The 121896-nt window shown below is 41.5% G+C and overlaps 6 protein-coding genes and 1 long non-coding RNA gene across 20 annotated transcripts in view; 3 read left to right on the top strand and 4 right to left on the bottom strand.

Annotated features, from left to right (window-relative positions):
- Positions 1-818: 818 nt before the first annotated feature.
- TEX36 (testis expressed 36) lies at positions 819-13404 on the bottom strand. The gene is made up of 4 exons (XM_081863351.1): positions 13253-13404; positions 10840-10971; positions 3012-3089; positions 819-1311 (listed from the first exon to the last, which is right to left on the bottom strand). Exons 1-4 carry the CDS (start codon positions 13301-13303, stop codon positions 976-978), a joined length of 597 nt encoding a protein of 198 aa, XP_081719477.1. The 5' UTR covers positions 13304-13404; the 3' UTR covers positions 819-975.
- A 1217-nt stretch (positions 13405-14621) lies between these two features.
- Positions 14622-50815, top strand: EDRF1 (erythroid differentiation regulatory factor 1). 4 transcript variants are annotated; one of them, XM_081863156.1, is made up of 25 exons: positions 14631-14901; positions 15577-15785; positions 16418-16484; positions 19105-19230; positions 19671-19756; positions 21392-21548; positions 23513-23614; positions 23891-24012; positions 31510-31621; positions 32092-32239; positions 32844-32952; positions 33949-34060; positions 35098-35358; positions 35913-35984; positions 36084-36234; positions 36857-37045; positions 38023-38223; positions 39235-39453; positions 40848-41071; positions 42752-42910; positions 43936-44085; positions 44611-44764; positions 44968-45083; positions 45415-45581; positions 49899-50815. In XM_081863156.1, exons 1-25 carry the CDS (start codon positions 14788-14790, stop codon positions 50068-50070), a joined length of 3699 nt encoding a protein of 1232 aa, XP_081719282.1. In that variant the 5' UTR covers positions 14631-14787; the 3' UTR covers positions 50071-50815. The 4 variants fall into 4 exon arrangements, 3 of the variants coding, with proteins under 3 accessions (XP_081719282.1, XP_081719281.1, XP_081719283.1); XM_081863155.1 differs by having other exon boundaries at positions 14632-14901; positions 19671-19795; XM_081863157.1 differs by lacking the exon at positions 23513-23614 and having other exon boundaries at positions 14633-14901; positions 19671-19795.
- A 5935-nt stretch (positions 50816-56750) lies between these two features.
- Positions 56751-76978, bottom strand: UROS (uroporphyrinogen III synthase). Of its 4 annotated transcripts, none has more exons than XM_081863331.1 (10): positions 76917-76978; positions 70707-70775; positions 69238-69321; positions 66277-66373; positions 65400-65474; positions 64105-64179; positions 61631-61714; positions 60510-60595; positions 58998-59096; positions 56751-57770 (listed from the first exon to the last, which is right to left on the bottom strand). In XM_081863331.1, exons 2-10 carry the CDS (start codon positions 70767-70769, stop codon positions 57645-57647), a joined length of 789 nt encoding a protein of 262 aa, XP_081719457.1. In that variant the 5' UTR covers positions 70770-70775; positions 76917-76978; the 3' UTR covers positions 56751-57644. The 4 variants fall into 4 exon arrangements, with proteins under 4 accessions (XP_081719457.1, XP_081719459.1, XP_081719456.1 ...); XM_081863333.1 differs by lacking the exon at positions 76917-76978 and adding an exon at positions 76664-76910 and having other exon boundaries at positions 60494-60595; XM_081863330.1 differs by lacking the exon at positions 76917-76978 and adding an exon at positions 76664-76910.
- A 5-nt stretch (positions 76979-76983) lies between these two features.
- On the top strand, positions 76984-89147 carry BCCIP (BRCA2 and CDKN1A interacting protein). The gene is made up of 7 exons (XM_081863326.1): positions 76984-77189; positions 78839-78913; positions 80114-80194; positions 81598-81687; positions 85158-85345; positions 86843-87017; positions 88755-89147. Exons 1-7 carry the CDS (start codon positions 77022-77024, stop codon positions 88923-88925), a joined length of 948 nt encoding a protein of 315 aa, XP_081719452.1. The 5' UTR covers positions 76984-77021; the 3' UTR covers positions 88926-89147.
- An 84-nt stretch (positions 89148-89231) lies between these two features.
- Positions 89232-114610, bottom strand: DHX32 (DEAH-box helicase 32 (putative)). 5 transcript variants are annotated; one of them, XM_081863219.1, is made up of 12 exons: positions 114474-114610; positions 112257-113002; positions 109060-109253; positions 107548-107920; positions 105744-105983; positions 104005-104101; positions 103755-103913; positions 94292-94483; positions 92880-93029; positions 91936-92126; positions 91419-91600; positions 89232-89528 (listed from the first exon to the last, which is right to left on the bottom strand). In XM_081863219.1, the coding sequence occupies exons 2-12, from the start codon at positions 112533-112535 to the stop codon at positions 89336-89338; spliced, it is 2250 nt and encodes a 749-aa protein (XP_081719345.1). In that variant the 5' UTR covers positions 112536-113002; positions 114474-114610; the 3' UTR covers positions 89232-89335. The 5 variants fall into 5 exon arrangements, with proteins under 5 accessions (XP_081719345.1, XP_081719346.1, XP_081719347.1 ...); XM_081863220.1 differs by lacking the exon at positions 114474-114610 and adding an exon at positions 114353-114375; XM_081863221.1 differs by lacking the exon at positions 103755-103913.
- Positions 114611-116218: 1608 nt separating this feature from the next.
- LOC309341853 lies at positions 116219-121104 on the bottom strand. Its single transcript, XR_014156593.1, has 2 exons — positions 120164-121104; positions 116219-120070 (listed from the first exon to the last, which is right to left on the bottom strand). It is a non-coding gene; the product is annotated as an uncharacterized lncRNA (long non-coding RNA).
- Positions 121105-121318: 214 nt separating this feature from the next.
- Positions 121319-121896, top strand: part of FANK1 (fibronectin type III and ankyrin repeat domains 1) — a 32638-nt gene continuing 32060 nt past the window's right edge. For 2 of the 4 annotated variants that reach the window (XR_014156906.1, XM_081863321.1), the window contains exon 1: positions 121361-121488. Coding sequence is in view for 3 of the 4 variants with exons in the window: in XM_081863321.1 (XP_081719447.1) it covers positions 121419-121488 (70 nt within the window). In the remaining variant the exon portion in view is untranslated. Of the gene's footprint in view, positions 121489-121896 lie in introns of all 4 variants that reach the window. The other 2 variants (XM_081863322.1, XM_081863323.1) reach the window with 2 other exon arrangements.

Below are 121896 nucleotides of genomic sequence, written 5' to 3'. Positions count from 1 at the left end.
TTAACCTTATATGTATTAGAAAATTGTTGTCCTTTGAGTGTGACCAGGATGCTTGCATGCACAGCAATGATTTTCATATAGTAATATACAACCCACAAATCATTTATGGAACCTTGAGGGTGAGTAACACCCAGTAGGTGTTGGCAGCTATGCTGCAGAACCAGCTAATGTGAAACTGCCAGGCCAATATTTTCAAAAAATAAATGACACCATGGAGATGTACATATATTATAAACTGTTACAGTGCCATGATATTTTGCAGTATGGCATCCATGTAGAGAGAGCTCTTGTGTTCCAGAATAAATAATATTGCCACAAAATAAGTGGCACCAGGCCAATCTTAGGATGAGTTGTCATCCTGAATAGAGAAAAATATACATTTCATTCATAGGTCTCCTCAGTTAAAACATCTGAAAACTCCCAACTACGCAAAGTATCCTTTACAACTTCGCATGTAAGCAAATGGGGAAGGAGTATAGCAAGAGTTGCACTGATATGCCTCCCACTTTCCTCAAAGCTCTAAACAGCTTTAAAGATGATTGATCAGATGCTATCTTTACCGACACATCTCATCCTGGCAGGGACATGACAGAGGCATGGGCAACATCCCATGTATTCACACAGGTTGTTAAACCGATTGCCAGATGGAGGTAGAGATAGCTCAAGCCTCCAGAGACACGGTGAAAAATCTTGATGTTTTAGAGCGAAAACTAAAGTTATTTTATATTCAAGGCAAACATAAAATGTGTTTCCCTTTTCCAAATACACTGATCCTTTTTAAAAACAACAACACCCAGCTGTATAAATGCAACCACTCATCCAATTCCTGTTGCTTTAATGCCACTTAGCTTCTTAAAATAATTTCAGATCCAGGGGGGAAAAAGTAGAATGATAAAGGTGGTGTTTGCTGATCTTTAAAAGCCTATTGTAAATCCACACTGGAATGTGGTTTAGTAGCGTCTTCACATGGAAAATTTATTCTGTTGAATGTTCAGCAGGTAAAAGTTGCTGAGGCTCAGAGAGAGAGCTTCTCTCAGGCCTGACAGGAGCTGAAATATTAGGATTGGCATGGCCTTTTGAAAACCACAGATAATCGTTTGCAGCTGAAGAATTTAAAGCAAAGGACCTATCTGCATGGCTTTTGGGAAATCGCCCCAGAATGGACCGCTTGGTATTTGGATACTCGACAAATGAAGTCTGATAAATGGTATGCTTGTCAGTACTGCTTGGAATGGGTTCATGGGCCAAAAAAAGGTAGCTTTCTGAATGGTGTTGGCATGTCTCGTGTTGAAATTTCCTTAGTCCTAGTCCCTAAAAGAGATGAAAGAAAACACATATACTTCAGGTTTTTCTCACTGTTTAAGGTAGCTAACAATATACCCTAATTACAGAACCATCACAGAATGTTTTATTAGCATATTTGAGAGCGCATCTTGATAATTGCAGATAAACAATTAATTTCTAAAGATATCATTCTCATCTGATATACAGGAGAAGCGAATACACGTCAACAAACTTGAAGCACAGTTGTGTACATCACTGAATCACACATCAGGGAACCAAGGCCAATTTAATTTTCCATAGTGAAAAAAGATGTAGAGTTGCCTCACTCAGTGTGAAGTAGACACAAGTATACACTGTGGGTGGAATTCAACTAATTTCTATGCAGAGTAAACCTACTGAAATGAATAGACCAAACTTAGTCATACTCATTAATTTTGATGAGTTTAAGTAGGCCTAGCATTGAACTCCACCCTACATTTTAATGCTGACCTACTTCTACAGCAGTGTGTGAGGTAGCCCTTACTGACACCATTGAGTCTGACATTTTGATCAAGGTTAGGCTGGACAGCTATATAATTCATAAAAGCAAGCATTTATTTCCATTCTTCTGATTAAGGACACTTATTGTGCGCTTCTAAGAGCTATGTTAAGGGCTAGCAATCTGTCTTAAATGTTGCAACGAGACAAGATATAAACATAAATAAACAAGCAAACCCGTTAAAATTTATCACACTTTAGCATTGCATCAGACTGCTCTCTGGAGGAAGTGATGGGACCAATAAACTGAAGCTGAATACCCAAAAGACAGATGTCTTTTGGGTAGGTTGTCCTTAAAGCCAGGAATTTGGTAGATGGCCTATTATGGCGAGAGCTGCATTCCTTCTGATGGAACTTGTGCACAATATGTGGGTGTTCTTGGTCTCATCTTTGTTAGTGGAAGCTAGTGTATGGCTGATCTACTCTCTAAGGCCACTCCTGGACAGATAGCTCAGCCACAGTGACCTGGTAACTTCCAGAATACTTAATGTGCTCTACCTGGAGCTGCCTGTGAAAATGATTTGTGAACTGTAGCTGGTACAGAATCCTGTGACAATAGTATTGACTCGCTTGTCTAGTTGTACTCTTATAAAACCCATTTTGAAGAACCTACATTGGCTGCCTGTCTTATACTGAGCCAAAGTTTTGAAGCCACTTAATAACACTCCAAATTACTTAGGACCTAGGTTCATCTCCCTGTAAATTGCACCTGGCCATTAAGATTTGCTGGGGGTGCCTACTTGTCAGACCATCTTTGAGTGAAGGTCATACCTCTACAACTAATGAAAAGGCCTTCCCAGTGGTACCTACCAAACTATGTAATGTCCTATATCTGGAAAGCTAGATGGTGCTACTACTGGTTGTAGATACCAGCTAAAAACTTTTTAGCCCAGCTTCTAATTAAGTAGGATCTTGATGCATTAGACAAATTATTTTTCTAGTAAGGAGCAGCAGAGGTTATTCTGATTGATTTTATGTTGCTTTAATCGTTTTGTTTAAATTGCTATGTCTTATCTATGTATTTTTATCTGTTTGTCATCAGTTCTACCTTTCACTCTTTTTACATCAATTCTACTATCATTTGAAAGTGGGATACTACAAAAGGGAGAATGAATTTGCTCACTTGGAAAAGAGACAGCAACTCTTAAAAGAAAGAGCCCCTTGCCCCAAGCAAAAAACACAATACTTACAGAATCCAAGTACTCTCCGACATTCAATAAACAATGTCTATTATCATGGATTGAAAATGGAAATGTGTTTACTGGTTTCTAAAAATAGAAACAAGAAAAATATAATAATTGTTATGCATGTGCAGTATTGCTGTAGCTTTCATATTCAACAAAACCCAATATTACATTCATGTAAACATGCCTATATGTAATGTGTTTCTTTGTTGGTAGTTTGTTAGTAAAGAATACAGATTGATTACATTATACACTAAATTTATAAGAGAATTTAATCTCTCCTAGTCATCTACACACTTACATAAGTACCCAAACTTTTGAATTAGATCAGTTTTATTTATAGAGGCACAAATTTTTAGACAAATACCAAGATTTCTTTTAGTGCTGAGTCTACAGCTAATGAAAGCTGGACTTCAAAAGGAAACTCGTAATTGAATCAACTTGAGATTTATGAGCTCAGTGCCACCCACTGAGAAGATGCTATATATTATATGCTATATATTATATCAAATTACCGACTATATATTGAAAATGGCTAAGTCTCAAATATAGCAAGCACAAGTACACATGTTAAATTTTATTACAGTTAGTTTCCAAGTTCTGGCATCTCATATTAAGCGACAGCCAGGAAAGCTAGTCTCTAAAGATTTTCTGTGATCTAGTGAAGTGAAAGCCAACTGCCTCCTGCAGACTCAACAAAATGCAAATAAAGAACAAAACAGTTTTAAGAGTCTTAATTCGGAACTACAGAGTTAGAGGGAACCAAATAGCCAAGTAGTGCAGCACCCTGCTACAAAATCCTTAATTTGGGGGATGAAAAGAACAAACGAGACAATTTATCCAGCTCACAGCCCCTCCCATAATTTATCATGAGATGAAAGACCACAGCTAGTTTCCACTTTTATGTTTCAAAATAACTTTTAAAATTGCTGTTTCTAGCTATTTGCTATTTCTTGCTAGCAGGACCCCCCAAAAGTAAGTTTCGCCTTCTAATAAAAAATCAAAAATCATTGCAATGTATTTCCAAAACCCACTTATTCTCATTCCATTTCTTTCCCACTGAGATTGGCTGGACTGTGAGCTTGCTGTTGTAGTATATATGTATCTTGTAGTATGTGTATGTAGTCCTCTCCCTTGCAAAATGTACACTTCCATCACACAGACATTGGTACAGAGTTGGTGCATTGATGCCTCTGTGGAATCACTGATAGTGCTGTGTGAGACTTGGTTTTTCCTAGGAGGCTTGTTGCCTATGTGCTCCCCATGTTCTATGGTCTTGTTCTATAGAACTGACTGCTATGATTAGGTTAGAACTCTCTCCTTCCCTCTGTGGTCCTGGATTTTTACCTGGCAAAAGGGATGTAGCAAATTAAGCTAGTGCCATCAGTGTTTGGAAAGCTACAGGATTCAAACTGTAGTCTGCAGGAAATATTGTAGCATGAGAAATCAATTATTGCTCTTCTATCCATTGCAATCCATGGACTTTCAGCATAGGCATGGGAGCAAGGCAGCAAGCAAGCAAGATGACTGACAACTAGATTACTGACCAGCAGGGAAGTTCTCCAGTGCTACTGGAAAGATTAATACATAAGAGAGCCAAGTGTTGAATAGCAGCCTGTCTAGATGATTGATAAGGAACAAACCCTTACAGTTGTTCCACAAACAGCTTACAGGCAACAACTGAGGGTTTTTGTTGTAAGCAGCATTCGAAACTCCCATTGTTCTAGGCGCATTTTGCAACTGGGAATTGAATTAGCGTGAGCAATTTCTGAGTTCTGGGTGCAGTACTGCACCTAAGATTTCAGATTACTGCTGGCGCTGGGGGCGTTGGAGAAGAAATTCCTGCCAGCTCGACTTCCAAGATCACTGCAGCGTCAGGCAAGCTGATACGTTCTGCCTCTCAGCTGGCCTTACAGAAAGGCAGCATTTTGTGGGACCTTCATAAGAATATTAAGGGGGCACACAAGGGAAGCATGACTATGTTTTTTGCTGTGTTCAAATGAGGACTAGACCATGTGAAAAATGAACATAAGATTTTTGGCTGCAGTTCATTCACTTTCAGCTTTGTATTCTTGTTATAAAAAAGTGCACCTAGACATTCCATTGTGGCATCCACAACCTAGGTTTAAGGTGCCATTTAGCTCCTAGTTTCTAACCCTGGTAGTAAGACTGGCGTACTAACGGGGTCTTGATTCTAAGCATATCTTAACAATGAATTCCTGCACTGTTTAGCTTGAGCTTTCATCTTTATTCGTTCCCATTTCTGTTCTTGAGATCCCAGAGAAGACTGTGAAGGGTCCAGAGCCAGGTGGTAAATTTAATTGGGATGCATCAGGTCCCCTGATTCTGCAGGTTTCCTGAAAAAGTGTTTTCCTTCAGTGAAGTGTTGGGGTTTCCTACAGGAGGCCCTGACCCCTCTGGTATGTGCTGCATCTGATGAGGTTTCACTTGATTGTGGCATTGAAGGTACACTGATCTTGACCTATGGAAGCTGAACTGGGCATTGCATTGTCAGCTCTTCCTGGATGATTCATGTATGGGATTTTGTTTTTACATGTGAAGGTGTGTGGACCATCACCATGCAGTGACTTGTGCCTTCTGCACCCATCTAATGTGGCTATGGTTGGTGCACAATAGTAGCATTTCGGGGGGGGGCTATGGCAATTTCTGAGGGGGCCTGTGGCAATGGCTTCTGGTGCTGCCATGTTATCTCTTGCTTATTCATATATTATTTTACTTTTTACTTTACTGCTGGGAGGGCAACAAAACTGCAAAGGCAGATGTTGTCTTTGCTGTAGGGTCAGTCTACTAATAACAATTCTTAAAATTTTCTAAGAAGTCAATAGCATTCCAACATTATATTTTGATTGTTTCAACTGCAAAAATGTTTGCTTATAATTGCAAATATTGCGCACATGAAAAATTTATTTATCTGAATATTGCTGGCTTCACTTATTTCAGCCTGCCAGATTGACAGAATTCCAGAAATAAAGAGTTTCTGTTCTCTAACATGCATTGGAAAGCAAAGATCAGATAACACATTTAACTGAGAAACCTTTCTTTCAGGCCCCACCTAAGACTTCTCAGCATATTCTCTATTTTAGACCATGAGTCTGGTTTTACAATTTTCAAAGAAGGATCTAGGTAAACCGAAAAAAATGACAAGATCTGCTCTGCCAGCCTAGATATCTACCCTAATACCACTGTAATTGATGACCAGAATTAACTGATAGAAGATGTCAAAAATTTCAGAGATCCTTTTTTTTTTTTTTTAGATCCACCGAGTGCAGTTATATCCACGAACATTTCTAGGCCCTCTAACACATAACTAAAGGACTTATTTAAAATGTACTATGGGAAATACCAGGATTCAAAGAGCTACTTTAGGCATCCCCAAGGACTTGGGTACACCCTGGGGAATTTTTGACTTTTGCTTTTTCTTTGAACAGATCCCCATGTCATATCACAAACGGCTTTTGAAAGTCCCCTCAGTTTTAAAAACCGCTTGCTATGCAGGCTGTTTTATTTTGTTTTTTGGGAAATACAAGTATAAAAGCCCCTTGGGTACATGGAACTAGTTCCACCTTTGGACCCCAGTTTATGTATGTAGTAAGTGAATTCACTCAGTCTTAATGATTAAATAATTCAGCTATACTTGAAACCATTTGCAAGACTGCAACAAAAGTAAGAACAATGTGATACAACTAAGGAAATGCTGTAGTGCTCCCTCTAAGCAAGTTAATTAATCTCACAGCTAGAGTGGTGCCTCACAGGGAGAGATTAGACAGTCAGCTGTTGCCCACAGTTAGCTTCCAGATTCTTTTAAACTGGAGAAAAGCCTTCTCCAGCAGTTATTCAAAAATTGTTCAAGTAAAGTCAAGTCTCTCATACTGTGTTTTTGTGACATCATATACCACCTAATGGCAATCTGCTCATTCTGACATGTCTATTCTATTTTAGTTCATCATAAAAGGATCATACATACTTCTCAGAATATTCCTAAACAGTGGGGAAAAAAACAAACAACAGAAATAAATAGATGTCACACTAATTAAAGCCAGATCAGAACATAATAGACCAATGGCTTAATAGCCTCTTTTAATCAGTGGCCAAAATGACAGATGGTTTAGAAATATAAATCCCCCTCCACCCTCAGACACAGATCTTTAGCCTTTTGCTCTATTCCTGTTTCTAAAACATAGTTGCTGTTACCGTGAGCTCAGCAAACACCAGACTAAGAAAGAATCCAATTAAACTTAACATGTAGTAGGTTGGAAACAAAAAAACAAAAAACAGTTTTTTATTCTCAAAGAGAACTATCCTGTGAAAGCTTGCATTACTTGGGTTTGATGTTCAGCAAGAGCATATTCCATTCAAGTTTTACTTCAGCTGAACAAATTCCCTTCAAGTTGCTGATTTTTCCCTTTTGAAGGATACCACTGTTGATTACAAAGTGTGCAGCTGCTTGAACTGTAGGAAATAAAACCAAAACCTCTGGGATGTACCCTCATAGCTTCACTAAATCACTCTACTGGGAAGGAAACAGTGATATTTAACCCCATCCTTAAAATACGTTTCAAAAACACAGAAGGCATGCCTCCTAAATTAATATTACATATAGAAATAATGAGACTCATTTCTTATGTATGTTCTTGTGCATTCAGAAAAGAGTTAGCCAGCTTAATAAAACAGAATGGTACAGCCATGTATTCTTATGCTTAAAAACTTGAACTGCTGAAAGTTAGTTGTGAAATCCATCTATTTCCCTTCCTCTACATTATACAATCTACAACAAGAATGAACAGACAGAGGGAAATTGGTCACATAACTGAAGAACCATCTTTTCCCACATGAACCCATGTGGTTCTGCTTTGGGTCCTGAGCAGAGGGATTGCTAGTCATGAGCACACCCTACTCTAGCTCCTCTTGGCTTAGCCTAGTTGGCCGGGGCATAGAATGGTTGTGAGGGAAGTTGTAAACATGGTAGCCATTGTAGCTGTAGCGCCCAAACAGCCTTCCATAGTCTTCAGACCCATGAAGAGAGAAGCCCCTTTGCTCTTTCAGGCTTTGGTGATGGGACTGGAAAGCAATCTGTACACTCTATCAAGGGACTCTGCCTCATACTCCTTGGCTTTCCCCCCAAATCTCAGCGAATTCTGAATTTCTTCAGATTCAAACCCTTCTGCAAAATCTTGATATACCTAATGTTCTCAGAGGTGGGTATCTGTATCTATAATCCAAACTGTCTTAAATACACCAATCTCTCTCTCTCTCTGCATTTCAAACATGGTAGGTAGTGACGGAAGACAGGCATCTTTGTTTTCTTTTAAGCCCCAGGTGAAAACCCAGGACTTGCTGGGGACTTTTAAGCCTCTTCGCCTGCAATACTTTCCAGGAAGAAATGCTCTATTGAATTGAAAATATATTGCAATAAATGGGACTTACTTCAGAGTAGATGTTTCTAAGATTGTGTTATATGTTTATGCTGGTATTTTATTATTCTCTGCCTCAACTTCTAATCTGTAGATGTTTTATTGCATGTTATTCTATTGCTTTCATTGTTTTATTCTGTAAGGCACTGTGAGAATTTAAGCAGAAGATCAGCTAATAAATAGTATACATGCATGCATACATACATTCAGAATGCAAGGCAATCTGTGCAGCTCATATTTAAGGAAGCCCATATTTATGTGCTTTTTCCTTCATCAAATGACATTATTTCCTGGTCCATTTGTTTGCAATTATAGGTGGTTGCTTTTTAATAAAAAGTAAATTAATAATATTTGAAAAATAGTTTATCCTGTCTGCCATCTGTGTCTTGCAATTTGCTGCAATTATTCAAATAATCTGTAAATGTTTTTAATTATATGCAGTTAAATAAGAAAGATACCCTTTAACTGTCTAATTCTTGATATTTGTTCAGTAATCTGAACAATTTTTATATCCATGTAAAGCATACAAAATAGATATACTGGAAAGCAATCATAGGTCAAGAGGTTCGTTGGTTTTTGTACAGTATGACTGTTATTGTGTTGTTGTTTTTAATTATTCCAGATCTACAAACAAAGTTGTTTTATCAATAGTGCTTTCTCTCTATTTTTCTTTTCTGTTCTGTTGGAAGAAGTGATACATCCCTCCATTTAGTTTTTATGAATTCATTAACAACAACAACAAAATGAGGATGACATAAGGACGACAGGTGTACAGCACCACAAAAAGGCACCTGCATCCAGCATTTAATGCACCTTATAATATACACCTTGAGAGAAGAACATGCATTGAGATAGATACTTTATGGAGCTCTCGGGATTTAGCTCTACTAACAGCATCAGGGTTGCCTTTCTCTGGAGGTCTATATGGAGCGGTGGATTTGACTGTCTATTTGCATGTTTAATCTGTGCCTCTACCTACTTTTAACCTCTATATTTGTACATGAACTCAAATATTACAAAACTCCATAAGCCTCCAGTTATCTCCTTTCAAAGGAAACAGAACCCACATAAGCATTGTGCCCTAGAACTTCCACTGCTCAGGAAAGTTGAGGTGGACATAACATCATGGTCATGAAAATCATATCAGTGATTGCCCAGTTCAGATGCTATTTTTATTCACATGAACCTATGCCTGAGAAAATACAGACCAGTTCCCATGACAAAAAATACTGCCTGTACCATCTCTAAAATATTCATATATTTAAGCAAGATGTTTTAATTTATAACCTAATAGATGATTTTATTAATATATATTTGTTCTTTAGATCCAGACTGTCATGCCAGTATGATACATTAGAAGCTAGATTCTGATGGGTTTATATACAGTGGTGCCCCGCAAGACGAATGCCTCGCAAGACGGAAAACTTGCTAGACGAAAGAGTTTTCCGTTTTGGAGGTGCTTCGCAAAACGAATTTCCTATGGGCTTGCTTCGCAAGACGAAAATGTATTGCGAGTTCCTGTGGGTTTCCCCCCCCCCCTTTTCTAAGCCGCTAAGCCACTTATCCGCTAAGCCACTAAGCCGCTAAAAGCCGCTAAAAGCCGCTAAAAGCCGCTAAACCGCTAATAGCGCTAAGCCGCTAAGCCGTCAATGGGCTTGCTTCGCAAGACGAAAAAACCGCTAGACAAAGAGACTCGCGGAACGGATTCTTTTCGTCTTGCGAGGCACCACTGTAATGTACTGAATAAGGGCGACTTAGAGCAGGGATGGAAGACCTGTGGCCCTCTAGCGCAGGCATAGGCAAACTCAGCCCTCCAGATGTTTTGGGACTACAACTCCCATCATCCCTGACCACTGGTCCTGTTGGCTAGGGATGATGGGAGTTGTAGTCCCAAAACATCTGGAGGGCCAAGTTTGCCTATGCCTGCTCTAGCTGTTGTTAGACTCCCAACTCCCATCAGCCCCAAGCAGATGGCCAAAGGTCAGGGATGTTGAAAAATTTAGTCCAACAATATCTGGAGGGTCACAGGTTCCTCATCCTTAAGTCTTAAGGACATAAAAAACAAAATTAAGACGACCCTATATGAAATAAAAGTCATTTTATTACATTTTACTATCAACATGTATAATACTATAGCATATAAACTGGACAAAACTACATTCGTGCAGTCAAAAGTGAAATTGTAAGTTAAAACTTCTGTAATACTCTACAGTGTACAATTAATAACATTCAACATATGCCCAGAATATTACAAGATTAATAATATGAGTAGAAAGTTACGTTTACAGTTTTTAAAACTGAAGCTAATTTAGTTTTTTACCTAATAAATAATCAGTCTAGCAAGTAGTCACAAACATTCATACATCAAATTGACACTCATGAATGCAAGAATGTTTACTGACCTTCTCCCGAACTTTGTACATCTGTGGCAATCTATTGTTGATTTGATTAGTAGCTTCTAAATTTAGTATCTGTTTTTGCATAGAGGCTGTAAGAGATTCGGGAAATATTTGCAGCTTTCCAGACTGTGCAAACTGTGAAACATAAAAAAGAAACAAAAATATAAAGAAAACATAAAAACATAACAAAATATAAAAAGAAGCAAGTTTGTATTATTTGTATTGCAGCAACACCTAGAGGCTCCATTAAGAAGCAAGAATCCCACTCTACTTTCACTTAACAAACCAAATATCAAATGCAAAATAAAATATAATTCCTGTTTTCAAAGCTTGGGTAGGTAATTTAAATATCTGGATGAAAGCAGTAGAACACACATAAATTTCATAATAAATGGCAAGCCTATTCAATTGACAGGGCTGCAATTCTGGTCCACTCTAGTGGAAGAGTGACCTGAAGTAGGAAGAGGGTTTTCAATGTTATTGCAGTGTTCAACATGTTTCAGGAGAGATCCAGACAGTGATGTCATAAACCTGCTCTGCATATTATTAACTGCTTCAGGATGAACTGAAGAATCGATACTAGAGCTGTGAACACTTCCTTGTACTGTCACTTCAGTTTAGAACTTCAAAATATTTCCCCAAAGGGTAGCCATGTTAATAACTTGCAGCAACAACAAAAATCAAAGACTCTTATGGCACCTTAAAGACTAACAAATTTATTATGGCAGAAGTTGTCATGGACACTTCAGATGCTGTTATGCTTCTGTCCATTATATGACTGCCAGCAGTGACAAAGGTAATGAGGTGTTTTCTCGGCAAATGGGGGGAAAAAAGAGCAGCATACTAACTGGGCAGTAAAATTTTGGAGAAGACAAATATTTAGACAAGTAAACCTGGGTGTTAGCAGGGGAAGAGAAAAAATAGAAATGCACCCAAAAGGGGGGGGGAGGGGGTTGCTTTGTGTGTGTTGTTGTTATTAGGGGAAAGGGTGCACCTTTGATAAGATTATTGTAGAAAATACAGCTGTAGAAACCAGTCTAAGAAATTCTTGACTTTCATGATGACAACAAATCCAAAGCAACCACCAACACTTGATTTCTTACAGGATTTGTCCACACTTCCATTTATCCTGTAAAGGTAAAGGGACCCATGACCATTAGGTCCAGTCGTGGCCGACTCTGGGGTTGCGGCGCTCATCTTGCTTTATTGGCTGAGGGAGCCGGCGTACAGCTTCCGGGTCATGTGGCCAGCATGACTAAGCCGCTTCTGGCGAACCAGAGCAGCACACGGAAATGCTGTTTACCTTCCAGCCAGAGTTTATCTACTTATTTATCTACTTGCATTGGCGTGCTTTCGAACTGCTAGGTTGACAGGAGTGGGGACCAAGCAACGGGAGCTCACCCCGTTGCAGGGATTCGAACCGCCAACCATCTGATCGGCAAGTCCTAGGCTCTGTGGTTTAACCCACAGCACCACCCGTGCCCCTTTTGTTATTGTTATTACCTGTTATTGTTATTGTTATTACCTGTCCCTTATTTAAAGGAATGGTTCCTTATATTGGTGAAGTGAAGGCTGGACTTTGGGGCCCCAAAGTCTAGGGCCTCACAGCCCAGAGGGCTCTGAATGACAATCCAGAAAATGGCAGAGTGATGAAGATAATGGCAAACAGCCCCCACATCAACCCCTGGATGAGCATGTGGGTATCAGGGCACAGCAAAGCAGATACTCATAGCTGCAGGTGGCACCCCATCCAGTCAGAGGTAGCCAGTTATATACTGTACATGGTTACATATTCTCATTTCATTACTTTTACTTTAACATTATAGTATCCCTTTCTGCAACAAAAGGATGTTTGTTTACAATAAAGTGTGTTTAGCGTCAGAGCAAATTGAATTTATATACTGCCCTATACCCAGAAGTCTCAGGGCTGTTCAAAGAACTGTCAGCCAAGGTGGTGCTACAATTTTAAGCGAGTTCAAAATGCAAAACTGCACAAGTTCATAGTATCATTGGGGGTTTTTTTTAGATCAGGGTCTGCACATGAATTCTGCTCTAACTTAACAGGAATGTAGAAGTCAGTGGATTGGCGTATTTGTTTGAAAATAAATGTTGTGTGCTTAAATTTCACACCTTTAAGTAATATACATGGCCTTATAAAACCACCACACACACCCCGCCCCCCAAGACCGTTATAGGTGAAGGTCTAAGTACTTAGCTGCACTACTCCATCCTTGTTTCCTAGTGGAATTTAGCACTAAGACGAAATAAGCAACAGGCTGCAACCTGAGACGTTGGGCTATGCCTTTCTCTCCCTTCCCTTCACACACAAACACCCGCCGCCGACCGGGGAGAGAAAGGGGGCAGCCAACGCCAGCAGAGCTGCTCAGAGGCTCCTTCTCTAAGGGCTTCGCCTTACCCAGGCGCCATCCCGCGCGGTGCTGGGGTTGGCCCGCCTCCCCTTGGGCATGGCCTCCCCACGACCCAGCGCGCCCCGGGTCCTGCTGTAGTCTGGCGGGGTTCAGCTCCGCGAGGGAGCCGGAAGGGAGAGCGGCCCCTCCAGGAGGCTGAGGCGGCTCTCGTTGCCATGGTCACTACTGTCTAGCTCACGTCTTCTGCGCCGGGGACTCCCTCCATCACCCACCGACCCTACACGCGGCCGGGTGGAGAAGCGCCCTCCGTAGCTCGCCCAGCAATGAATGAAAAAGGCGGAGAAAACCCTCATTATTTCAAGAAAGGCCAGCGCCTCTTCTCTCTATTAGTTTCCCGGCTTTTAAGAGGCAGCACTGACTTCGACTAGGCACACTGGAAGTTGAAACACGCAGATTTATAATTTATTGCCACGCCGACGCGGGTGGATTTAGAAGCGGAGGGGTGGGTGAGAGCCCGGGGGGAGGGTCTCCTTCATTCATCTTAATAGGGGAGCAGGCGAACCTCGCATTCAATGCATTAGCCACATCTCTTAGCATCTCTTTACACAGCTAAATGCAAAGAACCACGAGGGCTAACCGCATGCATATGAGTTGCAGTTTGTTGACAGATGGGCTGGGGAGTAGACCCAACTGCTGTGAAAGTTTTCACGCATGCAACCCTGCTCTGCATGCAAAATATTCATGTTTAGAGCTCATTGAAACCACAGAGAAGTGCAGCTAGCCCAGCCCTTTACTCAAAAACGATTGGAGACTGTAACCCCTGGAGAGGGTGTGCGGACAGTACAAAGCTGGGTAGTCCAATGGGCTGCCCTTCTGATACTCCTAACTAGCCACTGTTTGGCGTGGCCTGGGATATTACATGTTTGGGGGTGAGTGGTTGAGAATCCACCATGCACTGTCTCAGCACAAGGCGGCACTTCTTTCATTCGCCCCATTTCACAGAAGATCCCCCCACACAAGAAATGATATAGAGAGCGAGCATTAATTATTTCCCCTTAAAATTTGAACACACACAAGCTCTGTGGGCAGAAGGCACAGGTGGAATCAACCTCACTGCTGCTCAGCCCATAGCGGCCTTTACAGTTTCCCCTCCAAATCTACATTTCCCAGGATTCATAGGAGTGTCTTGGGTTTGAGTTCTGGGAAAAAAACTACTAAGAAGCAACCAGTGTCAATTGGCGAGGCTCCAATTTTGAGCCTACTACAATTGAGCTTTTGGCTCCGCCTCCACGTTTTAACCAATCCTCTGCGTCCGAACCAGACTGAGAGTTGAACCGCTCCCTAAGAGATCTCGCGAGAGTTCTCCTGTCTTTCCCGCGAGCCTGCCCTCTGTTGTTTAGTGAGTAGCCTAGCGAGGAAGCGAAGTTAGCGCAGCGACGGAAGGGAGGGGGCGGAGCCTAGGTGTGCGTGGTAGCGTCGAGCTCTTTCCGGTTTTCTTCCTAGGTCGCCGGAATCTCCTCTCCGGGAAGCCAGTGAACTTCCGGTTCTCACCGCGGTCGCCGCTGCTGGAGGAGCGAAGCGAATGGGGGACCCCCGGGGAGCAGGGGCCGAGTCGGGCCTAGCGGGGAAAAGCGACCCGGGGGCACCCGCGCCTGGCCCGGCGTCGCTGAAGGGGGAGCGAGAAGAGCCGAATCAGGTACCCTCACTCCGCGTAGGCGGCTGTTGACCTTTACGCGCGCGCGCTCCCACACAGCGCACCTTCCCTGGCCTCTGTGCTTTCGGTGTCTCCCCGCCATGGTCACTTACCCACGTTGTCAAATTAACGTGGAACCCGCGTGTCGGACCCCCCCCCCCGTCGCTGTCTTAAAGGAAAGGAGCGGGGGCAATTCGTGAATTTCTCCTCACACGCTTCGAGTTCAAGGTTGGGACCCTCCTGGGAGAGAGAGAGAGAGTTGAAGTCAGAGTTCACTTTCAGCTGTGCCTCCAAATAAGCGAAGTGACGAATTTCTAATGTCGTCTCTCCCTGCCACCCCTGTCGTGTCCCGTCCCGTCCCCCCCTTTCCTGTTATGGTTCCCCTTGTACCGTTTTTGTGTTCACTGCTGGCAGCTGGTAAGTGGGTAAGAGTAGGAAGGGAGATGCTGTAAAAGGACCGATACCAAAAGGTCAAAAGAAAAAGTTTGCTGACCCCTGATCTAAACTTTAAAAAATAAGCCATTATAAATATAGTTGGTAGATTGTCTGGGCAGAGTTTGGGCATGCAGGACTTTTTATTGAATGGAAAAATATAATACAAGCAGGATGTTATAATACTTGTAATTGTACTCTGATCTCCTTATTCTAACCAAACTATTTATGGTTTGTGCAAACTAGGGTTCTGTGCTGTTTCTTGGGGGCAATGAAGTGAAGAGCAGTGCTGTGGTAAAGTATTCATCTGCTCCACCACAAGCAGCATTTGCCCGCCTTCAAGAGAAGACTGATCTGAAACTTCCGCCAGCGAATTGGTTACGCGAAAGTGCCAAACTGGGACCAGCAGGGGCAACTATTCTTGGTAATAGCAAGAAGGGCAAGCCATTTTCAAGGTAAATATTGGAAATATTATTTATCCCCACTCAGCCTATAGAAAAGTTGCCCAAGTTTGATTAAAAGCAAATAATGAAATACTACTTAAAGAAATGTGACAAGTTAGAGTACTTAACTATTAAAAAAATGATAACATACATACTTTCATAAAATCAAAATATCAAACATTTTAATTTTCTTTTTTTTTTAAAAAAATTGAAGCTAGTTAGGTAGTATTTGTGTATCCTATTTCCTATCAACTATTTGGCAAGGGAAGCTTTTCTTTTCATTTACAAAAGAGTCTGTGAATCCAGCAGATGCTTTTGCTTACAGAATTATGGAGAAGCTATTTTTACTGCTTCCTGTGGCATCACACTTTGTTCCAGAAAGTCCTCAGGTCCTCTGACCCAAGTGATTTTGGCAAAAATATCATTTTACCCTTTCATGAGTTGAGTTCCACTCAAGGATATCTGGATCCAACACTAAGAGAGAGGAAAATCTTGCTATGTAATAGATTTGTAATGATGATTTGACATGTACCTATAAATATATTTATTTATACAGTACTTTAACTAATACAATTCTGCTTCAATAGAATGCATTTCTAGTTACTTTTAATGTTACACTTTACATTTTTTATTTTTAAAAATAGCTTTGGCATGGCGTACGATTTTATTGACTCAATTGGAAATGATGTCGATGTTGTATCTGATTCTGAGGTATGTATACATTGCAAATAAAGACAACTCAAAGTTGTTATTAATGAAATTAAGTTTTTTAAAGCTCTTACCTTTGGAAAAGAGAACCTTTTGATGAATAACCATAATGAACTGGGTTGTGATTTTGATAATTATATGCTTTACTTTTATTCAACAATTTTACCTGCATTAATGTATCATGTATCAGCAAGCACACAATGTGCTGACAGCATGAAAGGTGTACTTCTGTCAGTATTGAGATTTTATATTGCTTTTTAGAAGAATAGTTGCGTAGTGCATGGCATCTAATTTAAGAATGTGTAAGTGTCATCTATTATACAATGGGCTGGATACAAAAGTGCCATTCTGTTCATTCAAGGGGCTTGCATCAAGCAGAGCTTCTGTAAATAGAAGTGTACGTGTTGGTGATGTTTGTGATTCCTCCTTCTGTCTGCATTCTCCCGTATCATTTTCAACACTTCTGGTATGTGCATATGGACAGGGAGCTACAAAGCAGAGCAGCCGAAATTCTGATCCACTTCGAAGTTTAAATTAAGAATAAACTCTGCACAATTAAAGTTTTTATAAACTACTGAAGAGCAGGGATGGGCATCATATAGTAATAATTGTTTTAAGCAGTTTGTTTCATCATTTCTGAAATTAGAACTCTCCCTCATGGAGCTGTCACAGGCTCCTTGAATTTTCTCACATATTTACACATTATAATGGTACTGTCAGGTCTGCCTCTAGATCCCAGCTCACAGAGGACCAACGCCCGGTGGATATAATATACAAAGTCTTTATTGAAGTTTAGTTTCCATTTCAAAGCTCTGGGCGCGCAGACCCACGTCTCGATGCTAGACCGGCTAAGTCCCCTCTGACTCACTGCTCCTCCCACACCAGTTTAAGATCCTAGCCCGGCTCCACCTCCTACGCTGTTCTTTCCTTCGCTGGGTCCTTCTGCCCTCTGGGGTTTCCTCCTTCCTGGACTCCTCTGACGCTGACCCCCCTGGGTCTTCCCCTTCCTTCCGGCAGGCTTTAGGACCTGGCTCCCTACCCGGGCTCCCTGCTGTGCCGCTCGCCTGTACATTTGAACTTGGCGCGCGCGCCCCCAGCCGGTAACCTTCCTCCTGACCGTTTCCCTGCTTCCTGATGTGGGCGTGACCAAACCTGACTCCTCTCCTCCCGCTGGTGGTGAGAGCACTGGTCCCGATTCCTGGGACTCCCCCTCCCCACTGCGCTCTGGTGGGGAAGCTGGTCCTGATTTCCAACTGCTGCTCAGGGACTCCCCGCTGGCCCTTCCTCCTGGGGCTTCCCCCCTGGAACCCCCCTCGCCCTGGCCATCGGCGCTCCCTTCTGTGAGTCCTCCGATTCGCTGGAGAGGCTTGTGGAATAACTCTTTCCACTGTCACTGCCTGCTCCCCCCTCGGACTCCTCCTCCTCACTCTCCATTTGCTCCCCCTCCTGTGTCTCTCCTTCTGAACCCCTGACAGGTACCGTTAGTGGCTAAAATATTAATTAAATCCTACTTTTAGTATTATTGACTCTTGTAAAGGTACCACTGAAAGATCAAATAAGAGTTGAAAGTATCCACTTGCTGTTGTGCAAGTTCAGATATCTCTATTACACAAGTAAGAGAGGCTGTAAACTTTACTTTGAGTATCCATGACTGCTGCTTCGCATAAGAAATTCCCTTTTACCAGGTGAGGATTAGAAGATTACAAACAGGAGGATTAGAAACCCTTCTTTCCCCACCCATCAAAAGTTGATGCATCACTTTTTCAACTCTGACATTACCTCACCCCAAACCATGATTTGACCTTTCTCATATTCAGACAAGCTATGTTTCATGGCTGCTTTTTTGCTTCATTTTTAATTTGATCAGCACTCCAGTCTCTAGGTACAGCAAGGACACATAACTGTCATCTGTCAACTCAGACATCCTGTCAAACCATAGTTAATTGGAGTATATTTGGACAGGGCGGGTGGGACAGAGAAAAGTAAGTTCTGTTGCATGAGCCGAAGTCCACTCATCAGACATTGGAGGTCTTCTACTGTCTGATTCTGGTTACAGATAGGTAGCCGTGTTGGTCTGCCATGGTCAAAACAAAATAAAAAAATTCCTTCCAGTAGCACCTTAAAGACCAACTGAGTTAGTTCTAGGTATGAGCTTTCGTGTGCATGCACACTTCTGATTCTGGTTTGCCAATTGATTGCTATATTTCCAGTTTGATTGGCATATAGCAGAGCAGCCCAACTTTTCATACCAGGTGGGCCGCAAGAGTACTTTGACATAGAACCCACAGGCCACACACTACCTTGTTGTGCATAGAAGAGCGTGTTGCAAGGGCAGATTTGACACCCCATTCCCCAGGCTCGCGCTCTCTCTCTCTCTCTCTGTGTGTGTGTGTGTGTGTGTGTGTGTGTGAAACACTTACTTCCGGCTTTGCGACGTTTGGGAGCCAATTTGTTTGGGAGCCAAGCCGTTCGAGTACCAAGGTACCACTGTATATGATTTGATAATTGTGGTCTAAAGTTGATGCTTTTATTAAATATATTACAGTCCATTTTGGCCCATGTAGAAAATATACTTAAATGTTTGAAAATGAACAGAAAAGTTTGTCTATCTTTTACTCTGCAGAATATTAAAAAGCTTCTTAAGATACCATACAGCAAGTCTCATGTCAGTATGGCAGTACACCGGATTGGGAGAACTCTCTTACTAGATGATCTAGATATTCAAGAGCTCTTTATGAGATCATCACAGGTGATAAACTTTCTTGTAGTTATTTCTTTGGCCATATAGTGTTTCTATTTCTTGTTTAATGTTGCCTTTTCCCTCAAGGACATTATAGGAATTATGGATGTGTAGCTATCTGCTTAGCAATACAATAGTTATGCTACAGAGGTTGATACATCTTGGATTATGACCCAGAAAATGTCCATCAGTGCTTGATCTTCATAGAGCCACTTTGTTTCACATTTAGTACTGTTTCTTAAAATGGAATGCAAGTATCATGTTCTTTGAAATATACACTAAAACAATTATTTAAGAACTTAGATGTTGAAGTTGTAAAAATGTAACTCTTTAAAATAGATATGAAATGCTTTATTTTATACAATATCCTATTCAATTGAATATCTTTAGTCGGGTAACTAAAACACTTTACAATATTAATTGTATGCTTTTTTATTTATATTACTTAGACTGGAGATTGGACATGGTTAAAGGAATTCTACCAGAGATTAATAGATCAGAAGTGGCAACGAAAGAAGAAGAGCAAAGAACACTGGTACCAGAAAGCTATACTTTCCAAATTTTTATACTACAGGTATCTTTTGTAATTTTCCCCCATAAACTCTGTTCTGTTTTATCAAAATTAATTGGTCTGCTTTGTGTTTTTCCTGGTATGTGTCTACGCCTGAAGTAAAAACAAGTTTTTCAAAACTTGTGCCACAAGTCTTTTTGCTACAGAAGACTAATATGGCTGGCCCTTTGGAATTTAGCAACCAGTTCATTGTTCTTGAACATTAGTTGAAATGCAGACAAAAGCAAGTGCAAAATGATCTTCTTGACTCATTCCTCACGGTTTGCCACTAGAGACCATTCCCCATCCTCAAGGGGGGCTTCATTTTTGTCTTTCACAATGTATATTGTTGTAGGCTGCTGTGGATTTCTTTTGGGGGCGGGGGGAGGGAGCAGAATATAAACTTTTAAAAGAATATTGGAGAAGTGCAAGGGCCTGCTGCAAAAGGGAGAGCTTAAAACGCCCATGAGTGTGCAGCTGTTTGAAACTGCATGGTAAAAAATGGGGGGCTTTAAAATGTGGGGTTTTGAACATGATTTATTTTTAATTCCATTTTTTCCCTAAGGGACAACTATAAGAGCTAAGGAAATTAAATGATCTTGAGTTAGGGCTGAGTAGTGAGATGGCCAGCTTTGCTGCTGATGCCACATTATTCAGGATGGTAAAGACCAAAAGGGGATTGTAAGGAGCTCCAAAGGATATTAATAGGCATGAAGAGGAAAATGTGTTCATTGTCATTGAGTTTAAAGTGATATATATTTGGGTAACCCCACCCCCAATTCACATATACCCTGAAGGGGTCTGAGCTAGCAGCGGTTGTGGTAGAAAGCTCAGTATACAGATTGAACCACGTGTGACAGCTGTGAAAATAGCAAAGTCCATATTGTTGCTGGTGGTTAATTTATATACTTCTTAATTACCAAGGTGGCTTCCATGCAGTTTACAGAATAAAATCAATTATAAAAAAGGTATGCACATAATTTAAACACAAGATAAAACAATTTTATCACAACATTAAAATGAACATCGCAAGTAAAATGTGCAGAAAAACAGCACAGCAATTAAATCTGTTTTAAAAAAGGAGGGTCAGGTCAGGAAATGTTGAGTATAAATAAGGAAAGGTTGTAGGAAACAGATCAGGATCTTTAGTGTTGGACATTATTTTAATAACACATAAAAGAAATCAAATAAGAAACTCAATATTTGACATCTCTTAGCTTTTTTCAGAATTGTTTGCACTGAAAAGATATACTACTTTATTTGGGCTTACCTGTATCATGAATCATTGCATTATGCTGCTGTAATCTTCATCTGTACTATACTACAGTTGTGTTGTTTTCTTTTATTTTCTTTTTTGTAAAATTTAAATTTAAGAATATACTACATAGGGGCGAAAACAAATACTGTACTGACAGACACATTGGGTGGCCAAAAGCCCCAATGTTGCTGTTCTCTGCTTCTGGAAATCAAAACAGATGATAGCAAATAATAAGATGCGAAAAGAGTCCCAGATGTGTTTGATTTTGATATCATATTAATAGTAACAATAAACAAATACTTAATGTTTAATGGTACGGGTTGAGAAGTTTCTGATTAAAATTATAATGTCTGTTTTGTTAGCATCAATGGTGATGGAGCTGCTCAGCCTGTTCCTCCTGAAGAGCAACATCAGGAAGAAACAACTGAAGATCAAACTGCCGAAGCAGGACGGGTTTCTTGGCCAGCCCCTTTTGAAATGCCTTCCTCACTTTCTGAAGATGCAAGTGCTTCTAATCAGGTTAATTTGGCAGGTGCCTTCCTTAGAAAAGCAGTCTTGATGCTTCATAGGCATGCTTGTAAAGATGGTGGCAATATACTAAAAGGAAGAGTAAACAATTATTTTGCAGTGCCCAGTCCAAACACTGTAAAATAGTTTCCCATGAAATCTTAGTTTACTTTACATAAACAGTTACTATTCAGGAAGGGGTCAGGTGGTACGAAACTGAGAGCGAATATTTAGAGTGCAATCTTGCATATACAGTTCACTAGGGTTCAGCATTGCTGTGCACCTATGGAGAGGCTTTATTGTGAGCCCGTGACTCTACTGTCTTAGCTGCCACTGCTGCCTGTTCCTTCCTTTGTGGTAATTGTGTTTGGGCCTAACTTCTGTCCTCTGCTCCCATCAATGTGTGTATTGCCCATGGTGGTGACAGTGGCTCCTCCAGTTCTTCCCCCTGCACATCTTCCTGAGCAGTAGAGGGTAAGCAGTAGTAGCTGCTGCTGCCGCCGCCGTTAGTTCATCTGCCACTGAATGAGTTGTGGTGGCTGTTAGAAGCAGAAGCAGCTATCACTTGAGAGGGAGCATGGATGCCTGCTGCTAGTCACTATTGCTGGTTACCTGTTTGCCAAAGTAAGCTAGTGATATCCTACTGTCTTCCTCTGTTGGTGGTAATGGTTGCTCCTTGCAGGAGACATTTTCACGGTCCACTTTGGTGGCTGTTTGGCGGCAAGCAACAGCTGCAGCTGCCTGCCTCTGTCCATGGGGAGAGGGAACACAACAAACCCTGATGCTAGTCCTGAATGCACACATAGTTGTGGGAAAGTCCTGTTGAGGTCACTGTGACGTACTTCTCAGTTAGCATGCTTTGGATTGCACTGCTTATGGTTTGGTTCAAATGCGTTTCAGCACAGATGACAAATCTTGTTGATCAGTTTTCTCACATAGAAAAAAAGTTGTGAGAGAAGATTTGAGAAAGATGGACTCTGCTTTCTGTTGTGGTGCAGTTGGGGTTTATGTTTGTTGCTTTTTTCTTTGTTTGTTTGGCAGAACTGGCTCAAACTAGATTTTGAGTAATACTTTTACCAGAGCTATATGAGGGTTTTATACAACTTTTTCCTTTTCCAGAAGCAAATGTAATTTGCAGGCACAGGAACTTCTTCAGAATGGATTAAGCTTGCCAAACTGCAGGTCTGGGAGCTTCTGTGAGAGCGATAAAAGAAATTCCTCCATAATTCTTATTAGGGAAATGCCTTTATCAGACCCACTAAAGGTGTAAGATCCATATTAGTTTCATTTGGGGGGGGGCAGAGCAGTTGTTTGTTTCTTATCATTTAAAGATAAGAAACAAACCAACAAACAACTGCTCTCTTGAAAGCTGACTGAGTGTTGTGTGTACTCTTTAGAAAACTTTGAATCTTCAAACTAGCCAGAAGTCTTTCCAGTACTTGTTTGTGTTGGGAGGACACATCCTCCCAAATGTATTACAGGATCAGGCTGTCCCTATGCTATCTGTTGAATAGCTCTGGGAGGATTTCCCCCCTCAAGCAGAGTAGCATATGTTTTTTTTTTAAAAAAAAAAGTTAAATGAAACTTTAATCTTTTTTTTTTAAAAATCAACCATTCTCATCTTTAACAAATAAAAAATTAGAAAAATCAGAAATCTTCAGTGCTCTACAGGCAACATTTTCTTGCAAAGCTCATTGTCCTAGAGGAGAGAATCATAGAGAAATAGGAAGGCATAGAAATATAACAAACAGAAATACTGAGTGGTTTTGTGGGGGCCCTGATCTGATTTGTAAGTGGTGTTCTGACTTGGGGAGGGGTAAAATCACTCCAATTCACCTCAGTAATTTGCCCCAGCACAGGGTAGTTGCACAGTGAACAAAACCTTTGACAGTTTGATCATCTGCTACATACGTTACTTAAACCAAGCTTACTTACTCTCAGCAGTAGAATCACTTATATCCTTGTGCTTTTCACAGGGAAGTGTGCCTCTTGAACCCTCATATGTAGTGGGGGATGTGTCCTCAGTCCCCAAAGAACAAAACCTATCTACTTTGTTCAGTGACGGGGGAAACAGTCAGGTATGGTTTTATGTGGCATCTGATCTAAAAAGTACAATCCCCTTACTCAGTTTGATCTACAGGGTAGCTGAGAGAGAAATTTCACTTGTACCAATTGTTTTGTGACATCTGTGATCTTGATCTTTATTGTGGATGACCAGCATAGTCATTATGTGCTGTACTTAATTTTCTTTCCTTGAAATTTTCTTTATTGCATATATGCAGGCTGTATTGTATTTTTCTTTGTGTAAAGAGAATGGTTTCAAATGCTTCACTATTTCCTCTGCACATTTAAAGGGCCTTAAAAATGACTTTGTTCGGAACATCTTGTGGACATTTGAAGATATTCACATGTTGGTTGGATCAAATATGCCTATATTTGGAGGAGGAAGATACCCAGCTGTGAGCTTGCGTCTCAGGTGAATTACTAAACACTTAAAATCAGTGCAACATATTCTATAAAGCAGGCTAATTTTGCTGTTTGGTTCATTCTGTGTGTCTAGCATGATGATTAAATGTGGTTTTGTGAGCTGGGATACTGTTTATACTATGGGGTACTTATCACCAGCATTCCGTCTCTGGCAATCGTTCTGTTGTCTGATAAAGATTCTGAGTTCCCACTAACTTGAGGGCCAGAGTCTACTCAGAGTGGCCATACTTAGAGTAGACCCAATGATTTCAGTGGGCCTACTTTGAGTATGGCTATAGCCCCATACATTTAATCTTGATTTGACTACTTGACTACTTTGAGAAGTTATCAGAGTTATTTTGAAACCTTTAAACAAACCGTCATCTGTAAAGTGTTATAAAGACTTTATAAGGCCACAGTCCTATGCATGCTTACCTGGAAGTACAATATTTTAATTAATCTCACATTTGCAATTTGTCTTGAGATTTTGAGAGAGGCTAGGGTGGAAATCAAAATATTGCCTGTTTAAAAAGCCTTGGTAGATTTATTTTCTGTATTTTGATGACACTCCCTGTTCCTGTTGTTTTGTATTCTTTCCCATGTATTTCCCCCAAATATTTATTATTATTATTTATTCAATTTATATACCACTCTTTATCCAAAGATCCCAGGTTGGTGAACAACGTTAAAAACATAATTTACACATCTTCATAACAAAGACATAATACATGACATAATAATACACAGTATAATTTAAAAAATACTCATAATAGCATTCCTCCAGATTTAATAGGCCATAGATTATTTAATGGCCAAAGGCCTGGGTAAAGAGGAATGTTTTTGCCTGGCTCCTAAAGACATGTAATGATGGCACCAGGCAAGCCTCGCTGGAGAGAGCATTCCACAGACGAGGAGCCCCCACAGAAAAGGCCTGTTCTTGCATTATCACCCTCTAGATCTCTCATGGAGCAGGCACATGAAGAAGGGCTCCAGATGATGATTGCAGGGTCCGAGTCAGTTCATATGAGGCAGTCCAGCACATTGAATTGGGCCCGGAAACTGATAGGCAGCCAGTGTAGTCAGGCCAGGAATAGTGTTAATATGCTCAAACCATCTTGCCCTGACTGCCGAATTCTGCACCAGCTGAAGTTTCCAAACCATCTTCAGAGGCAGCTCCATATAGAACACATTGCAAATAATGTAACCTAGAGGTTACCAGAGCATAGGCAACAAAAGTTAGGCTATCCCTGTCCAGATAGGGGTGTAGCTGGGCCACCAGCCAAAGCTGACAGAAGGCACTCTGTGCCAAGGCCACCTGTGCCCCAAGTGACAACAATGGATCCAGGAGCCCTCCCAAGCTATGTATCTGCTCCTTAAGAAGGAGCATAACCCCATCAAGAACAGGCAGTCTCCCATCTATCCAGTCTAGGGAACCACCCAGTAACAGTGCCTCTACCTTATTTGGATTAAGCCTCAGTTTATTGGCTCTCATCCAGTCCATTACTGAAGCAAGACACCAGTCCAGGACATCAGCTGTCACACCTGTAGTTCTTAAAGGAGAAATAGAGCTGAGTGTCACATAGGGTGTGTGTGTAAACATGTAATCACAGTTCTTTCTTCCGCACAATTGGACTGTGGTGGCTTATGCTTTTCTCACTTCTGACCTCTATAACCTTACCTGGAGACTACTCTTTCTCCCTACTGGTGATTCCCTAACTTACTGGTTCTTAAAGTGTTGCCTTAGAAATGCTTCTCATAAACTTTTTTTATTCACAGTCTCGAGCTTTTAACACAGTGCTGTAGCCAATACCAGAAAGTAAAAAAGCAGTTCTTGTTTAAAAACCATGTGTTTTGTGCCTTTCGCAGCCTTTGTATGTACCCTACTGACTAAAATGTATTACAGATTGTGATGGGATAGTGAGCTGCTTGTGCGTAAAAGCTTGATCCCTCTGGGGTTTGGCTGGTCATCCAAACCGATGCACTAACGGAGCCCCCAAAGCATGACTCCGTCAGTCGCTGGTAGAATCTGACAGTGGGCGTCTACGGAATTTACGCCAACATAAAAGCTCTTTGACAGACATGCGCTTTCGAGACTCTCTGCGTGACAGTTTCCGGCGAAGGGTGGGCGTTCCCAACGGGGGTCCCGTTACCTCTCCACTACTCTCACTGGAAGCATCCCAGAGCCTCCCCTCCGCTGTGACTCCTGCACTCCCCCTGCTGGTTCCCTCTTCTACTGCAGATTCTCTCCTATTCTCCTGTAGCCTGTCCACCACCTGTCTCTCCGATGGCAGTTCCCTGACATCCACCTCCCCCCCCAGGGCCCCCTTCACCCCCTCCCGCCTCCTCTCCCACTGGCGGTGAGGGCGGAAAGCCCCTGAAGGAACTCTCCTCGTCGTCCGAGGATTCTAACACTTCCAGCCACGGCGTACCGTCTCTCTCCCCGTCTTCCTCTTCTTCATCGGAGTCGGCTTCTTCACCCACCCCTGACTCTGGGAACCCTTCAAACTCTCCTTCCTCATCGGTGGTCCCAAAGTGTTCCCTTCTAAATCGAGCCACGGGTTGCGGTTTTCTTGGGAAACGCTGATGAAATGTTTCTATTAAAACCTCGTCATTGACTACCTCTGCTGGTACCCAAGTGTTTTCCGACTCTGCTTCCCCCTCCCATTCTACCAGATATTCCACCTGATTCCCCTTCCACCTGGAATCAATGATTCCTGCCACGTTCATGTCGCGCTCTCTCTCTTCTATCACGGGCGTTTGGGTGGCCTCTCTCTCATGCTCCCCCCACTCGCATCCCTCTCGGTACGGCGACAGTAATGACCTGTGAAATACTGGGTGTAATTTCATGTGACTGGGCAGCCTGAGTTTGAATGCCACTGGGTTGACCTGCTGTATGACCTCAAAGGGTCCCAATCTTTTGGGCCTCAATTTCTTACTCCCGCCCTTGAACGGTAGCCCTTGGGTGGACAACCACACCCGGTCCCCCACCCTTATAGTTTCACCTTCCCTCCTATTTCTGTCTGCTTGCTTCTTATATTCTTCCTTGGCTTTCTCTAAGTTAAGTTGAAGCTGACGGTGGATCGCCTCCATCTCTTCAAAAAAATATTCCGCCGCCGGCACGCTCCACCTCTCCCCTCCCTCTCCTGGGAATGCCCGGGGGTGACACCCATAATTTGCCAGGAAGGGACTCATCCCTGTGGACACGTTCTCCGCGTTGTTGTAGGCAAATTCTGCTAGAGGTAACTTATCCACCCAATCATTTTCTCTGTCTTTTACATAACACCTCAGGTATTGTTGTAAAACCCCATTTGCCCTTTCCGCTTGCCCATTGGTTTCTGGGTGCCGGGCAGTTGAGAAATTGAGTTCTACATGCAGTAAGCTCATAAGTTTCCTCCAGAACCTGGAAGTAAATTGTTTCCCTCTGTCGCTGACCACCCTCAAGGGGGCGCCATGCAACTTGAAAATATGTTCTACAAACAACTTGGCGGTTTCCTCCGCTGTGACTGCATGTGAACAAGCTATAAAATGACACATCTTGGTTAATTGATCTACCACCACCATGACAGCTGTTTTGCCTTTGGATTTTGGCAGGTCCGTCATAAAATCTATGGATACTGCCTCCCATGGCCTTTCGGGCGTGGGTAAGGGTTGTAATAGCCCCGCTGGCGCCACCCTCTCTCCTTTCGCTCGCTGGCACCTGTCGCAACCCCTGACATATTCCCGTACGTCCTCCCTCACCTTGGGCCACCAAAACTCCCTGGTAACCAACCACATGGTTTTGTGCTGTCCAAAATGTCCCGCTGTGGGGCTGTCATGCAACTGCTTGAGTACTCTGCCCCTCAGTTCCCCGTCAGGTATGTACAGTGCCCCTTTGTAATACAACGCCCCGTTCTTTTCTTCGAACCCCCCTGTGTTCTCCTCTGTCCTCCGGAGCTCTCTGAGTTTCTCTTGGGCGTATTCATCGTTCTCCGTACCCTCTATCAGTTCCCTCTGCCCCACCAATGCCGCCCCACACACCCAGCGGTCTTCAGGGATTACATGCCTTGCCTCAGGCGCTCCCTCCCCCTCTAAGTACTCAGGTTTCCTGGAAAGAGCGTCCGCCCTCACGTTCTCGGAGCCGGGCACGTAACGAATCTCAAAGTGGAATTTGGAGAACTCCTGGGCCCATCTCACTTGTCTCTGGTTCAGCACTCGGGCTGTTCTCCAGTATTCCAGATTTTTGTGGTCAGTTCGGACTTGAACCTTGTGCTGCGCCCCAATCAGCAAGTGCCGCCATTTCCGGAATGCTTCATGAATGGCGAGCAGTTCTCGGTCGTACACTGTGTAGTTCCTCTCTGATTTGTTCAACTTCCGCGAGAAGAATGCACACGGTCTCCATTCAGACGTATCTTTTCCCGGCTGGAGAAGAACGGCCCCCACCGCTCGGTCTGACGCGTCAGTCTCCACTCTCATTGGTTGTTGTAGATCCACGTGCAAGAGTTGCTCTTCCGACGCAAACGCCTGCTTTAAGCGTTCGAACGCTTGTTGCGCTTCTCCCGTCCAAACAAATTTCTTTTTGCTACTAAGACAATCCGTGATGGGCGCTGTTAAATGGGCAAAGTTTTTGATGAACTTCCTATAGAAGTTTCCGAAGCCCAGGAACCTTTGCACGTCCTTCTTGGTCTTTGGTGTTTTCCATTCCAGTACCGCTTGAACCTTGCTGGGATCCATGGCCAATCCCTTGTCAGACAACCGGTACCCCAGGAATTCCACCTCCTTGGTATGAAACTGACACTTCTCCAGTTTCACCCACAGTCGGTTTTCTCGCAGCTTGCTCAGTACCTCTCTTACATCTCGCACATGCTGCTCCTCATTGTCTGAGTACACCAGAACGTCATCTAAGAACGCTACGCAGTTCTTGTAGAGCAGTGGCCCCAGGACGTGATTCATGAATGATTGAAAACAGGCGGAGCCCCCTTGTAATCCGAAAGGCATAACGGTGTACTCAAAGGCCCCCAAGGGGGTGAACATAGTGGTCTTCCACTCATCCCCCTTTCTCACACGTATCAAGTTATATGCCCCCCTAAGGTCCAGCTTGGTAAAAATTTTCCCTTTTCTCACCCGTGTTAGAATGTCATCAATTCTGGGCATAGGGAAAGTCACTGGTTCTGACACTGCATTTAGGGCCCTGAAATCACATACAAGCCTGGGCTTGCCCGTGTTTTTTTTGTCCACAAAGAACACTGGGCTGCCCCCCACCGCTCGTGACTCTCTGATGAAACCTCGCTTGAGATTCTTGTCAATGAACTCCCTTAACTCCTGCATCTCACTGTCTGACATTGCATACAGCTTGCCCACTGGCAATTGTGCTCCTGGGAGTAAGGTAATTTGACAATCAAAGGGTCTGTGCGGGGGCAGTTTATCTGCTTCTTTTTCGCTGAATACGTCAAGCAAGTCAGCGTATTGTGGTGGCACCCTCCCTTTGTCCATCACTTCCATCCCTGCTAGAGTGCCCCTGGCGCCTGCCTGAGCCTCTCCCTCCTTGCAGTGTTCTAGGCAATGTGCTGATCCAAAGGAAACCACTCTCTGATGCCAGCCTACTAGCGGATCGTGTAGCGCCAGCCAGCTCATACCCAAGATAATAGGAGCTCCTCCCAAGGTGGCTACGTTAAACGCTATCAGTTCGGTGTGTCGTGCCACCCTCATTATCATTGGTACAGTCTGTTGGCTCACTTCTCCTCCCAACAGCTCCCTCCCATCAATCGTGGTAACCTGCAAAGGCTTACTCAATGGGATAGTCTGTATTTGGTGTGCAGCTGCAAACTCTTTGCTCATGAAATTACATGAGCTACCTGAATCCAATAGCGCCTTTATCTTCAGTGGGTGTCCGTTTGCCAGTTCCAGCAACACCTCTATCACAAGCGCTGGTCTTGGAGGTTCCGGCGTGGGCACATTCATTACTCCCTGGCCTGGCTGCTGTGCCCTGATGTTGGCAACCAGGCGTTGGCTTTTACTGGCTCCGTGATTTCTTCTTCCTCCTTCCCCCCAACAGTTCCCGCCATCCCTTGCCATTCCTTCCTTTGCGGACAGACTCTGGCAAAGTGACCTGGCTGTTGGCAGAGATAGCATCTCTTGCCGCTCTTTCCCTCCTTCTTCCGCCCTTCACTGGTGTTTGAAACTGCGTGCGCGCGCGCTGTTCCAAGTTCCATCGGCTCTGCTGGCGGGAAAGGCTGCTCCGGAATCTCTGGAATGCGGAAGTCCTTCCAACGTTCCCCCTTTCCTTCCCGCTTTTCCATAGCTCTAGCTTCCTGGCGTGCCCCAATGGACAGCGCTGATTTAGTCAGCTGATCCATAGACTCCGCCCTAGGCGCCCGGGAAAGTTCATCTTTCACTGCCGGAGAGAGACCTTCTTCAAACAGCATTTGAATAGGTTCACTAGCAAGGTCCCACCCAAGTCTATGAATCAGCATGGTGAACTCAGTCCAGTACTCACGTACAGATCGGCTCCCCTGTTTACACGCCATTAACTGCCTGCGCACCACTCCCTGCTCGATCTCGCTGGAAAACATCAAGTCCATGGCGCGGAAAAACTTCATTGTGTCCTTTAAGATTTCATTATTGGCTGCCATCAGGGGCCGAACCCAGTCCCTCGCCCCTCCCTCTAGATGGCCAATCACGTACGCCACTCTAGAGTTCTCGTCGGGGAAGTCATCAAACAGTAGATTGAGAGCATATTGCATCTCTGTCCTAAAGGCTTGATAGTTCCGGGGATCCCCCCCAAATTTCTGCACCAGTCCAGGCACCTGTCTGGCAAGTGGGGTGGTCTTCCCCTTATCTGCATCTTGAGCCCTCCTCTCCTCGAGCCTCGCCGTTTGCAGTGCTAGCTGGACCTCCAACGCCCTGTACCTTTGTTCCAGGCTTGGATCTGCGCCAGCTCCCGCTCCTGCTCCTCCGGTTCCGGATGGTTCGCTCATGATGCCTTCTGCTTGCACAAGCTGCTTTCAAAGACTGTCAGATTGCTGTGATGGGATAGTGAGCTGCTTGTGCGTAAAAGCTTGATCCCTCTGGGGTTTGGCTGGTCATCCAAACCGATGCACTAACGGAGCCCCCAAAGCATGACTCCGTCAGTCGCTGGTAGAATCTGACAGTGGGCGTCTACGGAATTTACGCCAACATAAAAGCTCTTTGACAGACATGCGCTTTCGAGACTCTCTGCGTGACAGTTTCCGGCGAAGGGTGGGCGTTCCCAACGGGGGTCCCGTTACCTCTCCACTACTCTCACTGGAAGCATCCCAGAGCCTCCCCTCCGCTGTGACTCCTGCACTCCCCCTGCTGGTTCCCTCTTCTACTGCAGATTCTCTCCTATTCTCCTGTAGCCTGTCCACCACCTGTCTCTCCGATGGCAGTTCCCTGACACAGATACTCTGAATTTTGGACCTAACTGAAGGGGAACAAAGTTTCTATTTGTAGATTTTAATGAGTCTGATTCATTTTACTGAAATAACACTACATATATTTCTGTTTGTAGGGATAACAATAAACCAATTAATGTACTAACTGGCATTGACTATTGGCTGGACAATTTGATCTGCAATGTGCCAGAACTTGTGATGTGTTTCCATGTTAATGGAATTGTTCAGGTAAGCTTTGAGTTCTGTTGCTCTGATTACTGTATTTGTTCTTGGTCAGTAAAATATGATTGCACAATTGTTAAGCCACAGTTTTCAAGCAGGTTTTTTTTCACTTAGATGGCAACCGGTTTAGGGCATCATTGCATTGGTGTATTGAAAAGGAATATTTTGTTGATACTACTTCATAAGCACATTCAGACTTGGCAAGAGATTTTAGTGGGCACGTTAATTCTTAAACCACAACAAAAATACGAAAGGTGCATTGGGTTAGTGTGTATGACTGTTAACCAGAAGGTTGGTGGTTCAAACCCACCCAGAGAAGGTTGTGGGCCAGATTCCGGCATTACAGGGGGTTGGACTAGATGACCCTCAGGGGAATGTTCCAACTCTACAGTTTTCTGATTTTAAGAATGCATGGAAGGCAGTGACTTCCTTGTAGCATAAACAATACTTCTAATTGGTTTTTTTGTTTGTTTTAGAAATACGAAATGATTAAGACAGAGGATATACCCAACTTGGAAAACTCAAATTTCTCTACCAAAGTAATAAAAGATATTGCTCAAAATATTTTATCATTTCTGAAAGCTAACTGTACCAAAGAAGGGCATACTTATTGGCTGTTTAAAGGTGAGCATTTTCCCATTTTTTTAAAGGTAACTTGCAGAATTACCATGACTTAGGGTAGGGAAGACTCCTAGGTTCATAGACAATTACACAATATATGGTGCCAGTATTTTTGCCTCTTTCCTGAGGGTCTCTGCTGGGCACCTGGCAATGTAGATGGTGCCCTGTCTCTCCCTTCTTTCTTTCCTCCCTCCCTCCCCATAGCATGTAGTGGCAGCATGTTGTGTACACAGACTAGTGTACTCCTGCCACAGACCCATGCTCTGTTAGACTAGGGGCAGCAACTTGGGCTGCTCTGGTAGCTCAGGAAAAGAGCAACGTCTTATTACATGCACAGTGTACCAACAAATAGGAACAGAATGTTGCTCCCTCTTGTTTTCTGTGCTCCCTTCATTCCTACTTTTGTGATGCTAGGAGGGAGGGGCTTGGAAGCGAAGCAAGGATTAGGGAGTCTAAACTGAGATCACTCTAGCCATTCTGTCTCGTGTTGTTCTTTCCTTGTTTGATCATACTGGAGTGCAACCAAAAATTTTAGTTTTTCCTTATTTTATTGTGGGACCCATACTTTTTCAAGCATACACTTATGGAAAAAATATTTTTCTTTCAGCAAGTGGAAGTGATATCGTAAAGCTGTATGACCTGACCACTCTCTGTGAAGAGACAGAAGATAAATATCAAAACCCCTTCACGATGCCAGTGGCAATTCTTCTTTACAAGTAAGTTTGCCTTGTATGGTTAGTACTATAAACACAGGAAAAGGTCTGAATGATACTGTTCAGCTTGAGGATTACAACTCAAATCTATGCAATCTGTAGAACACATGCTAGGCTTGTAGCCCCACTGCAGGAAGTCAAGAAAGCTAGCATTTCTCTGCTTCTGTACTGGCGTACTTTGCTGTTGTAGCAGGATGGTGGCAGAAGTCACTATGGGGATGCTATGATATTGGTAGAGAATTGGTAGAGAACTATTATGAAGCTGTCCTGAGAGAGAAAAAGTGAAGTGGGGCTGAAAGTGGTTTCTTAACTTCACTGTAAGGCCAGCCAGAGCAATTCAGTGTCCCTCCATGCTGATGAAAATTTGTCCTAGGAAAATTTTCAGAGTGTTGGGATCAGAGTGATTTTTAAAAAACCCTCCTGCAAATATTAGGGTAAAGCTGATCTTAAAGGGGTACAAAATATATAAGCCTAATTTTCTACTCATCTGTTGTATTCCACAATTCTTTTACACTAGAGGGTAAGTTCTGTTTTTGTGTTTCTCTTAGCATTATTAAATTTGAGAATTTTTAATATAAGGGTAGTGTTCATGTTGATGAAGCAGAAGAGTTCTTAACCTTTCAATATATTTAAATGCATTCCTTCGAGGGGTTTTGAGTTGGAAGGGCAGAAGTAGAAAGTGCAAGAACAAAGTATTTGATTGGACCAATGTCAAGTAAGGTCATTATAGCCCCAATATATTATCTTTTCTGTATAGTTATATCCAGAACCAGATGCAGTATTTAATTGTATGATGTAGCCTTTGTTGCAACTAAGGCAAAATTGATTTTTTCTGTGAATGTGTTTTGAAATAATCTTTAATACAACACACCATATATGAAACTAGCTAATTTGGAAATAATAAATACAAAATTGATAACAGTTGTTTCAGTAGATGTTGCACGGTCAGTATGAGAGGTCCTTTATAGTTTGCTTTCTGTTCATTTTACTTTCTCTTAGAGTTGCTTGCAATATGATGTTGAAGAAAAACCAAAACAGGAAGCATTATGGTACTATCAGAACATTACTCCTTAACTGTGTGAAGTTGTTGGACAAGGGTAGACATCCTCAGGTAAGAATTGTATTCTGAGGCAAATGTTCCCGATACCAGTGACACCTAAAGGGAAAACACTTCATGGAGAGAGAGAAGTCACAACTAACCCCATCAGAATACAGATAGGTAGCCGTGTTGGTCTGCCATAGTCAAAACAAAATAAAAAAATTCCTTCCAGTAGCACCTTAAAGACCAACTAAGTTAGTTCTTGGTATGAGCTTTCGTGTGCATGCAGAAGAAGTGTGCGTGCACACGAAAGCTCATGCCAAGAACTAACTTAGTTGGTCTTTAAGGTGCTACTGGAAGGAATTTTTTCCCATCAGAATAGGCGGGATATCAAATCCAAACTCTTCTTCTTCTTCTTCTTAAATGAATTATGCATTAATCATTTGATTCCAATGTATAAGTATAGGCTCCATATGCCCTAAACAAAGCATCTGGAAAATTCATTATATTCACTCCTCTCTCTTGCTCTATTCAGTTTCAGGAGAAATCCCAATCCATGTGCATTTAGCATTATGTGAATGATCAGAAGCAAACCTTGGGCTCAAGCACTCCCGTTTTAGGTAGTTCAGTAGGGTATGGGTGATGATCTAGGGGAGGGGTGAGTTAAATGGGCAAGAGAGAAGGGAGATTTGGCTTCTTGTAAACATGGTGGTTTGCCTTCTGTTGGAGCAGAAAACTGGGTCATCAAAAAAGTGGCTTAATCTCTGCCTTGTACTAAATTTCTTAAAAAGTCAGCTCCATCTCATTCAGTATTGCCTATATTGCTTGCCAGTGACTCTCGGACAGGGGAGCCCTAAGTGCAGATGCCGACGACTGAATCTGGGAACTGGTGTTTCTCTCCCCCAAAGGCCTGGCTGTTCTTTATTCCCCACCTGCACTCCAGCCAAGGCAGATAGTTCCATTTTTTTCTTCCTTTCCTAGCCCCCGAGGCTTCATTTTTTTCTTCCTCACATTATCTACCTTTCCTTAACTTTTAAAGGCATAAAAATGTTGGTGTCTGTAACTTTGAGAAACCACTTGAATTAATCTTTCCCCTTTTCTGAATAAAGATTATTGCTTCAGCAAACTACATGCTCTCAGAACTGTTCCAGCTTGATGAGCCAAAAAAAGAAGAGGGTGGTGAGTTCCCCTTAAATGGTAATTCTGATGAAAGCTACAGTGAGGAGGAAGAGGAAATGCCTGATAGTGATGAAAATGGTTCCTATAGTACCAGCTCAGATCCTCCTGATGACAACAAAGCAGTTGCTGTAATAAAATCAGTTGGAGAACTGTCTGTACCTGAAAAATACAAATCTACTCATCAAATACGTGTAAGTGTTAACTGGCTCAGTTGAGATTGAGATTATATTTTGTAATAAGACATAATTGTGTTAATTAGCATACCTTTGCCAGGGAAATTAGTATGAGGTAAAGCTTTCTCTCAAATGCCAGCTATCACCACAATACTAGAAAGGCATAGAGGAAGGCATAGGACATTTTCACCGTATATATGTATTTTTCTTCCATAGAATAATGTGTGGAAAGTGAATAATTTTTCTTAATAGTTTATTTCTGAAGATCGGGGGTTTTTTGAGTGATGTTTTTGAGGAAAATAGCCAGGGTCAAACTAGGGCAGTAGGTCTTGGGAAAATAGATGTGGCTGCAGCATGGTGCTCATTTAAATGTTTTCAGTCAGTCGTCATTAGCTTAGCTTCATTATATCCTAATAAGAATATTGAAAGCCTGAGTCCATAGCCCTTTTCAAAGATTTAACTTTATTGAGAACATAATCATTGATTATTCCTCTAATGGCTTCTGATGAGAGGAATTTCTGTTGAATTCTTCTGATTCAATGCAGCTGTTTTCTTTTGTCTTTTCTGTGCAGCCTAGTTGTGCATTTCCAGTTTGCCACGACACGGAAGAAAGGTGCAGACTAGTGCTCAACTATGTTCTTGAGGTAAGTTTTGTTTTACTAATTGTTTTAATGCATTGGATCCTAACATTCTTTGAAAGTGCAAATAATAACTAGAAGGCTTTTTCTTTTTGTTTAAAACAGGGCTTAAAATCTGTAGACAGCAGCATCAAGAAGGAAAGTGATCTTCCTGCAGCAGATCCCAGCACTCCCATTCCATTAAAGTATGAAGATGAATCAACAAGTGTTGGACCTGAGTGTCTTGAAAAGCAGATGGCCTTGTTTTTAGACAAAAGTAAGCTTGTCTTACACCCTCTTCTCAAATTTAGTAGAATTTAAAAAAAAAAAGCTTTTTGATGGAAGCTTTTGGTCATCAATAGCTCCCCCCTTTTTTCTGAAGTTAACATTATTTTTGGTGGTATTTCCTTTTACTGTGTTCTTTCATTGTTTTCATGGCTGCTTTATTGTATTTATTGTTGTCAAACTATTTTGAAAATGTTTAATTTTATTAACTTGTGCTGTTGAGGAAATGCAGGTTATAAACATTCACAATCATTAAATTGTGCTGCCAATTAACCTTTTCAGTTTTAAGCTATGGATGCTACATTGCTTTATAATTTACTAGTGGGGAGTTCCTAGTGCTGCCTGAGAATTTTTAGAAACCAAAAAAATGTGATTTTTAAATGGGTAGGGCAATTTGTGAGTTTGGACCCATCATGACAAAAATTGGTGAAGTCAAACCAAAGTCACATTTTGGCCGCCATCTTGATTCAAAATGGCGCCCGGTCCCCAAATGTCAAGTGAAGACCCCCACCCTGGGAACATTTCTGCCAATTTTGACAACAGTATGTCGAGAGGTGGCTAAACCTATAGAGAAAAGATTCCTAAGAATGAATTGCTTTATTTTTTAATTATAGTGGGCTCATTTCGGGAAGTTAAACATTCTAGTCAGTCAGGAATGATCCCTGGATCCTGGCAGTACAAAATGAAGCTTCAGCTGATCTTGAAATCCTCAAAGGCTTACTATGTTCTCTCTGATGCTGCTGTGAGTCTTCAGAAATATGGGAGAGCATTACGGTACATAAAACTAGCTTTACAGTGCCATGGTAAGTTGGAATATTTTTATCGTAGGTTCTAGATATAAAATGGCAATTGGTTATAATACTCAGCCTATGTCTGCACTCTACATTCATGAACAAGAAGGAGCTGCTATGGACTTCCATGTTTCCCTCCTCTCTTCCTCCTGTAGTGGGGAAAAGAACTTTGGTGGAGTTTAGATTCACCATCCATGACGCATGACTTGTTATATACAGACAAAATATTGTGTATTAAACACTGGTTAGTTACAGAAGTCAGCTATATAATCCGTGGTTTGTAGTTGACGTATTTAGAAACTGACCAGAGTTTGTTTTAGATGGTCAGACCTAATAAGGCCCACAGACTGGAGATTTTCCAGCACTGTTTTAAAGCCTTCTTTAAAAGCACACTTCCAGCACATTCCCTCACACTCCGGTATTTTGAATTCATATGCCCTTAGAGAAATTGCAAGGAACATGTGATGCATTTTACCACATTGAATAAAAAGCTGAAAAGAAGAGGTGATATAGCCCCAGAACCTGGGTGTGTAATGTTGCTCTAGCCCTGTGATAGTCAACTTATTTATACCTACTGCCCACTAATTCATCTTTCTTGATGGTAAAATTTCCTTACCGCCCACCAGTACTCGATGGAAGGAGGATTCAGCTTGTGCCGTAGAACCCCCTACCGCCCACCTAGATTCCTGAAACACCCACTAGTGGGTGGTAGGGACCAGGTTGACAACCCCTGCTCTAGCCAATGTACAGTTGTCATTATCATAATATTTGAGAACACAGCTGTGCTTGGTACTGGCAATCTAAGTTGACAAGTTTGAACTTGTATAAATAAGCATGCATACATTAATGCTTCCAGAAGATGAGGAGGAGGAGGATTTATTGAATTTATATACCATCCTATATCGTACATGTGCACAGTTTCTTTGTGTGGCTTCATATCAAAAAGGCATTCTGTTCACTGCCTTCCTTTCTTACTTCCCTCCAACTAGATACATATTGCTGCCTCTGCACGAACATGCTTTCTGAAGTACTCCTGTTTCTTTGTCAGAGTTTAACTCTTTGTGGCGATATCCAACTAATGCTGGCCCAGAATGCAAACAACAGAGCTGCATATCTTGAAGAGTATAACTATCAAACAAAAGAAGATCAGGAAATACTACATAGTCTTCACAGAGAATCCAGTTGCCAAGGTAATGATTTAGTATCTGAATTACAGTGTATTCAGCTAATTGGTTCTTTATTTACTCCTGATATTTATACACCACATTTCACTGTACAGGATCACAAAGTGGTCTACACAACAATCTGTAAAATAATGCTTTGTTTAAAACCAAAGGATACAGGTGGAACCAAAAGGTAAAGGTAAAAACATAAGGGGCATCAACACATTTGTAGGTTGGGTTGTATATATTTGTAGCATAGTTTTTGGAAGGTCCTGTTCAAAATAGGAGAGAGGTATTTGCAGGTGGAGTCAGCATTCTTGGTCAAGATGCTGCTGATCCCATCCTTTCTTCTTCCCTTGCTCTGTCTTCTTAAAAGACATGAAAAATGCCCTGGACCAAAATAATATTTGCATAAACTTTAAAACGTATCACACTTGGCTTGTGTGCTGAAGTCCCTGTGGAATGGTAGTTTTCACTCTCTGGATGTCTCCTGCTTAAACTACTGAGTACAGGTGTTGGCTTCACAGCTGCAGGGTTCAGAGAATTGCTCCACTCCTTTGAGGAATGGGGGTTATGGGGCCAGGTGAGCTAGTCCTGCCCTTGTCACCATGCCCCATTTTCTGCATGTAAAGAAGTGGGTAGCAATCCTCTGTACAAGGGCAGTGCTTAACTGTGTGGCCCCACAACTGAACACCTACTCACCCAGAATAGGGCATAGAGAGAATTTCATTATTTCTAACCATATAGTATCACTTTGCAATGAATGCTTGAGACACTTGTGCAGCAATGTTCCAGACAGTACTCAAAATGAAAATGGCCACCGAAAGGTTTTTTCGCATTCATAAAATTAAATCAATATAAAGTATTTTTATAACAAAACCATTCATTTTGCAGAGCTTTTAAAAGTTGTAAAGTTCTTTATACACAGATATAATCTCTTGAGTGGCTGTTGTCAATTGTTTCGAATACACTTTTATGGTTCTTTATAAATAGCGATATAGCAAAAATTTACAGTGGTGTGTTAATTTTCTCTTCTAGTATTTTCTTGGGCTACTGACTTGTCTACAGATTTGGAATGCCAGCTTTCAATTAGCTGCAAATGCTATGAGGCAGCTAATGAAATTTTGCTTTTTAGTAATTTAAAAGGGCAGAATCCAGAACAATATACACAAGTGCTGAAGAGAATGGGTAACATCCGAAATGAAATTGGAGTATTTTACATGAACCAAGCTGCTGCTTTACAGAGTGAAAGAGGGGGCAAGTATATTTATCTCTTTCTATTTATCTACACACACACACACACACACACAGAGAGAGAGAGAGAGAGTGTTTTCTACTGGCGTTTTAATTTTTGTTAGATGTAGGATTTTTAATGATCTGAAAAGAAGACTAGAATTGGAAGATACGGTGAAGATCATGGTTTATTGTGCAGTACAAAGTAAATTCAGTTTTTGGAAACTGCCGTATATATCCTAAAGTTAATTGAAACAAAAGCCCTGCAGTGGAGATGGAACCACTTCCATCACAAGGGACTGGTACAGACTTAACATAACCATTGCCAACCACAGCAAAATGATTGGGAACAGGGGATTGGATCTCCTCCCCCTCCTCCCCTGACACTTTCCTTGAATGCCAAGCTGTGTCAAATCTAGCTTAATACAGATCTTGCATTAGTGGTAATCATTACTAATGTTTAGGTTACTCATAGTAATTTATTTAAAAACTGACAAATTTGAACTTTTTTGCTGTGTGGTGGGGTAAACAGATGCAGTGTGTGGCCCTGCAGCCTTGTGCTATCCCTTCATAGGTAAGGGACAGGCTGCATTACATCTGCTCTGGCCTGTACAATTGCTTGGCACTAACACTTGGAATTAATTGAAGATAAGGATTTGAAACATTTTTTCTCTCTAAATTAGTGCTGGCATATAAGCTAGAGGCCTCGATTTTGTTTTGTTTTTTTCCAGTCTGTATGCCATAAATATGACCAATAGTGTTTTCAGGTCTATTGTGCAGAAAAGGTAGAAGAGAATATGTACCATAGGGAAGATTGTCATAGAAAATCATATAGGCTAAATGTTTCTTTATAACCAGGCCTTTGTCTGATTAAGCATTCTGTAGGCGTTTTGGTGTGTTTGTGGGAGGTGGGGTTATTGGTTTGCTTTTGTTTTATTATGTATTTTGTATTTTCATTTTGTATTTGTATGCTGTGAACCTTTGGATAAAGGTCAGTATACAAATTTAATAAAGAAGAAGATTTAAAATTGATTTCCCTGTTGAACACTAGTTTCTTCGAAAGGATTTTGCTAAATTTGAATATAATTGTTTATAGTGGGGGGGACTAAGATCACTTTGTTTTTCAATGTTTTTCAATGCTGGAGTAGTTGGTGAAATATTCTCTTTGGAGACATCTTCCCTTTCTAGAGGTAATTGTCCTTATCGGTTCTATAAAATTACATTTAGGTCCTTTAATGTAGCACTTTTTGAGCCACTATAAATAAGATAATACAGTTCTCGCTGGCAGCCATCTTGGAAGCCATATTTTTGAGAAGACTGTACTTAAATTTCAGAATGGCATTAAAATAGCTAATCCATGGAAGTACACATACTACTGATTTCTTAAAATGTACCTCTTTCTCTTTCAACTGTTCTAGAGAACAAAACTGTATCTGCAGCAGAACAGCAACTTTGGAAGAAAAGCTTCTCTTGTTTCGAAAAAGGGATTCAAAACTTTGAATCCATTGACGATGCAACCAATTCTGCTCTTCTCTTGTGTAATATGGGAAGATTAATGCGGATTTGTGCTCATGCTCACTGTGCTGCTGCAGTAGACTTCAAAAGAGAATTTTCCCATGAAGAGGCTCTTTATTATAATAAGGTAACAACCACCCCAATCATCTTAAGCTGATTGCAATTCCTAGATAAAAGAGTAGGTCTCTACTGTGTTTAAAGGTAAAGGTAAAGGTACCCCTGCCCGTATGGGCCAGTCTTGACAGACTCTGGGGTAGGTGCGCCCATCTCACTCAAGAGGCCGGGGGCCAGCGCTGTCCGGAGACACTTCCGGGTCACGTGGCCAGCGTGACAAAGCTGCATCTGGCGAGCCAGCGCAGCACACGGAAACGCCGTTTACCTTCCCGCCAGTAAGCAGTCCCTATTTATCTACTTGCACCCGGGGGTGCTTTCGAACTGCTAGGTTGGCAGGCGCTGGGACCAAGCAACGGGAGCGCACCCTGCCGCGGGGATTCGAACCACCGACCTTTCGATCGGCAAGTCCTAGGCGCTGAGGCTTTAACCCACAGCGCCACCCGCGTCCCTCTACTGTGATTAGTGGATGCCTAAACATACAGAAATCCTATGTTGCCTTTTTGAAATGAATATTTATTGAGTATTTCTGTCTTGGATTTAGATTATATGTCTATGTAAGTTTAGTTCCAAAAATATAAGAAATGTTTACAGTGGTACCTCAGGTTAAGTACTTAATTTGTTCTGGAGGTCCGTTCTTAACCTGAAACTGTTCTTAACCTGAAGCACCACTTTAGCTAATGGGGCCTCCTGCTGCTGCTGCGCCGCCGGAGCACGATTTCTGTTCTCCTCCTGAAGCAATGTTCTTAACCTGAGGTACTATTTCTGGGTTAGCGGAGTCTGTAACCTGAAGCGTATGTAACCCGAGGTGCCACTGTACTAGAATAGGGATGAAATAAGCTTTTAAATATCTTCACTCTGAAGATACATTTCATATTCCTTTTCCACTGGCTCATTTCTACAAGTTACTGCTTGTATCGGTCTACTCACAAGAATAATGTGATGTCAGTTAAGGATCTTACGGAACTCTCAGTGGCAGCTCAGTTGTAATGAGAGACGGCTATTGTGTTCATGCCCTGCTTTCCTAAGGCATCCATGAGAATGCATTGTTGAACTAGATGAGACTTTGGGGTCTAATCCAGCAAGGCTCATACATTCTTAGCTTTTTTGGTTGTGCTTTTTTGCATGCTCTGTAGCCCTCCTCATGAAAGATGCAGCTAAAACATCTGTGGGTACTCTTATCTGATGTTACTTAATACTTATTTGAGTAATCTGCTACTGTAAATAGGCAAGTAAATATTCTGAGCCGACATGGTCTCACCAAGTTAATCAAAACTTTCTTGTTTAGAATTAAACCCTTGATACTGAGGGGAACAATAGAGACCATGGTTAGTGGACATGTACTTCTCACAGAGTTGTTCAGCCTGTTTTTACTTTTATAAAAGGTACAGCATGGGGGGGGGTGAGTATAGGAGGTTCAGATTGCAATTGAGTTCATTGGATAATGTATGGAGAATATGCAAGTTAGCGGTGAAAATGTTCACTTATCAGTATACATGCCGCCAGAGAGGCTAAAATACTAGAGTGATAATTATGTTTAATAATAGGTCATATGCTGTTCAATTATTGCAGACACCCTGTATTCAGAATCAATAAGTATTCAGTACCTACTATGTAAATGTAAATACATAAATATTAGTAATGAATACAAGCCTGTCAACAACTTATTTTGCTATGCAATGATTGAATTCTGTAGGCTGTTGACTACTATCTGAAGGCCTTGAGGTCCCTGGGTGAAAGGGAAGTTCATCCTGCTGTTTGGGATTCTGTCAACTGGGAGCTGTCTACCACCTACTTTACTATGGCAACTCTGCTGCAAGATTATGCTCCCTTATCCAGAAAGGCTCAAGAACAGGTAAGTGTGTGTGTGTGTGTGTGTGTGTGTGTGTGTGTGTGTGTGTTTTAAGAACTAACCATTCCTGTAGCACATAAAATAGAAAAAAGGAAGAAGGACTCAGATTCATGTTGAATATAGCATTTGAATCATCAATAGAAAAATTAGGTGATCATGATGATGATTGCTGTAAGAATGGTTTCTAAGCATTTCTTAGCTATATAGGCTTTTTACTTACCTTGAGCAAATACTATTGCATGCATCTCTGTCCTTTCTGAAGCCCACACTCTGGTAGCAGCCATATGTATCTATGTTGACAGATCAATCGTAGATTATGGCATCCTGCATAGTGTTGTACAAATGTTAATTATTCTTTGATGATCACTCATAGCCGAGTAAGATTGTCTTCCATTAATTTGGTCTTAACTGTGTGTCCGTGACTGTGGAGGCCAATTCTGGATCCACACGTCCTTCCACAGTGGAGACATAGGTTTCCGCGCAGGAGTTGATCACTGCGAAGATTTGCCAAACGTACCTTCCTCTTAGCATGTTTTTTCCTTTCGCCCTGAGTTCGTGCTTCTTCAAAGTCCATGATGCCTTTGGTAAAGGCTATTCTCCAACTGGAGCACTCGCAGGCCAGTGTTTCCCAATTATCTGTGCTTATACTGTATTTTTTTTGTTTTTGTTTTGCCTTGAGAGCGTCTTTAAACCTCTTTTGTTGTCCACCGGCATTTTGTTTTCCATTCTTAAGTTGGGAATGGAGTAGTTGCTTTGAAAAATGATAATCAGGCATCCGAACAGCATGATCAGTCCAGTGAAGTTGATGTTTAAGAAGCATTGTTTCTACACTGGTGATCTTTGCTTCTTCCAGTACACTGACATTAGTTCACCTGTCTTCCCTGTATAAATGTTATGGGAGTAGGAGCAGTATTTCTTAATTTTTCTTATTCATGAAAATAAATAATGCAAATACTCTATTTTGAGAAATTCATGTATTGCAAGGTATTGATACTACAAATTTTGAAAGCTTTTTCTTTGTGTGTTAGATAGAAAAAGAAGTTAGCGAGTCAATGATGAAATCCTTGAAATATTGTGATGTTGACACAGTGTCTGCACGGCAGCCCCTTTGCCAGTACCGGGCAGCTACAGTTCACCACAGGCTGGCTTCCATGTATCACAGCTGTTTGAGAAACCAGGTATTTGTCCAAAGAGAATCTACAATAATGTGTCTCTGATGGTGCACACTTAATATATATTGGTTAGTATATATCTCATATGTAAACAGAGGGGCATAGTGTTTTATTTTTTAAGCATAGGTTTGTGTGAATTTCTGACTTGTTGATTTATGGCCACATCAATGTCTGCATGACACTACTGGTTTTTCTAGGTAGTTGGTAAACTTCTTTTATTCTCAGTAATTATGCTAGCCTTGATACATCAGCAGTAGCCTCATTGTGTGGTACTCTGGCAGGAAGATATTACTACATCCAGTAGGTTTCTAAACGTATTTAATAGCACGTATATTTTTATAAAAAGAATCTTGTAAAACAGTCACAAAGAGAAATTGATTTCATATGCTTCCTGCGAAACATGTATTTTCTGTAAATATTTAAGCAGTTATGTAGTAAGCATTGTTAAAGGGAGGATAGGCTTTACCATAATACATAAAACTATGCTTTTTATTCACCTGAACAAATTTTAAACAATTTTTTTTGTTAAAGGTTGGTGATGAACATCAGCGGAAACAGCATAGAGTACTAGTAGATCTTCATTACAGTAAAGCTGTGAAGTTTTTTCACCTCCTGAAGGATGTGCCATGTGAGCTTCTTCGCGTACAGCTGGAAAGAGTAGCATTTGCAGAATTTCAGATGGCAAGTAAGTTGAACAGTTGCTCTATTCTGAATAAATATTATCCAAACTTTTTTTCAAAAATAAATGATGAACAGCAGTTCCCTGGGATGAAACAGAATTTGCTAATTGGTTCACTGGACTTGTCTTAAACTCAAAATATTATTAGAGAAAGAATTTGGTAATTGACAAGTACTTAGTATATTAATATCATTCTTATCTACTTCTAGGTCAAAATAGCAGTGCTGGAAAACTAAAGACTTTGTCTGGGGCTTTGGATATAATGATAAAGACCCAGTCTGTGTTTCAGCTCATCAGAAAGGAACTTGTTGCTGAATTTGAACAGGTAAACTACCTACTATTATTATTTTTTAGATGTTTATGGTTCTGTCATGTTACATGATTGTTTACACTGGTTTAGAATTGAGTAAAAAATATGTGTTTGAATGCTTGTGTTATACTTAATGTCTGTATTTTTAATTACCCCCAGCAGCTTTTTAAAAATTTCCCTAGAATTACATAATTACATACATGTGCTGATACTTAACCCTTTTTTCTTTTGTTTGAGCAAATCTGTATACCACTTTTCAAAACCAAAGATTCTCCCCAAAGCAGCTCACAGTGCTTTTTTTTGTTAAGACTAGAGAACCATTTTCATAAATGTCCTTTCTGTTTAGAGACTTGAGGATAACAAAAGCAATGTGGAAAGTGTGCCTGCTGAAGACTCATCCACTAGCCTCAATAAGGAGGAAATTGTAAAACTCCTTGGTATATTTGAGTCTCGATTGTCTTTCCTCCTCCTTCAGTCCATCAAACTGCTTACATCAACTAAAAGGAAAGTTGGGTAAGTCAGTACATAGTACTATTTCTCTTAACTAATTTGCTTTGCATAAATTGTTTTTTATTGAGCTTTGGATCCAAACTATATCATTTACAGAAAGAGAGTAGCGATAGCGCAACAGCAGATGAGGTTTGTAGTAGTACTACATAAACAGACCCATTTGGGGATTTAGTTTTTTGTGCATTTCTTGCACAACCCTGTAGAATGATGTGTAAAAGATTCGTTCCTTGAAGAGCATATTGACATCTAGCCAAGAACTTTGTTTTGCCTTTTAAGCCTACTGTGTATTGCAGGGCTGTCCAACTGCCAAGAGACTGCAATCTATTCCCACTATAAAAAAACTGCCACTGATTTACCCATTGGACTGACCAAAGTTGTTTTTTAGGGAGCCAAAGCTGTTGAGCTCCCCACCCCCACCCCGCTTTGCTACATTGGTGAGGGTCCAAAGGCAGAGCAGGAGCTAACACAGACATCCCGCAATCATCCAGTATATCATGATTGACCTGTAGGACACGCCTGGTGTCTTGTATTAGTTTTATGTTTGGCGTATTTGGGTAAATGTTTTGTGTATCAGCCTTTCGTGGTGATACCATGTATTCATTTGGGAATGGAGAAGAATTGGCACTGATGTTTCTGTAGGAAAGGCATTACCATTGCTTATGGTGCCTGCAAGGATCAAGCAAGCTCTGTTTAGCTGCACTTACAATAAGCCTGCAGCTCAGGAGGAGGAGGGAGGAGGAAAACAGAGTAAATAAAGCACATGCTGCTGCTGTGAGGTAAAGCTCACTCTGTATGTAAGAGCTGGTAGATAGTACAAAATATATGTTGTTTTTCCCAGCTTTAAGATGATATGTTCATAGAGCTAGGCAAAAAGAAAATTGGGTTTTGATTTTTATTTGTGCAAGGAAATTGCAAGAGTAACTTGGAGTGCCCAGTCACTTACAAATCTATCCACATGGAATTGTTAACTTAGAAAGCTCTGAAGTTGTGTTGGCATGTATGCTAAATATAGTATAGCAACTACAGTATTCCAAGTGTAAAGAAGCTTCATGGGGCAAGACGATCAATACACAACAGGACAGAGTAATAGCAGAGTGTTTGCTGTGCTTCTCTTTTTTCAGTTTTTGTATTAGAATTCTGAGTCTCCACAAGGTGGCAGTATAAATACAGAAGGCCAAAACGTAGGGGTTTTTTTTCAGAGTAACTCGTTTACTATATAATATGATAGCACTTGTAATTGTTCATGTTGTAGTATATTGTGCAGATTTGGAAAGGCTAGTAATGTCATGGAAAAATTTTTGTGCATTCTCTCTTTGAATTACTAGTAATTCTCTTTAGCTTTTTCTAAAGTCTGCGCACATCAATCCCAGCTACATCATTTTTAAATATTAATTTTTCAAGCTTTCCAAAATGACAGCAGAAGGGTGCTGTGGCCATTTCATTGTAGCTGGAGCCACATCAGAATTGTACTTCTGCCATATCTGTGCTCAGTTTCCCTCAACCTCATAATGTTGTCATTTATTATTACCATGTATTTATTTATAGACAAAAATGGTGATTGCAGGAGTATAAAACAAGTAGAAAACAACATAATTTTATACAACAACAGCATGATCACTAGCACAGTTTTCAACAGGGTCACACCCCTCTTTTCCTGACAAAGCTTGTCATGCAGGGCATCCAAGCCAGTTTCAGTGCAGAACCCATGTCCAAACCCTGATTGAAATAGAGCCAGACAATTAAGTCTCATCCAAAAGTAGCCACAGAGAATACTGCTCAAAGGATAGGTTTTGCCTGCATACTATAGTTATCCTTTATTAACTGACATTTTATCATCAGTCTCCTTCAGTGGGTATGATGCCATAGTGCTGCCTTTTTATAAATACAAATGAGTTTTTAGATTTTACTCTATTTTAGTTTTATGTTTGCTTATGCTTACATCTTGTAAAAAAAGGAACTAATTAAAGTTCAATAAGTAATGATAAATGATGCTGTTGTATAGTACCCCTATATATCAACAAGAGCAAGGGCCACTGTAGTAATATTACGGCTGCCAGGGACTGCTGCTGCCTGGGGCTATGGTTGGATCTGAGTGTATGGTCACCACATGGCTATGTGTCGGACGTGGGTGGCACTGAGCCTCTTGGGCTTGCCGATCGGAAGGTCAGTGGTTCAAATCCCTGCGACGGGATGAGCTCCCGTTGCTCAGTCCCAGCTCCTGCCAAACTAGCAGTTTGAAAGCATGGCAGTGCAAGTAGATAAATAGATACCGCTCCGGCGGGAAGGTAAACGGCATTTCCATGCGCTGCTCTGGTTTCAGTGTTCCATTGCGCTAGAGGCAGCTTAGTCATGCTGGCCACATGACCTGGAAAAACTGTCTGCAGACAAACGCCGCCTCGGCCTGAAAGTAAGATGAAATGCGGCAGCCCCAGAGTCGCCTTTGACAGGACTCAACCGTCCAGGTGTCCTTTACCGTGTCGGTGCTGGGATATTACCAGCTAGTAATACTGTGGCCTTGTAGGCTTGAGTTGTTAGGCATTTTGTAGGGGAATCAGCTTAATATTGAGTGTGGTGATCCAGTTCACACATGCACACAATGACTCAGGAGTTACTGATTTGCAGCTGAATGTATGAACAGACACCGTTTAAAGCATATTTCTAAAGTGCTGTGTGTGATTGTGTGCTCCTCCACAGTTGAATCACAAAGTCATGATGTGATCATTACAGAATGTTTTTAGTCAGTTGATAAAAGAGAGGCATCCCTAATAGAAAAGAGGACACAAAGGGAAGTAGAACAGAATTGCTATAAAGCACATTGGTATATATAGTCACTGTGCCATGTTGAATGTGTGCTCAGAAAGTTAAATTGCCTTAGAGAGCTAAGGTCACTTTCAACTCCATTGTGAGGCTTCTAATGGACCCTTTGAGTTAATAATTCTGTAGTGAAAGATCAGGGGTGTAAAGAGGTAAGCCTCGTCAGACATTTGATTGTGTTTTCTCCCCTGCTGCTAAATGTTTGGAACACCTGAAGCTTTTAACTATGAGAATGTAACTGCAGACAAATTGGGGTGGGGAGGAGAGTAGTATCTCCAGAATGGGATGTTTAGCTAGGAGGCTTAGATATTGGGAACTACTAACCAGCTTTATGTATCATTTGGAATGCATATGCATCATCAGTGGAATATCAATGCATAAACCATCTATAATAGAGAAATGCATGGATAAAATAGCTGCTCTCTCAATTATAAAATAACTGTGCTGTTTGGCAATGAAATGGTTTTAAAACACTTATTAAAAGAAATACTTAGTTCTGGATATTCTAATAGAATTCATTGGAATTTTAAATTTACTAACTGGTCTGTCTGCATAATAAATAAAGCTGTCAATTCTATTTGCCAAATGTTAGGAATTTAATTGCTTCTTGCTTTCTTGGATCAAAGTATTTCCAGTGGCAATGCTTTCTCTGTATAGTTCTGGATAATGCCAACTGTGGCAGTTGTTCATTTTTGAGCACATTTTATTAGTGTCTGAAAAGAGATGGAGAACTTGCACTAACAAAAGCAAAAGATCTAAGCTTATTCAACACACCTGAGTTCCTCTGACAATTAGCATTGTGATGAAGCATGATGAAAGAGAAAGGTTTTTCTAAAAAGTATTAATGTAGAGGTACACAGAGGCTGGTGCATACAATGAGCTATTGTGGTGAACCCAAGTAGTTGAAAAAGAAGTTGCCATTAAAGGAGAATGTAATAAATGGAAAGATTCAACCGTGACAAAAGTGAGATTCCATTAGTACTCGGAAAGTGTAAGTGTTGCAAACTTTTGAGTTGCACTGATGAGAACATGAAAAACAGGATAAATGGTATTTGCTCCAGGTGGAAGGAAGGCATTGGGGATGAATTGTGGTCCTGCTGTCTCCCAAGGGTTACTGCTCAGCTAAATTCCCCTCTATTTGCTCACAGTACAGGATCTTCCCTTGCACTTAAATCTACTTTCCTATGATAGAGGTAAGGGAAAGAATATGCTAATAGGCCCCTTGTGTCCGCATGATTAAGGAGGATGTAGTAGTGGTAAAAGTCTAAAAGTGGATAGGTTTTGATTCAACATACTGCAAGCAGAGTTCTGCCACCCCAAAGAAAGCTGCTCTTAGGGTAAAGGATGTGACACAAGAGGCTTCATTTGGCAGGGGGAATCTTCTCTTTGCACAAATAAAAGTGCATCTCACACACATTATTGCTCTGTTGGAGCCAAGCCACTATCTGCAGACTTTGTTTATGCATCAAGTACTAGATTAACCTAGTTCCCCCCCCTTTCTTCCAGAGGTAACAGTGAAGAAGAAGAAATTCTTAAGACCAATAAGAATGTTTATTCACTTCTCTTGCGATCAGCAGCAAATAAAAACCTGACTCTGCTAGAAAGAACGGAAGTTGTTTTAAACTTATTGGAAAAGCTGGCTCAGGATAATGAAGGCAATAATCTGGGAATTCAGTGACCGACCTTAATGGTTGTACATGTTGCAGCCATTGAATCAGTGCCTTGCTCAAAAAGGGATTTGTGGTTCTCTTCCATAGATTGCCTGCTTTATTTATATTGTTCCATATTTATAAGATTGTACAGTTGGAAAATAAAACTATTGTTACCCTTTGAATGCTGTTATGAATTAGCATATATTTTTGTTTTTACACTTCTGGGTTTATTTTGAAATGCTCAAAGAGAAATGTACAGTTAGTTTATTTAATCTGAACTGTAATGGGCTTTGTATTGTTGCATAGCAGAATGGTTTTGCTAACACTCTACTCTGTTTCACCAGGGGTGGGGAACGTGGGCCCCTACAGCTGTTGTTGGACTCCCAACCATCGGCATTCATAACCACTGGCTGTATTGGCTGGGCCTGATGGGAACTGGAGTCCTGTCACATCTCAAAGGCCACAGGTTCCCCACCCTTGTGTTACAGCAAAAGTCCCCTTTGCTGTTTCTTTCCTCTATGCATTCTCTGCTAAGCAAAACGTCCATGAAAGGCACATGCCAGCAGTATTAATTAAAACCATAACATTACCATTACAGATTCCTCCAAAAATGTGCCTTTTGCACTTCAATGCAAACACTTAAAATAGACATTACTCTGAGAAATGAAACGGGCTTGTTTGTACCTCACTGTCACTTTTTCAGAAATGTGAATAAACAGTTGTATATTGAAGAAATTTTATTAAAAATTTATCCCACTGGTCAGTATTTCATTTCTGTTGTCTCATTTTCCTCCCAGAAAACCTCAAAGGTATCAGTGCATACAAAGGTTGCTGTGTTGGTTCTTTTGTAGAGGTTTTGTAACACCATCAGGGAACACAAGTTTCTTTTAAAAAGAAATATTGTTCCTGCATTGCACAATAATCTTATTCTGCAAATGGCTACCATTTTGCCTAACCAAATATTCCGAGTAACTTGAAAGATTGCTCATTCTTGCTTTTCCACAGAATCACTTTCTGTTGCCTGCTGTGTCTTTTCTTGTGTATGACCGACAAGCTATATTATCTTGTATTATTTAGTAGGCATCATATGCAGTGTTCAAAATTGTTACCCTATGGTGTCTTTGCATGTTCTAATTTGGCCCAGATACTCACTGCATGATATGACTGAGCTACCAACCAATAGTTCTCTCATCTTATTCTGAGTCATTTTGACTCATTGGCTTGGATCCTAACTTTGATTTTGCTCTTGGGGTTTGGGGAACCCTTGAGCGGTGTGGAGAGCTGCAGGCAGCCAAAGGAACATGGTTCCTTCTATAAAGGCTACACTATGTTGGTTATTAGCAACCTGATTCTGTAAGCATTTTCTACATAGTAGCTATATAGATATTTCAGTGAATTATATTTTTTAAATTTGCAGCTCCCAAAAGATGTATAGTCCTTATCTGGACCACCTGGAGTGCATTTTAAGCATCACTTCCTTTGGCAGTTTGATACGGAGTTGTTTCCAGCTGCAGAGAACATTTTATGCAATGGGACAGTTCTCTTCCTTTCTTTTGCTCCCCATATACCCATGGGATATGCTGTGGGCTAAATTGTCTGGACCTGCAGTGGGAGGGCATAATTGTCCCAAACAGGTAGGGAAATCTTGCACAAGATTATTCTGCCCAATACCTGGTGATTCACCTCCACCCTGTTCTGGATTACACAGCCCACAATGTTTGGTAGGTCCTGCTGAGTATCTAGAGAGACTTTTTGTGGGGGGTGGGGGTGGGGAGAAGGAAAGGGAGATCAAATGAGCTACCTTAACTTGTGCTTGTGCACAAGAACTTTGTAAAGGTAAGCTTGGAGAACACTTGTGGATTTTCCTCTAATAATTGGAATTTACCTTTTTTAAAAAGATGTTAAATGAAAGGCCACTTCATAAGTAGTACCAATGGATTGTATTACCACCAATGTAAATAATGTGAGATAACCAGCTTTGTATAACGAATATGCTTAAGTTTAATTAATGCATGAAGGGGTTAAAACCAGAGTAAGCTCTCCTGCCATGCTTCTTGAAACTTGGGAGGGACTAGCTTATCAAGCCTTTGTTCCATCACTCTACCCAAGATGCTCAGGATGTAAAGAGATCCAAGCTGGTTGTTCCAAGCTCAGATTTCATGGCTCTAACTTTCTTGAGTTCATATATCAATTATTTAGGAACTTTCACCAATGTAACTAAACCAAGTTTTACTGTCTGCAACCTTTTCTGACTGCTGTATGGAAAAGCACACGAACCTGACCCGTGGGGAGTTTGTAAGTAAACCATTTTTAACTTAACCAAATGTGTGTCTTTTCTATGCTAAGGGAAGAGGGAAGTTTTGAAACTCACAAGGATATATTTTAAAGGTCTAGCAGCCTGTATTTCCACACTTTAATATTCTGCATATGTGGCGATTTTAAAACCTCTGCTGGGGTTTTTGCCCCAAACCTGGATGTTAGCATTCAGGAATTCTCTTTCCTATATGCCTATTTTATTTTTTGCCACCAACAAATAAAAGTACTTTACAATTCTGTTGGTGGCGTCTTGCCTACATTATCATCTTAATGAGAGTGATATTTTTTATATTCAGCATTTTATGTCAAGCAGAGTAATAGTGATTGTTTATATGTATGAAATATCTTCCAACTATTATAGATAACTTTATTATTTTGGCTATTGTCTAGAAAGAGATTCTGCTGGAGTTTTTAGAGTGAGTTAAGCAACTGCCACATAGCTACTGGATGTTTTGTTGCATGCTGACATTTTCCTTTTATGAGGAAGCCAACTGTTTGGTTTAACTTGTGCTATCTACATAACAACCATCGCCTATATCCTTTTGTGCTTCACCTATTTAAAGGTTAAAGAGAACCAAAGTAAACCTACATACCGTATTAACCATTTCCAGTCAGCTGGATCCAGGTGGTGTTTAGAGTAACAATGGCATATATAACTTGTTCAAGAAGCCATTTTAACTTGCGAAAGATGCTGATAAATATTGTAGCTCATTTTTTCCCAGGCCTTATATTTGACCAGTTTGCAGGGAATCTGTCTTGCAAAACACTTTACCCCCCACTCTGAATGTAGTACTTTAAAAGTTTGCATTGCTTCCTAATAATAGTGTTTAGAAAAGTTGAGTGAAGGCAAAACTGTCCAGAACAGAGATAGGTTTTCCAAATGCTAGGCAAACAGCTTGCTGTAAAACTGAGTTTCTTGCTAAGGGGGAAATTCGCAGGTCTGCATCTCTTCTTTCCTACTCCTTACTGTAGATTTAAGGCTGCAGCTTATTGCTTTGGGGCTCCCATGTGAAGAGGAGCTAAGGCTTTGTTGACATTAGATTTTTTTATATATATAAAAAATCAAAACTTTAACAATTGGGCAGATAACAGGGATTGAATTCATTCTACCTAGCCTGACTCTAGCAGTCCGGATCATGGAGTTATGCTGACCACTGACTGCAAAACAGTTGAATTGCTTTAGTGCCTATAAACTCTGTCCCTTATGTTTTATAAGCAGCAATTCTCTCCCCTCTAGTCTCAGTTAATACACTTTGGCATCAGAGAGAAATTACACAGCAGGAACTGTCATTACCCAAGCCAGAGTACTAAATAACCGGTGTAATGTACCTTTTCTTTTGCTCTGTACTGGGGTAGTCAGGCATCATGCCTTCTGTCTAAGCAAATTAGGAGGTGATACTGATGTGTAGGCTTGATGCTCTTCTATGGCCTCATTCTGTGTTGTAAGACAGCATTTGTTTCTCCTTTATATTCTAAGCATTATTTATTAAGAGCCATTATGTGAGCTAGCCTAAATGAATCAGTGCATTTTCTTTTAACTTTTCTTTCTGTTAGATGAGCCCTGTTAAATCTCTTTTAATTAGTAATGATGGCTCTACATTTTGCTATCCAGCATATAGGCAACAATCCCAGAGGCATAATAAAATCCACAATATTCAAGTACACAGATTATCTAGTACTGTTGCCTTTGGTAGAGAGCTGATCATGTTAGACAGGACAAGGTTTTAGAATGCTGTAGCAGCCTTCTACTAATAACATTTCACCATGAACCACAGGCAAAATGTTGTAGTTTCAACACAGAACTGAACAGTAAATGGCTGCAAAGTAGGTGGAGGCCCCCTTTCCCTTTCTTCAGGCATCTGAAGTGGCTTTGAAAGGGACATCCATGCTTTCATTCTTTTCAGTCTACATGAATATGTTAGTAAAGCAGTAAATGGAGTAGTTTGTTACAACTCCCTTCCCCAGTGGTGGTGCAGCTGTTGTCCCAAGTTCTCCCTATGATTTATGAAAACAAAAATACCCTAGTTGCATCAGACCAGAGGTCCACCTGTACTTTTCACAGTACAGTTTACAAACATGGCTTAGAGTTGATAATCCTCTCTTGCTATATTATCCTACATCTGTGGCAAATTTGGAGGCAATTTTGTGCAAAACATTATTCCACAGTGGTGGCTGATGCTCATTGGGATTGCTAGGGAAGAATGGAGGCAGGTGAAGCCAAAGCTGACTAATTCTAGGCTTGTCTCCATCTTCTGTTCTGAATTCCACAATAGCAACATGAGAATCAAGAGGAGGGGACAGTCACCGCCATCCAGTGGACTGCTTGTTAAGGAGGAAGGCAGACAGGTTGGTATGGCAGTGCGCCATTTGCCCCAGTGAACAAGATTCCACTGCTATTCTGTATCGCCATCATGACCAAGAACCAGCAAGAGATATTGTCCATGATTCTGAACTGGTCTAAGTAAAACAGAAAATAAAATGGAGAGAGAAATGCAAAGCTTACAGGGAGTGTTTCCCTGCTACCTGTCTTAACATTTTGACAGGTCACACAGTAGGACTTTGTAGGTTGATCTGAATGCCTGGCAGTCTCATAGGGGTGTAGTTGGTCCTTCAGATAACATGATCTCAGAACTTTGAGGGCTTTAAAAGTTCAAAACTGAAACTTTAAATGGACCTGGAAATGAAACTGGCAAAAAGTACAGAATTGGCTCCCACAAGCATTATTGCTGCTGCATTCTGTACCAATGGAATTTTCTTAACTGAAAGGTAACCATACATGGAGAGCATTATTCTAAGTCATTGTGGATGTAACCAGTGCATGAGTCACTATGGCAAGGTCACATTTCACCAGATAATTCCAGCCAAACTCAATAATAATAATAATAATAATAATAATAATAATAATAAATTTTATTTATATCCCGCCCTCCCCAGCCGAAGCCGGGCTCAGGGCAGCTAACAACAATAAAACAGTACAAAAGTACAGCACAAACAACACTCTAAAATCATTCATTATAAAATTAATTCGTATCAAGCCACTGGCAACCATTGGGCCAGAGCTCCGCGAAGATTGCCAAGGGAGGGAGTCTGGCTGTGCCCTGGCCAAAGGCCTGGTGGAACAGCTCTGTCTTGCAGGCCCTGCGGAAAGATGTCAAGTCCCACAGGGCCGTAGTCTCTTGTGACAGAGTGTTCCACCAGATCGGAGCCACAGCCGAAAAAGCCCTGGCTCTAGTTGAGGCCAGCCTAACTTCTCTGTGGCCTGGGACCTTCAAGATGTTTTTATTTGAAGACTGTAAGTTTCTCTGTGGGGCATACCAGGAGAGGCGGTCCCATAGGTACGAGGGTCCTAGGCCGAATAGGGCTTTAAAGGTTAAAATCAGCACCTTAAACCTGATCCTGTACTCCACCGGGAGCCAGTGCAGCTGGTATAGCACCGGGTGAATGTGATCTCGCAGCGAAGACCCCATAAGGAGTCTCGCTGCAGCATTCTGCACCCGCTGGAGTTTCTGGGTCAGTCTCAAGGGCAGCCCCACGTAGAGCGAGTTACAATAATCCAGTCTGGAGGTGACCGTCGCGTGGATCACAGTGGCTAGGTCAGGGCGAGAGAGGTAAGGAGCCAACTGCTTAGCTTGGCGGAGATGGAAAAATGCCGCCTTTGTTATAGCTGCAATCTGCGCCTCCATGGAAAGGGAGGTGTTGAAGATTACACCCAAACTCTTAACGGACGGTGCTGGCACTAATTGCGCCCCCGCAAGAGATGGGAGTTGCCCCCCCCATCCCATATTGTCCCGTCCCAGCCACAGGACCTCTGTCTTTGAAGGATTTAGCTTCAACCGGCTCCCACGTAACCAACCAGCCACAGCTTCCAAGCATCTGGTCAGTGTGTCTGGGGCCGAGTCAGGATGGCTATCCATCAACAGATAGAGTTGGGTGTCATTGGCATACTGATGGCAACCCAGCCCAAAACTCCGGACAAGCTGGGCGAGGGGGCGCATAAAGATGTTGAAAAGCATCGGGGAGAGTATCGCACCCTGAGGTACTCCACACACCAAGGAGTGGCGCGATGACAATTCCCCCCCAAACTCAAGCTGTGGCCCCTATTGCAAAATCAATTTAACTAGGTGACCAGTTCTGGCATTGCAAGTGAGGAAAGGAAAAACCTCTACTAACTACTTTTACAGCAGTAGAACCTCTGAAGACTACTGTTCTTGGCAATCTTGAGATCACTTTAGGAAATTAATGTTTTTAACAGTTCTAGACTTTTGAATTGTTTGTTTTTAAATTGTGGAAGTGTTTGCCACCCTGGCCTTCTTCAATAAAACATACAAACGGTCTGAATTCACAAGGTTAGGTGCCTATGTTTTTCAAGGTATAACCAGAACATCAAGAATATTTTGTAACTTGTTTATTGGAATTGTGACTTGGAAATCATTCTTTCCCTCTTTCCAAGGATGATGCAAAACATGATTTAAACAGGAGCACACAATGTGCTTGTATAAACTGAGATACTTGATATACAGAACACTTGTCAGAAGCGACTAATTTGAAATGAACATATTCACAGCCTATGATCAAATATCCCATTTATATGCTATTATTCACAGTAGCAGAGAACGTACAATTACGAAAACCTGCATAAGGTGTAAAGTACATAGGAGGCAACCAATATCCCACCCCAAGTGTATGGTGGAGTGTCTCTGGAAGTCTGCTTTTAGTCAATGGGCAGATTTCATGTAAAGTGTCCAATCAGCACGAGGGTTTTCACTCATGCAATTGAGCTTTCTCTTTTCTCTTCCCTCTGCTCCCCATCTGAAATTGGCTCAGGGGCGTCAGAAGAATTCCCAGAACAGCACATAGCGGATTAGTCTGTCTGGCAGGTTGCAATGCTTGCACTGACCATAACCCGACATTGAAATCTACTCTGGATTATAGCAACATTGCTTACATTAAATGTGAGACTTAATTAGAAGGCAACAGAACACCTAATGCTTCATTATTGCTATTTCTAAAACTTAAAAAAAAAAAGCTCACATTTATCAGGGTAAGATTAGACAAGCTGTTAACTGTGCTAGACAGCTACTATTACTGTCCATTTTGATTTGTATTTAGCACCACTGTTAATACAGTATAAAGGCATACATTAAGTGTCTTACAGGCCAGAGCTGAATATGACTTCTAATCCCAATGAATGTTACACCCACTGACAATAAGTTTTCATTTTAGAGATGTCATTTCTGCGAAATAGCGTAATATCCAATACACACAGCCTTAAAATCCGTCAGTTCTACAACTGGAGACTCCTTTTAATGCAAGCAGTGAGATCCTCTGGAGTTGGGCTACTGGCAATGCAGCTCACTGAGACGCCTTGAGCAGTTATAGCTTCAGCTGTTGTTGGACCTATAGCAGCAAACTGAAATGACACTCGTGTTAACACAGTAGAGACCGATACAGTATTGACTTCATCTCTTGCTATGTCAGCCAGCTGCCTGATAACATTTCCCCATGTAGATCAACATTCTAGCCTTTCAGAAATGTATTCCAAACTCATCTATGTATGTGGTTTTGGATCAAGGGCTAAAATGCATCCCTTTTCATTGGTCTTCAAGTTGCAATAAAGATCTATTGAACTTATTTTCTCATACCAATGAAGTTTTGACTAATAAATGTCAACGTACCCTCTTTAACTTACGTCTGGTACCAATAGCCAGCCTTGAAATTACATACCAAGCAAGTTCGCACTACTAATTCAAAATCCAAGTAGGGCAGGAAATTAAGCCCCATCTTAATATATGCTGTGTTCATGCTCAAACTATAGAATGGCTTTGCTCACACGTCATACTACCCATCTTTAATGGTTTAGTGTGAACATGCTGGTCTCTCCTGTTTTGCTCCTCCTTGTTGGACCCACTTGTTTTAGCATTACATCCAGACCAGATATCATGGTTTGTCCTGCTCAAAGTGTAAACCATTACTAGATTGGGGTTGTGGTGCAGCTGGGCAACTCTTTGCACCCTGCCCCCACTATTTATCCCAGGGTGAAAGCAGCTATTGATGCCAATAGCGTTTTCAGGATGGTGACTTTCATCAGAACTGCAACATGGGTGGAAAATATGATCTCCCTCCCTCCTTGTGTTGTGGCCTCAATACAAATCTCCACCCCCACCCGGGTGGTAAAATATAAACACATGTGAATATGCACTCAATGTCACAAGTGGTTGATAATTCATATTCTGCAAACAGTGAAGTGAAGAAATAAATCAAGTGAAATGGTGTTGGCTTCCAATGGCGTGCATGCCTTTGCTGCTGCTTTTCCCTGCAGTTATTCCATAAGGGTTGTATATCAAACTCTCATTACTGTTTGGTTGCTAACACACTGAAGCATCCATAGATTAATGTGATTCTCAGTCAGTAAATAAGTTCTGTATCCCTCGACACTATAGGAAAAACATGTCCCCCAATTCATAAAGTGTCTTTCTACAAAGGATATTAAGGCAATTGACAATGAACAGTTGCCACCCACAGCACAAAGTTAAGAGACAGAAAAGCTTAAAGCAAAATGATAATCAGGAATCCAAGACCCTTGAATCAGAATTCTGTTTGAACCAAATGCAATATTACCTCTCCAACAGATTTGTACCTTAATTTGGGGAAAGAGATCACCAGCCAATTCCTGAATCTGCTTCATACAATATTTGACACCAGATGGACTGAAAAACGTTATACTTGCAGGAATACCCTGTGGAAAAATGTTTAAAAGAGAAGGAGAGCTGGTATTTCTTCCTGGTTGAATCTCTTGATGTATGTTCAACCAGGGTTGTTTTTTTTGTTTTGTATTCACCATGGCCACTTTGCAGCTTAAAAGTCAGTTCTGAAGTTGCTGCAGTGGATATTACAGCTAGCGGGGGGCTCTTACCACATGTACATATAGCAACACAACATCACATTTCATTTGCTGTTTTGCCCAAGAATGCATGAAGTTTGATTTTTCCAGTTTGATTGGGAGGAGGTCACTAGAAGACCAGGCTAATGTTTCCTGAAAGAAGTCCTTTTTATACCTGTCTACAAACAATTCCTCATAGTAACATAGTTACTTAAAGTTTTGTAAATGAACCTCACATTTCTAATTGTAATAGGCAACTGCGTAGCTTGGGTTCTACAGTCAAGATCCCATAGCCAATATAACCTCTCCTTTCTAATGCCCTTTTAAACAAACAAAAATCCTTCAAGGGCTCCCTTCTAAACTTACTCTGGGCTACTGATCCAACACCAACTATATGCTCCACAAATGACCATGCAGAGTCAAGCATTCAGTTGTGTGGAAGACAGCCTGCTGTGGCATAAAAAAATATACGTGAGCTAGAGAACTAATCTCAACAATGGCATTAGAGTAAGATCTCTCCTAAAAGTATTCAGCATGGAAAAAAACAGCATCCCTACAAAATTCCTAATTCCCACTGAGGGACACAGGCGGAGATGGTGCAAATGAACAACCTGTGTTAACCCTTTACATTCAACAGTGTGAATTCCCTTAGAACAATAAATGCTTTACTGCAGAAAGGAAAAAAAAGATTTTTCTACAAAAAAAAAAGTTTTAGGAAGTACAAGAAGAAGACAATAAGATATAACCTCAAGTCCACCTAATTGGCAGCAGCCCCATTTACCTTAGTGGGACCCTTCTAATTCTAGATCGTTGCCATAACCCCTAAAAAAAACCCCATGAAGCTGGGAACAAAACACACAAGTTACCTGGAAGGTAAGATTATTTGATTTCTTTCTGTGAGAGCATCTAAAATAGGTTGAACATCTCAATTGCAGGAGGAAAAAAGATATATGTCTATACCATTAGTGTGGTAAGAAATGTTCAAGGATTATATAACATAAAACCATCAATAGGTTTAAGAGCTATTGTGTTTCGTATCACAAAAATGTCTGGGGACCACTTCCATTTTTATCAAACAAATGCATTATATCTAAGATGACAAAAAGCACAGCCAGAGGAATTCTGCCTCCACAGCTAGCGGAGGGGGCTGGAGAAATTGCTTAAGCAGCTTACTGGTTGTCCTTAGCAATAGTAACTTAACAGACAACCAAGAGAACGTAACAAAATTTATCATAATGTAGATAAATGCTCACTTGGGAAGTGAGATACCTGTTGTGAGAAATAATTCCTCAAGGAGTCTTGAAGATTAAGATGTTGAGTAGTTTGGTAAACAGTAAGGCCCTCTAGTGCAATGCCTGCAACAAAAACAGTGAAATATATCACTGATTAAGCTTATCAGTTTCAGTTAAATCAAAACACAAACATTTAAACTGATGTCATACTGACCATTAATACTAACATGGATGTTAATACTAGTTAATACTAACTAGCAGATGCTGCCCCAAATCTAAAATAAACAACCACCTCTTTGTTTTGAAAACAAAATTATTTGGGGAAAAAATATTTTAAGGGTTTATTGTCATTTACAATAAACATGCAAAGACTTGCTAACCAAAGCATATGAGATAAACTGAACAAAAATCCCACACAACACTATGTACCAGTGTGGTGTAGTGGTTAAGAGCGGTAGACTTGTAATCTGGTGAACCGGGTTCACTTCCCCGCTCCTCCACATGCAGCTGCTGGGTGACCTTGGGCCAGTCACACTTCTCTGAAGTCTCTCAGCCTCACTCACCTCACAGAGTGTTTGTTGTGGGGGAGGAAGGGAAAGGAGAATGTTAGCCGCTTTGAGACTCCTTAAGGGGAGTGAAAGGCGGGATATCAAATCCAAACTCTTCTTCTTCTACGTGAATATTTTTCAAGGGCTAAAAATGCAGGCACTGTAACTGAATATGCTATGCCAAAATAGCATGCTGAGTCATCATCACCAACCCCAGGAACCATCTTAATTGATTATTTAAATGGCAGTGACCTGCCTTGTTGTGCTTGCCACAGAAATGGGTGAGGATGATTTATTGTATATGGGGATGATGTATAGATTCACTTACGCACCACTCTTCTGATTTCAACAAAGGCAAACATTGGGCACACACTGAGAATTTGCAGGCTGCATTAGGATGAACTTGCCCCTTGGACTGATCCAGGTTGTCACAGAAAGAGCATCAACATAAACTACCCAGTAGCACCACTGAGATGGCGATGTTTGATGGAGCCCACAAGTATGCAAAGCCGGTTATTGGTCTGATAATCGGCACTGTCTCTCATGCACTTTGTGTTCCTCAAATTGAAGGACCAAACTTCAAAAATACTTTAAATGATTTAAATCAAACCTTTCCCACTGAGCACTGTTGGAAGTGTTTCTCTTTTGAGAGCCCCGCAAGGAAAAAACAAAGGCAACGAATTGGGTGACTCCCCTGTTTGAAAAAATAAAATAAAAATATATTTAATTCATGAGGTCATTTTAAGCACAAAGTCCCCTAAATAATACTTTTAAACCATCACACTACAAACACACAGTGAAAAGTATGGTATGTGTTACTTGCACCCTTAAGACTACTGAAAATAAAGTTCAAGGCACATAGGTGTTTCACATACAGCAGAAGCTCTATAGCCTTTTTTATTATTATTAAAAAAACAGGTTTCCATTGCCAAGGCATGGATATTTTGGCTAAAGAGTTCTGGCAAAAAGATAAATTGCCTTGCTATGCTCCATTTCTTTGCTATTCAACAGAGAGCTACCAAGCACAATGGTTCCAATCATCTTAATAAGTTTTCTCCCTCCCCTTCAGTCACTTGGCATTCCTCATACTTGTTTAGCTATTTAAAGACTCATTTCAGCGGAATAAATTTGCTGTCTGACATTCCACACAAAGGAAAGGTCAAGGCTGTCACAAGAAGGAACAGGGTGGTTTGAAAAGATGTTCCAGATACAAGTTGTCTTATTGGGGATATATAACACACCCATTTTCTGGTCTTTAAAATGGACATTCACTTTTTTGAACCCCTACAAGTTCTCTTAGGGGAACCATCACACAAATGTCCTCAGACAGACCTTCTTCTTGGAGAACAGTCATCCTTGTTTACATTCATACAACATATTCCTACTAATATGTTTTTGTAAATCAATTTATGGAATTCACTGTTGCACTGTTGCAAGATGCTGGTAGTCATTATCTTAGCTGATTCTAGAAATGGATTAAGACACATTCATGGAAAGGAAGTCTATTATTTGGTCACAAAAACTATACCTCTGAATATCAGATGCTGGGGACAAAGAGAAGAGGGCTGTTGCCCTCATATCCTGCTTCCCAGAAGAATCTGTATGGCCACTGTTGGAAATTCAATTCTAGACTACATGCAGCAGGGCTCTTATACAGTCGTACCTCGGATATTGAACAGAATCCATTCCGGAAGTCCATTTGACTTCCAAAACATTTGACTTCCAAAATGAGGCTTCTGTTTGGCTGCAAGAAGCTCCTGCAGCCAATCGGAAGCCACGGAAGCACCGTCGGACATTCAGCTTCCAACTGAAGGAACACTCACTTCCGGTTTTCAATCATTCAAGCTGACTGTATTCTTAATAATGGTCTGGTGTTCACACTCCATTACCCAACCACAAGCAGAGAGATTATCCTGGAGCAGAGGAAGAGTAGCCTAATGTGTACAGCTTGCTTCTTCAGAACTGATTTAGGAAACACCAGGCAGAAATCACATGGCTCCTACTGAAACCTCATCTCTATTCTACTCATTCTTCTTAAAGGCACTGTTGTGCCCCCATCCCCCAGCACTAGATAGATAATATAGATTTATGTATATATTTCTGTTGTGTGCTTGCACATTCAGGATCAGTGCATACACATATTAAGAAAATATGTGTTGCACTTCTGAGCCAAGCTAGGAATGCCTGGAAGATTTGATCTGGATTGGAGAAAGTGGAGGGGTAAAACAATTTAAAATTCTCTGGTCCTACTATTTCCAGAGGATTTGCTTTTTTCCAAATTATTTTTAAACCGGATAAAAGAAAACATGGTTTGGGGTGTTTATTTTAAATGCTACAAGTACATTCTTGCCTCTTTTTCTTAAGCTCCTGAGTTTCCTCCAGGGTGAAGAAAACAGGCTCATTCCAGTAAAATCAAGCTAAGGGACCTTATTAGGAGTCTGCACAGATTTATCAGAATAACCTAATTGCAAACTGAAGTTTTATTAGGCACCACAGATATGTTAGTAATAAATTACAGGAAGCAACAAAGGGCTTGAGACAGAATACAGAGCGTTATTTTGAGAGATAAAAGCAAAATATGTTAATATCAATCCTACCAAGGCTTGTGTCGGTTAATTGAAATGCCAATGTGATATCTGAAAAGTAATGCTAATCTTTTTAAACTTGTGTTTACAAAAAAGAAGAAGAAAAAGAATAACAGCCTGATAGCTCTGGCCAATGTAAGAGGCACCAGCCCCGGCAGTATCTCCTTCTTCTATAACAAATTATGCAGAGACATTAAATTCTAAAAGACCTTAAGATCTGTCTTGAGGAAAAAGACTAACACTACCTATTTAATTAAGGAGCCAGTTGATATATTTGCCCAAGCAACTCAGCCAAAGTCAGCTCTGAAGACAAGGAATCTTGAAAAACAATGCAACTATTTTCATACAGGTCCTACAGGATTCTGGACTTTTCATTGTCAACCAGGATAGAAAAATATGCATTCTTTATAGAGCATAACCCTTTTTTAAAGAAAATGTGTATGACAATAGAAAATGATAAAACAATAACCCAATCGTTGAAAAATGTTATTCTGCTTACGAGAACAAATGTATTCAGCTAGTTTTTCAGCATTCCCAGAGCTCTCTCCTTGTGATGTGAGACCTATTTCAGCCACTGAAAGAAAAAGAGAAAAATGATTCCTTAGGATGACTTGAAAGTTCTACTGAGTCAGTGAGGATATTCGTATTTTAAAAAATACTTTGTGACATTATCATAAATCAATGTTTAAAATGCACTTTATAGAGATACATACTAGTGAGAATTATAATTTGTTATCCAACGACTTGATCGACTTCATGGAAAACAACGCAACAGTACAGCCACGGAACAAAACAGGATTCGCCTTTGTAGCTCAGATTCTGATAACTGGAACACTGCACCAAGGAGTGTACCAAATACCTTTTTGATCCATAGCAGCTGAAGCAATGCAACATCAACAAAGGTATAGCAGCAGTGCTTTGCTTCCACTTCTATTCAAGATACTCCTACTTGGGTAGGGGTTCCCCTGCCTAGCTCTAAAAATTGCCTGTTAAATATGAATGTTTGCTAGTGTGTTGTAGGACTGGAATTAGAGAAACAGGTTCAAACTGCCATAAAGGGCAAGCTAGGTAAAGGTAAAGGTACCCCTGCCCATACAGGCCAATCTTGCCAGACTCTAGGGTTGTGCACTCATCTCACTCTATAGGCCGGGAGCCAGCGCTGTCCGCAGATACTTCCGGGTCACGTGACCAGCGTGACAAGCTGCATCTGGCGAGCCAGCGCAGCACACGGAAACGCCGTTTACCTTCCCGCTAGTAAGCGGTCCCTATTTATCTACTTGCACCCGGAGGTGCTTTCGAACTGCTAGGTTGGCAGGTGCTGGAACCGAACGACGGGAGCGCACCCCGCTGCAGGGATTCGAACCGCCGACCTTGCGATCGGCAAGCCTAGGCGCTGAGGTTTTACCCACAGCGCCACCCGCGTCCCCCAAAGGGCAAGCTAGAAATGTGTTAAATGACAGTTTGCCCTTGAATCCTCCTATCATTGTAGTAAGAAGGACACAAGTATTTTGTGTGTGTAAAGAGAAAGCAGGAGTTTGTAGTAGAATTAGGAGAGGGATCTGCCTTGACAACAACCTAGGCTGCTTATGGCTCAGCATTCTGGCATGAGTTTAGATTTGACCCATTTTCATTTCCTGGTCAGATGCTGGCTGACAAATCCTGCTGGCTGACAAATATTTTGACTATTAAGAAGTAAATAGTAGGAAACTAGAAATAAGCATCAGTATCTTTTGCAAAGTATGGCGTATAGCTTTTTATTAATATTTTTATAGGCCTTTAAAAAATGTGGCTTACCTAGTTCAGCTGTAGCTTTTCCCACCACATAAATGGATTTGGTATTCCACTTTTGTCTCAGAGAATTTTTCCAAACTGTGAAACGTTAAAATTATGTGTAAGCATTTTGCAATGCAGTATAAATACTAAAATGCTGATTTGGACATGCCCCACCAAAGAACGTTTATTTGAAAAATGTGTGGGCTCAGCAAAATATTAATAACTGTTACTACAGTATAAATGTCAGTGACTATGCAAAGCAAACAAAAATGTGTTTTTGTTCAGTACTCCAATATGCTGCGAAAATATGGCTGAATAGACGCTTCTTTCAGTTACTTGTCTGAAACTGCTTTCTTAATCCATATATCTGGAGTGCTTCCAGATGGGTGTTCATTGTGGGATGGGTGCGGCTCATGGACTCAGTTTTTTCACAGCGTCCACATGACACTGCTGGCATCAAAATACTGACATTAACACAGCACTGCTCAAAAGAAAAGGAAGCCAGGACATGTAATAAGTTCCTAAGCAATGCATTGAATTAATACCACCACTCATGGGTAACTGCATTATCCCGGTACAAAAGGATGTGGTAGAAAGCTTCTGAAAATATCTGATCCAGTGACTCACTAGGATTGCAATCCTAACTCCACTTAACTGGGGCAAGTCCCACTGAATTCTGTAAGTCTTCCTTTTGAATAGACATGGTTAGGGTTCTGCTGCAGGATGATAAACATTCCCCCCCCCCCATGAATGATGGAGAATTCTAATAGCCCTTCAACTGTTTATACACTCAATGGCTTATTTTTGGGGGTGGGAATGCATTTTAAGGCATATATTTCGAGAGAAAACTTTAAAATAATTCACCACATTTAATGGTATTGTCTAAATTCCCATTTACCTTTTTTTTTAGTATTATCATCCAGACATAATCTGAAGGCTTCTACAGCTCTTGGGCTGGTAAAAATTAATCCAGAATACTGTTGAGGGTGAAAAACCTATTCATCAACAAAAATTGAGAAAAATAAACGTAAGTTAACGATGATAAACCAAACACAATAAAAAGTCTTCCATCTGCTGCTTTTTAAAGCAAAGGCTCCTGGTGTCCTTAGTAGTATTTTCACCAAATTATTACCGGTAAGTCCTGCATTAACAATACTGTTAAGTCTTTTGTTTGTTTGTTTGTTTGTTTGTTTGTGTTTTCTATGTCTGAGTTCAACAGCAGCCTATCATTTTACAATAGAACTTTAACATGTTGGTAGCATGACCTACAGCTGACTTCAGGTCAGTAAGAAAACAATTGCTTGATGGGACTTCAGAATCTAAGACTCTGGAGTTGTCACTGAGTGTCCACAGCCTACTGTAAAGTTACCCTAGGATAGCAATAGATGTTATTGTGTGATTCATTGCCTAAAGGCAACTGTACCTTGAATAACTGACAAGTGAATTTTTGATATCACTGTCTGTATGCCTGCCTAGACATATTCTTTCATAAGGAGGAAATCATGTGTGTTTAAGTTGGGCAGCCTCAAGATCTCTAAATTTTGAGAATCCTTGTCGACAATAATAGACTCATTGCTTTCCCCACAACTAATGGGGCAGGAAAAATTATTGTGGAACATCATAATAACTGTTCAACTTTCTCTCGGCAGAATCAGTGAGGTGTAGAACAACAAACTACCGCTAAAAATCTGATGCTCTGCTCTGCTGAACTTAGGCAACAGCTTACAAGATTAGAAGTATGGATCTCAGCACCCGCAGTTCAATACAAAAACTAGGTTCTAGCCTTAGCCTTTGTACACAAGCAAGGCCACATTTTACCAGATGAAACTTGACCCCATAAAACATCCACGGTATGCTGTAGCAAATGGAGTTCTGGTGAAGCTTCCACCAGCTTCACCAGATGTCAGTGATACTCAGCCAGAATATGTAAATCAGGGATCACCAACATGGTACCCTGCAGGTGTTGCTGGATTCCAACATCCATCAAGCCCAGCCCTCATGGCCAATGATCAGGGATTATGGAAGCTGTGGCCCAGCAACATCTAGAGGCCAGTAAGTTGGCTACACCTTATATAAACCCTCAATGTAATTATGTGTCCAAGTCAATTACCGTGATCCAAAAAAATAGCCCTAAACATGTAACTAGGGCTTTCCTATTGTAACCTAAGGAAAGGAAAGGAGCTCTGTGCACTCTCAGAACTTCACTGGCCATAGCCAGCAAAGCAAACTCCAAGAACATTCAAGACTCTGGACTGTAGCTTACTGTCTTGGAAATGTGAAAAAGCTTAGTCTGAAACAGAAATATTACTTAAGCTTAAAAATACCATTTATATATAATTCAGTTACATAGTTTAGATACTGATATGGCTTTATAGTCTAAGCCTTCAGCAAGCATCTACAATTCCAACTCCCATTATCAAGCATATTTGTTTGTATGCTTGTGTGTGTGTGTGTGTGTGTGTGTGTGTGTGTGTGTGTATACAGAAAGAGTGAGAGAGAAATCTCAAGATTTATGTTTCTTTTAAGCATCCCTTTAGAGTACTATTTATATAATGCAAGTGTAATTACAGAAATAGCACCATCCGGACACTAGCTCAAGAGAACTATACCTGTGATCAACTGTGGCTCATAATCCTAGCTGTGGGCATAATCAGACTCAAAGCTGGCTCACTTACTGATTGGTATTTTTTTCTACATCCCAGTAGCTTTGTTTTTGCAGCTGAAGGGTTTGGCAAGAGATATGCGAAACGAAAGATTGCGCTAATAACCTGCCCCAGAGTAACCTCCAAGAAAAAAAAATGCTTTTCATGCATTTACAGTGTGCTAGGAAAGACACACTAGCTTCTATTCCCCTATTTAAATGGAGGTTAGCAGCTCTTTTCTTAGCTTCAGAAGCACGTGCTCAGCTAGTAATGAGGTTTAATTACTCAAATTTATAAACAAGTAATTAAAAAAAAATTTTCCTTTAATCCTGTGGCAGAAACAAGTGTCCTTGTCAAAATGGTAGCATCAAAGCAGGATCACCCACAGCTCAACTCATTGCTATTTTGTCATCACACTACTTAGTATTTAAAGCTCTATTTCAGTGACTGACAGGCCCTATAAGACCATTCAGTTCACAAGCTCATAAACATGCTGAAAAAAATATTCATTTAAGTCAGATACCTAAAAAGCAGGAATTTTTTTTAAAAAATAATTCTCATATATTTTGATCTAGGTTGTCAGGGCACTAAATTCACCTTTGAGATTTAGGATGCAGCTTTAAACATATGTAAGTAGGAAGCAACCCTTGGGGCAATGAATGGGACCAACTTCCAATGAAGTATTCTTTGGAATGGAGTATAAAATGGTAAAAGAAATAGGGCTCTTACAGTTCCAAAATGCATGTGTTAACTGAGCGTCACATCTAAAACCCCCAAACTGGTAAACAAAAATCATATTCAAAGAGTATAAAATTTCTTGCCAATCCTCCCCAAGCAAAACAAAACATGAATGGCAAGGACTTTAGATAAATTCAGTATGCGTGCAGTATTTGTACGTGGACACATTTTTCACCACTGTTAGATAGTTGTCTTTGCAGGAGTATCAATTCTCATGGAGGTCAAGCCAAATAGTAAGGTTTATCCTTTCCTCCACCATGGAATATAATTACCAGACTGGTCTCTCCGCTGATAGCAGATGCCCCTATGGCCAGAAGCAACTGAGGTTCAAATAGGGCAGAGACCCCTTCTAGTCAACATAATGCTATATACCATGGCAACCTGCATTCCTAATCCAACAAATGGGTTTTTAAAAAATTAGATGTTTTGTTGTTGTTTGCAGAACAGGCTATTAACAGGAAGAGAATGGTAAGACTTACCCTTTCAGAGAAAGCTTGGAGAGATGTAAATTCAAATTCTAAAACTGGGATCAAAGTTGCTTCAAGCCCGTGCAAACCCAGTTCCTATGAATGAAAGGACATACAATTTTGGGATAAGGATTGACACATTAAAATTATTCTTAACATTTAAATCAGCAAGGTAACTTGCGCTGGGAGTAAATGTCACTGAAAACAATTAGATTTACTTCTGAGTAGACATGTATAGAATTGTACTGTTGTTTAGTGGTGACAGCATAACTTAGAACAAATCATGATTAGGTAAAAAAAGCAAACTTGTGTTTTTATTTAAAAGCCAGCTACATTGGACCAAGTGCCTTAAGTTAGTGAAAAAACGCCCCTGCGTGCATAATATGTTCATAATTACAAGGCTTATGCTAGAGAACATGCAATAGCTGCCCTACGGTGTAAAGCAGTTGTCCTTCAAAACAGGCCTACATTTGGTTATATGTAGACTAAATAGCTTTGCTGTCCTTGAAATCATGCAGCCCACTTTAAGAATAATTATGGAACTTCATATCTGCATGATTCCCTTATGTACTTCGCACATGTGTGTAACATGGATAAAACACCAGATTATTGTTGCATGTTTCCTAGCGACTAGAAGTGGTATTTTAATGTACTCTTCATACAAGTGAAATGAAACCCCAAATAAATAAATCAATAAATAAACCGCACAGCTGTTAGCTTGGTTTACACCTAATGCTAAACCATGGTTTAGAATCACGAGGAGCAGCTGCAGGAAGACTTGAGCTGGCACATGCCTTCGTTCCCCTTCCATGACATGGCTGTAAGCTTCAACAATACATTCAACATTACATTCAACTATCAGAAATGTGTTTTTCCTTGTGAACCCCTATCTTGCTTCAGAAGATGCAGGCATTTTTAGCGAGGCCACTTCACATCTTAAGGTATTGTGTGGGTATATGGGAGACAGCTATATTTTACACCAACATATGCTTCCTTAGAATCCAAACTATATGTTAACTACCGAAGCTGTACAGATCAGTTCAAAAACAATGCTGTACACCATCTATTTTCAGGAAACAATTCCTACCAGACAGAGAAACATGACCAGTTTTTTCCCCTGTAGCAGAGAAGCTTGAATATATGAAATCTGAGAATGTAGTACACTTGAAGGGTATATTATTAACCTTCTGGGTTACTAACTTTAAGCATTCCCCTCCAGCCTACAGCTAGCTTAAACTGCAAACGACTCTTTCCAGCGACGTAGCAAGAAGAGAGGACATCTATCTGGCGTGCTGCCCAACCTGGCAATAGCTATACTTTTTCTAACAATGCAGTTGTACCCTATTTATGATCTGCGGACCAGTGGTTGTCTGTGGCTATCTGAACAAGTCCATTAACCTAAAATGCAGAACTCAGAGTTAAGTTGAATGACAATTCAGATACAAATATCTAAATTTAATCTCTTTCGAAAGGTTACTTACTTTTATATATGGATCTGGTCCGTTTTCACTTTCTTTAGGCTCTTTCAGCAACAGAACTTTCATTGTTTACTGGAGAATACAAAAACACAACACAAAATTGTATCTAAATTGGATCTAGAGGATTCAATGTCTGCATTAGTTGAATATCACAGGAAACAGGACAATTAACAACTGCGCTGAAGGGCCGTTGGTTGCACAGTGAGTAATCAGCTAATGTGCATTCTCTGGGCATGAACATCTACCCTGATAAGGCGAACAAAATGCATGTTGCTTTCAAATGATATGGCAAGGAAAGTAAGAGTGATAAGAAAGAAAAGGCATTCATTTTGCTTTTAACTCTACTACATACTAGTGCTAAAATGACAAACCTTCTTAAAAGTCTGCCAGACCAGTAGGACTACAAAATTCCATGTAATTGTTGAGAGAATTATTTTCCAGTACAGCTATCATTTAAAATATTTGCACATGCACTCCCTAGAAAGGCTACCCTGAATTATTTTGTTGCCCTGCACAAAATGGGTAGGGCTGCACCTGCCATGATTTCCGACTACATTCCTGTTTAAATATCAGCCTATAAATAAGTAAACCCCCCCTCCCCACAATCCACTGCAGAATTTCCAAATCTGCAGAGGTCCAGCAAGGGACACCACTCTTTTGCTTTAAATGTATTCTGAAGAGAGAGGGAAAGAACCTTCCAAATCCATATCCAATGAAGGTTCTCTCACATTTTCTTCACAAATGTAATTGTGGCACAGGCTGCAAACCACCAGGCACACTAGCTCAGGTTCAAACTACACAAGCAATGTATCCAGGTGTGCCAATTTTATTTATACAGGTCACCGACCCAATTCAAACTGCATGCAGAATTTACAATGGAGATTGCATGCTTGATAGTATCCACATATAAAAACCTCTTGTACAGTGGTACCTCGGGTTACATACGCTTCAGGTTACAGATGCTTCAGGTTACAGACTCCGCTAACCCAGAAATATTACCTCGGGTTAAGAACTTTGCTTCAGGATGAGAACAGAAATTGTGCTCTGGCGGCATGGCGGCAGCAGGAGGCCCCATTAGCTAAAGTGGTGCTTCAGGTTAAGAACAGTTTCAGGTTAAGAACAGACCTCCGGAACGAATTAAGTTCTTAACCCGAGGTACTACTGTACATGGAAAGCTTAGACACATCAGGACAAAGTTAGTTGAGGCTACAGACTTTTCTTTGATGTGTGACCTTTCAGTAAGATGATTTTTACATGCATGCATTTTTAAACCAGCAACCCCTCTGTATTCTGAGGTAGTACACTAAGGGAACAACCCTATGGCTAGATCTGCTGGAATGTGCAGGGTTAGGATCCAGCAGATCTCTAGCTGTGCTGGGAGGCTCTTGGCTCAGCTGGGCTATGCCTGCATAAGTTCCCAACTCCAGCTCAGCCAAAGATACACTGCACTAAGTCCTTCATCCCAGCTCAGCAGTTACCCAGCTGGCTGAGCCCAGTGGAATTTCAGCTTGTGTAAACCCAGAGGGGTGGAACTTAGGCTGGATCCTAAGCCCACCACAGTCACAAGACTTGGGAACACTAAGTTAAGCTGACAAAAAGGATGATGTAACTCAAGTTCTATTTTAAAGTCTTGTTTTCCCTCTGCCAGGCTTTGGTTAAACCCAGCCAGCAGTAGCCCCACACCTGATCAGAGTTTGGATCTGGTACTACACCAGCGTAACTAAAACTGGCTTCTCATTCTTAGGACTGCTTCCTAGCACAGCTGTGTCTGCTCGTTTGAATTGGTTCCCAGAGCATATAGGTGCAACTGCATTAAAGGGTCACAAATAGGCCAAGCTCCATCACTAGGCTAACTGTGGAATACATGTGAATGTTGCATTATATTTAAGATAATCGGTAGGAACTAAACCCTACATAAAGTGAATCAATTGTGAGGCAAAGTGGTCCATTAAATTGTAAGTCTCTCTCCATCGTGTATCTTACTTCACCACCGGGAAACAAAAATAAGTATCAGTGCAAGTTTTCCAAATATTTTGTAAATCAGCATTTCAGGTATTTAACATTTCAGAAGCTAAATATATTTCAAAATAGACAAATTAAATGGAAACATCCCATGAGCTCAGAGATAAATTAATTCAAACCATAACCTAAATGTTATTTTCACACTGATCCCAGAGAGTGCAATGTATAGAAGACAACTGATAAAAGGATGCATGCTTTTGAGTTTGAAGAGGGATCTTTTGCCAGGATAAAAGAACAAAGGCATTCTGAGTACAAATATTAAGCTGCAACATAAATCATTTCTTGAAAAACAAAACACCCAGCTTTGAAACCTGTAAATAAGCTGGTTGTTGACCAAAGTCAGCCAGTTTAATGGGACTCTGAAAACAACTGCCGGATTTAAAACCAAAACCAAAACTCTATTCAAATCCACAGGCAAGGCTGGAAAAATCCCCTAAAATTGTAATGTGGATACCCATTTTCAGGGGACACAACTCAGGGGCAGAATGGATATATACAGTGGTACCTTGGGTTAAGAACTTAATTCATTCTGGAGGTCTGTTCTTAACCTGAAACTGTTCTTAACCTGAGGTACCACTTTAGCTAATGGGGCCTCCTGCTGCCGCCGCACGATTTCTGTTCTCATCCTGAAGCAAAGTTCTTAAGCCGAGGTACTATTTCTGGGTTAGTGGAGTCCGTAACCTGAAGCGTCTGTAACCCAAGGTACTGCTGTACTGGGTTTCCAGCACAGAGGCAGATTTAGGGAAGTACAAATGGTTCGCTCATATTGAACGCAGAGCCAAGAAGGTGTCACAGGGGACACCAGAACAATGACGAACAACAGAAGGTGAGAGGCAGGGGAGGGGTGCCAAATTTTGGCATCACACAGGGCACTGCTGAAATTTGGAAGCCCAAAGTCCGCCACTGCCCAGCATCTCAAAAGGCCTTGGGCCCAAAGGCTGGGAAACACATTGGTCCAAGACATTAGAGAGCTGCTACCAGTTAGAATAGGCAAGACTAAGGCTAGATAAATTGTTAGTCAAACTCTGTATGACAGCTCAATACCAAATTTAATTATACAGCTCTGGTGCCTCATTACATAATAGTGATTCTCAGGAATCTATCCCCCATATTGTAGCTATACAGTGGTACCTCGCGTTAAGTACTTAATTCATTCTGGAGGTCTGTTCTTAACCTGAAACTGTTCTTAACCTGAAGCACCACTTTAGCTAATGGGGCCTCCTGCTGCCGCTGCGCTGCCGGAGCCCGAGTTCTGTACTTATCCTGAAGCAAAGTTCTTAACCTGAAGCACTATTTCTGGGTTAGCAGAGTCTGTAACCTGAAGCGTATGTAACCCAGGTACAACTGTATCTTAAAAATTTGTTGCGTAGTTTGCGGAATCTAATGTCAAATTAACTAAACACTCACTTCCTGGAAATTTTGTCAGTTTCAATATTTTGAAGGTATGCTTACTTATCTCATTCAGCCTTATGCTTACTTTTCATACAGTACACCTGAGATGGCAGGCATGTAATGGAGAAGTACACTTTGACCCACATATTGCCCATAGGGGCTACATCCGCAGGCAAGCATAACATTCATTTTGGCCTCCGACCATCAACGAGAAGCCTATGGAAATAGCTGGTTGTCTTTTCTTTTTAAATACCGACAGGCTTAATTGGAAAAAAACACCAATTACAAGGTGACACAGACTGCATCAAATATAGTGATGACCTCATATGCCAAGGCTCTCCTGTAGGTGAGATAGTCCTGGAAATAGTTCGGACTCTACATCATTTGAATGCATTTTTTCTTAGCAATTGTGTATCAGACTGACTAAGTTATCACTACAAGTCTAGGCATGATGCCATCCCAACAGATGTGCATGAATATAGGCACCCAGGAAAGAGAATGTGCATGCCCAATGAGCTAGCTCTCAGCCAAAATGGCTAAAAACAGCTGTCACTTGCTGAGTTTGTGTACGAAAGGCTACAGGAGTGCATTATCATCTTAAACTCTCTCGCCGCCACTCACCCCGCCGCCCAATTACAGCAATATCTTGTTTTTCAGTCAATTGAGAATTATATAAGGAGATCCTGCTGGATCAAACAAAAGGCAGACAACCAAATCCCTATGTGAAGCCCACAAGAAAGACCTCATTGAAACAGCATTGTCCTCTCCTGCACCTTCCAGCAACTGGCATTCAGAGCATACGGCTTCCGGCAGTGGGGGCAGGACACAACTAAGGTTAGTTGTCACCGATAGCCTTCTCCATGTTTTTGTGTTTAATGCTCTCTTAAATCCATCCATATTTCAAGCACTTGTAAATGAAAATTTATTTTGCATTGTTGCATCCATCATTGATCTCTCTTTTTTTTAATGTTATGTATCCTGTTTTATATAAGGTTTCAAATTCCACAGAAACTATAAAAATACACCGACAGTTTTGAAAACTTTCTCAGTGCTATTTTGACACAAACTCTTCAAAATCAAGGAAGGATTCTCCACACACGTGCCAAAATATAACCTCTCTTGCAAAAAAAAACCCCTACTACTACTACTACTACTACTAATAACGGTAATATTGTTGGTCAACATCCTATCCACAATCTCAGGAACAGGACTTTATGTTGCTTTTGGCAAGGCTGCACTACAAAATATGAGTGTTAAATCAAAGATCTGTGTAACTGCAGAGCATAGGATAATTGGCACAAACACATCTTTAGGCAGGCTTGCGAAAAACTCCTCTCTGAAATGCTGGAGAGCGGCTGTCTGTCAATCTTCCTCTGCGCCACCATTGGCTAAGGTCATGATACACACTAGTATGTACTTATGCAAGTAGATACTACATTCCAATACAAGCTGACCACTGGAAGCCAAAATTCTGCATCAACTTACGTATACAGCAGTATCATCCATTATCTGCCATCAGTAAATTCTACAGTGGGGTTGGCTAGCCTTTTCTGGCCAGGGACCACATGCCAGCAATGAATGTGGCAAAAGCAACAAGCCATTGACAAAATAAATTGCACATGGAAGACTAAAAACATTGGAAGACAAGTTTAAAAATCTCTTTCAAATGGGTACATGAACTTATTTATTTATTGAGGAAAGCAAAGGGCACAGTGCCGTCATTTCTAAACTGCCTCATGTGTACAGCTGTCAACCAAACAGAAGGGAAGATATTGACTGTGGAAGTTCTGCTTAGAAAGAACAGTTATTAACATTCTTGCAAGTTAGCTGAATACTGCTCAGCAGCCAAGCCCCATGGAGCAATATTTCCACCACGAGTTTATCCGCAAGGACCCTGAATGGCTGTGGCTAGCATCTTATGTCTGGATCTGGGACTTTTAAGCGTGTAAAGCAGCATAGTATGCGGCAATTTTTATTTCAGAAATAAAACTGTGGTACAGCAGAGCAAGGACATAGTACCTTCAGTTACTACACAGCAGGGCCGATGAAGTTCTTTCCTGGGGCACTATTTGCCATTTGTCTACATGCCAAACAAATAAGCCTCTCTCAAAGAGAAATAAGCTAAGCAGAGGAAGAGGTAGGTTACATTAGCATGCATGGCCAAGCTGCCACTTTTATTTCGAAAAATTCCTAAGTCCTTTTGTTATGACCAACCAAAATGTCACAAAATAGTGAGCAAGCTTTCAAGTTCACCAGAACTCTTCATCAGGCTGGATGTTAAGCAAAGTGCTGGGAGGCGGGGCAAGAAGAGAATACAGTATGTATGTGAGAAATTAATAATAATAATAATAATAATAATAACAACAACAACAACGAAAAGCACGTTCGTAACCAAAAGCATAATATCTTCCTTGATCAAAACATCGTCTTATCTTATAAGCCAAACGGACTGCGGACCTAAGTTGCTCCCTGACCATTAATCAAAAGGAAAGAGGGGGAAGCACTCTGCCCATGGCCAGAAGCTCTCGTTTCAGTTACATATTTACCCCAGCGCTCAGCCCTGGCACTGGGAGCAATGCGCTGCTTCTTCCCAGGCAGGGCTTGGCCCCTGAAACTCCGGTCTTGGTGCCCAAAGCTCCACCGCTGGCGACCCCCGACGTCCCCAGGGGTACTCCTTTTCCGAGGAAGGGGCGGAGGGCTAATTCTGTTCACGACCCTCGCAGCCGCAGTGTCCCGCCTTCCTCGCAGGCCACTCCCGGCGGCACCGGGGCCCCCGCCCACCTGCGCGCCCGCGCTCACCAGCGCCAAGAGCGCGGCCTTCCTTCCCGGCTTCCGTGGCCGCGCGGCCTTCCTTCCCGGCTCGCGGGCGCAGGCGCACAAAGGAGGAGGGGAGAGCTCGGCAGCATGGCCTCTCGGGCTAAGCGGAGGCGAGCGGCAGGGCCGCCCGAGTGCCGGGAGGAGGAAGGCGGCGGCGGCGGCGGCGACGACACGGAGGACGACTCCTCGGAGGAGCCGGGCAGCGAGGAAGACAGTGACGACGACGACGACGACGACGAGGAAGAGCTTAACCAGGTAAAAGAGCGGCCGGGGTCCGTTCCTCTCCCGACGCCGTGGCTTTGGGAGCAGCTTCTGCCGCCGCGAAGGCCCCTCTGCGCCTCAGGGTTGTCGGTTGGGCCCCATGGCGTCGGCGGTGTTTCTTCCGTGCTTCTCTCGCAACGGTCCCCACCTCCAGGAGTGGGGGGTGGGCGTGGGGGGAGACGACCACCGGCGACCCTCTGACCTGTCTTTATAGCCTCCACCTGCCTCATCCGTCGAGGGGGCTGGAAACCAAAGGTCCCTTGTCCCTGTTGTAGATGCAAGGGGGCTGCCTGCCTGGGAGGGCAGGGCTCAGGGCTGTGGTTTTTTAAGGGCCAGGGCTCATCCTAAGACCATATGAAGTAACTTCAGAGAGTGATTGATTGATTGATTGATTGGCGGTTCTCTTGAGTATGTGCTAGGTTACCAGCTGAAAGTGCAGGTCAGCTTTTGCCACTAAGAGTGCAAGAATAGGTTGGTGTTAAAGCAGCTTTTGTCCAGTTGACAGAGGATGATGATGATTACTATTTTTTTTATACGCCACTTTTTTCGTGGATGGGACTCCAGGCAGCCTCCAGATAAAAACAAGAACCACAAAAAGCATAGGAAAAAAGCAATGATATGCTATACGCCTGTATAAAATCTGTTTAAATAATTGCAATAAGAACAGCATGGCACCACCAGCCCCTTAATGAAAAGCAGTCAGTTCTGAAAAGCCTATTGGGACAAGAAACTTAAGATTGCTTCGGGGCATATTAATGCCAGCACAAAGTCTGAAGTAGGCTTTAGCAGGTCACTCTTGAGAGTAGTGCAACTAGCACACTGACACTGTTGTGCTCTTTCTTTCATGGGACAACAGAAGTAGGGTGATCTGCTTCAGGGGCTGTCTTTGAGTGCCTGCCGGTAAGATTGGTAGGTTACCTTAAAAAACAGGCAGGATCTTCTCCATGGTGGCCCCCAAACTGGAACTCTGTTCCAGTTGACATATGCCTTGTTGCTTTATTACATACATTTAAGTTGGCCTTGAAGAACTTTTCAATGCTGCATTTAACTGAGTCCATAGATACCTGTATGTTCAGAGGAGCATGCTAAATGTAAATTACAGTGGTACCTCTAGTTATGAACTTAATTCGTTCCAGAGGTCTGTTCTTAACCTGAAACTGTTCTTAACTAGAGGCGTGCTTTCGCTAATAGGGCCTCTTGCTGCCTCTGCGCCGCTGGCACACGATTTCCATTCTCCTCCTGGGGCAAAGTTCTCAACTTGAGGTAACTCTTCCAGGTTAGCGGAGTTTGTAACCTGAGGCATTTGTAACTTGAGGTACCACTGTATACACATTTCTAGTGTTACTTTATGAGGATGTCGCCCTTAAAAATGGCTTTAAAAATAAATAAATGAGACAGTTCATTGCACAAGGAGAGGGGATGTTACTGATCATTGTCCACACTCCCCACACCTCATTTAGAGTAATGTATGGTAATAGATACTACAGATTGCCACTTGTACATGGTAAGCATCTGTACCAGGTTAATCTTTAGTACTTCTAAGATTGGTTGTGTCTAGTTCCCCCCGCCGCCCTCTGAACTTCTTTTGAGGTCAATATTTCATTGCAATCACCTGTGTGATTGTCTTTTGTGCTTATTTACAGGAAGTAAATATTGACTTTGAAGCTCATTCAATATCTGATAATGATAAGAATGGAATAAAAAAATTACTGCAACAGGTATGTATGTTTCATCTTGTGACATTTGTAGCTTTTTATGTGAAAATGGAATTAAGAGAAAGAACACAAATGCTATGAATAAATGATAATGCGAATTAGTATAACTGTGACTTGAGTTCATGAGTCCCTAAACTATTGCAGAACTTACATAGGTTGTTCTGTTGCATTCTGAAGCATCTTCACTCTCTAATCGTTTGCAGTATCTGTATCCCAGTTTTGGAATATTTCAGGGTCAAACTAAACATTTATCTTAAAAGCATGTTTGAATTCCATGCTCAGGATTCCGACATCTTTATTTTATAAAACTAGCCTTGGGGGCGGGGATGCTGAAGGAGGGGGTTAACTCTTTTCTCCCACACTGCTCTGTTTTCCCTTGAAGCTGCTCTGCTTGTTTGTGAGCAGGTGGAAGTGGTTCAGATCAGGGACCCTCCTATTGCATTCAGTAAAGAAAAAGACATGGAGAATCCCAAGCACAGGGTTCAAAAATGCCTTTAACATGCAGTCCATTGTGTCTCAAGACAGACGGATGCTAACAAGTTTGAACTTCACTGTATAGCTGAAAACCTCATTTTTTCTGATCCCTAAATTGATTTCAACCCCTATCCACTTCAGAACTAAAGATCATGCCACAATTCTGATATAATAAATTCATTTGACAGCAGGGCTAGTCTTCTCTTACATAGTGTCCTCTGGATGCTTTGGAATAAAGTTCTCATAATCCCTGATCATTGGCCATTGTGGCTCAAGTTGACTGGCATTGTAGCCTATAATGTGGAGAGCACAAGGTTAGTGAAGGCTGGTATAAAAAGTTACATTGTGGCACTGAAAATATATGAACAGGAAAAGAATATGATTTCACTCACTGAGAAGAGGGGTTTGCAACACAATCCTATATGACTGCTCAGAAGTAAGTCCCATTGATTCAAATGGTACTTATTCCCAGATAAGTGTGTATAGGATTGGATGCCTAAATAGGGTGAACCTAAACGAATTGTACCAAAATCAATTTGTTTTGGTCCTAGAATGCTAGCCTAATGTTAGTTTTCATGGAAATTCGGTCTGTGGCTGTTTCTAGCTTTCAGGGATAGAACACTAAAAGTTGTGGCTGGGAAATCTGAGTCCACAAAGCAACATGAATCTTAATAAGTGATCCAGAAAGTGTTTAACTAGTAAAACCCTGCACCACTCTTTCCCTTCCAGCTGTTTCTAAAGGCTCCTGTTAGTACAGCTGATCTGACTGATATATTGATACAACAAAATCACATTGGGAGTGTTATTAAGGTAAGAGATCTAAACCTATGTTAATTTATGACATTTTATGGAATAAATCTGTTGATGGTTAACAAGATATTTTGATCCTTGGTTAATACAGCATTTGGGGCTGAAACATACATGCTTCATTCGGGGCATCTGTCCACAGCACACATGGTCCAAGAGTAAATAATGCATATCAACAATTATTTAAGCAAGCAACAAAATGGACTTTCCGCTTACTGCTATGGTAGCAGTACTTTTGATCCAGCACTAGGATCATGATAGTTGATAAACAAAAGTAAGGGATGAAAACACATATCTCTAGGGGGCAAAAAGCTACTTTGCATCTTTTTCCTAATTATACCTGCCAGTCCTCATCCTGTATAAGTTGCAGTAGACCACAAACAGCATCTAATCTTGGCAAAATAAAAACAAAAGAATTTGAATGCAGGGCATTACAGAAAGAGAAATTATTCTTGCACTTATATTTTTAATGGGCTACTGGTCATACCTCCACCATTGATGGGACCCAGAGCAGAGCCTTCCCTACAGATTGCACCCTTACTTTTAATACTGAAAATAGGAACTTTTGGAAATACTTACTCTGGCCACACTTTGGGCATGGAGTAATTGTTATTTGTTGTTGGTCATGCCCAATAAGTGCTTGCAACAGTCACAGAAAAATGTACTGCATATGTTACTTATAACACTGCTGGTTATGCTAGTTTCCATTTTTCCCTGGTAAACCGTCACAAAAAAAAACCAAAACAAAACCATTGGCCAGAAGTTGTGGCACTAGAGAACAGCACGTCTACAATACTGCTGCCAAGTCTCTGAAACATTCATAAAATCAATGGACTTAGATTGGGACATTTCACCTTGGGAACTGAGTTGCCATCAGTTTTTACTCTCAGTGACCTTTGGTTTATGTTTCTGTGTCCACTTATTCTGAGAAGGTGGCCCCACTGCTCTGCTTGTCTGCTTGTGCTACCATATGGTCATGCAGAGGGATGGAATACAGAATAACTGGAATTTCAGTGATCAGCTGGGAAATTCTAGCAAGATTCTGGTATGGTTGCAAGTCTCTGATCCTTGATAGTTAAAGAATCTAGACACAGTTTTATCACTTCAGATAGACATTTATCTAGCTGCTGGAACTATGGAGCAAATAGGTCACAGTGTTGAGGTGGATATAATGGCACGGTTCTAATAGAAAAGTTATTTATTAAAATTATTTCAAAAATGTGCTACAAGGATGACATACAGCTCAATTCTACGAATGCCTACTCTGAAGTAAGCCGCTTTGTGTTTAATAGGCTTTTTTCTTATATATATATAAGACATTTTCTTCTTGACTATGATGCTTGCAGAAAGACTTAATAGTGAACATGCATTTGGTTGTATTTTCTCCTTTGTTTTCTGTTTAATAGCAAGCAGAACTTTTAGAGGAAAGTGATGATGATGATGATCCTGATGAGGTTTTTGGCTTCATAAGCCTGCTGAACTTAACTGAAAGGAAGGTCAGTAATACTACTTTGTATTTAACTATGATGATAATCTGCCTGTCAACTAAATTTGAATATTTTGGCACCTTACTGTTATCCATCCTTTTCCCTGTTTTATTTCATATAGTCATGTTTTATTTCTGTCTGGCATCAGAGTGAACACAGTCAATACAAATAGAAACATCTGCTGGAAATGATTAAACATCACACCCTTTCCAAGAAAAGGGAGTGGAGGAAGCCTTCACTGAGAATATTTCTTGTTCAATATAGTTGCACACAATTCATTGGGGTCAACAATACCCCACAATATTAAATACAAAAACCTACGCAGATAGGATGTGGGATCTAATTGTGGCCACATTTTTTAAACATAATTTGTAATTAGCATACATATAGCATAATTAAAACTGTTCCACAAGTATAACAGTCCAATACTCATAAGCTTTGAATTATCTGTAACAATAATATATCTCAGAACTTGCAACCATAGGGCCACAGCATACTTGGGGTTATGTTCCAGGTGTTTCTGCACAAAGGTAAACTTGTGCAAAGGCAGGAAGACCCCCGGAACAGCCCACAAGTGACTAGCCTTACCTTACCGGGCTGTGGGAAGGTTGTGCAAGGCTTCTGGAAGGTTGTAGGAGGCACCCAAGAGATCTCGTGGTAGCCTTACAGAGCCTTGCACGATGTTCCCAGAGTCTGGTAAGCAAGGTGGAGGGCTTTAAAACTCTTTTTTCACTAGAAAATCTGACGTGGAAAGTGCCTTGTTTTGCTGAGCTCTAGGAACGCCATGCAAGATCTCATGGGCTCTTTACAAGATCTTGCAGGATCTTAAACAGCCCCTTTCAACTGCCCCCTCCCCGCTCTCCATTAATTTATTTATTTTCCCACCGCCCACACAAAACTGGAATTGCATAAGTAAATCATGTGTAAGTTGTGGGCCTGCTGTACATAATTCTCAAGCACCCTGTGCACAATCACATTTCACAGCTGCATGAATTGGATAGGTAAAACGGTTCAACTAAAACAAATAATTGCTGTAACTTTCTGTCATCATTTTGATTGCAGACATGACACATTTTTCCTTCTCTTGTTGCCAAGCAGTTCTGAGGCTGCTTTTCTTAAAGTTCCAGGCAAGCTGGCTCTGTGTATCAAAACTCAACTCAGGGTTTGATAAATCGTAGACTTGGGTCCTGGAGTGCTGGTGCCAGTATGGGTTGTTGAACTTAGGGTAGGCAATGTCTGCTAGATTGGAAAAACCACCATTGGCTACCATTTGATTATGCATTTGCATGTGGTCACAGATGTCAACACTACCTTTGGTTTCATTTAATAAATCAATAAATATAGTAAAGAACAATCTCAGGCAGGGAATTCTTGTCTGAGATTGTTGCACTATTATACATTGACAAAATAATAAGAATTTTCCTTTCTTCCTTTGATACATAATTGACAAGTGTCAGATATTCTTGAAAAAACAAAAACACTGCTGTTGACACTTTTGGATTCATGAGCCAGGAACTCTGGGGGAATTTAAGGCTTGTTTCTTTTTCTTCTATTTGTTGATAGGAGCCAGGTTTTCTTAGCTAATCTCCCAAGCAGCGACACAATAGTGAAATTATCAGTTGCTTTATTCTATCTAGCAGGCTATAAATGTGTTAATTTTTCAACCACCATCTACTTATGTTTTGAGCTGCTGAGACAAAGCAGCCATAATTTTATGCCATATTTTGTGGGTTTGGATGGCATATATTGCCTTGTTGGACGTCTTCCTCTGAACAGCCCTAATTGTTCATTAATTGTAACATTCTCATACAGCACAAAGCAATGTGAGAGTGGCTTGATGAACATTTCACAGGTTGTGTGTAATGGGCAAGCACGCTTCACATAAATCAGTGTTTCCCAACCTTTGGCCTCCAGCTGTTTTTGGACTACAACTCCCATCATCCCTAGCTAGCAAGACCCAGTGGTCAGGGATGATGGGAATTGTAGTCCCTAAACAGCTAGAGGCCCAAGGTTGGGAAACACTGACATAAATAATTCAACATTAAATCCTATCGCCACATCTTTTGATTCTTTTGAAGGAGGCCGGTGACATTGCGTCCTGGAGGTTTTGCAGCAACCCTCAACAACACATTTTGCAAAGATCTTTCTGTAAACAGAGAAATGTGATCATCCAAAGCTTCTTAATTAAGAGTTGCCATTAAGTCTAGCCATCTGCTGAAGTGAAGGTGTACGTTGCTTGCAAAAATGTGCAGATGCAGTTGAGGTTGCATTGACCAAGTTAGTAAGTTTTGTATAAACAAAACAGGTTTTTAAACAGGTTTTAAAAGTTGTGGGGGTACTGTCAATGACCCCTAATACCATTTGTAGTAATGCTAAGGAAATGTAATGTAATCTAATGTTAAGGAAAGTGAGTAATTTTTCCAGTATGAAAATTATGGAAACATTATTTCACCTTCTGTGCTCTCTTCCTGCATGAATGAAAAGAATGAAGAGAGTCTAGGTGTCTGTTGAAATGGCATGTGAAAACTTATGGAGGGATCAGTTTGACGTGACACTTCATGTGTCTGGCTGTGTGACTTTCCAGGTTATTTAAATATTGAAATGATAATATATATATTTAAAAAAAATAATTGATGCAACTTTAAGAATCCTTTGAAGGGTGTTAATTTGCAGGGGTGTAAATATGTATATTAATCTAACGAAGTGGAACATATGCAAATAGCAAAAGTGAAAAGAATAGAAGTGCAAAATCGACAAAAATAATCCCAGTGGTTGACTTTAATTTGGCTTTGAAAAAAGACTTCTATGAGCCATTACACTGTTTTAGAACATCACCAATGGTGCTATTAGGCAATAGCAAACTAAGTCATACTTGGAATAGATTCACTGAAATAAATGGATTTAACATTGGATATCGCCTAATATCTGTTCAGTCTCTCTCTGGATGAGTGCAGTTATACTTAAGAGCTGTGGAAATAACTGTTTAATTGACGATTATTTCTGTAAGGAAAGATCATGTTGGTACTAGAATGGTGTTACTCAATAAACATTTAATAACTCAGTAGGATCCAGTTGTAGTTTCCTGTTGTTTGCATTGCTTGGACAAAATTATAACCCAATGTTTTAATGCATTGATTTATCACTTTCATTTGCTTTATTAGGCCATTTATGCTGAGAACTTCATATAATTTTATAAAGTATTCTTTTAGTCATGTGGCTGGCTCTGTAGCCCTAAGCAAGAGTGGAATGCTAATGCTTGGTTACCGTTTTTGTCATCCTTTCAGAATTAAAACTCCCCTACATGCATTCGTTTGAGCGTTGATTAAATAATCTAAAAAGAAATTCCTACAAATCATTAAAAGTCACAGCAAGAAATTTCCCAGAGTCCTGTAAAACAATGCCCAGAAGCTCTCTTTTCAAGTTGCCGTATGTAAATAATTATTCTGTAATGCAAAGAAAATCTATCCTTTGATTCCTAGGGTACCGAATGTGCTGAACAAATTAAAGAGCTGGTTTTAAGCCAGTGTGAGAAGAACTGTGAACAGAGTATGGTTGAACAGCTGGATAAGCTCCTAAGTGACACCACCAAGCCTGTGGGCTTCCTACTAAGTGAAAGATTCATTAATGTACCTCCCCAGATCGCTCTGCCCATGCACCAGCAACTGCAGTAAGAGCTTTTCCAAAACCATTTTTGAACAGAATTTTTTTTTTTTTTATCCTCAGATGACCTCTGAAATCTTATTTAAATGGAAATGTGTAGAGTGGGAAGAAAAAGGTCCCCCGAGAAGCAGAAACCAACATTTTTAGTATTGATCTCTTAAAGTGGCCTTTGGTGCAAACATTCAATATTTCACATATTGTGTATAGGTGAGTTTTACTCATATGTGAAAGCACTTTGTAAGGGATGAAAAAAGCCACTTAGAATTACTCTGCAATATATTGGATCCAGACAAAAGTGTTCTGTGAATTGTTTTGAGAGTTGTGCTGTCGCTTGGAGAACACTCACTAAAAACAGCTACATTCTAACCATTTATCTTTTATTATAGTGGTTTCTGTTCCTGGCAGATTGGTTACAGAAATTTGTTTAAATTTCTGAACTTTTGACTAAACTCTGGATATTTATTTTAAGAATTAAGGCTGATAAGTGAGATGCATAATCAGAGATCAGTAAGCAGTTTTAGCAAAGCTGATGCCAAGAATTCAGAGAAGAATCTTTAGTTGTTTGTAAAGATTTTAAATAGTTCTGGCAGTAGAATAATTTCCTCTTTCCCCCTGGTTTCATGACCTTGTTTGTTTGTTGTTGTTACACCAGTTTCCTGATTCAGACATCACAGAACACTGGATTTAAGGAATATTAAATATTCATAAAAACTGGGAGCAAGGAGTATAGTACAGACATATTCCTAGTCCAATAAGCTATGGTTTATAGAACTGGAAGTGCCCACAGCTTTGGTTCATGTAGAGAGAGCTTCACCACAGTTTGGGCCATATACTAAATCAAACCTTGCTTAGTAGAGTTGCTGCAAACCTCTCTCCAGGCATTTGTGGTCTAGCTAAGCCAGAATTTGATTTAGCATGTTGGGTGAACTAGGCCAGTGTTTTGCCCAGTAACCACCAGCTTTGTTTCTGGAACGTTAGGTGATCTTCCTTAATGCCCTTACATGTAAAAAGAGAGTGGAACAGAAATATTTAATTTCACAATTATTCCCCTAAGCAGATTATAAATTCTCCTGGGGGACCATAGGTCTGCAGGGCTCATGAAGGACAAGTCTTCAGTTTCAACGAAGCAGCTTTTTTGCTGTGGAGTGAGATGAAGAGAGGCAGTGTGAAGAAGATGAAGGAGAAAAAGATGCATAATCCTAGTTTCCTTTTATATTTTAACAACAGCAGGAGCATTTGTTGCTCAGAATGTTTTCACTCACCTCTTAAGGGATGGTGGAACAGTGTGTTTATGCACACTTCTGAGGATTGTGTTGGCACATGAGAAAGCACTGTTGTGGCAAAGCAGGAATCTTTATTTGAGGATTGGGCTGAAAATATGTGAATCTCTTGAGTGAGGTCTGGACACAATAGAAGTGTTTTCCGATTGATCTTTCATGCAGTTGTGCATAGGTTTGACTGAAGCATGAAGAAATTTTTGGTGTAAATATGTGTTTATTTCTAGGAAAGAACTAATTGAAGCTCAAAAAACAAACAAACCTTGTGGAAAATGCTACTTCTATCTTCTAATTAGCAAAACTTTTACTAATAAGAAGAGTAATATCAGAAAAAAGGGAAGCAGCAGCCACCAGAAAGAAGAACTGATGTTTTCAAATGCTGAGGAAGAATTCTTTTATGAGGTGAGACTTCTTTGTTGTTGCTCAACTTTTTTAGTGTATTTTGATGTATACTGGGGAACCTAAAAGATTTGAGGCTGTTTTTCTTTCTAGTGTGTAGCAGCTATTGAACGTGGTCAAGGCAAATTGTTCAGCATAGATAATGCCCACAGTGCTGGAAAGGGGGCAGGGAAAACAATGACAAAAGATCTCCATTGCTCTTGCACCCCAGTTCATGCATTCTGATTCAATGGAGTCAGCTCCAGGTTCAATTACCACCACTACTGCAGCAGCAGCTTTGCTCGGAATGGCCTGCATTGAAGCTGTCCTTGGGGCTGAATGGGGAATGAATTTGGTTTTGCCAACCCTAGTCACAAGGACTTGTGTCTGGCTAGCAGAAGTATAGCTTGGGTGCTGCAGTCTGCTGTCAGGGACATTTCTGTGTGCAGATCTTGCCTGTGTTGATTTGAGGGGTGGCAGCTAGTGGGTTGTTTTTGTTTTTAGAATCATAGAATCATAGAGTTGGAAGAGACCACAAGGGCCATCGAGTCCAACCCCCTGCCAAGCAGGAAACACCATCAGAGCACTCCTGACATATGGTTGTCAAGCCTCTGCTTAAAGACTTCCAAAGAAGGAGACTCCACCACACTCCTTGGCAGCAAATTCCACTGTCGAACAGCTCTTACTGTCAGGAAGTTTTGTTTTTTTGTAATCCTTCCCTGCCCCATCCTCTCCCTACCCTTTTAAACTTCCTCATTATTTGCATGCAGTGTCCCACTTGACTTAATACAGGGAGTAGTGTTTTTCATTAATTGCCTGATGATCTGCCAGAAAATAGTCTTTTAGCCCCAGAAGCACTTGTACACACATTCAGTAGTTCAGTCTGTTGTTTATACAAAGATACTCTTTTCTCCCCAGCCATATCCCAGATTAGCCTAGCCTAGCACTGCAGTTATATTCAAGCAGACCAGACATAATAAGTTCATGGCCATATTGTACATTGCTGTAAACTGCTTTGAGTGTGATGTAAATGGAAAGGCAGTCTATACATAAAAGTTAAAGACAATTGCAATGCCTAATTTTTTTAAAAAAAATAATTAGTCCTGCTTGTAGAGAGATTTGAAGATGCAGTTTCCTTTGTATGTTCCAGTTTTCAGGGGTTGCCACCATATCTGTACATTTATATATTGATTTCTAATGTTTTTAAACTTCTCATGACATTGTATCAGCCCTTGCCATAATACCTTCTGAAAACTAAAATGTGGTTTAGAACACTTTAAAATTGAGTGACATCATGAAGAAATAATATAATTTACATACATCCTATTTATTTGCATGATCAGGTAGGCATACCATGTGCTTTTAAAACAGAATATGGGAATTACCTGAAAAATAAAGAGTTGTCCAAGGCTACATCTTAACATGATGCTATTTTCCCTTGGTTCAACCTACTGGTTCATTATATGTTTCCAGAGTCTCCTCTAGGGTGTGCAGTGACCTTTCTCAGCATTTATCTCTGCATACTATGTAGAAGCATTCAAGCAAGTCTTAATTTGGTATGCAAGTTTATGAAACATTGCACACCAAGTTCCATAACAGGACATCGAATCTTCGGTTACCACTGTGTCTTATTAAAATGACTTCACCTGGCCTTTCTTTGTAGACAGTGTAAGTTATATACGTATTCTTAATTATTTTTTAAAAGGAAGCAGAAATACGGCAATTCAAATGCTTTTAACGAGTTTGCTTATTTTGTTTTAGAAATCGCTTCTGAAGTTCAGTTACTCAGTAGAAGAGGAAAGCGACTCATGTTTGGGAGGCAGATGGTCTTTTGAAGATGTACCCATGAAACCTTTACGAACTGTGATGGTAATCCCTGCTGACAGGATGAATGCCATCATGGATAAACTCAAAGAATATCTTTCTGTCTGAACCACTCTCTGTGCTAACGGTTTTGTGAAGTCCCCCTGTAAAAGTTATTCGACTTTACTGTGGTGTCTAGAAATTTTCCATACCAATTCTGCATTATTTCAGGATCTCCTTTATATTCTCATAAAATACATCCCCAACACAACTTGTTCTTATTGGCAGAGAATTGCCGTTTTGAAACATCAGTGATTACAAGTGCAATAAAACAACCCCTCAAAACAGTAATCATTTAATAATTGTTGAACACTTTTCTAACTAACTGTAGGTTGTTTCCATGTTGCCAAAGATAATAACAAAAAACTCCTGCGATTTTGTTCTGTTTTAAAATCATTTCTCATGTCATATAAAAGCTGGTGTTGGGAATATATTGTACATAGAGTTTATATACTTCAACACAGTTTGGGATAGCAAACTTATTGAATAATGCATCGCTGTTCGGCAGGTTTTTCAGGATATTTTTTATATTCTTTATCTTTGCTGTTTGTTTTTTCTTCCTTGCCTGTTGTTGAAATGGGTGATAAATGATTGATTTCTTCCTGCAGAATAGCCTTGCTCTCACTGGCAGGCAGATTACTAAAATAGTATTGAGGTGCCAGCTCCACAAATCTGTTAAGAAACAGAATAAACAAGTGAGGGTATTTTTTTTTAAGAAGGCAATTTTTCAATATTTTCTATGACTGTTTTATGACTCATGCAGCAAATGCTTACAGGCAGGAACATTTTGATGCATTAAATATAGAGCTGCATAGCTGGAATCGGTTCCAAATTATATATTCCAGGTAAAGTGTACATATAAGATTATACAGTTTCTTTACAAATTAATATGTTCCGTTTGTCCTTAGAGTGCTAGTAGTTGGTTTCCAGGTGTTGCAAACCTCAATCAAAATATAACATAGTCCTGGATATGAGTATACCCTTTGCAAATTCTACCTGAAGCTTCAACCTATTTAAATTTAGGGAAACTGTAGAAGGGCACAATTTTTATCTATTTTAGTAGTTTGGGGAAAAGGAATGGTTTCCTGCTACTATGTGCATTATAGCATTTCAAATAAATTCAGTCATCACTAGCCACACATGTGCGGAATTATTAGTTGTTCATTAGTGCTCCTGATTCAGTGTATAACATGAATTTTGTTTAACTTTGATTTCACAACTGTGTATTGGTTCTGTGTGCCAGGACACTGAGGAATAGATATGCTCAGCGTTAACTTGCCCATAAATTTCATACTAGTCTTAACCTTGTCTATTACCCATATTCTTCAGCCTATCTTACTAAAAGGGGGATTGCATTGTATCAATTTGAACTTACTACCTGCTTGAGCAGGTGCATCAGACCAAGTGGTGACATAGGACTGAAATAACTGAAGGCTAAACATTTCATTTTTTTAATTTCTAATTAAAACTTTACTCCCTTATCCATGGTTCAGTAAGTGAAATGCTTTTAACCAAAATGTACTTATTTATTTAATAGAAAGCACTTCTGAAGTTCAGCCATGCTGAGCTGCAAGCTCAAACCATCTGCACAGAAACAAATTCTCAGTATGAAGTCAATGAGAACATGTGACTATAGTCTGCACTTTGTTTCCTCTTGTAAGGCCCTTTTAAAAAACAGTTATTTATCTATGCCACCAAGCAAACAGTGAAGTTAAAATGATTTGCTCAATGGCTATTTCTGGACAACTAATGTGGAGCTTGTCAGGTAGTACTTCATTACTGGGATTTTGCTTGAATGGGAGACTAGGAGCATAGCTTGAGCTGATGGTCCCAAAATGAGTAAATCTATTCTGCATTGATTCTGCATTTATTTGGATCATAGGATCATGCTAGCCCTGCAGATAAAATCAGTTGTGAAATGGTGAGATTTAAAAACTTTAAAACATTTCACTTCCTTGCCTCCCTTAATACACTTTCAGAATGCTGACAGATCTATTATGCACTTCCATGAGATTGTCAGTTGGATTTCTATAATTCAGTGTGAAAGTATCCTAATGATATTTCAAATACCTCCCATAAAATAACTTTCAGCACAAGTCATACTATTTCCACCAAATCAAAATTATGGAACAGGTAGCCCAAACTCTGCAGAAATGTTAGAGCACACACTTTGTATGCAGAAAACCCCACATGAAATACAGGGCATCTCCAGGTAGGACTAAGAAAGACACTTGTATGAAACACAGTCGGCACTGACAACACTGAGCTAGATGGACTAATAGTCTGACTCAATATAAGGCAGTCCCCTGTGGTCATAACCCGCTTAAAATAAGAAAAGTGCTAGGAGACTAACAGTATTAATGTGGATAGTGGGGTGTCAGCTTAAAAACAAACACACAAATGTATCTTGCTGCTGGAAGCTAAAGGCAGAGATCACCCACCCCTCCTGTCTCTCCAATTTTCCCAGGAAGCAAGCTGTGTAATGTTGGGTTGTGCTCTTAAATGGAAGTTGTATGCTACAAACATGAATGAAAACCTAAATTCCATCTTCCTCTTACTTACAGATCAGGTGATATCGCTGAGATGATTTTTAGAGAGTTGTTTTCAGCAATACTGAATTCATGGAACACAACCCACTCTGGGATCCTTGCAGTGTTGTAGTATATTGACAGAGGGTGAAGCTGGGCTACTTGCCTGTGTGACAACATTAAATAGTTTCCAGCACCATCAACATCACGAGCTATCTAGAACATGAAAAGTCAATAAATGACATGTAATTTACCTGGACTTATGCCTACTGCAGTGTATTACCTGCATTCAGTTATCCATTAAATACCAAAATACGATCCAAGAATGGTTCTCTTGTAGTCAAATGACTACACAAATTAATTTTACAGCTTTAAATGAATTGTAAGAGGACTGAAGAGTAAGCTATAGAATTAAAACAAATTGGGGGATAGGAATCAAAGGGACAGAGCATTATTATGTCAATACAAATGAAAGCAAAGTATTTTGATTAAATTACGCTTTTCCAAAACATTATTAAACTTAGATGAAGCTATTCATTTGGTTTCCTTACTTGCATAAAGTAACCAGACAAGAGTGCTTTCTTTATCCTCAGTACATTTTCTTTCAATCCAAAAGCAGGTGCTGAAATTGGGAGTTCAATTCGTTTCATAATGTCATCCAATTCAGCTCTGATAGCTTCCGCCATTCTTAGTGCAGAGCAGTTCAGAAAATACTCTTGACACCACTTTTCAGTACTACGGTCTGCGAGGGGGAAAAGGTAAAATTGTGTTTGTTTTTGCTAGAGAATCCAGTTCCATTACACTCAAAGGGACTTATTCCCAAATAAATTTGTACAGGACTGCAGCTTTCATCCTGAGAAGACATTCTGTCATGTAGATTTTACCTGACAGAATAACCCTTTGTTCAGGATAAAGGCTACAGTCATATACACACTTATCTGGGGATAAGTCCCAGTGAACCTAATGGAACTGACTTCTAAGTATGCATTTTTTACATTAGACTATTTAATTTACCATTTTAAAATTGGAATTCATTGCTAGCCCTCTTCAGGCATTCCATAGGAAGGGAAGTATGAAGCAAAAGGAGCCACTGGAAAGGGTGAGCTCTCTCCCCATGGTCCTCATTGTCCTCCATGAGTTGAAGACTCAGGGTTCTTAAAATATGCAAGAGCTTCCACAAAAAGAGAAGAAGGCTCCCTGCTTCAGTCACCCTCCCAAACAATGCCAGTGGCAGAGCTAGCACAGTCATTCCCATGGATTTGCCCCGCTTGTATTTGCTTAATGCTGAATATGAATGCCTGAAGAGGGCTCTTGCTGCCTATCCTCATTGCTCACATTGCCTCTTTCCCTGTTCCTTTTGCTGTTTTTTATGATTAAATAAAAATAAATTAGTCTGTTAGCTTATAGGCCCTATATAAGTGAAAGCTGGAATAATTGTTCAGAAACATTTCAGGATGAATTTTTAAAGTGTAATTAAAATATTTGACACACTTACACAGGCCTGTGGAGCTTGTCCTAGCTTCCTTGTAAGCCCTGTAGACATTGATAAGGGTAAAATGATCTCCAGCAGGATGCAAGAATTTTTGCCAGCAAGCGACTGCAATCTCTTCTGTTCCCTGTGGTGGGTTTAAAAAGCAACTAGGAGCTTGTGTTCAAAAGGAAAGAGAGAGAAATGAAAACAAGCTGATACGGTGAAATAAAGCTTACTATATGCACAATGTATGCTGTGTAATAATTTTTCCGTTATAATGTTGCCCTCACTCTTTGGTCCTTTAGCAAAACCTGTGGTTCACTCTCATCCCCTCCATTTTGACTGCCACAATGGTCTGAAAATACCCCTGAAAGAGTAGCAGTGTTTTCAACTAAAGCAATGACACCAAAACCATTTTTTTCTCCAGGCTTACATTCTGGGGAGAAATGCTGAGTTGGTGATGACTGGATAGTCTCCCCATAATACATAGCTTTGACCTCATGTTGTAGATAGGAGCACACATGACTGAATGTTTCCCCATGGAAACATTCCTGCAAGCAAAACTTGATGAACCAGGCTTCTCTGACATGCAAGTCTTCTATGTATTTTTTTAGGGGGAAGAGGGATTTGAGAATTCCATTGTGGGATCTCCCAGTTAATGTGGTACATTCAAGAGAAGTGCTCATCACTTCACTGAATATTTGCGACAACTGGACCCAAGTGTTGCTACAATTCTAGAAAACAGTGGGATTATTTGTAATTAAATACAGTATGTGTAGAATGAGACAGAAAAGCTATATATACATAACAATGGGAGTATTGGCACAACATTGCTTGGTATGTTAACCTTTTTTGCTACATCATTACACTAAAACCAGTGCCTGAGTTTTACTATATTGCAGAGCAAGCCTCTATAGGCCTGTATAATTTTATTCTCATTAAATATTGTGTGGAAGAAGTGACATAACCCATCCTGAACATCTGTGCAAAACAAAAAATAACTTGAATCCTTTTTAAATTTACATTTCATTAATTGTGAGTACTGCGATTTTTCTGGCTCTGATCTTTAATCAATTTAATAAGCAGATTAATTAAGGAAACCTCTGCTTGATTAATTGATAAGGAACAAATTTAACTGATGAAGTGATGAGTTAAGGGCATACCTCTTGTCTTTTTTCAAGCTTATTCTGATTTAGGTGTGTTAGCAAAATACAAGGTGGAATTATTAATGAAGCAGTAACTTTTTAATTAAACTGTAAGGTCTTTCACTGTTGCAAAGGGGCACTACTGAGGTTTTTGTAATATTTTAATTTTCTCATTTAGTTGGTTAAAAAGCAAACTATGAATCAACTAATCATCCTATAAATGGTTGATGGCAGTAGTTCTATATAATTATACTGGGCCTGAGCAGTAGCCACAAACGCTTCAGAAAATACCTGTTACCATGGCAGCAATGGTGAGCATTTCTTCCACACAGTCAAATTCACACGAAGCTAAAATAGCCTTTGACAGCTGTGGATCGACAGGAAACTCTGACATTATTATTCCAAATTCTGAAAGGTTTCCATCATTGTCCAGGGCAGCCAAATAATCCAGATCTTCCAGAGCTTGCATGAGACTTTCAGGAGCTGGGGAGGGGAGAAATATTTAGTTACACTGGTTGTTACATTCTGTCACTGTTCAGTGAAATGCCTATACAGACAGAATTAAACTAAGTATTTGATTATCACAAGGTTACAGGAAATTTTGCCTAATTTCTCTCTCAGGTAAATTGGGGCAGCAGTTGGCAACTTTTTGGGGTCCAGGGGCACATTTGGAATTTTGAGGCAGTGCCAAGTCAGAAAATTGCTGCTGGGAGTGTGGCCTAGAACAAAATGGCTGCCACACCCTCCAAAAGAGCAAAAAAAGAGAGAGGAATATGAAATGGTTCAAAAATGGAAAAAATCTATTTTTATTTTTTGCTCTTTAATGAAAAAGTTTGAACATTTCTTCTTTTCCAGAAACTCTTAAAACTGTTCTCCCCTGTACTCGACAATGTGGAAACAAACACACACACACACACACACCCCGCCCTTGCTGACAGTTCTGGCTATCTCGGCCTCATCACTGGAACAAAGAGCAAGTCTTCCCCAGAAGCACTGGAAGCCTTTCCAGAGGTTGCATTAGTTGCATTGTTTGCGAAGAAAAACTTGATTCCACAGCAGAGCTTCAATGTGTTTCCAGGGGGAGGGGGGTGCTGACACATACAGGTTTTGTGTACACTGAGGGCGATGGAGCTGACAGATATATTGACTGGGATCATTGTCCTTCCTTCTATGGTCCTGACATTTTCCTTGGCAGTGAAAAAAAGGCTAGAAGGTGCTTTCCTGCAATCTGCTATTTGGAATGCCAGAAATAATTAATTAATTAATTATTTAATTATTTTATTATTTTATTCCATTATTATTATTATTATTATTATTATTATTATTATTATTAATAATAATAATAATACCCCACCCATCTGGCTGGGTTTCCCTAGCCATTCTAGGTGGCTCCCAACAGAATATTAAAAACATGATAAAACATCAAACATTAAAAACTTCCCTAAACAGGGTTGCTTTCTAAAAGTCAGATAGTTGTTTATTTCATTGATGGGAGGGTGTTCCACAGGGCAGGCGCCAATACAGGGAAGGCTCTCTGCCTGGTCCAGCCACTGTCCGGAGGAATGCCTGCTGCTTGTGGCTGCAGGAATTCTGTGGCTTTTCTGTCTGGCCTAGAATTCTGTCCACTGGCCTAGAATTCTACCCAATTCATTGTGATTGGAATGGCAGCTCTTGTTTTTGTAGGGTTCTCTGGCAAACAGCTTATCTTGCCACATTTGCCTGGAGCCAAACCTATGCATGAGGGACAGCCTAGGGAGTTTCACAACTAATCTGTGCTACCTGTGGTGGTGTGGATTCCTCCTAGCAGCACACAAGTGCCATGTGTGTGGCAGAATGCATGGAATGGGTTAAGAGACAATCTCATGGCATCCCCGCCATTGCCACATATTGGTTGGTGCACACATACATTGCTAACATTGGAGGAAAGCATTAAATTCCTTCTAGTTATACCAGGGTAAGGTATAGCATAATGACAGCCATCACAGTTGGACCACTGGGCTTCTCTGAAAGGCTGCAATCTTCTGCAAAATTCATGTGCACAATTACTTAGCAATAAGCCCATTTAATTCAGCTGGACTAGCCTTGATACCGTGTGTGTGTGTGTTGCATTTCTTAGGAGAAGGACACTAAATAAAAGAATTGTTTGAAAGGGAAAATATGGCATTCATGACAGAAGTATGGAGGAACAGTGAACAATTATTTCCCAGTAATGCAATGAAACTGACCTCAACAGGAATGACGACAATATCTATTGAAAGCAACCACTGTTTTCAAAATATGCAGAAATGATTTGTATGAATATTTAAATTGCTAACAATGTTTTAATAAACTACAATGTGATACAGTGGGGAAAAAATAATAAAAACATTCAGCTGGACTAAATTCTAATGCAGCAGATGGGTAACTCTAGATGTTGCTGGACTACAGCTCTCATCCTCCTTGCTCATTGGCCATGCTGGTTGGGGCTGATGGGAGTTGGAGTCCTGCAACTTTAGGGCCGCAGGTTCCTCATCCCTGATTTAATGCATAGGAGTGGGCTGCATGCCAAACAACTTGAATTTTTGACCATCTTACAATACTCAGCAAAGATACCATGTGTTTGCCTAGAGATCTGATTTAATATTATTAGAATTCAGATCCCTGCCTGCACATCATGGAGAAAAGAGAACATTTATTAGCCAGCCTGTAAGGTTTAATGCGATAAAAGATGAGTCCTTGAGAAAGTCAAAGCATTGAAGAAGAAAACAGGTTGGATATTTAAGGGGGGGGGGGAGTTTGAGAGTTTTATCACTGAGCCATGAAATGAAAAGTAACAGCTGATGAATGGGAGAAACCAAGAGTCGGTGACAGAAAAACAGAGATGCAAGATTTAAAAGGGGGGCGGGGCAGCATGAATGGCTACTGAGCCTTTGAAGTAATTACCAGGGAATCATGGTAAACTAATTTCTATAAATCAATAAAGCAGTTTGTATTGTGAGCTGAATATATGGCTATTGTCCTTGGAAGCATCTGGCTCCGCAGCCAATTCTATTCTCTGGGGAGTCTTACTGTTTTGCATTTTTATATCTCCAAGTTGGTTGCTCCGAGACTGGGAAACAGGAATGACTCTAGGCTTTTGCTTCAGCATTATAATAAAAAAAGTGCTTCATTTTTTATTATATTGGAAAGGACAAGTTAATAAATGCAGATTATACAGGTGAAGGAACAGTAATAAAATAAAAGAAAACCTTGAATAGGGTTTTCAGATATTAGTCTGCATTTGCAGGCACAAATGCAGCCAATAAAAAAGTCATTGTAAAAATGGCAAAGGTTCATTTGAGAATTCTTTATGGTATTGTTCAGGTTTAAATAAAGCTCATCATAAATAAGAGAAACAAAAGCAACTCCTGTGTTTAATTCTGAAAGCCTTTCTTAATAAAGGACAGGGACATGTAGCGCTTTACAAAATAGGGCTTTAACAACATACAATGTCATTTTTATTACGTCTGGTCTGATCAGGTCAATGTTACTGGGAGCCAAGAGGCAAGCTCCACCTAGGGCTTTGTGAATCAAGGGCTGCCACAGTCACAGTGCACTGAAAAGGAATCAGCTATATAAAAATATTCAACTACATTTGTTCCCTCCATTATATAAAAACAAAATGGAGCTGCCTTTCACATATACCTTTGCCTACTTAAACTGGTTAGATTTTTAATACATTTTAAAAGGGATAATTACTATGCAAAGCAGAATGTAAATTTTATAGGTGAAATTTGTAAAAGAAACTAATAAACAGCTAGCCATCATTATCTGAAGTTCTATTCAGACAGAAATAGACATTGCAAGAGACATCGTGCTGCTTCTTCTATCACTGATCATGTTGTTCTGTACAAGACACTAGTATGAAAAGAGGAGAAAGAGGCACAGAGAAGCAGCAACTTTGAACCACTTGAGTGCTATATTCAGTGTTATTCACTGTATTATAAAATTCCACGTTCCCATTTAAACAAGTTGCCACAGATGTCATAGGAAAAAAACACTATCTTATGTCCAAGTAGTTCAATCACTAAAAAAAAAAAAAGAAGGATGGCACCATCAGTAATCCTTTCTGCAGCTATGAAAGGTGGGCCAATACAATTATCCCCATGATGCAAATAGGAAGCTGATGCTCAAAGTGATTTCTTATGGCCACCTTAAAGAGAAAATCTGGAAAGGCCAACATTTTTAAGGAGAGGAAAATGGTTTAGCTGTCCAGACCCAAATCTATCTTGGTAAAAGTATGCTAGTGCTACAGCAGAGAATTGTATTTGCTAACTTTTAAACATAAAAGGAAGGAGGAAGATTTGTCTCATAATGTGCCTTTTGGTCTTTCCAGGCTCTTTCCCATAGCATCTGGACAAAGCTATTCTCAATTTCACATCTGAATGCTGAGGACATTGGTGCTTAACCTCAGAGGGACAACAAACATACTATACAGCTTTGCAAATGTCTGCATTTTTCTATACCTTGCCATGAAGAAAGAACAGCTTTAATCATAGTCCTCAGAAACAGGTGTGCTTTTACTGTGCCAGCCAAATGGGCTGTAGCTTGGGACACACTTTGACTTGTGGACATTAAACAAAGAGAAGGTTCACTGGCTGGCAAATGGCAAGCTGTAAAATTATTGTTTTGGCTTAGCTAATCTACTCGGCAAGCTAATGTTGCGGGATAGTTGACTTGGGAGCACCCATCCAAGACTAGTGCCACCAGGTACTACTTTTCTAATCTACTGCATGTATGGAGAACTTCTAATGTAATGTAATGTAATCCAACACTTGGTAAATCACACTTCTTTGAATTACTACGCTGTGCTACTCTGTATTTATTGGTGTTCAACCTTACCTCGAAATAAAGCAAAACTGTACTTTATGCTGAGAGAGTGACTGTTCAAAGATTGCTCTTTGAGTTTCATGGCCAAGAGGGGATTCTAATTTAGGTTTTGCTTATGCAAACGCAACACTCCAACCTGTTCTTAGCAAGTTGATGTGCATTATTATTTAAACAGAGAACACACACACCGAAAGCTGTCTCAGGACAGTTTAAAATGGGGCCATTGGATATTGTTCATATTCACTCATATGACTCATCATCAGGCATAAGTCAAGAGATCAGAAAGTGGATAATTGGTTCACAATAAATTATTGGGCCCTCCAGATGTTGCTGGACTCCATCTCTCACCATCCCGGCCATGCTTGCTAGGGTTGATGGGAACTGCAGTCCAACAACATCTGGACAGCATGATGTTAGTTAACCCCAATCTATTTTAAATATATTTTGTCCCACTCTTCACCTATAAAGGCTCTCTGAACATATTATATATAATTAAAAAAAAGACTATGATAAAGTCAAAAGGAAATGGCTAGGTTAAAAGATGTAACAGGGCCCCAGTCTAGTAAAACAAATTGCTTGAAGTGGGGTGTCATCCCACCCCTTTTTACGTGGGCCTATAATCACCCCATGTCTTTCAGCTGATTGCGACTGGCCTAAACATTATACTTTCTTTCCTACCCCAAACTATGAAACCATCCCACTTCCTTCAAATTTGCAGGGGGGGAAGGAAGTGGGGTGGGGTGGGGCACTGCCCACGTCTAAAGGCTTCCCCATTCATTTAAATGGAATAAGATTCTAAAAAGGAATCAGATCATTTTTGGCACACAAAATCCACTATTGCCAAGTACACAATACATGTACAAAAAGCTGAATGATGCACACACCATTCACAAGTGAAGCGATTTTTGTCATGGGGATAAGTCCCTAAGTACAAGTACCATAAGGAGGGAATGTACCTGAGAAATCAAAATAGATCTAATGCAGTACCACTAAGTGAATAAAAAATAGTACCGAAATAATCAATCATCCTGAGAGTGAATCAATTCTCTGCAAAGTAAAGATGAAGTATACTCGGAAGGCATAATGGCAACTATAATGTATTTCTAAAATGGCATTGCAGAGAAGTCTGCCAGAGAATCATCTTAAGCAATTATCACCCTGAAAAATTCAGTCTCTTACTGAAACGCATTTCTGGCAATGTACTTCAGAACCTCCATCTAGTCCAGTTTCTGCTTCCCACAGCAGTAAACTATATAACGCTTGGAATCACACAAGAAGAGCCTGAAGGCACTAGCCATCTTCTGTTATTTATTTATGTCTATATTACAATCATATCCTCTCTTTCCAAGAAAGAGTCCAGGATGGTGTACATGTTTCTCCCCAAGTTTTCACCTCACAACAACCCTGTGGGGTAGGCTATGCTGAAAGGTTGCATGATGGCTTTATGGCTGAATGGGAGTTTGATCCTGGGTCTCCCCAGACCTACTATTATTATTTTTTAACATTCCAATTACTACAGTATGCTGTTACTTCCTAGCAATTGGTACTCAGTGGACGACTGCTTCTGAACATGGAAGTTCAATTATAACCACAGTGATTAATATTCCCTATCCACCAAATTGTCCAATCCCCCTTTAAACACTTCTAACTAGTAAATATCACCACATATTGTGGCAGTGGATTCTGCAAATTAATTACATGTATGAAGAAACAAGTTATCTTTCCTGAGTCTACAGAATTTAATTTGATGATCCCAAGTTCTACTATTATGAGGGAGGAACATGCATAATTTTATAAACCGGTATTGTGCCCCCGGTTAGCAATCTCTTTCTAAACTAAAAAGCCCACAAATGCTTTAGCCTTTCCTCATAGGAAAGATGCTCCAATCACGATAGTTTTTCTGGACCTTTTCCAGAGCTACAATATCCTTTCTGAGATGAGCCAATCAAAACTGTACATAGTATTCAAAATGTGGAGGGACTTCCTTCTGAGGCCATTCCTAATGCAACCAAACAAGTATAGCTCATTCTTACTTAGAAAGGAAATTGGCTATGGATTTTCAAGGGAGACTCCTCACATATTTGGATGGTAGTTAAGAGTTCTGTATTTTCAATAAAAACATAACGGATTGTGAGGTTGAGTGATCATCTCCACAGCTGATACTATCCAGTTTGACCTTGCTTTATTCTTGCTTCCACTTTAAACTGAAAATACAAAACCCACCTTTAAATTATCCTAGTCAGTACTGAAAGCAGACACAAAGCTTTCTGTGCAGCATACCAAAGGAGATGCCTAGAATGACAATGTTGAGAGGCAACACTATATAGGGGAAACAGTAACCGATGTTTCTCACTCCCTTTTGAAAGCACAATGCCTCAGGAAGGAAAGTGATACCTTCCCATATTTTTTCATGGTTTTTTAAAAGGTTGTTTTTTTAAGGTCAAAACAAGAGTGATAAATGCAATAAATCTGGAAATACAAAAGAAGTACTTGTTAAAGATCTGTAAAAGCTGTTTTATTTAAATGAATTGCTCCATCTTGCTGAAAGTCAGGCTTTATCTTTTGTAGAAGTGAAGATTACATTATTGTTTAATGTGGCATTTCCATTAAATAAAAAATTGGCTTGAACTGCAGGTTATCTTTAGTAATTGCTAAACACAGAGCACTTGCTAAAGGATAAAGCTAAAAGCCAGGAATTTCACCAGAAACAAGACCTGTTTACAAGCAGATACTGGTAATATTTTATCACTGCAATTGTTAGCGCTGGCATTTGCATGCTTTCTGCTTCCCTCCCCAACAACGTTCCTTTCTGTATCATATCTATCAGATTGTGATCAGGGATTGTCTTTCTTTTAATCTCTGTTCAGTGCCTAGAACAGTGTTTCCCAACCGGTGTTCCGCGGCACACTAGTGTGCCGCGAGACGTTGCCTGGTGTGCCGTGGGAGGGAGGCTGGCGAGTCGGGCGGTGAGAGGCGGGGCGGCGGCGGCGAGCACACGCGGGGCGGTGAGCGAGCGAGCTCCCACATCCCATCGCCCCGTGCTCCGCGCTGTTGTAGGCCAGCCCTGCGCACCCAGGGGACCTCCCCCCGAGAGCGCAAGGCTTGCGGGCGTCAGCTGGCAGCGCGGAGCACGGGGCGCCCTCCAGAGGACGCCCCGTGCTCCGCGCTGGTGTCGGCCAGCCTTGCGCACCCGGGGGATCTCCCCCCGGGAGCGCAAGGCTTGCGGGCAGCAGCCTGCAGCGCGGAGCACGGGGCGCCCTCCAGAGGACGCCCCGTGCTCCGCGCAGGTGTCCGCAAGCCTTGCGCACCCGGGGGATCTCCCCCCGGGAGCGCAAGGCTTGCGGGCGTCAGCTGGCAGCGCGGAGCACGGGGCGCCCTTCGGAGGACGCCCCGTGCTCCACGCAGGTGTCGGCCAGCCTTGCGCACCCGGGGGATCTCCCCCCGGGAGCACAACGCTTGCGGGCAGCAGCCTGCAGCGCGGAGCACGGGGCGCCCTCCAGAGGACGCCCCGTGCTCCACGCAGGTGTCCGCAAGCCTTGCGCACCCGGGGGATCTCCCCCCGGGAGCGCAAGGCTTGCGGGCAGCAGCCTGCAGCGCGGAGCACGGGGTGCCCTCCAGAGGATGCCCCGTGCTCTGCGCTGGTGTTGGCCAGCCTTGCACACCCGGGGGATCTCCCCCCAGGAGCGCAAGGCTTGCGGGCGGCAGCTGGCAGCGCGGAGCACGGGGCGCCCTTCGGAGGACGCCCCGTGCTCCGCGCTCGTGTTGGCAAGCCTTGCGCACCCGGGGGGCGCATGGGGCGCCCTGAAACAGAGGGTTCCCCATGCTGCGGACTGTAGCCTGCCGCCGGACACGCGGGGCGCCCTGAAGCAGAGCGCCCCTCGCGCCAGGCAGACATGGGCCAGCCCCACAAGCTCGGGGGACAGCGGGGAGGCGCAGCACCGCCATCCCACTGTTCCCCGACCTGGTTTTTTTGGGGGGAAATAAAGGAAAAAATTTTTTCCTTTATTTCCCCCCTCAAAAAAGTAGGTGCGTCCTATGGGACGGAGCGTCCTATGGGACGAAAAATACGGTTCTTACTATTTCATAATAAAGTAATTATAAAATACTTTCTTTGTGTTTATTTGATTCCTATTAAAGAGAGTTACTTTATATATAGTCAATATAGGCACAGAGTTAATTTTTTAAACATTTTCTAATGGTGGTGTGCCTCGAGATTTTTTTCATGAAACAAGTGTGCCTTTGCCCAAAAAAGGTTGGGAAACACTGTCTTAGACACTGTAAATTAATACTAATACTATACACATGGCTTCTGTTTCTGATGGCCACTGTGTCTTTATTGTAACATCAAGTTTGACCTTAACAGTTAGATCATGGTAGTTATCAAGCTGCCACCCTAAGCACAGTATTAGCAGAGCTTGGGTTATGATCTTATTTGTGAGCGTCCATTTTATTCTAATGGTGTAACTGATAAGCACTGTGGTCACATAATCTGTGCTATATGAAGCTCATGCTATCTTATATTATCCAGCCATGTCTTTATTTATTTAGGGGAATGCTAAAGGTAATGAGGCAGGTGCTAGGTAGCTATGTATCTATAGGCAGATCCTGCTACCTGAACACAATGTGTTCCAGGGAAATCGTTTGTTAGGCGAGTGTATCGAGTTGACAATACCCATTTGTTAATATGGGAAATTTTCTAATGCGTTCCTGACCAAAAATTCCCCCCAAATACTCAACTTTCATTCTGGAATACGTATAGCAGATAAAAATAAACAGGTTGTGTGCAAACACACCATAAGAATAGACCTTAGTTACAGTTTATGGTTAGCAAGGAGAGAGTTGAACCATGAGCCCTGGTTCAGACAGCAGACTAAGGCTAAGAAAATGGATAACAATTTGGTATTACCTGGCCTATCCATGAAATCACAGTGGCCTAGGCCTGCAATATCCATTCTTTTCAGAAAAAGAACCATGCTGGTCAAGTTGGATTCCTGAATTTTGGCCGGTGGTAGCAGCTTCACTTCATTATCTGTAAATTCTTCAGGGTAGAGGCAGAAACATTTACCTGCCAAGAAATTCAACAACAACCTTACTTCAACACATTCTCTTGTGATAAACATGGTTGTTTAAAGCTGACAATGATTCCCCCCCCTTACCTGAAGACATGCCCAGAATTTGCCTACGCATCTCAGCTTGGCTTTTGCTAATGGACTGTATCACAACAGCATCTGTTCTGATTCGAGGACTGTATACCTTGCAAATCAAGAGAGACATGACTGTATTGAAAAAAAGAAAGATTGAGCAAGATCGCAATGGATTTGCATTGAGTTTTTGCTTAGAAGGTTTTTCTCGCTGTGTTTCATGAAATGCTTGGCTGCAAATTCATTTCCTTTCCACAATATTTATTATTGTTTCACTTGTCTTGAAATGAAAAAGTGAAAGCAGTTTGATAAATTGACTGAAACACCACTTGTTCCTGTCAGGATCGTTGTAGTTTTGCTGTCATATCTTGGAGAAATTCTCTTCAATAAAACACACCAGTCCACTGAGGATGCTGTGCCTGAACAGACAGTGCTTCCATAGACTCAAAATAGCTCTTTTCCCCCCTTTTCCTATGTCTATGTGAATATAGGTAAAGGGAAAGGACCCCTGCATGGTTAAGCCCAGTCAAAGGTGACTATGGGGTTGCACGTTCATCTCACTTTAAGGCCGAGAGAGCTGGCATTTGTCCACAGACAGCTTTCTGGGTCATGTGGCCAGCAAGACTAAACCGCTTCGGTGCAACAGAAGACCTTGATGGAAACCAGAGCGCACAGAAATGCCATTTACCTTCCCACCATAGCAGTACCTATTTATCTACTTGCACTGGCATGCTTTCAAACTGCTAGGTTGGCAGGAGCTGGGACAGAGCAACGGGAGCTCACCACGTCACAGGGATTCAAACCGGTGACATTCTGATCGGCAAGCTCAAGAAGCTTTAGACTACAGCGCCACCTGCATCATACAGACACAGGCAGCACTGGGAGATAAGGGGTGCATAGCAGGTCTATGAGTTCCTCCTGTATTCCTGCCCAGTCCCACACCCACCACTGCTTGATACACTTAACTCATATTCCATGATAATCACAGAAAGCAGGTGCAATAACCCCAAATGTGGGGAAAGTGAATTGCAATTCTGCTTAGAGCTTACAATGGAATGGGATAAACATGGAGAAAATATACAATATCCCTGATACTGTGGGGAAAGTCAATTGCATTCTCAATTGTAGTTTACAGTGAAAAAGCAATGATTTATCAGGGCTAGCAGTTACCCATCTGGAAGCAGCAATGGTTCAGGCTGGGAGCTCTGATGTGCAGCAAGATCCCACGCCTGGAATAGTTCCCCATTCATTTCAGTGAATGGAGAATGGAATCTGCAAAAACATTCCTTAGCTCTTTTCATGTCAGTGTTTTGTTTTGTTTTAAACACAGCAGAGCACACGTGGAATTCTGTATTGACTGCATGGCTATTTCAAGAAAGGACATGCCTTCACACATGTATATTTGTCTGGACTGACGTTTCTCAAAAATAAAACCAAGAAGCTTGAAAATCAATGAAAATACAATTTGGCCTCTGCACTGAAAACCCGTTTTAATTAAAAATGTTGATTGAGCTGACTTCAAATGTTGCAGCACAGAGTTTGAGGGTGTGGAAGGAACTATGGGGGTGGGGGAAGGGGACAAGAGGCAGGTGAATCCCTGTTGTGCATGGGGGGAGGGAATAGAAAATTATGCCAGCCTTTTAAACAAGTACATATCAAGATCCACACCATAATGAACTATGCAGGTATGTGAAACCTCACCTTTGAGACATGTGTTGCCCCATTGGTAATTTATTAAATATTATTTTACTTACCTTTCTTTTCTCTATCCCAACATCTATAACAAAGGCCACAGTTTTAATCCAAACCAAAGATCCCCCAAAGCTTGTAGTTAGCAACACTCTTCTCCTGTAATTTTTGCAAGGCCCTTCTTCATTTGGCTTGAGGATTCTCTCTCTTTCACTGGGATAGAGAAGAACAGGGACCAATTCACCAAGTTCAGGATTTAAATTAGGCCCTTCTTGTTGAATAATCTTGTAGGCTTTTCCAATTTCCTAGAAGCAGTGAAGACATCTTTCATGAAAATTAAACAGGCTCACTGTGCCAATTCTGAATCTATTCTCTCTTTTTAATGGATTTTATTTCTATGTTAAGCTCTAATGGCAAAAATATAACAGTCATGATGCTGATTAAATTGAGGAAATTGTAACAGAAGCATACATAGAAACATCATATACGGTAATGCGGCAATTCTGTTTCTTGATGAATTTATTTCAGCCCAAGAAGGGGCTTCTTTCTCTTCCTTCCCCCATTTGCTTAAGTGCCATATTCCTTACAGATTTCTGCCATTTGACAGTCTATCATGGCTATACCAATCTCACAGAAAGACATTCTAATATCCATAACAAAACATTAACACGCTGCTAGAACAGTAATACTGTAATGAAAAATTATAACATGGCGCCTTGATTTTCCATATCAGTGTGTTCCATACACTTCCCAGAAATAGGACAAATTAATTTGGAAGAATCTCTATCTTGCTAACTTTGAAAATTACTATTATGTTCTTAGTCTAGTTAGAATTTAAAGTATCAAAAGTGCTATAAACCATATATGAAAGTGACTAATTTTTCTTTATCGCTATTAAAATAATTGAACATATAGGAGAATTGCAAATTTGCTTTATAGCATTCTCCCCAGTGGCAGATGAACTCTCTGGGGGTAATAAAAATCAATAAAATGCTAAAGAAACCTTTAATTGAAAAATTAAGTTTGAGAATTTAAAGGCATAAAAGTGTAAGAATTCAACAGCTCTAAAGTATTTGTTAAATTATGTCGTTCTTCTTTCACATTATAAAAAATGATTGCTTGCAAAAGATATGGAAAAGAGTATAATGCAATTTAAAATGCATTTCTCTCTCTCCAAAGGCTTAAAGTATTTCTTTTGAATACTACTGCCCCCCCCCCCAAGTCTTTTAATGTCAAAGTGATACATACAGGACCAAAACGCTTTGCCTACATGATTATTCACCTTGATTTCTTAGTAGCAGTTTTGATCCCAGAAAATCTAAAGACCCACTATAATAGAATATGCTATCTAGGGCTCCGTCTGCACTATACACTGAAAACAGTTTTAGACCTCTTTAAACCATAATGGCTTCTCCCAAAGAGTCCCGGGAGCTGTACTTTGTTAAGGGTGCTGGGAGTTTTAGGAGACCCCTATTCTTCTTATAGCGGTACAATTCTCATAGTTCCCTGGGAAGAGAGATTGACTGTTAAATCGCTTTGAGAATTGTAGCTCTGTGAGAGGAATAAGCCACAACCTAGATAGCAGCCCTGGTAAAGTGAGTTGCTGCTAGATCTTCCTAAAAGTAGCTTGCTACGGTTACCTTACAGCATAATTATTGGCATGCCTACTCTGACGTAAACCCTACTTAGTTCAATGGGACTTTCTCCCAAGTAAGTATATATAGAACTGTAGACTTAGTGCAACATGAGTATTTTTTAAAAATTGGCCTAATTACAGAAGGTTTTAAAGGGGGTATGGAAATTGCTCATCCTAACATAGAAGCCCAAGTACGCAAATACTTTCTGTGATACATTAAATGGCTTACTTACTTGTTCACAGGCCAGAAAGATCACAATATCACCTCTCTCTTTAGAGTTATGAATCTCAAAAAGCAGTCTTAAAGCAGAAGAGAAATTATCTTTCTGAATGCAACAGGTATACACAACCTCCACCTGGTATCTGCTTTTCACTCTTATGAGAGACGTGCTGCCATAATATGTCTGTAGTTTGGTGCACATTTGAGTAGATGTAATTACAATTAGCTTCAGCTCGGGTCTTAATATCACTACATCTTTAAGGAGTCCAAGCAATACATCTGTTGGGAGGGTTCTTTCATGCACATCATCCAAAATGATGATTCCATAATTGCTCAGAAAGGGATTGGACATCATTTCTCTTTGTAGCATGTCATCTGTACTGTATCTGTAGCCATGCAAAGAAAGATCATTATTCAAAATTGGTGATGACATAAGCTAAAGGAGACAGCACACATTCTTCAGGCTATGCATAATCTGCCCAGGTTTTTCCTTCAAAATGAAAATATCAACAAAATTGCACTAAAGTGGTGGGGTCGGAGAAATCATGGCAGATTAGAATAACCTGTCAGGCTTATGCTGTCATACCTGCAAGAAGAAGAGTAGAAGAGTTTGGATTTGATATCCCGCCTTTCACTCCCCTTAAGGAGTCTCAAAGCGGCTAACATTCTCCTTTCCCTTCCTCCCCCACAACAAACACTCTGTGAGGTGAGTGGGGCTGAGAGACTTCAGAGAAGTGTGATTAGCCCAAGGTCACCCAGCAGCTGCATGTGGAGGAGGCAATAATTCAGCATATATCTGGTATGAGAAAGACACAGCAATCCCATGTGTGTTTCCTCAAAAGGAAGTCCCAGTGTGTTCAACAGGGATAACTCACAGGTAAGTAAACACAGGATTGCAGCCTAAATTCCACTGACTGCAGTAGGTTTTAACATGCCAGACTGTGAGCACAGAGTTGATTTATGCTCAGAAAAAGTAAAAAACAGCTTGTCAGAATAGGAAATAAAGTACTAAGATGGGTCCCAAAAATATACACCTCAAGTGTCAAAAGCTAGGGTAAAGCTGTATGCCATACATGTACACATATGTGTGTGCATCACATGCACAGAAACATGATGCATCTCCTATAGGGTAGGGTTTAGGCCATCTGACAGCCAAATTTTACGTCCACAACCATGTTCCTAAATGCAGTAGTTTGTTTTTTCACATTTCCACATCTAAGTTGGTTAATTAAAGGGATCCACAGAGACATCAATAGCACATGTATTTGTAAGGTTGGGAACGATAACCCTGTCCTCAAGTCAATTTGACCTCAGTATCTGGTTCAATGCAACCCATTCACTTTATCACAAAGAACTACTGAAGATCAAGACCTTTATAGTTTTGTCACATAATCTTCATAGAACTGTATCAGGCTCTGTTTCTTAGCTAGTGTGTGATGCTAGAGCATACTGGAATTACACATTTGTATGTAGGTTATATAGAGTACCTGTACATATTAGAGGGACTGAATATGAATGCACAAACCTCAGGATCGTTTCACTATTACAGCAGCTCTCACATGGGACCACATAACCCACTTCATGACCAATATTGACGTCCATCTCGTCAGCTACTTGCAACGCCAGCCATACTGCTGTATGTTTATGTGTCTGTGTGCACACAATTGTTCCGTGTTGAAAATGAGTGGAAAGAGAATATTCAGCACACCACTGGGGCACCTTTAATATTAAAAAAGTTAGAGAGAAATGAATCCATCTATGAAATGAATACACAAGCTTATTTGATTACATGTGCTGTCTCAAGTGAACATCTGCTGTTTGCTTGCTAGCTGTCTGCCTACTAGCAACTGAACAGTTCAATAAATGGAAATTATTTTCCTGGATAAATGTCAAGACCCCGAGTCAGTTAAGTGGTCAAACATAAAGTGAAAGACAGTTCTGGAAATTTCTTGTTCTGAACTAGATTAGCCTGAGTATATTAGAGAAGTGACAGGAATGGCCTCTGGGGAGAAAAGGACACCAACCCTATCATACTTGAGCATTTTGGTTCCTTGCTTGGTTTAACAGTGTGAGGGACATTTCTGATCAGGGTCAGGGGGGCCAAATCCCTGTTTGTGTTTCCTTCTGGGCTTACAGCCCTGGCTCTGCTCAGTCACTTTAGCACAAAATGACCATCTGTCAGAAAGAAGTCAACAGCTGATGTTAATGTTTATTTGAAGCAGAAGGATTGTTTGTATTTATTGCCATAACTCTGGAATTTGTAGAGGAAATCCATGGGGGTTGTACATCTGTAGACAATGAAAGTGTCTTGGAGTAATCCACATGGCCATAAAACAGGGGAACAAAAGATATTCTTTCCTTTTGAAAGGAAAATTAATAAAGGGTCAGTTTATGCACCATCATGTATAATTGTATAAATGATTGAATTAGATGTTAGGGGAGGGCAGTATCTCTGGTGGGGACACATTGTGTTTCTTCTGGGGAAGTTCGTCCATCTTTGGTCCCCAAACCTGAACTCAGCTCTCACCTGTGGCTCATAGAAGCAGTCAACATGTGACAGTGGTGACATCCTGGGAAACAGCTGCAACTGGCCAGCTAAACCAGGTAAGGGTAGCCGATGGGTCTTAAACCCTCAGTGAGTTAAGGACTTATCTATCCCCTGCATTTGAAGATGAGGCCAATAGCAGGTACGATGGTCAAGAAGACTTTTCTTCATGTGCTGTTAAGGGAAATCAGGCTCACCAGCCTGGGAAGGTAGACTATCTTGGGGAAGGAGAAAACCCCCTAAACCTCTGTTGCCTTGTGGTTATACCAGTGTTTCCCAACCTTGGGTCTCCAGCTGTTTTTGCACTACAACTCCCATCATCCCTAGCTAGCAAGACCAGTGGTCAGGAATGATGGGAACTGTAGTCCAAAAGCAGCTGGAGACCCAGGGTTGGGAAACACTGGGTTATACAATTCATGAGAAAGGCTTTGGGAGTAAGCCCCTGAGGTGTGTAATTCCTCAGCTGGAGTAGGCTCAGAACAGGTGAGGGTCAAGTGCCTCATCAAGCCCAGATGCTGCAATCAGCATACAAAGTACAAAAGGGAAGCAAAGCTGAGGTGCTGTGTCTGCTCAACTTCCCATGTTGGTTGGACCACAGCTTGGATGGATGGCCCAGGGTGCTCTTCAGGACTATACTTGTATGGGACTGACCTCCAGGTGCCCTGACCCCGGATCAGAGACAGGAACCAGGCTGGACTTTGGACCTGTTGGCCTGCCAGACTGCTGGACTGTGTGCCAGCATATGCTGTGGGATTGTGTACTCCAGCGGGACTTGCCACCAGGTACCCCATTGTTCAGGACACTCTGGTTTTTGTATAACCAGAATGTGGCCTATATTGCAAAGCTAAGAATCACATCCATTTCTCTGCTCACTGTTGCCTCTGGTCTCCAGTAAAGTTTCCCATGAAGGAATGTGGCCCTCATGCTGGAAACGGTAGCTCACTACTGTTTTATCGACAGTATGGCAAGGTATAAGTCTGCTGGAATATAAATGTCTTCTCCACTAACTAGAAGAAAGAGGTCCATTTGAGCCTTGGGTGTGTGGGAGATATTCCATAATAGTGGAGTCACTGAGATGGCCCTATATATGTCATACATTAGTAGCAGAAATGAATGTTCTTAACTTTTTGAAATGCTTGTGGTGATGAAAGTTCAAAGTCCTTGTGCCAGTGGAGGAGGCTGGCAGATGCCCTTGGGAAACAGATTGCCTTTTCTTGTCTTAGTGAATTGATTTCAATGTAGCTCATATGGAAGTAATTACTGATTGATTATGCTTGTCTTATACATGATAAAAAATTCATGGATTTTAAAGTTAAAATTCTAAACATGCACTATATCTCTATCTATATATCTAATCGCATATTAATCTGTTTAAGTACAATGTTTTAACTTTTGTATGTTTTGAAGTATGGCTTTGATATTTTTTCTTGCTTTTATTTTATCTTTTTGTAAAGATAATTTTATCTTTTTTTATCTTTTATTTTATTTTATCTTTTTGTAAAGATAAAATAAGGTTATTTTTTAACAAACAAGCAGTGTATAAATTTTATGAAATACAACATTTATCAGTTAATTTGTCCTCTGTTTCTAAAACCATATCACATTTTAATTCTTGTCTTTTCAACCACCTACAATGAAATGTTGGATAATATAATCAAATAGGCAATAAGAAGTGCATTCTGTCAAACTATATGGTGAAATGAACTTCATGTACTGCTCTTTTGAACTTTGCTTTAAAATGGCAATCTCTCGTATACTACATGCCAAACAAGTATTGAAACTCAATAGTTGAGAGAGATCCCCTCCTGCATGAACAAATCTTTAAAGGTGCAGTACAGAACTGGATCATGGGTCCTGTTTTTTTAAGGACCTCAATCCTGAAGCCCTAGTAAAACCATTCCTGTCACCACCACTCCCAAGCCTACTGCAATTAATATTGTGCAGATGAGATTTTGATTGGCCTAATACATTTGACAATATTGGAGTACCACAGGACATTCACTGAAAGCAGGCAACAGTTTTACATTCTAGGATGTTCAATAAGTGGTAACATACAGGATCACATGCCTAAAAACTTAGTTCAATGTTCTGTCCATTACAAGATCTATTTTAAAAATATGAATGTTGCATATAATTAATTCATATCATACTGCAAGTCCTTTGTTACAAACACTCACCTGGGAGCTCTTACCAGTTTTGGCATCTCCTGAAACAATCACAATCTGATGATGATGCAGACTTTCCATGAAAGCATATTTCACTTGCCAGACTGGAAGTTCCTCTCTTTCTTTGAGAAGTTTGTAGTAACGGGAAGAGAACGGCAATCCATCAAAAGGATTCATCTCTAAATCTGCTGCACATCTCTCCATCCTTTCCTTTTCCATCTCCTCCCCATCAGAAGAGTCAAATAATTCTGAAAAGCACTGCTTCTCAGAATAAGAAACAAAGTAGTCCATAGCTCTCCTTCATGTATTATTCCCAGCAATGAATATCAGAACATCAATGAAAACCTTTTACATTAATAAATCACCAAAGTCACCCAGTTCAGAAACAGTATATTCCAAAAGTGCCACAAAGTTTATATTCCAAGGGTTTGTTTTCTCTTTCCCTTCTTTATTTCTTTGTCACCTCTGTGGGCCGTGAGGTTGATTCATCACAAAGTTTATTTGAGAGACGTCTAAAAACTAAAACACCTACATTTAAAATGATTCACTCCTGGAAATACAGTTCTGCAGAAACCAATCACTTCCTGCATATTGATTTGATGTATTTTTCCTCCAGATCAGACCAATTAGTAAGAAATTGGTTTGGTTTCTTGCAGTGTATTCTGCAGCTTCTCTCTTGCTGGTCTGGTGATTAAGGATTCTGCTGAGTTACCGCTTTGTCACACGTGTCTCCATCCTGATTCATTGTGAATAGAAGCCTACAGGATGAGATTATTGTGTCTGATTGTGAAAAGGGTCACATGGTTGCTTAATCCCATTACAATAGATTTTACCACAGGATGTGCAGTGCAAAACTGGGGGAAGCAGGCAGCTCTGCGCAGCAACCATATAAATGTATACAGTGGTAACCTTGGGTTACATACGCTTCAGGTTACATACGCTTCAGGTTACAGACTCCTCTAACCCAGAAATAGTACCTCAAGTTAAGAACTTTGCTTCAGAATGAGAACAGAAATCGTGCTCCAGCAGCGGGAGGCCCCATTAGCTATAGTGGTGCTTCAGGTTAAGAACAGTTTCAGGTTAAGAACGGACCTCTGGAACAAATTAAGTACGTAACCAGAGGTACCACTGTAATTAGAAATGTGTTTTAAATTTAGGCCAAACATCTGAAACACTGTAGTAAAATCTGAAGTGTTCTAGAATTTAGAAAACAGTATGGGAGAATGAGACATTATTGTTTAAATCCCATAAAGGACAGATGAAGGGGCGGTCCTAGACAAAGTGCACTGGGATGAGCAGATACTTGGTTTAGCTGGCTGATTTCCAGCTCAGCCAGTGTTAATTTTCCAATCCAGCTCAGCTGAAGTTATGCTGGTGTAATTGCCTTATCCTTGCACAGCTGGCTCTGGCTGAGCTAAAGTGGTTGCAAAAGGGACTTAGGCTGGATCCTAAACCCATTCAGCTCCAGTGGCCTGACAATCTAGCATAGCACACTATTTGAAAGGCCTATTTCCCCTCTGCCAGGCTAAGGCAGAACAGTAGCAGCCTTGCTGCTGAACAGGGTTTCTCTTTCTCTCTCTCTCTCTCTCTCTCTCTCTCTCTCTCCCCCTCTTGGGAGTTGGATATGCCACTATAGCTGTTAAAAGCGCAGGGAGGAGGTGGCAAGCCATCTCTGGGTTGATAAGCCTATGGGAGTTAGTTGGAGTCTCTCTCTCTCTCTCTGCCCTTGGTTTCGACTTTGGGGGATCCCAAGGCCTAGTTTGGTCTCCGGGCCAGGCCATTGGCGTTGCTATGGCAACGGGACTCTGGGCGCGGCCCAGCCTGCGGGAGGAATCTCAACCGGCCGCTGCTCATGGAGGCCGGCGGAGGTGAGGAGAAAAGTAGCGGAGCGGACGGGAAGGCTGAGAAGGAAGGGAAGAGGGGTGAGAGGACCTCGTCGAAGACGGAGAGGGCGGGGGGTGAGGGATAAAGAGGGAGACATTTCTTTCAGCCACGACTCAACAGCGTTTGAAATAATACTGTATTAAAAATCAAAAAATGCACCTGAGCATGCACAGAGCGCATTCCCCCCCCCCAGACATGAACCATGTCTCCTGGTTTTTCATTACCGCTTGGCTCCGAGGCCGCCTCCTTAAACGGAGCACTTGCCGTAGGATTTGACCCCACGGGGAGGAGGTAGAATAGGGTGGTGGTTGTTTTTTTTGGTAAAGTTCCCCTCACTAGCAATACCTGCAGAAAAAGTCAAGGATCCAGATTTTTCTCAGCATATGGAGATTCAGTGAAAAGGGAAGCTTAACTTGTTGGGTTTCTGCCTGTTGGTAGATCCCCAGCTGATCCTGGTAAATTGCGGGATCCTCATCGTGCACAAAAAGTTACGGGGGGGGGGGGGGAGGAAACTAAAAAACTCTGTGCAGTCCTCCCCCAAAACAGCTAAACAACTCTGGGCAATCCACCCACCCCACGCAGGCTCCTCCTGCCTCCAGTGACAATGGTAGATCACTGCCAGTAGTTTTTTTTTAATACTGGGAGTAGATCGCAGTCTCTTGGGAGTTGGATATGCCACTATAGCTGTTAAAAGCGCAGGGAGGAGGTGGCAAGCCATCTCTGGGTTGATAAGCCTATGGGAGTTAGTTGGAGTCTCTCTCTCTCTCTCTCTCTCTGCCCTTGGTTTCGACTTTGGGGGATCCCAAGGCCTAGTTTGGTCTCCGGGCCAGGCTGTTGGCGTTGCTATGGCAACGGGACTCTGGGCGCGGCCCAGCCGGCTGGAGGAATCTCAACCGGCCGCTGCTCATGGAGGCCGGCGGAGGTGAGGAGAAAAGTAGCGGAGCGGACGGGAAGGCTGAGAAGGAAGGGAAGAGGGGTGAGAGGACCTCGTCGAAGACGGAGAGGGCGGGGGGTGAGGGATGAGGAGGGAGACATTTCTTTCAGCCACGACTCAACAGCGTTTGAAATAATACTGTATTAAAAATCAAAAAATGCACCTGAGCATGCACAGAGTGCATTCCCCCCCCCCAGACATGAACCATGTCTCCTGGTTTTTCATTACCGCTTGGCTCCGAGGCCGCCTCCTTAAACGGAGCACTTGCCGTAGGATTTGACCCCACGGGGAGGAGGTAGAATAGGGTGGTGGTTGTTTTTTTTTGGTAAGGTTCCCCTCACTAGCAATACCTGCAGAAAAAGTCAAGGATCCAGATTTTTCTCAGCATATGGAGATTCAGTGAAAAGGGAAGCTTAACTTGTTGGGTTTCTGCCTGTTGGTAGATCCCCAGCTGATCCTGGTAAATTGCGGGATCCTCATCGTGCACAAAAAGTTACGGGGGGGGGGAGGAAACTAAAAAACTCTGTGCAGTCCTCCCCAAAAACAGCTAAACAACTCTGGGCAATCCACCCACCCCACGCAGGCTCCTCCTGCCTCCAGTTGTAGCCTTTTTAATCCATGGGTAGGAATAATTGTTGTACCCGAGCAGAGACAAAAGGAGTCAAACAACACCAAGGGGTTAATCCAGAGAAAGAGCATTTTATTCTGCCATCCGGGGGGGCAGAAGGCACCTGTGTGATTCAGTTCACAAAAGACAGGCCGCACCGAAAACATTTTACAAGCAGGTTTTATCCTTTTTTCAAACCCCTTTTTTCCTCTCCCCCTTCACAGATTCTTACATAGAAATGTTGCTTTTCGGTCTCTGGCCCTGTTTCCGGAAGTATGTTGCAAATCAATGTACCAGGCCAAGGTTATCTGGGATCTGGGAAGCGAAAGCTTTTACTGTTCTCAGCTATGGGTTTGTTACAGCGTTTTTGTTACAGAGGACTGCTTAGCTCGTGCTTTTTGTCTTAGAGGAAAATGCAGTTTTTAAAATGCGTACGCCAAGGCCTGGCTGGGGGGGAATTCACAAACAGGTTTTTTTAGGGCTTTCTGGAGTAACCCTAACTGTACCTCTTCATTCCATACCTCTCAAATTTGGACAGCCTTTTTCTCAAAAAAGGCTCGTCCCAGGAAGGCACAGGCTGATATTCTCAGGTCAGAGCTATAATCTGGGGGCGAAGCATGCGAGAAATCACATTGCGTGTCATTGTATGCAAGCATTGCAGCAAGCAAGGTACAGAAAAGCAAAAAATTAGCAAAATGAAAAGTGGGCCAAGCAGCAGCAAAAACAGGCCTTTTGCCCATCCTAGGTTTGGCAACCAGTCAAGCCATGACATGTCCCAGCCCTCCCAGGTTTGGGTAGGAATATGGGCCACTGTTTCAAGTCCCGCTGCCAAATTGCGAATGGCCTCACCATGATCAGAGATGTTAAAGCAACAGGCCCCACCCGTGAGATTTAACGCTGCACAAAAGCCGCCATGTTGCGCCAGGAGAAAGTCCAACGCTAATCGGACTGAGAGAAACGCATTGCGTGTCTCATCCAATTGCGTGGCAATTAGCCTAAGGGCCGTGGCTGTTGTGTTAGCAACAATCTCTACCACTGCCTGGAGTCTGATTATGCGGTTCAAGTTATAGATCGGCCCCCTTGCCCCAGAGATTTTCTCTCCCCGATTCCATGAGGCTGGAGCATAATGGGCCAGTATCCTTTCCGGAGGCCACTGATTTTTGCCCCAATTCTGGGAGCTGTCACCTGCAAGTGTTGCCAGGTCAGCCAAACGCCTCCTTCTAGGGGGTGCAGAGGCAATCTGGTCAGGAATCCACATGGGGGGTATTAAGTAGGCTGGAAAACAGACCCCATACCATCCTCTTGGGAGGGCATGATAGGCCTTCCTGCCACACACCCAGTAAACGTCCTGACCATGGGCAGATATGGTGCCTCTCAGCAAGCGGGCAAGGCATGCAGTCAAATTGGAACCAGAAAAGGTTCCTGTCTCGGACTCAGGCATGTTAGTTGGGGCTGGGAAGGTACGATCACAGTGGGCAGTGCCCACATAGGTCTGAGCATCACTTGATTTGTTGACACAAAGGCAGCCAGTGATCCTGTGAACCTGGAAAGGGACGGAATGATTCCATGGTTGCCCAGAGGCTGGAAGGCAACAAGTGGAGTTGTAACCAAGGATTCATTCCAAGGCACAGGGAGGAGTGGCATTCCTCCCATTGCATCTACAGGGGCCAGAGTGCAAACGGCACAATTGGTCCGATTTGCAGAGAATGCAACCATCTCAGCAATCTGAATCCACTTATATGTGTGGTGGGCCCCCCATGATTGCAGCAGTTGTCTGGTCACTGTGAGTGGTATTGGCATTTCAAAGGTCAAAGGCAGCAGAAATACCAGCATGGAGACCCACAGTCGTATTTGAGCCATTGTATGCACAGGGAGGGGCTTAGGTAAGTACTAGAGAGTGGGCTGGGGTGTAATTACACTGAAAGAAAAGACCCACTAGACACCCTCCTGTGCAGGGGCTGAGTAAAGCAAACCAGGCCCAGGTACCTTCAATAAAATTCAGTTATGCAAAAGGAAAGAAAAGAAAATGTGAAAATGTCCTCTTTCAATCCATGCTGGATTCTGGAGCCGTGCCAAGCGTTAGCGTGATGCAGGAAGGCAGGGTGGTCATCTCACAGGCGTCACTTCGTCTGGTGGGCATTGGGCATCTTGGGTCCCTTCCAACAATGCTGGAGCGATGTCTGGGGTGAGTCGAAGGGGCCGGTGTAGATCAGGTGTCACAGATGCCGGCGTCCTTAACAGCTGTATATAACAGGACAGTCTCTGGCCGGTTTACCTGTCAAGAGAAGAGAAAAACAGACACGGCAGCAACTGCGCATTGATAGGTAACATTTTGCACATAGGTATAGTTCTCAAAGGGGATAGCATGGCAAGAAACTTCGCAAGGGGTTAACAGTTCTGTTCCTTGGGTTAAGTTTTTTTTGCCAGGTGAGATTTTTTAAAAGTCTCATTTGTCTGCTCTAAGTTTCAGAGCTTTAAGCCATGTTGCAAATTTCAGTTCATTTGCCAGTGTCTGTAGAAAGAACAATGCGCTCCTTGCTTCTGGCAAAGTTTCAAATTCCTATGTTATGCTGCGGCTCCTTTTTCAGAGTAAAATTGCACCTTTAAAAAGAAAAACTTGACAAAGTTCACAGAAAGCATTCACTTGCTTTTTAAGAAAGTCACTTCTTCAGGTTAATGTTTTGGTCTGGTATTTCTCTCTGCTTTTCTGTTTCTTCACCCCTCTGATTATAAGTGGTCTGTGCAAGGATTAACATCCATTCAAGTTGATTTCCCATGAAATTCTCATTTTTTTTGAATTTTACGTCTTATGTCAGAAGCTGCTTGCATCACAAAGGTAGTTTTTACAATCACCTCTTGGGCATCATCATCAGGGTCTATGGGGGTGTACTTGCGGAATGCCTCTTTTAATCTCTCCAAAAATACTCCTGGAGGCTCATTGGGCAGCTGAAAAATCTCAGATAATTTCCCCATATTTGTAAGCCTTTTCGCTGCCCATCTCATGCCTTCTAAAACATTTCTGTGATAAGTCTGTAAGGCCGCCCTTCCCTCCGTAGTATTGTAATCCCAAGGGGGGGTCCGCCTGGGGTAAGAGACCTCAATTGCAGCGTCAGTATTATTTGCTGCCTTGAGCTGTTCCCTGGCACAGGCATTTACCTTGCGGACCTCCTCAGTGGTCAGAATTGTATCCAAAAGCTGACTTACATCATCATAAGTAGGCATATAGGTTTTGAACACACCTTCAAAAAAGTCTAATTATTTTTGCAGGATTTTCCTCAAAAGAAGGATTTTGATTTTTCCAATTGCAAATATCGGAGGTTGTAAAAGGGACATGTTGAATGGTAAAGGTCCTTGGTGGTCTAACGCCCTGATCATTTGGCTGTTCCAAAGGATCATACACTTGCCTGAGAGGGGCCACCACAGTGGGTTTGGACAAAGCCTTAGATTTAAGTGAGTGTCTCTACATGTTTTGTTGCCCTGTCCCACGCTGTTCTCAAAACCTTTTGCTTTTTTCTCCAATTCTCATCCTGGCACCGGGCTGCTTCTAGAACCCAGGGGGCCACATCCAGTTCTGTTTTAAACGGTTCTACATACTGAAACACTCTGTCAAACTCCTTACTAGTCCATCTTATCTCTTTATCTAGAGTTTTTCTGAAGTCCTCATCATCATAATCATCATCACCTTTCTCTTCACCTTCCTTGCTTGCATCAAAAGGGGGTAGGGGAGGGGCAGAGGGGGGAATCTTCTCATTTGGGTCCTCAGTCTGGGCATTGGGCGGAGAAGCAGCCCTATTTGCTCCCAGATTTGGTTGCCTTTGCGCAGTTGCTGCATATGGTGGTGGTGGTGGTAATTATCTCCTCTTCTAGGACTGGCAAAACTGGTGGTTTTTTAACTTGTAATTGTACTGAACACAGTTTGACTTGGGCAGTCACAATTCTATTTTTCCGAAGCCATGAGGGATTTTGATCCACATTGGCTTTCCAGATAGAAATATAGGGAATCTGATCTGTGTGGGCCTTGAAAACGTTACTCCATAAAATGTTGACCAAGTTTGGATCAAAAGATCCTCCAGGAGGCCATTCTGGTAAATACGAAGGCCAGTCAATTTCACATAAATGTTGGAGTCTGCTTTTTTGAGTTTACATCCCCACTCTTCTGCTTTCGTGGCACTTTTCCAGTTTTCCAGAAAGCTCTGTAGTGGTGTCTCAAGAATTGTTTTACTGCTTTTATTTCCCATGACTCTGGGATCCTGGGGACACTGGGACACTCAGCCCTCCTAAAGTTATTTTTTCACTCAGTCACAGGCCAGACGTTGCTTTCAACGTCCCACACACTCAAAACATTCACTGGAGTGTCCCCACACGCACATTCAGAAAAACCCATGCACCTCCCCCAATCCCCTTTTTTACCACAAAACCAAAACCACATCCGGCAGTGCTTCACAACTTCGACCGGGGCCCAAGAGTAGCTTTTTTACTACTTTTTCTGGGCACAAAACCAACAACCAACCATAACCGGCAGCGCTTAGACTTCGACCGGGGCCCAGCAGCACCCTTTACTGCTTTTTCTGGGCGACACCAAAACCAGTGGCACTTTTTCTACCCTGCTGGCGGAGCTGATCAGGCTCACTTTTTGCTCGCACCTATCCCTGTGGAGCTTGCTCCCACCTATACCCTGTGGAGCTTACCTTGTTCCTCGAGGTACCTTCTTTCTGCACGGCCGTTGCTCTTTCTCTCCGTCACTTGTCGCGTGTCCGCTCAGGAACGGGTGGCCAGTCCCTCCCACGAAGTTGGCAGGATGCGCGCTGGAACTGTTGACCCAGGATCCTGAGCTGCTCGCCTTGCAGTGACGCCCTGGACCTTTTTGTCCCTCGATCTCGGGGAACGTGCTTATTCCTGGCCAATGCACCAGAAATATGTAGCCTTTTTAATCCATGGGTAGGAATAATTGTTGCACCCGAGCAGAGACAAAAGGAGTCAAACAACACCAAGGGGTTAATCCAGAGAAAGAGCGTTTTATTCTGCCATCGGGGGGGGGGGGCAGAAGGCACCTGTGTGATTCAGTTCACAAAAGACAGGCCGCACCGAAAACATTTTACAAGCAGGTTTTATCCTTTTTTCAAACCCCTTTTTCCCTCTCCCCCTTCACAGATTCTTACATAGAAATGTTGCTTTTCGGTCTCTGGCCCTGTTTCCGGAAGTATGTTGCAAATCAATGTACCAGGACAAGGTTATCTGGGATCTGGGAAGCGAAAGCTTTTACTGTTCTCAGCTATGGGTTTGTTACAGCGTTTTTGTTACAGAGGACTGCTTAGCTCATGCTTTTTGTCTTAGAGGAAAATGCAGTTTTTAAAATGCGTACGCCAAGGCCTGGCTGGGGGGGAATTCACAAACAGGTTTTTTTAGGGCTTTCTGGGGTAACCCTAACTGTACCCCTTCACAGTGACAATGGTAGATCACTGCCAGTAGTTTTTTTTTTAATACTGGGAGTAGATCGCAGTCTCTTGGGAGTTGGATATGCCACTATAGCTTTTAAAAGCGCAGGGAGGAGGTGGCAAGCCATCTCTGGGTTGATAAGCCTATGGGAGTTAGTTGGAGTCTCTCTCTCTCTCTCTCTCTGCCCTTGGTTTCGACTTTGGGGGATCCCAAGGCCTAGTTTGGTCTCCGGGCCAGGCCGTTGGCGTTGCTATGGCAACGGGACTCTGGGCGCGGCCCAGCCGGCGGGAGGAATCTCAACCGGCCGCTGCTCATGGAGGCCGGCGGAGGTGAGGAGAAAAGTAGCGGAGCGGACGGGAAGGCTGAGAAGGAAGGGAAGAGGGGTGAGAGGACCTCGTCGAAGACGGAGAGGGCGGGGGGTGAGGAGGGAGACATTTCTTTCAGCCATGACTCAACAGCGTTTGAAATAATACTGTATTAAAAATCAAAAAATGCACCTGAGCATGCACAGAGTGCATTCCCCCCCGACATGAACCGTGTCTCCTGGTTTTTCATTACCGCTTGGCTCCGAGGCCGCCTCCTTAAACGGAGCACTTGCCGTAGGATATGACCCCACGGGGAGGAGGTAGAATAGGGTGGTGGTTGCTTTTTTTGGTAAGGTTCCCCTCACTAGCAATACCTGCAGAAAAAGTCAAGGATCCAAATTTTTCTCAGCATATGGAGATTCAGTGAAAAGGGAAGCTTAACTTGTTGGGTTTCTGCCTGTTGGTAGATCCCCAGCTGATCCTGGT

The sequence above is a fragment of the Podarcis erhardii genome (genome assembly GCF_964252035.2).
Source record: "Podarcis erhardii genome assembly, chromosome: 5".
In the NCBI taxonomy this organism is placed as follows: Eukaryota; Metazoa; Chordata; class Lepidosauria; order Squamata; family Lacertidae; genus Podarcis; species Podarcis erhardii.
The sequence above is the reverse complement of the archived record's forward strand: the minus strand, read 5'-3'. Positions and strand labels throughout refer to the sequence as shown.

What these genes read in the sequence shown, in the direction of transcription:
- UROS (XM_081863331.1), bottom strand. Translation starts at nt 70,769, where the DNA reads ATGAAAGTTCTGTTGCTGAAAGAGCCTAAAGAAAGTGAAAACGGACCA. An exon ending in TCCAAGCTTTCTCTGAAAGG is followed by an intron (nt 66,374 to 69,237) that starts GTAAGTCTTACC and finishes GTTGATGAATAG; the next exon opens with GTTTTTCACCCTCAACAGTA. An exon ending in TGATAATACTAAAAAAAAAG is followed by an intron (nt 65,475 to 66,276) that starts GTAAATGGGAAT and finishes AACGTTTCACAG; the next exon opens with TTTGGAAAAATTCTCTGAGA.
- BCCIP (XM_081863326.1), top strand. Translation starts at nt 77,022, where the DNA reads ATGGCCTCTCGGGCTAAGCGGAGGCGAGCGGCAGGGCCGCCCGAGTGC. An exon ending in ACGAGGAAGAGCTTAACCAG is followed by an intron (nt 77,190 to 78,838) that starts GTAAAAGAGCGG and finishes GCTTATTTACAG; the next exon opens with GAAGTAAATATTGACTTTGA. An exon ending in TGAACTTAACTGAAAGGAAG is followed by an intron (nt 81,688 to 85,157) that starts GTCAGTAATACT and finishes TTTGATTCCTAG; the next exon opens with GGTACCGAATGTGCTGAACA.
- EDRF1 (XM_081863155.1), top strand. Translation starts at nt 14,788, where the DNA reads ATGGGGGACCCCCGGGGAGCAGGGGCCGAGTCGGGCCTAGCGGGGAAA. An exon ending in ACTAGCTTTACAGTGCCATG is followed by an intron (nt 37,046 to 38,022) that starts GTAAGTTGGAAT and finishes CCCTCCAACTAG; the next exon opens with ATACATATTGCTGCCTCTGC. An exon ending in CAGAGAATCCAGTTGCCAAG is followed by an intron (nt 38,224 to 39,234) that starts GTAATGATTTAG and finishes TTTCTCTTCTAG; the next exon opens with TATTTTCTTGGGCTACTGAC.
- DHX32 (XM_081863219.1), bottom strand. Translation starts at nt 112,535, where the DNA reads ATGGACTACTTTGTTTCTTATTCTGAGAAGCAGTGCTTTTCAGAATTA. An exon ending in TCTTTCTGGCCTGTGAACAA is followed by an intron (nt 105,984 to 107,547) that starts GTAAGTAAGCCA and finishes CACTGCTTCTAG; the next exon opens with GAAATTGGAAAAGCCTACAA. An exon ending in TGTCTGGTTACTTTATGCAA is followed by an intron (nt 91,601 to 91,935) that starts GTAAGGAAACCA and finishes TTCATGTTCTAG; the next exon opens with ATAGCTCGTGATGTTGATGG.
- TEX36 (XM_081863351.1), bottom strand. Translation starts at nt 13,303, where the DNA reads ATGCCCAAGGGGAGGCGGGCCAACCCCAGCACCGCGCGGGATGGCGCC. An exon ending in TGTACAAAGTTCGGGAGAAG is followed by an intron (nt 3,090 to 10,839) that starts GTCAGTAAACAT and finishes TTCTATTTTTAG; the next exon opens with AAACCAGTAAACACATTTCC. An exon ending in TCGGAGAGTACTTGGATTCT is followed by an intron (nt 1,312 to 3,011) that starts GTAAGTATTGTG and finishes CATCTCTTTTAG; the next exon opens with GGACTAGGACTAAGGAAATT.